Raw genomic sequence first — 142975 nt, forward strand, 5'->3', positions numbered from 1 at the left:
TATAATCTCGCCATATCCGTTTCCATATTTGATTCAAGTCGGATTTGGATACCATTTTTTTGGTTCGATTGCATCCGTATATTTAATACATAAATCTGCTGGATATGGATCTAGATTCGGATACTTAATTTGCCCGAATTCGGATTCGGATATTCGTATAACAAGGTGCCTCTTTTAAGGTAAAAAATTCTTTAAAATAAATTGTAAACCCTAGCATTCAAACCTGAAACATCTTAGTTAAAACACAAGCACCCAACCACTAGATTACAACCCTGCATCTAATTTAAGTGGGTAGTTCTTTTTACTTATTAAAAAATATTCAGATTATTAAGTAACTATTTAATGCATATTATTATATTTCATAATTAAACATTATTTTCTATAAAAATATTTGTTCTATGATAAAAATAAAAAAATTAATTATAGATATTATGAAAATTTTATTGACTAAAAATATTTATAAATATTTGTAACTTTTGTGGACTACTATATTTATTTATAATTTTTCTTACAAGCGCTCTAAAAACTAGATAATTCATGATTATTTTTTTTATTTATGCTATAACTAAAGATTAATGATAATATTTGATACAGAAGATTATTAATATTTTTATATTATATTTTTACTTTAAATAAATTTAATTTTTAATATTTTAATACAAATATAGTCAAACTAGTAAGTTTTGCTCTTGTCCAGGTCAATCTCCATATAGGTTTAATAGTCATGTCTTAAATATATAATTATATTGTGTCACATGATCTGTATAGTGAATTATGTTATCATCCGTTATGATTATATACTTAATATCATTTTTCATCATTGAATTCCACTAAAAATCCGATTTATGTCCTAACAATATTTGACTTATATCCATATTTGGACAGAAAAAATATGGATATAACTAATATCCAACTTGTATCCGTATCCACTCAAGACAAATATGGATATCCTTAACATCTTTTTTGTATCAATATATGTTTAGAACAAATATGGATACTGGTATTCATTTAATATCCGTATCGATTTTCATATTCGTTAAAAAATATGGATACAAATATGGAGATACCAGTATGCGATCCATTTTCAGTCTTACTTAAAAGATCTAAGCTTTAGTTTTATTTCAATTATATTAAACTCTTACATGCACCAATCCTCCTAAAAAGGGTTGAGATATTGATTCTAGATGCAAATTTTCTGAAGATATTTGGACCGACATTTTTGTTTTTAGAAATTATTGGTCTGATTGGGATTCCATATCATGCTGATGGAAAGTGAAATTATGTTCAGCTTGTTGGCCATCCACAAATGTTGGCCTTCTTTCTGTTTTTCATACTCATCACAGCATATGTATGCATGCATGTGCACGAGCGTGCACACAAACACACACATGCACGTGTGTTTGTGTGCACGCACAGAGAGAGAGAGAGAGAGAGAGAGAGAGAGAGAGAGAGTTGAATCATGTCTAAGTTCCATTATAGTTTTTATTGAAGGGATTTTTCTCTAAAATAATATTATTGCAGTTCTAACTTTGTCAGATATCATGGAGTTTAATGGAGCAAAAAGAACAGTCTTCATATTTCATTTCTATGCTTGTGTTGATTTGTATGTCTGCACTTGCTGCATGTTAAATTTATTGAGTGCTCAAACTTCAAATAATTCCTTGGAGTCCTTAGGGGCTGGCATTCCTTTCTCCAGTTTTGGGAATTTAATAAAAATGCAGTGATGCTTGGTAAATCATTCCTTTACTGCTTGTGGTGTCCAAATACGGCTGCTTACAGACATGAAATAATTAAGAGCACTTTGTATGAATTGAGAATATTATTTTAATATTAAAAATCTGTTAGATATTTGCCATTTCACTCATGGACCACTAGTTTATATCTCTGAGATAACTTTGTTATTAAGTTTGCAAAGAAATGTCATTCTGCATGCTTTACAACTGCAAGTCTGCAACTGCCTGCCTAGGAGTTTTTGAAATTAGTTATGCACTATCTGTTGCTAGTGACGTGAAAAACTGTTGACTGGCTAGCCTTATCGGGAGTCTGTATAAGATTGTTATCAAAATTTTCATGGATTATCTTCATCTACAATCATGGATTATCAGGAGTCTGTATAAGATTGCTAGTGACCCGCATTCCTTGTTGATTATAGTTTTTTTTTCTTTGACAGATTTATTGTAACCTTTAAGACTAGTGTTTGACGTCTGAAGATAGATGTAAGCTAGATTTATAATAATGATTTGGCATATGATGATATGGATAAAATTTTCTTTGAGAAATGGTTAGGGAGTGAGCTGAAGACATATCTTCTTTACTCTTCTTCCTTTGTTCATGATGGGATGCACCAAGACATATGTTGTTAATTCACGACTAGTTCTGTGTGGTAATGCTTGCCATCCATGCAAGACAACTGCAGATGTGCCATAAGTTGCTTGTCACCATCCCCTCCCACAGCTACATGACGTTGATCATTAGATTTGATGGTACTTGGGGCTATTCTGAACCAGGAGGGTCTACCTTTGCTCATTGGTGGTGCCCCTTATAGCAGCAGCCGACCATACTTGTGGGCTTCTTTTGAACTGACCGTATTATTTTCATTTTAAAAAAAATCCTTGCTGTATAATTTGAATGTGGATTATGTTTCAGAGAGTTAAAACTTTCTTCCACTTGATTTTATCTAACTGAATTTAACTGCTGATTCGCAAACTTTTTGACCTTTGGAGCTTGCATCTTTTGGTTTCAGCTCTTGCAGTGAACGGTCTGGCTAGAACACTTATGAGCTCAAAATCAGCTGTTCCGAGAGAATATTTCATACTGCTATTGTATGATACGTGCGTAGAAGCTATTTTGACATAAATTCAAGCTATATGATATTTTCTGCAGCTCCTCAACTTGTTTTTAGGTCTTTTGCGTCCAAGAAAATTTAGCTGTCTGATTTCATTATTTAATATCAGCTGAATCTACTATTTATTTTTTAATATCAATGAGTTCTATTATGGAAAAAAAAAGACAATTTGACTGCTAGGTTTTGTCACATTTGATAGAGACAGTAGGGAGTAAATGGAGGGAATATGAGAATTTATACTTTCGCAAAAATAATGAGAGCTATAACTACCATTAACTAAACAGCTTATCTTGTCTCTCGACTAATGTTCGGGTTTATCTGTGGAAAGTTACCTGGAAGTTAAAAGAGTACTTCCAATTTATGAGGAAGGATTTCTTATCTATTTTTTCGTTCTGCGGATGGAATTGAGTTTCTTGTTTCTTGTTGTGCGTAAACGCACCGCAAATGCATTCAAGAAAGCGACCAAAAAAAATCATATATATTTTTTGAACAAGAACATTGTTAAAGTGCGTCTCACAGGGAGTCTGATATAAATCGAGGAAGTCGGTATGGATTTGGTCTCTCTCCTTGCGGTCTGCGTCCGAACTCCGGAAGAAAAGTCGGATTTGATTTCGGAAGGGCGAGGTGCTCCCACCGAGTCTCACAGGCATGCACCAACCCATTTGTGGCATGGTTGCATGAGTCCAGGCCGACGTCGGACACGTTGAGCCCGCTTGGGCTTATCAGAATGGGCCGGGAGCCGCACCGGGGAGCATGGGTATGTTGCAGGTTTGATGTTGTACCCATGGCCCATTAGTCCTTTGGAAATCATCTCATCATCAACGTGGCGGCGGCGGCGAGCGGCGGGGGGCTGCAACAGCAGGTGGCGGAGGGAGCATACCATGTGGTGGGTAAAGCGATGACGAGAGCAGCAAGCGCACGATTGGCGAAGCGAGCTATGAAGGGCGCACGCAATAGTGGCGACGAGTGGAGGGAGAACACGGCCATCCCACGCTGTAGCATTTTCCCGGAGATTTTTCGTGGGTGAGCAATGGGTTAGTCTAAGTTTAAATTTTTTTTTTTCAACAATATCCTTTCAAGTTGGAGCGAGAAATATTTAGATCTTAAATTTTTTATTTTTTTAATTAGATCTCATAATTATTTCTTTCGCCGTTAATGGAAACTGGAAAATGATCAAAATATTCTCCATCTTTCATAGATTTAATGGTGGAAGAAAACTATTTCAGCTATGATTTTTGTTAAAAGGATGATGGGAGGTGAGGATTTATGGGAGGGGTGTGGAAGGGTCGAAAAGCTTGCGCTCTGATATAAGAGAGAGAATCGGAGAGAGACAAAAGAATAGAGGTGGCTGCTGATCAAAAACTCTTCTTCTTTCTTCTTCCTTTTTCTTCTTTTTGTCTTATTTGTCTTCGTCGTTTTTCTCTTTTGGGACCGCCACACCCCCCAGCTTCTGATTTGCCGGCGCCAAATGTTGCCAATTTTGCTCCTTGGTTGATTGCCTGGAAGAGGAGATTTTGATCAAGCTAATGGACTCTGAGGTTTTTGAGCATGAGGCGGTGTTGGCCACGTAGGACAGTCGGGCAAATGCAGTCTACAGGAACGATGCACCATGCCAATCACAGACAAACATTTCTATGAGCTAATTATCGGGATGAACGCTTGATGAATAGAACCCACGCAAATGAGCATTTGTGATAGGCGTGGTGCAGACTATTGGAGAATCTCGCTCTATAATAAATTTTTCACGTCCTCCTACGCCATCCAAAGACTTTAAACAAGAGAGAGACGAAACCAGCAAGCCTCTCCTAGATAGCATTCATCTTGCAGCAAATAATCACAATCTTCTCTAAGGGGGTGTCATGGGGTGGTCTTGGCCACTGCCATGGCGGTCTCCGGCACCGTAATTCTCCTCGTCCCCTCTTCCAACAAAGGCCCTCGCCACCCTGCGGCTGGAGATGGAGCAGGCTCGCAAAAAAAGGGTCGTTGCTTGTCATCGAAGGTTCGACGGGCTCGGGTAATGCTGGCGAATCGGATGGTCCTGGCTCTTGCACAATAGAATTCTCCAAGATTGCTTGCCTTGGAATGCCGGTTTTTACTGATTGCCTTCCTTCCTCTCTTTGGCGTGCCAAAACATCAATCCAAAAGTCCTCCATGTTAAATCATTCACTGTAATTAAAATTAAAGCCCAAGTCTTTTTTTTTTTTTTTGGTCAAAAAAACCCCAAGTCTTTGTAAGAGAGATTTGAAGAAGTTTTATGTTTTTGTTTTTTTTGTTTTTTTGCTAATTAAGCAGCTTTGTGCTTTTGCTGTTTGGGTCGTGTCCGTTGACTGGGCTTGGGTTGGATGCAGGGGTAAGCACTCGTGTACCTGAATTACTTGTCGCTCACCGAGCAAACTATTTTTTCTGTGTCCGTTATTTTTCAGAGTGAAGTTCTATTTCAGAAAAAGAAGTTCGGGATCGGGGGCCTTAAATTATGTCAGTTGTTGTACATGGATATCGATCAACGTTTGATCTCAACCATTTGCCGGTATCAAGCAAGTGTTGATGCAATATTATCCCGATTATAATTTGTACGATTTCAAATTATAATTTAGATCAAGAATAATAATTGATTTCTTGAAAAGGATCCAGTTTTCAAAGTTTTTTTTTCCGATTATTTCAAAGTTTTTCTAAAACGGATAATTATAAAATATGATTGCCTATAGAGTAGATTTTATGAAGAACGGAAAAATTCCTCCTCCTTTTTCATAAAAGTCACGTTTTAAATTTTAGAACCTGTTATTTATGACTAATATAAAATGTAAAGAAACAATTATTTGGACAGAGCTCATTCAATTTAAATTTTTGGCGAGCTTGTTTTTAGTGACATTCGTCAAGCAAAACGCTACGTTTTTTTTTGCCCCAAATACCAGACACAAGAATGTCGAACCGTTTTATATATGTTTCTCTGGCACGCATCGACGCAGCGTCGTGGAGGAGATACGGGCGGGAACGCGCCCCGCCGGAGCCGGAAGTCTTTATGACCATGGGGGGAGAGGGAGAGAGAGATTGACGGCACCGACTTCTCTGGAGCTAACCGGCGTGGGTGGCGTGCGTGGATTCGCACGTTTCTTTCTCATACTCGCGTTTCCTACTGCCGATGTCATGTCGAAATTCGATTGGAAGCGAAGGTGGGTCAACGTAATCACCAGTAACTGAAACGTCAACTGAGCCCCTGGTGCGTCGCCCATCGATCCATTACATTATCGTCATTTTATTCCTTTAAATATCCGTTTAAAAACCAAAAACAATTATATCGACTTAAGGAAAACGGAGGAATAAATATATCACGAATAAGGAGCCGAGGCGATCGGTTCAGGTGGAACAAGGGAAGGTGGGAGCAATTCCCCTCTATTTAATTTGTTTGTTGCCCGTCGTTCCTTTTCGATTTGAGATTTAAAAAATAGAGCTCTGGAGTTGGGGATCATCCCCATCTCGCCGACCTCTTCCCTCTTCCCCTAAATCTAGGTCTAAGTCCTTTCCCGGATCCGATCGCAGGACGGACCTGGCATGGTGGGCGGAGATCCGGCGGTGCTCGTGGACGGTGGGTCTCGGTCCGGATGCTAGATGCTTCTCAGCAGATCTGCGTCTTCTTGGATCTCTCAGCTTCTCGCCTGCATGGGGTAATTAGCGTCGTCTCATCTCCTCTCTCATCGGATCTCTTCGGGGTTCTTCCCTTCTTTTCCTTTTCTTTTGCTTCCGTTCCCCCTTCGCCTCTCGATCTCCACCTTCTTGGCTTCGAAGCCGAGGCCAAGAATCCTCGTGGTTGCGATATTTATGTGCCTGTTTTTCTTTTTTTTATTTTCAAAAAACAAAAGAAAAGGAGAAAAAAAAAGTCGGTGCTTTTGTTGAAACCATCTTCAGTAGAACTTGGTCTACCTTCTTAGACGACTATGATATGCTGATGGGGAGGAGGACCTGGTCTGGGATGAAGCCGATTTCCTTGTTGTTCGGGGTGGGGGTACTTATAGAGAGTCTGAGGGCAAGATGGATCTCCATTCTCAGCTTAAGATGGATCGATAGGTTCTTCATTACAAATATTTCAAGCTTAGCCATGAAATTTGAGGAAATAATGAAAATCTCTATTAAATGTGTATCGTGAAGCACCCACAGAGGGCTATGAAAAGTTGCATCATGCATCCTAAAGCACACACACACAAGGTATATATTAATACATATATACGCACAGTAGGGTTTCTCCTTGATAATCCGAGCTGCTGGATGTGATCTACCATCTCTTGACTGCTTGTGCATCAGAAATATATGATTTGAAAACTCCTAGCCTATGTGTCAAGTGCTTGTGCATCGGAAATATATGTTTTGAAAACTTCTACCCTATGTATCAAGCAATAAAAAAAAATTATTATTTAATATTATTTAAACTATTTAATTTTTTGTCTACTTGATGTATAGACTACAGATATTTAAATCACATGATTTTTGGAGTATAAGCAGTTTAAAGATAGTAGATTATATATAACAGCTTGGATTATCGATGTGGGATCTCATTATCCGATCCAGATTTGACCGGTTCTGAGTGGAGATCCATCAAATGTAGCAAACTCTCTCTCTTCACGCGCGCACGCACACATGCACACAAGATAGTCATATGAAAGAAGATATTGACTAAAGCAAATGCTTATTTTTGAATGTCTCTGTGATGTTTCTTTCATTTTCTGTTTATATATTTTATCAATATATATATATATATATATATATATATATATATATATATTTTACAACTGATTCTAATCATTTACTTGGTTAAACCTGATTTGTAACAGAGCAGAGGTTGTCTTGGATGCTGTGCTAAGCCCACTCCAATTATTGCAGTTGACGAACCATCAAAGGGTTTGAAAATCCAAGGCCGGACAATAAAAAAACCCAGCGTGTCTGATGATTTTTGGAGTACGAGCACATATGAGATGGAAAACAGTGGTGTGCAATCTCAAAGGAGCATCTCTTCAATTAGCATATCAACACAGAACCTTGATCACCATGGAGCAGGAAGCACCAGCAACCCTTCCGAATTTATAAATCATGGTAAGGGAAAATTTAATCTTCGGATCTTGTATTACAATTTCTACATGGCGTAGCAAGGGTAGTTACTCATTACTTGTTCACTTTGCTCTTCACATCCTCTTCCATTCCTGAGGATGGGATGCGTCTGAAGAATGATCAACAGAAAGGCTACTCATGTTCTCCTTTTGAAAGAAACAAAGAAAATTGATAGAAATTTCTCTGAGAGGATTTGGTGTTTGTCATTCATTCTAAATATTGTGTTGCTGGTATCTTGATGACCAACAAAAAATAAAGATTGGCAAAAAGCCAGTCCTTTTTACCTGAACTAGAAAGACTATGATCTGCTGTCGCTGACAAACATGGCCATGCTCTTGGAAGTTCCTTGTAGTTTTAGTGTTTGCACAGTATGCCCTCCTCCTCATCTTATAATCATTTTAAGCTGTCATTGAATATCTTTCCCTCATGATATTGAATTAAGTGTTTGCACATGGAAATGGAAGCATCTAGGAATAAGTGAACTACATGAGATGTGCTACAGTTACATGTGAACTTCATCTCTGGGAAATTTTAGGTAATTTTGCTACCAAAATTAATCTTAGTTTGGGTTAAAAATCATGCAAGCAAATGATATAATTTTTTTTTGCTATAAATGCTACTCAAGAAATGGAAATAATATTATGTGCTCGTTGATCTTATGGAAATAGATGTGCTTTTGCTTTTATATTTTATATTGGAACATATATATTGCAGGTCTTCTTCTCTGGAATCAAACCAGGCAGCAATGGATTGGAAATAGAAGACCTGAGACCCAATTGCAACAGGTCCGAGAACCCGAATTAAGGTATGTATGTTAATTTTCTGTACCATGCTAGTTGCATTTTATTACCTTTGAGTAGCCAAAGTCATATTGTATTTACCGCTCAGCAGATTTAGAGTAAATATGCTGGCAACCACAGTCGATATATATATATATATATATATATATATATATATGTCTGTCTGTGTGTGTGTGTGTGTGTGCGCGCGCGCGCATCCATCAGTATATAATACACATATATGTATGTACGTATGTATATGGTTATGGATATGGATATTGATGTTTGTATGTATGTATATGTGCATGTGTGTATTATATACTGATGCATGCAGCACCAGGTTATTTTGGAAGTCAAATGTTTTTATCTTTTTTTTTCCGGGGGGTGGGGTTTGGGGGTGTGGCTATTAAATTAAAAAAAAAAAATGTCTTGGAGAGGCACGTATTTTTTCTAGGAAAAGCCCATGATTTCTATCAAAAGAACCTGAAACATTTTCAAGACAGATTGTAAGAGAGTCAGTGTGGGCCGTGAGCAAGGGAGATAATCTCAATCAACATTCACCAAGTAAGATACCTTTAGTAATTTAGTCTCTAGTCCTTGACATGGATAAAAATCTCTTGAAATTGACTATTTAGAGTCTAAGGAGATATGGTGCCTATTCAATAGCAGTTATTGGAATGAGAAATATCTTTGGTCATGGGATCTCAAAAATTCCGAGATTAAATGTGGGAAAGAGTCAAAGGATCACTTTAAGAAGTAGTGGAAGTCTAACAATGCAAGTTATTTTGAGTTATTTTATTTTGAAACTTTGTGTGTGTGTGTGGGGGGGGGGGGGGGGGGGGGGCACATTAGATAAAAGTTTTGGACTTAGGGGGTTAATCATGTGCCCTATTAAAGAAATAATCATGTGCCAAGGGCGCATGACCCTCCTTGGTGCCTATGTGACTCTGCCCTAGGTCCAGAACTTTGAGGATAGATTGGGAGTTGCATTTGGACTTGAGTGTGTGTGTGTGTGTGTGTGTGTGTGTGAGAGAGAGAGAGAGAGAGAGAGAGAGTACGGGGATTAGATAGGACCCCATATGATCTGATCCACATGGGGGTGAAGAATAATTGCAAATTAGATTGGGTGAGGCCTGGCTGCAAACTCGATGGGACATACCATCAGAGCTTTGGGAATGTTGCTATCATTATCTATATTATTAATGGAAGTATGCTACAACAGAATTCAAGATGAAACCATTACTGTTCCATCAAGGTAAAAAATAGTTGATCTATGGATACAAAATATGCTTTTTTATTGTGTATATAGCTCAACCAAACAAAACTGTTCAAAACTGTTCCAAGCTATAGATGTTTTTAGATAATTATTAAATGACACATAAAAATTACAGAGGTATTGAACGTGAATTGTAGCCACTCCTTAGTCATTATATGTGGAAGATTTCTCTCTTTTTTGCACTTCACTATAGATCTTTTATGAGATTTCAAATATTAGACACCGAACAACCCAATTCTTGGTTTCTAGATCTGTTTGTTCTTGTTTAGAAGCTAGTGAAACCCTTATTTTTGGCTCTAGAAAGGAGATCTGACTTTTCTAGGCATCCTTTAGATTTAATTTATTTCAAAATGCTATATATCCAATAATATTATCTGCTTTCTAACTGACTTTTTTAAAAAAATACCTGGAACTGAAACCCTATTTTTGATGGAAATATTTTTTAGTTCTATGCCATCATAGTTTTCCTGAAATTTATTCTATCCCTATAGCCAGTAGATATGAGACTTTTTGTGATGTTCTTAAACTTATATTTTCATTTTATGAAAAACAATTATCTTAGGGTTTTGCAGTAAGAATAAAATTTATTGCGAGTGAACCTGTTGATATCATTTTACTTGTGTGTTTGGTTTGCTCATTTCGATTTTTGATGAGTTCTCAGTGAAGAGATATATGGTTTTTTACTTTGTTGATGGATTTTATTAAGGTCTTTCATTGTCATTTATTAATGAAGGTTAGGAGGCTATGTCAAATTAGTTGCACGCTATATTTAGCATGTTTCAGAAGACTCTGATGGGTTTCATTGCAGTGTATCAACCACCTCAGAGCACCTGTGCCTGGAGGAATCGCTTATCAATTCCTTACATATTATGTAAGGAAGGCAAAGCCAGCAAAATAAACTCATTCCACATATCACGTATCTTCTTTTCAATCCTCCTGCCACATAATTATTCCTTCCATCCGCGTCACATATTGATCTGTTCAGCAAATGCTGTTTTCAGTAAGTGATGCATTTTAATAAAAACTACTGTCAAAAAGGTTGTTTTCATGCTAGTTGAACATGAAAGCCAAAATGGCAATGGCTTTTATGCAATTATTGTTGACATATGGTCTGGGAAACAAGGCCTGTTCTGAGAGATTGAAGAAGCTCTTTTGTTGTTGGGTATCAGCTAGGCAACACCATAGAGGATATTTGCTATACCCAGAAATTGTAGTACTTGAATGAAGTATTCTATGGAGCACCTTTTTCTATTGTCATGATTGTGGATAATGCAAGTACCATAGGTGCATCCTGGGTCTCCCTGCTAATAAATTTTGTGAATGCCAGCAACAACAGAACTTCTAAGTTAATAATGTATCTTAATTAGAATTTTTACCATGAAAAAGCGGGGAAAGGTGCATTTTGGGCTATTCCAATCAGTATGGAAGTGGGCTCAAAAGGAAATCGCCCCGCGGTGTTGAAAGGTTCTCGAGATTATAAATCTTTCCATTTTCTTTTTCCATTAGAAGGAGCTTGTACATGTTCGGCCGAACATTCCGGGATAAAAGAAAATGAATGAGTAAAGGACGCGAAAGCAAATGACGTAAGCACGAAAATAATTCTTTAAATAAAGAGCCGTATCTCCACTAGCATGTCGTATCAAATACTCTGTACCCTGTACTTTGATTAGGTAATATTATAATGGTTGCCAACTTTCCTTGGTCCAAAGTGCTCTGCCTGCTTTAGACAATCTGGACCAGCTCCTTGATCCATGTTTAAGTAGCCTACATCTGTAAAAGTGGCTGCATTTTGCTGATCCTATCTCATAAAGATCATTTCATCATTAGCTGTTCTCTTGAATCAGGTTGGATCATAAGCTGCTAAAGATAGAAATCTTTTCTGTAACTGGAAGAAAGAATATACTGCGAATTTCTTGCTCCCTTTTAGATTTCTTGTATCAAACTTTTTAACATTTGTGGTTGCAGTTGGAATGCAACATATGACAGTTTGCTGGGGACCAACAAGCCATTTCCACAGCCCATCCCTCTATCTGTAAGATCTTTAACTTGCAATGCATTAGGCTGTATAGCTGAAGACAACATTTCTGGCATCTGATATTTTTTGCTTGTTATAATTCTGTGGTGGCAGGAGATGGTAGATTTCCTTGTGGACATCTGGGAGCAGGAGGGTCTGTATGATTAGGCGAAACAAGTTGCTTTAGACGTTGTGTGGACTGTCAAGCAGATGGGGACTCCTATAGATGGTCTTTGATAATACTAGATGACGATGGGTATCCTTCTTCCACATCAACTGCTACATGTACGCTACCACTGATATCTTGTCCCTCCTTTTTCCTTCCCTTTACGTTCCTCCTGTAGCAAGTTACCTCCCCAGCATCGTTGTAAGCTCTGAAACAGGCTTCGCCCTGCTTAGTGTTTTTGTATGCTCGCCGATTGGCAAGTTGTTAGACCGGCGGCATCACATTCTGCTTAGCACAAAGCTATTCCGTGGCATGCTTGTAGAAATTACCTTGCTGATGCCGAGTCTATGATCCATTTTGCCGTCCCGCCACAGCCTTCTGTGTCTTATTGTTGCCATGCCAAGTCCGAAGGGGTTTGCCTTCTGCTTGAAATTGTAATGCAGGTGTTTGGGAGGTTTCCTGTGTGCTTGACAATGATTTGGACTCTGAATGTTGAGATTACATGCTCAGGTCGGAATAATTTTGGTTCGCAACTAGGGGTATGTGGCAAACCTAAGAATACCATATTACATACCAGTATGGATAGCTTCAAATGCACATCAATCTTATCAAATGTTGTTGGTAGTTTTAATATTCTTTTAAATAATATCATTTTGATATGTATCCATTGATATCATTACATTATGGCAAAGTAAACATGTGAGAACCGCTATTTTAGATCTTGTCATAGGACGAGTATTGGTGATGATAGACTCAATGGATTGATTTTTATATTTTTTGAGGATCTTCTAAATATTCAAATTTGTACCTTTCTAAAATTGATATTTACATGTATATTTTAATAAAATACTTATTTTGTGTTTTTTTTTCTTTGTACTTGTAAGTCATCTGATGTGGTTAAAATTGAAATATTCTTAATAGATAGATATGTCACAATAAATATTTATAAGGGTATACATGAATAGCAATTTGGTGAGGATATTTATGTATTTTTATATATTTAGAAGGGTATACTCGTAAAAAAATTAATTTTATTTTTTTGTCTATTTTATTTTTTGTCTATTTCAATTGTTATAACACTTGGACTCCTCTAGTACTTGCACTTTAATATTTTTTGTAAAAACATAACTTAGAAAAAAAAGATATTGATAATTAGATAATAAAGAGAGTTATGGAACTTCAAAATCTTTTAGACTTGCATTGGGTATCTTAAGTAGGGGTGGCAATCGAGTCGGGTTAGGTTGAGTCAGGTCAGATACGAGTTAGAGTAAAATTTTATCAACTTAAATCCAACTTGTGTACTAAATAAGTGAAATTTTCAAATATGAATCTGTTTCATTTATTAAACACGTGATGTGATTTGACCCATTTAATTTATTTATTAAATAGATCAAATTAGGTTAAACGGGTTAGACGAGTTTTTAATGAGTTAAATAGATTTAAACAGATTAAGTAAGTCGGATTAAACATGTCAGAAATAGGTTCAATAGTTTTTAAACATGTTTAATGGCTCAATTTATGAACTCAATACGTTTAACAAATAGGCCTAAACAGATTGATCCATTTATGATTCAAATCTATTTATGTTAAATCAAAATTTGCTTAAAGCAGGTCGTTCGCAGGCCGGATTGACATGTAGGGTCATAAATTGTTACTCGTAACCTTAAGCCAGTTTTTTTGGAAGTAGAAAAGACCTAGTGTATGGGACGAATTGATCTTGTCTTAGCGATTTTAAATTAGCCACTTGCCTATATCATCCAAGAATGCATTAAGATCTGTGCCAATGGATGAATAATCCTAATCATCCACTGGAACACTTTAAGATCTATGCAAATAGATAAATATTTGGATCATTCGTGGTTGTTTTGAGATTTGTGCAGATAGATGAATATCTAGATCATCCGCAGCTGTTTTGAATCTATGCAAGCAGATAAATATCTAGATCATGCATTCGTTATTTTGAGATCTATGCAGGTGGATGAATAAAGGAATTTGGAGCACTTTGAGATATGTGTGATGGGTGATCCAAATATTCATCCACCTGTATATATATTAAAGCGATCAATGGATGATCGAATTATTCATCCACTCTACACAAATCTTAAAGCAATCCAAATATTTTTCCATTTGCACATACCTCAAAGTAATTGCATGAATTATCTGAATATTCATTCGCCTACATAGATCTCAAAGTGACTATATGTTTGATGGATTATTTATCCACTTGTATAAATCTTAAAGTTGAAATAGGCTAAAAGAAGGGAAGGGCATTTTCATTAATTGAAATGGTAGACTAACACAGTGTCTACTGGTTGTAAAGTCGAAGAATCGGTTTGGAATAGTTTGCAAACTTGAGAGACTGATTTGAAATTTTTTAAAATTTACGAGGTGTCTTTGAGATTGGCCTAAAGTTGAGAGGATGTTTATGTAATTTTCTCTAAATTTTAATACTGCCCCGACACATATACAGTGCTAGACTTGGCATGCTCGAGAAACTTTCCACTCAGATCCAATCAGGTATTGATCAGATAATGGAGACCCTACATCGATGATACAAGCCATTAGATGTGACCTACTTTCTCTAAATTGCTTACATATTAAAAATTATATGATTTGAAGATTTCTAACATTAATATTATTCGAAAAAAATTTAGATAATTTTAATAATATTTTTTTTGGATTATTTAATATATAAGTTAGAACTTTTCAAATCATATAATTTTTAATGTGTAAGTAACAGTAAATTACATTTAATAATTTAAAATTATTAATATAAAAGTTTTATTATCTAATTTATAAATCTGATTAAATTTGAGTGTGGAAGAAGTGTGGTCCCGGCGCCCCCCCCCCCCCCTCTCCTCCTCCTCTCTCTCTCTATTATTTATATATATATATATATATATATATATATAATTGTTTTATGTTTTTCTTGGTACCCGATATTATCGAGATGCTTTGCCTCAGCACCAAAGTGATGAGAAAAGAAATCAGAAGGGCTTGCCACGTGGGGCCTGTAGTCTTGGGCTCTCGTGTATAGCAATCCAAGGCTGGATTCTTTTTCTTTTTTTTTTGTGTGTGTGTGTGTGGGGGGGGGGGGGGGGGGTTGGTGCATGTGGGTACGAAAAGTCGTGATAAATGGGCGAGAACGCCCGGCAGGACCTGATTCTGGTGACTAATATCGCTAATGGATGGCGACGAGAGGGCTGGAGCATGACGCGAGCATGATTGAAGAGACATATCTAGTACATGCATCTTAGTCCTTCCTCTCGAAAGTAATAAATATAAGATGTCAATCAAGTGGCAATGAAGACATTACTGTCAATGATGCATGCACAGCTACAATGTGCATGTTACTTGTATAATGCAAGGGGAAGGTTGATGTAACCCCATGGTTTCATAAAATATTTCAAGTGGAGCTGAAAAGAAACAAGGGGCCTCGTCTTAAAAAAAAAAAAAGAGAAACAGATAGAATGGTAGCCTTGCTCGGGCTTCTCTAGTCTTTTAGTGGATTGTTTGTTTATCGACGTGCGCAGCTGCAGCAGCTGCATGCAGCTCACCGGATTATTGACGAGAAAAGCCGGTTTGGATGGAAGATGTTAATATATATATGTCAAGAGCATCAACTGGCACTTGCCCCATGCAGCTGAATTTGGCATATTGTTAGCTCCTGTAATTCAGAGAGAGCTCGGGACACCAGTTTTGCATCCTTATTTTATTTTATCTTTTCTTTGTATCCTTCGCTCTTTAAGCTTGCACCGCTAAAACTCATTTGCGCCACTTGGATGTATAAATTTAAAACATGGACCGTTAAGATTACCCAGGCAAACTTTTGGAGCTTAGCTTCCGGTGTAGAATTTTGTGTTGCACCGGTCGGTCCCTGCTTTTTCTATTAAGCTCCTGGCCTTTCTTTCTCTTCATCTCAGTCCCTCATCTGTTAAAATATACATAGCAGAGGCAAACTTCGGCATCGAGTTCAGCCGCCACCAGTCTTGGGTGAAGAAGTGAATGCGAAACCCTCCAGATTATTTGCATTTATATACCCTCCAAATACCTATGTCCCTTCAAAATTCTGACTTTGTATAAATGACCTCGTGATCATTTTTCACTCACCTATATTATTCTAGCCATGGCCTGAATATTCATTTTGGAGATTAGAAGATACTAATCTCCATCTTCTAGGATAATCTAACTCATCTTTTGAGGACGCATTCCAGCTGGAATCAAACAAACCCATGCCCGTTTGTCCAGATAGCAAAGGTGACACCGCCTGAACGAGTGCTAGGCGGTAGCTCGAATAAGTTAAAAACTTATTGACTGTCGACTGCTTTATCCTCTATCAGTCGTGGCTTTTCTGAAATTTGAAGGTAAATATCCAAAATTCTATGCTGAAAACCTGAAAGTTGATATATGTTATCCCCTTTTTGTATATATGAATTTGCACTCATATATATGTGATTTTTTGGAAAAAAAAATCATTACTACACATCTTTGTTATTATAATACAAACTTTGAGAGAGATATATGTCTCCATTCATAGAGTTCTGCTCTTTTTTTTTTCTTTTTTTCTTTTTGTCTTTCTTCTATATATGCTTCATATGGGAGGTCTTTGGAACCATTTTATCGGTCATATCATATTTTTAAGAAAGAACTTAGGGTCATAGTCATATTCAAAACACGCTACGGTTTTAATCAATCCCCACCTTCCAGCCTCTCCGCATATTTATATCAAACTTTTATCTTTACCTCCACCTCCTGGAGCAATGGAAGGAAATGCGACCCGCCCACCGGCAGGGCTCCTGACATTAACGTCCTCCATTAATTTTAGGTTGTATATGTCGTGACAGACAATTAATTTTTTGATTGTTCAAAAAAAAAACTTAATTTTTTTTTCTGTGATGTCAACCGTTAGATCGCGTAGATAATATGCGTCCACGATCATCTAAGCGACCTAACGGTTGACTCGCAAAAGAGGGTAAATCATTCTTTGGCCGGAAAGAGGGATATCATGAAACCCGGGAAAGCAATAATGGTGCGGGGATAGCAGCGAAGCTTTGCAGGGTGGGACCGGGTCTAATCAATAATAAAATTAAAAGATAAGTAAAGGAAGGAAGAAACAACGAGGAGGAGAGCGGGGGATAGAAACTAGAAAGCAAAGAAAGAAAGAAAAAATGTCGACGGGCCTGTCCAAGGGGGATGTACCGAGCTTCTGACGATGGGAGAGAAGAAAGAGCGGGAGCGGGTTGCGGTGCTCTTCCGGTTTTTCTACATTCCGTGTATGCGATGGGGTTAGGTGGTGCGAATCCGCGGTTTCGAGACGGATGCAATGCACCTGTAGCCAATTACGTGTCCTCGTCCCGACCGCTTCAACTCTCTCTCTCTCTCTCTCTCTCTCTCTCTCTCTCTCTGCCTCCACGGTGCACAGCATCTCGCACACACCCACATGCCCGCGCTCTCCTCTGGCCCACACTCCATCCATCCCCTCCTCCTCTTTTCTGTCGCCATCCTAATTTCATCCCATCTCATCACTCCCCCCCTCTCTTTTAATTAAAAGAAAAGCACTCCTCATCTCTTCCGTTATTATTATTTTTTTTGCCCCATCAAAGTAGGGTTTCTTGGATGAGAGCGGGGATTCTTGCCCGGTGATGCACTCGGCGATCCAAGGATTCGCGGATCCTGTGGCGGCGGTGTTGCTCCTCCTCCTTCTTGTTGATCTTTTCTTGTTTCCCTCGGTGGTTGGATTCGGCTTCTCCTTGGGGTTGCAGCGATGCCAGCGCTCGTCAAGTATGGAGGTATTCCCCCGGCCTTCCCTTCCCCCCGCTATCTTGATGTCTCTATGGACCCGTAACTAGACCTCTTTCTATCTGATCCGATTAAAAGATGTATATTAGATCCGATTGTCAAGTATTGATTCAGGATTGATTGTTCGATCTGTTGATCTGTTCTCCTCCCGTACGACTTGGGTGTTACTTTGATTTGGACTTTCTTTGGTGTATTCTCTTTTCCTTTCTCGATCGATTTTGTGGTTTTGATTTAAGATCGTTCCTCTCCATCTCGATGATTTTTGTTGTTTTCTTGCCTGCGCTTGATTTAACTTGTTGGCGTATGTATATTTATGTCGAGTATAGAAGCCTTTGGTGCGGATCGGCTTGAATTTTGAGCTCTGGATGGTAGATCTATGGTTTCTCTTCTTGTATGGTTTTGCAGATCTGGAATTTATGTCGTTTTGATTATTAACTTTCAAGCAGAACGATCTCATCGTCTTCTTTTAGGCTCTCACGAGTTGGCTTCTTCCAGATGATAATTATGTGGGTCTTTCTTCCTCTGTAATGGATCTTTTTTTTCTTTCTTTTTTTTGGTGGATTGATCGACGGTGAATTTAGGTTTTTTTTTTTACTGATTCGTCGTTCCTGTTTTTTTCTTAATTAAAACCCCCTGGCGAGCCGTATTTGTTGGAAGTGGCCTCACCCTCCCTTCTCCCTTTCTAATTCTTAGGAAGCGATGACCTCTGTCCCGCGGGCCCTCTCTTCTCAAACCTCATGGATTCGAGCCTCCTCTTGTCTCTCGCTCCTAACGTCGATGTCTTCTGCCCGCCTCGCAAGAGGTCACGGGTCACCGCTCCTTTCGTCTTCAAAGGAGGGGAGAAGGGCGCTGAGAAGCCCAAGCAGAAGCTCTGCTCCATCGACGTTCTTCCCGATGAGTGCCTCTTCGAGATTCTCAGGCGATTGCCAGGAAGCAGGGAGAGGAGCAACTCTGCCTGTGTATCCAAGCGATGGCTTATGCTTCTGAGCAGCATCCGGGCTTCTGAGATCGCTGCTAACAAGAAGAACGGCAGCAGCAATGGCGACTTGTTGAAGAATCCTTTGCCAGATCTGAACGATGCTGTGAGTACAGACGAGGAAGAAGAACCTGAGAAGGCTGGATATCTAACTCGGTACTTAAAAGCAAAGGAAGCCACAGATGTGAGACTTGCTGCTATGGCTGTTGGGGTCGGTGGCCATGGCGGGCTGGGAAAGCTTTACATCCAAGGAAGCAATGCAACTCGTCCACTAACTGATACCGGACTCTCTGCAGTTGCCCATGCTTGCCCTTCCCTCCGGGTTCTGTCGATGTGGAACATTCCTTTCATCAGTGATGTTGGTCTTTCAGAGATTGCTAATGGATGCCCCATGCTGGAAAAGCTAGACCTTTGTAGGTGCCCTTCAATTTCAGATAAGGGCTTGATAGCTGTTGCTCGGAAGTGTCCCAAGTTGACATCGCTAACGATAGAGTCTTGCTCAAGCATCGGCAACGAAGGTCTGCATGCTATTGGCCGCTGCTGCCCAAAGTTGAAATCTATTATTATCAAGGACTGCCCTGGTGTTGGCGACCGAGGAGTTGCAAGCCTGGTCTCTGCAGCTTCATCTTCCCTCGCAAGGATAGATCTTCAGAGCATAAACATTAGTGATGCGTCTCTTGCTGTCATTGGGCACTATGGGAAGGCTGTTGCTGATCTAGCCCTTACCGGCCTCCAGTATGTGAGCGAGAGGGGATTCTGGGTTATGAGCAATGCTCTTGGCTTGCAGAAATTGAAGTCCATCACCATCGACTCCTGCAACGGGGTTACCGATCTGGGCCTTGAAGCCATCGCAAAGGGTTGCCCAAGTCTGAAGCAGCTGTTCCTCAGCAGGTGCTGCTACCTGTCAGATTCTGGCCTGAAACTTTTTGCTCAAACAGCTAGGGCTCTGGAGAATCTGCATCTGGAGGAGTGCAACCGGATCAGTCTCATTGGTGTTCTTGGTTTTCTTCTTAGCTGCAATGCAAAATTCAGGGCACTATCCTTGGTGAAATGCTTTGGGATCAATGATACAAGTTTTTGCCCGTCCCCGCTTCCTTCATGCATGTCTCTTCGGTCCTTGACCATTCGTGACTGCCCAGGTTTCACTGGCACTAGCCTAGCAGTGGTTGGGAAGATCTGCCCACAGCTGCAGCATGTAGATTTGAGCGGGCTAGTTGGTGCGACTGATGCAGGGCTTCTGCCACTGATTGAGAGTTCAGTGGGATTGGTTACTGTCAATCTAAGTGGCTGTGTGGATCTGACTGATGCTGCCATTACTGCACTGGCAAAGGCACATGGAACTACTCTCCAGATGCTTAATCTTGAAAGTTGCAAGAATGTTACTGATAAGAGCCTCTTGGCAATTGCAGACTGCTGTTCTTTGCTTGATGACCTTGATATGTCGAGGTGCACGATTAGTGACCATGGTGTTGCTGTCCTGGCGTATGCTATGCAGCTCAAACTCCGAGTCCTCTCTCTGGCAGGATGTTCTGGGCTGACCCAAAAGAGTCTGCCATTCTTGGGCAATATGGGCAGGTCACTAGTAGGGCTGAACCTTCAAAACTGCAACCTGATAAGTACTCAAGGGATTGGAGCACTTGAGGAGAAGCTATGGTGGTGTGATATCCTTTACTAGAAGACAGACCGAGGAAGAAGGGATGCAGGAGATTCTCCAGTCAGTCCAATGATTGGGGCCTCCAGCACGAGATGACACATAAAATCAGCATTAGTATCAGCAGGGTTGAAATTTCAGTTAGTTTTTGGCTCGTGTTTTGGGCAATGGGCTTTCTTCTTTGTCACAGGACATGTTGTTTTTCAGGGACCTCTGACCAGCCTCAATTTTTGCAGAGTTTCCTCTTTTACAGGGGAAACCTGTTTCAGAGTGTTTTGCTGCCACTAATTGGCTAGCTTTCCTCTATCCTGGCCTTGGTTCTTTAGATTACAACTGTACCTGGTCCTGGTTCATAATGGTTTCTTTGAGTCTTTGCTTTTCTTTTTTATCTCATATTTAGTGGGTTTTTTATAGGGTCCTGGTTATGTATCGCTGGGGGTAGCGACATCCATGGCTGCTCCGGTGTTCTGGCCAAGGCTCATTGGTAGTTCAAGCTTGCATCTGAAGTCTCAGTCAGGTCTTGTAGGTGTTGTTCCAGTTTGGGCTTACGTCCTCTGTGTCAGTTGGGTTTGTGCGGTTGTTTGTTAGTGTTGGTCTTGACTGGTTGCTTTTGCGCAGTTCTGTTTGGATGCCTGAGATCCATGGGGCTTTGGTTATGGCAGCACATTCTTAGAGCGTGCCATGACATCCTAGTTTGGTTGTTTTTTTTTCACCAAGCCCTACTTTTGCAGGCTGATGGCTGAGGACTGTAATCTTTGCAACCTTTCTTATAATTAATAATTCTTGTGTTATGTTACATGTCCGGTGTTTAATGATTTTTCATATGTTGTCCGAGACTGATTCGGAAATGTGTTTTCTAATCTCGTTTTTATGAATTTGGAGTTTTGTGCTCATGCACCCTGTTTGGATTATGTTTGAAGGCAGCTGGGGTCTCTTGCACAGAGTGTTATGCTAGCTCAACGTTGGGAGACATTTGTAGTATAACTGTAATGTTGATCCTAGATCTGAGTGATGCTTGATGGTCCTGGTAGCAATGAAAGTGTGATCAGATTCAGGTTGTTTCATGTGATGGGAAGAAATAATAGTTTCTCTTTATCAACTCGAGCAACTTTTAACTGTAGTCTGGTATGATAAGTCGTGATGATGTTGGGCATTGTAATCTTTCCGTGGATTTGAATCTTCTGGGCATGCTAACCACATTTTGCTGATTTGCGAGGTGTATTGCCTGTTGATGATTCACAAGCATGATGACTCTTGGAGATTGATCTGTTGGCTGTTCAGTTTGTTGCTTAGTTGGCATTTACGTGGAGTTGATTTTCAATTTTACTGCTATTTATATAGATGTGAGTTGCATGTTAAAAGCTTTGTTTTGTTTTCTTTCTTTTTTTCATTGTCCTTTGCAACCTCCATTGCACCTGTTGGTCTTCTTGAGAAGTGTGATTAGTCCCTCCTTTCTTCCCAAACCGTTGTTTGATTTTAATTTTATCAATTGCTTGAAGTGAATGACTTGCAGGATTTTCTTATGATTTGATTGGAATGGGTGTTGAGTTGGCGTGAGAACGTTACTATGTTAGACTGAATGATGCTCCTCATATAAATACACCTGAATACCTCGCAAACTGGTTTGACAGATGGATGACGGTGGCGGCAGCAACTGGGTCCTCTCACATTGGCCCGTGGCCGTGGATGCGCATGGGATGAGCTACAAGCACTAATTATTACATTTGCAAGTTGCTGTCCTGCGCAGCGAAGATTTAGCAGCTGCTTCTGTTGGTCTCCAGATGATATGCTCCAGCTTGCCATACAAAATCTTGTAGAACTGCATGAACAAATAACCTAACCTAGTCAATGATGGTAAGTACATCATCCTCTCTTTTAGTAAGCCGCTTTTAGTAACAATAAATTAACCAATCAAGATACAGTTATGATGCACTCTGGTCAAGCAGTTCCACGTAAGGATACAATCAGGTCTTTCTACCAATTACTAAACCTTTTTTCTCGGGAAAGCCATTCAGTTTTAAATTACCCTGGTCCAAATACTTGGGATGCACCGTCCAAGACCTGAACTAGGAACCTCTAGCTTGTTAGGAGGAAGGGTGGGCATGGCAATTGGGCAAATGCCCAATTCAAATTGTTGACCTCAAGTCACCACCAACAAATAGTTACAAAATCCTTAAGATAGTGGGTGCTTCGGGTTTGACCTGACTCGACCCGACTCATTACCTCGCTCCTCCCAAGATTTGGACCCAATTTGGCCGACCCCAATCTAATTATATGAATTCACCTCCTCTCCACTTTTCTCATCCATAACCTCCATTGCTTTGATTAAACTTTGTTAGCTCGTTGAGCTCTGGCTTCCGCTGCTGGCCCTCAAGCCAATTAATCATCAGATCCTCATCATCCCGCACAAAATTATTTTGGAGCAAATCATTATACTTTAGCTTTACTTCTTCTTCAATGTACTTAAGCCTCAATTTTAGATTATAGTACACATAGATAAGATCGTTGTGCATTTCTGTATGAGACGATTCCTCTGTTTATTGTAGATTAGGACGAATGTGGACCAATTATGCTCATAGCCATTGGAGGACACCATCTGTGAAAGGACCCAAATAGTAAGCCGTCTAAGATGTCGAGCTAACTCCTTAAAATAAAACCACCACTCAATTGCAAAAGTGTTGAAAAGAATTATATATAAGATGGTGGTAACTATAAAATATCAACCAATCACCTAATAGCTATTATTTATATGTAATATACTTGGATCATCGTGATACTGCACTTGTTGAGCATAGTTTCTCGTTCATCAAAGTTGTAGAAGCCCTCTCTAATAGTTATTTGTGCAAAAAGAGTTATGACTCATGATGTTATAATATGTTATACGTGTGAAATGGATATGAAATTGTGAATATCTGGAGCTAGACCCAACTCTTCTCTATTTGATGAAAGTGTGTTTCTATGACCTAATCACTTGGATGTGTCCATGTAACACGGTTTGTGATCGTGCCCTCGCTCATCACGCTCAACGTATGCTGATCCTAAATTTTGTCTATACATTAACAAGAAATATAATTTTTATATAACTCAATTTTTTTTGGTAGACTACATAACTCAAATTTGGGAAGAGTGCATTGTGAAGCTTTGTATTTTCATGACCTTTCACTCTTTAAAGATACTGTAGCAGTGCATTTTTTTTTTTTTTTTTTTTTTGGTGGGGGGGGGGGGGGGGATATGATATAGCAGTGCATCTTACATGTCATATTTCCATGTATGCTGTTGTTGCTGGATCCTCACGGGAACATACGTAGCCAAATTGAATTGTTCCTCGACGGTCGCCTATGGAAGGTTTTCTTTTCTTTTCTTATTTCAAAAAAAAGGACAACCTAATTACAATGTTTTTTTTTTTTGGTCAAAACGGTATTTCATTCATATACCTCTAACGTGAATACATCCAGACATGTCAAAGAAAAGTAGACAAAATAAAGCATGTGGAACACCCTCTAATCTAGACTAGAAGGCCTCCCCAGTATGCCGGGCAACATAGGAGGCGACCCAGTCTGCTGCACTGTTCGCCTCTCGGTAGGCATGGGCGATCTGACAGGAGATCAATTCGCGTACCAGACTGCGTATATCCCGTATCAGCGGGTGACCATCCCCATACGTGTCCACACCTCGTATCCAGTCAATCACTGTCGAGCAATCACCCTCAAGAACAAGTCTGTCGGCCCCCAGGACCCGTCTCGCGACCAGAACTCCCTCCCAAGCAGCCTGCACCTCTGCTCCCACCACCGAACAGCCAAAGATACTCCGTCCTCCAGCCGCGATGAGTGTACCACGATGGTCCCTGATCACGAAACCCACACCCCCGGATGTGCCATCCTCCGCCATACCACCATCGAAATTCACCTTCAGATAGCCAGGGGGTGGGGGTACCCAAGAGAAGAAACGAAACCTGGACGCTGAATCAGCAGTGCAGGTACCCCAGATATCCCTAGTCCTCCCAAGTGAAGCCGACGTGGCCAACATAGATGTCTCCGCTGCCTGCCGCAGTGCTCTCTCCATCACAATCCGTGGGGGTAACCGTCCGCCCTCGAAGAGACGGTCATTCCTAGCCAGCCATATATGATAGGCTAGGTAAGCCACAATGGAACCTGTCTCAGCATCCCCCGGCCTCCGAGTAACCTCATGCAAGTACCGCAGCAGATCCTCCACCGACTCCCACAAGGGAGGAAGTAGCGCCGAGGCTAATCTCCAACACTGCACTGCTATCGGGCATCGAAGCAGCACATGGCCGATAGTCTCCTCAGCATCCAAGCACATCTCACATAGGGATCCCATCCTCATCCCCCATCCTAATTACAATGTTCGGAAGTGCCTGAAGGGCCGTTTGACCGTGGAAGGAGGCAGCGGCTTCAGCCACGTGCCTCTTGCGTTCAAATTTGCGCATATTCCCCTCGTGGCACAACAAGCGAGCACCTGTTGGCACCCGCCTTCTGGTCTATTAGAACAGAGTGTGAACGGGCGGCAATTGGTAAACTTTATTTTATTTTATTTTGAAGGGGCCGCACTTCTTTTGTTTTTACCTCCCAATTACAAATTTAGTTGTATGAGGATCATGCGGATATATATTTAGTCCCACATTGGTTATCATCGAAAAGATCTTGAGTATTTATACAGAGCTGAGAAATTCCAAAAATACCTTCCGACTAGCTATTTTAGGTGAGATTCCGACTTCTGATAAATAGTATTAGAGCAGATCCGGACCATAACTCATATAGACTAGAGGACACTACAGCACATGCTTTCTAAAGCTGACCACGGGCCGATCATGATACTTGTGATTAGATTTAAATAGATTTGGATTCTTAGCCTGACGTCTCGTTGGGGCTTAAACGGAGAGAGTATACGAGGACTCGTTTGTGGTGAATCTTAAAAAAGCAACTTAAAAATGGTGTCTCTCGTATTTCTTTCTCGGCATTCCTTTTAGGATGCAGAATTCACCTGCAATCCTCATAAGAGGGAGAGTTCTTTGCTTCGGGTGAACCAAGCACAACCACCTATCACTAATTCTTTCCATCTTAATGTCCTCTTATGCCATTCTACATCTGAACTGAATTCTTTCTGGTTAAAGAATCTCCTTTTATTTCCGAAGGCTAAGAAGTTAGTGCCGGATAAAGAGCACGTCGAAAGAAAAAGCCAATCTTTTGCAGGGGGACCTCCTATAGAAAGTATAATCAACGGATGATTCGAGATTCCAACAACATGAAAAAAGACTAAGATGCGGAATAGAGATTGTGATAACTAAACAAGCACTGGTAGGAAGATGTACAATCTAAGCCACGTCAAATAAGCAGTGCAAATATTTGTTATATGTATGGCGATGCTCACAATGCGGTTAGATGAGAGAGCTCCAACGGTGAGCTTTTTGGGTTGTGCTGCAAAGATGGACGGTTCTGCTTGCCATGCTTGCTGGATGCCCCTGAATTGCTTTCTAAACTCTTTGACGGATGGATGCTCTTAGAGTTAAATATAAGGAGTGGGGATCGGCTCACTCTCACGCACATACGTGCACCCAAATTTGCACGGTTGTGTGTGCGTGCGTGCGTGCGTGTGTATCCATTATAATTAGAATGAATTGGACGATCAAATGAAGAACTTAACAAAGGGAGGAGCTGCGAATAATATTAGGAAAAATGATTCTTACAAAACAGCCGGCAATGCTGAATACGTCAACCCCAATGCTGGCATGTTAGATCATGGTCAGATAATAGACTCGCACATTGGACTTTTTGGTGATCGCAGATTTGACGAAATGCAGTATATTTTGCAGACAAGCGATAAAATTGCCGCACTGATGATGATTAATGGAGATGGTTTTGAGGATTAAAAAGGTCAAGATATAATTATCAGGAAGCAATCCAGGGAGTTAGGATCTATGAAACTACATGCCGCTTTAGCAGCCTCTATTGTTTCCATATGGCGAGAAAGGATGGGATTGCCTCGGACATAATTTAGATAAGCGCAGCAACTTTGTTTTTTTTTTTTTTTTTTGGGGGGGGGGGGGGGGGGGGGGGGGTGTTAAGGTGGCAATACAAAGAAGCAGACTTCTTAAGGTAGAAAAGAAGAGACGGAGATGGGTGCAGCCAGCTATAACAGCAACTAAGGTAGAACACTTGCAATGAGCTAGAACTAATTAGAAGCAATTGTGAGTTGAACTGTAAGATGGCTAGAACTAATCAGCCATTACTACGGCTATTAGGAGAGTTGGGTGCTACTTTTGTCATTTTATAGGGGTACACGAGATATGTACTAGAAATACTAAGATATCGTGACTATTTTTCGATGGACTTGTCCACCGAACTTTTTTTTACCATAGCAGACGCACTAAAGCAATTTCCAGGTCTAAATTAAATTGTAGATTAGATTAGATATAGTTGCAAATTTAAAGTTTAAATTTTGGAATTTGTGGTCGTCCTAAACTTCTTAAGTTCTTTTACTTTTGTTTGGAAACTTCCTGCGGGATGGAACGAGATCAAAGCGGGGCGTGAAGGGAGGGAGGGAGCGAGCGAAGCGAGTCCAGCAGCCCGCTCCTTGCGGACAAGAAAAAGACCTTGATAAGCCTCTCTTTTTTTTTTCTTTCTGATCCCTCGAGTTTTTTTTCCCCCTGATCCTGCGGTCGGGGCTGCGAACCACGTGCTCTTGCTCTTCTGACTCATGCTCCCGTTCTCCTTCCACTCCAAGCTGAAATTCTAGCCTATCCCACCAAGAGTCCCCAAAAGGATAATTCTGTCCGGGGGAGGTGTAAGGGCAGCCTTATTCTCTTTTTTACGCATCATGAACCAATTATCATATATGCTAACTTTTCTATTCACCCTTAATTGCATGCACAAAAAAAGAGAGAATAATTTTATTTATTGATAAAAGATAAATCATCATAAAATCTATAGAGTAGTAAATACACTCTATTTCTTCCCCTATTCCCTTCTTTTTTTTTTTTTTTTACAATATCAATAAAATTTTGGCTTATTCTTCTCAAATTTATTCCTCAAACCATATTGAAGTATTGGATTGATCTAGCATTGCCCGCCCTCCACGGCACAATGACCATGAAGACCTGCTCGCTCTCCAATTCCACCATGTAGGCGGAGTCGTCGACCTACAGTTTTCCAACAAACGAAATGGTAAACCAAATGGCCCAACCCTTGCACCCTCCTCGCCAATAGTTCTTTGAACCTGAAAGTCAGTCGGGAGCCCATATTCCTCCCCCCTCAGTCTCCAACCATAAAAGAAAATATTTAAAAAAAACATGGAAATGTTTGATTTTTACGATGAAGCATCTCGCCCTGTGGTAAGAGATGCGACCCATCGTCAAGACTTCTAGGATTCACCTCCTCCAGCTATACCTTTAGCATAATTTTTTTAATAGATAGACGGGTTTCGGCGAAGTAGGTGGCCTGGGATATGGCGATGCGTGGGAACCTCCAGTATGAGGTGGAGGATTTTCCACTCGCCGACGACCACCTGATGGTGAGGTTCAAGTCGGAGGCCGACCGGAATAATGCTCTCTCCGACCGCCCTTGGGTGGTACAGGGCAGGTGCTTGCAATGGAGCCATGGGCTCCCGACTTTGTCCCGGGCCCAGACACAGTCAAAATGATGGTGTGGATATGGATGCCAAAACTCCCAATGGAGTATTGGGAGAAGGAGACGATCTTGTAGATCGTCATTGTTGCAAGTCGTCCGTTGGCCGTGGACGGCATCACCGACCAATAGAGGAAGATGGGGTTTGCTAGAGTCAAGGTGGCCATTGATGCCGCCAAGCCACTGTTGCCGGGGATTCAGCTCAAGGGACGAAATAGGGTTTTGTGGTAATCGTTCGTGTATGAGAACATCCCAGATTTTTGCTATCAATGTGGGCAAATCTGGCATGCTGACGATGTCTGCAAGTTTCCAGCAATGAAGCTGGTGGTGAAGGTGGGGGATTTACAGGATCGGTCGAAGTCCCCGGCTCCCATGGTGGTGGAGGTGGGTGGTGACCGGGGGGCGGTGACAAGCCTGACTCCAGCTCTAATAAGCTGGCTCAGAGGCCGGTTTTTGGCCTTTGGTTGGCAACAACAAAAGTCCGGCTACCGAGAGCCATGAAGAGCCCACCGCGACCGAGAAGACGATCGAGTCAAGCCCAAAATTGTCTGGGCTGAGTTCGCTGTCCTCACGGCCATGTTTCCCCCGTAAATATTAGAGCTCCCCTGGCTCGTCGTCGGACTCGAAAGGGTGGTAGAAGTCGGCGAAGGTGGCATGCCGACGCTCACCCCCAAAAGACTGGTTAGCTGAAGATGGTGCTGACCTAGGCACTAGTACTTGGGCAACTTAGGTGGGTCATTGAACAGGCTCGAGTTTCAACCCCTTGAACGATGTTGTTGACTCGACAGAGGAGTCAAGCGGGGTTGGATCGGGTGATGTTTAGGCCATCTCATACATCACGATGGTGGACATGGGCCTAGGCCACTTGAATCTCAAGAGGGCCAGGAGCCCAGCGACAACGAATGGTGGATTCGGGCCGCTTTGGCTATTGGGCCCAGCATGTCCTAGTCACCCGAGCCTAGACTCGAAGGTGGGCAAGGCCCTAGCAAGCGGGGCCAAGCGTTGCCCATCCCTTCGCCCAAGCGTCGACGGCGACCCCGATGACCGAGCCTCTGGTTCCAGCAATCCCCGGCTCTTCTTCGGCATCGCTGGGGGCTTCTTCTCCGACCTCCGAGGCCACTTAGGAGGTGGCCCCTCTTGTTGGTGATGGCTCACGGCCAAATGCTAGCTAAGCCAGCTCTGTAATTGGCGGTGGCGCTGGCACTGGCTGATGGGGAGGTCTTAGATAGCTGCAGACCTGTCAGTGGGCACCCAAACCAACTCTCCTCGGCTGTGATGGGAGATCACGCAACAACGGTAAGGAGGGCAAAGAATGCCTTGAAATTGGGAGTGATGGATAGGGTGGGTCGGCCTAGCAAGAAAAGCCTGGGAAGGGGACTTCGAGTAGTGAGGAGCAGAGTCCCTCTTTATCGCGCATTGAAGAATGAAGATTCTTGTGTGAAATTACAGGAGGGTGGGCAAGCCCTCCTTTACTGCCTCATTTAAGAGATTCATTCACGTTCATGGCCCGAATATTTTTTTTTGTATGAGATGCAACTCTTTGGAAATAGCCTTCTCCGAGTATAGTGTCGGTTTCTAGCAACCTGGGAATCTTCTGCCATTGAATCGTAAGGTCTATCAGGGAATATTATTGTTCTATAAAAGCGGGGCATAGCCACTGTGGATGTGTTTCATAACTACCTCAGTAAGTTGTAATGGTAATTTCAGAACCCAATGAACTCCTTTGGATCTTGTCGGGTGTGTATGCCAGTACTGACTACAGAGTGAGGAGGGCCCTTTGGGGAGAGGTGACTAACCGCACAGGGCATCGGCATCTCATCCATGATTGCTGGGAATTTCAACTGCATCTAGGGGCCCATAAACAAGAGAGGAGGCAAGACCTACACTGATAACGTACAAAGAAGAGAGTTCCGTGACTTCATGGCGGCGAGTGGGTTGGTAGATCTTAGATTCTCTAGACCGAGGTTCACTTAGTGCAACAACTATACTGGCCATGCTAGAGTGTGGGAGAGGATTGATAGGGTCGTAGCATCTGCTAGTTGGGTCCAGTGCTTTCTCACCTATCAGATTTGTCACATTTTCCGGATTGCTTCGAATCATTGTCTTCTCTTGCTTAGCATTATTTCCAAAATCTGTCATCACAACCCGTTTCGATTTGAGAAGATATGGCTATTGTATCCTCAATCTTGAAAATATTATCCCGGGGTGGGGGGGTGCTTGAGTACGAGGTGATGCTATGCGTAAGGTCACTCGCAAATTGAAGCTTATCAAGCAGAGGCTGTGAAGATGGAACCGAGAAGTGGTGGGTGATATCTCTAGACGTTTGAAGGAGGTGGAAGCATCTATTACCAACCTTCAGAGAAAGCAGGATAGCAGTGGCAAGTTATCTAAGGTAGAGCTAGCTGATCTTTGTTAGAAGCTGCCTATGCATCTCTCTTTTGTGGCGTTAGGAGGTATTTTAGTAGTAGAAGTCCAGAGTCCAGTGGATTGGGAAAGAGGATAGGAACACCCGATTCTTCCACTGATCAATCATCATCAAGAGGTAGAGGAACATGGTCTGGTCTTTGAAAGATGAGACTAGGCAAAGAGTTGAGGAAGAGAGCAGGGTAAGATAGATACTATTTGATTTCTTCAGATCTAGGTAGATTGATGGTAGCGATCGGGGGGGGGGGGGGGTGGCCACCCCTTTTCTACCACCAGATGTTGGAGTTAGGACGACAGAGAATGTAGGACTCGTCGAGCTGGTCTCAAAGAGTGAGGTGCGTGGGGCGCTTTGGACCTTGGCGGAGGATAAGGCTCCGGGCTCTGATAGTTTTTCTCTGTTCTTCTTCAAGAGATATTGGAGTATCATTCTAAGAGAGACGGTGGAGGCAGTCCAATTGTTCTTCAATACGGATTCGATGTCGGATACTAGAAAAGAAACCTACATTACTCTTATCCTAAAGCGCTAGGAATGTGATGGAGCCTAGCCACTTCAAACTGATTAGTCTTTGCACTACCCTATATAAAGTAGTGGCAAAGATAATGTTGGGAAGAATGAAGCCGCTATTACCTAAACTTATTAGCATGAAGCAGAAAGCTTTTGTGGGGAGCCGAAGGATCACAGACAATGTTCTGATTACTCAGGAGATGATGTGGGATCTGCAGCATGCCTTATATCGGCAGAGTTTCATAGCAGTGGCGCTTGATGTGGAGAGAGCCTATGTTAGAGTTCATTGGGATTTTCTCTGGTATGCTCTTGAGAGCTTTGATTTCTATGGGCCTAGATCAGCTAGACTCTAGGCTATGTGCAGGTGCCATCCTTCTCCATCTTGATCAATGGGACGCCTGCACCATTTTTTTACTCCACTATCAGGTTGCGTCGAGGTTGTTCCCTGTCCTCTTACATATTTATTATTTGTGCTAATGTGTTATCCCGGGCCTTGCGAACAGCATGTCAGAAATGGGCTATGGATGCCTACGTGGTAGCCTCGGAGGTCCGACTGATCTCCCACCTTCTCTTTGTAGACGACTATCTCCTTTTGGCTAGGGTGAGGACAAGGGATGCAATAGCTTTCAGACGCGTCTTGGAGGATTATTACGAGGCATCAGATCAGAAGGTGAATCTCATCAAGCAACCATTTGTTTCAGTCCAAAGACCAAACTGCAAGTGAAGCAAACTATCAAGGAGTTTCTTGGTATGAGAGAGCAGGAGGGTCCATAGAGTTAGCTAGGTGTCCCATCACCAAGAGGAGATGACGGACGACGACGGAGTGACTTGGTATGGTGCTGCGCAACTAGGAGCAGTTAGAAGGTTGGAGAGCTACTTCATTATCTATGATGGATAAGCTGACTCTTGTGAGGCCGGTCCTCAGCTTCATGCCAGTCTATCTCATGTCTAATACAATTTTCATGAAGTTAGTGTTGTGGAGGATTGAGCAAATGGCGGCGGACATGGGGCGCACCTGCTGGCTTGGGGTGTCATTTGCCGGCCGATTTTGGAGGGGCTGGGTGTCTAGTCTCTACTTAGAAGGAGAGAGGCACTGGTCGCCAAACATACTGTGAGACTGGTTCTCGAGCCACAATGCCTATGGAGCCAGGTCATGACTACCCAGTATAGCCCTAGGACCATCGATGGGGCATTTTAGAGTGGACGGAGATGCTCCATCATGTGGAGGGAGATATGCAGGTATGCTCCTATTTTGGTCAACACTAGATGGTTGACTGGGGATGGCCGCAGTGTGGATGTCGTGAAGGACCCTTGGGTGGATACTCTCTCATTGAGGCTTTGGTCGACCATGGTTAATGTTGAGGCTGTGGGCGACTTGCGGGTCAATGATCTCTTCCACCCTGATGGGGGAGGATGGGATTCCAGCCTGATTGGTCATCTATTTGGAGAGCACCTTGCAGAGAGAGTGTATTCGTTGGCGGTTCCAAGGTGAGATGGCCTAGATGTGAGGGTCTAAAGTACCACCTGTAGCCCGAAAGTCACAATGAGGGATATCTATGATCTTTTTTAAAGTGAGCAGAGTTGGAGATAGGACTGCACCTGGGTTTGGAGGTTTGGTTTTCACTTGAGGATTGTCTTGTTCCTTTAGAAGGTGACTTAGGGTCGTCTACTGACGAGGGATATCTTGAGCAGGCGCAGGTTGAGCATCCTGCCAGTCTACCTTGGGTGCAAGGTGGAGGAGACCGTGAGTCACGTTTTGCTCTAGTGTGATCGAGCTATACGGGTGTGGAGGATTGTTAATATCCTGCTAGATATCCTGCGCCAATCCGGCTCCTTCACTCAGGTGCTTAGGAGGTCGCCAGGCAATCCTCAACTCGGTATGTAGCCATTAGGGCAACTTATACTAGTTGCTATATTTGGACGGCCAGAAATGCTTGGATATTTGGGAAGAGCAGTTCTACACCAAGGCTCGTCATGGAGAGGGCCCGAGTATATGCTGTGGAGATCATTGGTCTATCGGGCGGGCCGTTGACAGCTGGGGGCATTTTGGACTCTACCTCTTCTCTTGTAGCGTCTCAGATGATATACATCACTTCGAAATCTCCACCCCCGAGCTTCCTCAAGGTCAACTTTGATGGATGATGGTGGCAGGAGAGATAGTGCGAGTTTCATAATTAGAGGCTCGGACTCTCGAGTGATGGCAGTCGGAGGGAGCCCAATTTTCGACATCTCGGTCCCTATGGCGGAGCAGCAGCTTGGGTTGGTTTGTGTCATACTCGTTATGTGTTGTGGGCCAATGTCATCTTGCTTGAAGGTGACTTGGCCACTGTGATCGGTTGGATCTAGGCGCGTACTGATAATGCCGAAGGCCGCCACTCTCTGCTTTAGAATATTTGGGGTATGGCTAGTGGTGACATTACCTTTCGAGCAAAGTATGTCAATAGAGAAGCTAATAGAGTTGCGGACTGAGCAACTTCCTTTGCAATAAATTATTCTAGAGCTGAACTGGTGAGAGAGAGCCATCTAGGATGTTTTGTGATTTGCTATTTTTTAAAAAATATATTCACACTAGATTTGCATGGGCCATTCGATATAACTAAAAAAAATTATTTTATATATATATATATATATATATATATATATATATATATATATATATATATATATATATATATATATATATATATATATATATATATATGGGGATTGCATGTATCTAGGCGATCATTTAAGCGACCAGCGGCCAAAAGGAGGTAAATCATTCTTTGGCCAGAAGGATATCATACAACCCAAACCCGAGCGGCATCCGTGGGACAGCAATAAAGGTGCGGGGATAGCAGCGAAGCAGCCGGGCGGGACCGGGTCTAATCAACAATAAATTAAAAGATAAGTAAAGAAAGAAAGAAATAATGAGGAGAGTGGGGGCTAGAAAGCAAAGAAAGAAAGGAAAAAGAAAAAAAAGAAGAAAAGAAAAGAATATCGACCGGCCTGTCGAAGGGGGATGAACCAACCATCGGACAATGGAAGTAGAAATAGCGGTTCGTGGTGTTCTTCTGGTCTTTATGTATTCCGCGTATGCGGTGGTGTTAGGTGGTTTGTATCCGCGGTTTCGGGACGGATGCAATGCACCTGTAGCCAATTACGTCATGGCTACTTGTCCTCGTTCCGACCGCTTCAACTCTCTCTCACTCTCCGGTACACAGCATCTCGCACGCACACACGCGCTCTCCTCTGGCCCAGTCCGTCCATCCCTTCCTCCCCTTTTCTGTCGCCATCCTAAATTCATCTCATCTCATCAGTCCCCCCCTTCGTCCCCCCTCTCTTTTAATAAAAAGAAAAGCACTCCTCATCTCTTCCGTTATTATTATTTTTTTGCCCCATGAAAGTAGGGTTTCTTGGATGAGAGCGGGGATTCTTGCCCGGTGATGCACTCAGCGATCGAAGGATTCGCGGATCCTGTGGCGGCGGTGTTGCTCCTCCTCCTTGTTGTTGATCTTTTCTTGTTTCCGTCGGCGGTTGGATTCGGCTTCTCCTTGGGGTTGCAGCGATGCCAGCGCTCGTCAAGTATGGAGGTATTCCCCCGGCCTTCCCTCCCCCCTCGTTATCTGACTCTCGCTTTCTTGATGTCTCTATGGACCCGGAACTAGACCTCTTTCTATCTGATCCGATTAAAAGATGTATATTAGATCCGATTGTCAATTTCATGCTCGAATATTTGTTTTGTCGATTTTTTTCTTTTGCCCCCTCCTCTCTCTCTCTCTCTTTCTGCCTCTTTTAATTTTTAAGTCGCGTTAAGGGTTTTTGATTCAGGATTCATTGTTCGATCTGTTGATCTGTTCTCCTCCCGTACGACTTGGGTGTTACTTTGATTTGGACTTTCTTTGGTGTATTCTCTTTTCCTTTCTCGATCGATTTTGTGGTTTTGATTTAAGATCGTTCCTCTCCATCTCGATGATTTTTGTTGTTTTCTTGCCTGCGCTTGATTTAACTTGTTGGCGTATGTATATTTATGTCGAGAATAGAAGCCTTTGGTGCGGATCGGCTTGAATTTTGAGCTCTGGATGGTAGATCTATGGTTTCTCTTCTTGTACGGTTTTGCAGATCTGGAATTTATGTCGTTTTGATTATTAACCTTCAAGCAGAACGATCTCATCGTCTTCTTTTAGGCTCTCACGAGTTGGTTTTTTCCAGATGATAATCATGTGGGTCTTTCTTCCTCTGTAATGGATCTTTTTTTTCTTTTTTTTTGGTGGATTGATTGACAGTGAATTTAGGGTTCTTTTTACTGATTCGCCGTTCCTGTTTTTTTCTTAATTAAAACCCGCTAGCGTGCCGTATTTGTTGGAAGTGGCCTCACCCTCCCTTCTCCCTTTCTGATTCTTAGGAAGCGATGACCTCTGCCCCGCGGGCCCTCTCTTCTCAAACCTCATGGATTCGAGCCTCCTCTTGTCTCTCGCTCCTAACGTCGATGTCTTCTGCCCGCCTCGCAAGAGGTCACGGGTCACCGCTCCTTTCATCTTCAAAGGAGGGGAGAACGGCGCTGAGAAGCCAAAGCAGAAGCTCTGCTCCATCGACGTTCTTCCCGATGAGTGCCTCTTCGAGATTCTCAGGTGGTTGCCAGGAAGCAGGGAGAGGAGCAACTCTGCCTGTGTATCCAAGCGATGGCTTATGCTTCTGAGCAGCATCCGGGCTTCTGAGATCGCTGCTAACAAGAAGAACGGCAGCAGCAATGGCGACTTGTTGAAGAATCCTTTGCCAGATCTGAACGATGCTGTGAGTGCAGACGAGGAAGAAGAACCTGAGAAGGCTGGATATCTAACTCGGTACTTAAAAGCAAAGGAAGCCACAGATGTGAGACTTGCTGCTATGGCTGTTGGGGTCGGTGGCCATGGTGGGCTGGGAAAGCTTTACATCCAAGGAAGCAATGCGACTCGTCCACTAACTGATACCGGACTCTCTGCAGTTGCCTATGGTTGCCCTTCCCTCCGGGTTCTGTCGATGTGGAACATTCCTTTCATCAGTGATGTCGGCCTTTCTGAGATTGCTAATGGATGCCCCATGCTGGAAAAGCTTGACCTTTGTAGGTGCCCTTTAATTTCAGATAAGGGTTTGATAGCTGTTGCTCGGAAGTGTCCCAAGTTGACATCGCTAACGATAGAGTCTTGCTCAAGCATCGGCAACGAAGGTCTGCATGCTATTGGCCGCTGCTGCCCAAAGTTGAAATCTATTATCATCAAGGACTGCCCAGGTGTTGGTGACCGAGGAGTTGCAAGCCTGGTCTCTGCAGCTTCATGTTCCCTAGCAAGGATCGATCTTCAGAGCATAAGCATTAGTGATGCCTCTCTTGCTGTCATTGGGCACTATGGGAAGGCTGTTGCTGATCTAATGCTTACCGGCCTCCAGTATGTGAGCGAGAGGGGATTCTGGGTTATGGGCAATACTCTTGGCTTGCAGAAACTGAAGTCCATCACAATCGACTCCTGCCATGGGGTTACCAATCTGGGCCTTGAGGCCATCGCAAAGGGTTGCCCAAGTCTGAAGCAGCTGTTCCTCCGCAGGTGCTGCTACCTGTCAGATGCTGGCCTGAAAATTTTTGCCCAAACAGCTAGGGCTCTGGAGAATCTGCATCTGGAGGAGTGTAACCGGATCAGTCTCATTGGTGTTCTTGGTTGTCTTCTTAGCTGCAATGCAAAATTCAGGGCGCTATCCTTGGTGAAATGCTTTGGGATCAATGATACAAGTTTTTGCCCGTCCCCGCTTCCTTCATGCATGTCTCTTCGGTCCTTGACCATTCGTGACTGCCCAGGTTTCACTAGCACTAGCCTAGCAGTGGTTGGGAAGATCTGCCCACAGCTGCAGCATGTAGATTTGAGCGGGCTAGTTGGTGCGACTGATGCAGGGCTTCTGCCACTGATCGAGAGTTCAGTGGGATTGGTTACTGTCAATCTAAGTGGCTGTGTGGATCTGACAGATGCCGCTATTACTGCACTGGCGAAGGCACATGGAACTACTCTCCAGATGCTTAATCTTGAAAGTTGCAAGAATGTTACTGATAAGAGCCTCTTGGCAATTGCAGACTGCTGCTCTTTGCTTGATGACCTTGATATGTCGAGGTGCACGATTAGTGACCATGGTGTTGCAGACCTGGCATCTGCTATGCAGCTCAAACTCCGAGTCCTCTCTCTGGCAGGATGTTCTACACTGACCCAAAAGAGTCTGCCATTCTTGGGCAATATGGGCAGGTCACTAGTAGGGCTGAACCTTCAAAACTGCAACCTGATAAGTACTCAAGGGATTGGAGCACTCGAGGAGAAGCTATGGTGGTGTGATATCCTTTACTAGAAGATAGACCGAGGAAGAAGGGGCGCAGGAGATTCTCCAGTCAGTCCAATGATTGGGGCCTCCAGCACCAGATGACACATAAAATCAGCATTAGTATCAGCAGGGTTGAAATTTCAGTTGGTTTTTGGCTCGTGTTTTGGGCAGTGGGCTTTCTTCTTTGTCACCGGGCATGTTGTTTTTCAGGGACCTCTGACCAGCCTCAATTTTTGCAGATTTTCCTCTTTTACAGGGGAAACCTGTTTCAGAGTGTTTTGCTGCCACTAATTGGCTAGCTTTCCTCTATCCTGGCCTTGGTTCTTTAGATTACAACTGTACCTGGTCCTGGTTCATAATGGTTTCTTTGAGTCTTTGCTTTTTTTTATCTCATTTTTAGTGGGTTTTTTATAGGGTCCTGGTTATGCATCGCTGGGGTAGCGTCATCCATGGCTGCTTCTGGTGTTCTAGCCAAGGCTCATTGGTAGTTCAACCTTGCATCTGAAGTTTCAGTCAGGTCTTGTAGGTGTTGTTCCAGCTTGGACTTACGTCCTCTGTGTCAGTTGGGTCTGTGTGGTTCTTGTTAGTGTTGGTCTTGACTGGTTGCTTTTGCGCAGTTCTGTTTGGATGCCTGAGATCCATGGGGCTTTGGTTATGGCAGCACATTCTTAGAGTGTGCCATGACATCCTAGTTTGGTTGTTTTTTTTCACCAAGCCCTACTTTTGCAGGCTGATGGCTGAGGACTGTAATCTTTGCAACCTTTCTTATAATTAATAATTCTTGTGTTATGTTATATGTCCGGTGTTTAATGATTTTTCATATGTTGTCCGAGACTGATTCAGAAACGTGTTTTCTAATCTCGTTTTTATGAAATTGGAGTTTTGTGCTCATGCACCCTGTTTGGATTATGTTTGAAGGCAGCTGGGGTCTTTTGCACAGAGTGTTATGCTAGCTCAACGTTGGGAGACATTTGTGGTATAACTGTAATGTTGATCCTAGATCTGAGTGATGCTTGATGGTCCTGGTAGCAATGAAAGTCTGAGCAGATTCAGGTTGTTTCATGTGATGGAAGAAATAATAGTCTCTCTTTGTCAACTCGAGCAACTTTTAACTGTAGTCTGGTATGATAAGTCGTGATGATGTTGGGCATTGTAATCTTTCCGTGGATTTGAATCTTATGGCATGCTAACCACATTTTGTTGGTTTGCAAGGTATTGCCTGTTGATGATTCATAAGCATGATGTCTCTTGGAGATTGATCTGTTGGCTGTTCAGTTGGTTGCTTAGTTGGCATTTACGTGGAGTTGATTTTCAATTTTACTGCTATTTATATAGATGTGAGTTGCATGTTAAAAGCTTTGTTTTGTTTTCTTTCTTTTTTTCATTGTCCTTTGCAACCTCCATTGCACCTGTTGGTCTTCTTGAGAAGTTTGATTAGTCCCTCCTTTCTTCCCAAACCGTTGTTTGATTTTAATTTTATCAATTGCTTGAAGTGAATGACTTGCAGGGTATGTATATATTTTGTTGGTCCCTGCGGGATTTTCTTATGATTTGATTGGAATGGGTGTTGAGTTGGTGTGAGAACGTTACTTAGGATTTTTAACTTCATATATTCCAAGAACTAAATTTGTTTTCGTTTGTTGATGTATTTATTTTGGATGCTAGGCTAACCATGTTTCCTTATTTCAGTTATCCATGTGTTAGCCAGCTGAGCCCTTCTTTACTTTTAGCTGATCTTTAAATCTTACTGCATGCTCATTCTATGTTTTCCATCTGGTCCTTGAGAAGGTGATCACCCTTTGGCTTGAAGGTTTGCTTTTATATTCAAGGCAATAATGTATCTGCCTGTTTGCCTGCACGTGGCCTCTTTGCTTTTCTTGTGTTACCAAATGTTTGTCAGGTTAAGGAAGATGGTAGGCATAAATGCAAAGATTTTTGCAGCATTATTTGAAGTATGGAGGGTTGATTGTTGGCATCAATGCATTATTTGCAACAAATTACGCTTATCTTTGGCCATCTAAGACTTGACCAGATAATTCTCTCTTTGAAAACAGAAAAAAGAAAAGCAAATAAAAATTCTCTCCAGCCATCTAAGACTTGACCAGATAATTGAAGCACACCATGGGGACCAAGAGAGAATTCTCTCCAGCCATGCAAACCGTCCGTTCAAGCATTCCCACGGATTTACAATACAGTTCTATTGAGATTTTGGGTCTTCCCTTTCGTCTGACCTAGGTCAAACCTTCCCAAAGAGGACATAGAATGTCTGATACACAAGAAGATATTTCTGCTGCAAAACAAGAATGTTGACCCATTGACGACAAGCCATGCGCATGTTTGAAACAGGAATGCTTCTGCAGAGGAGATTACATGGAAAAAGACGATCATAGATAAGGGCACCTTTCATTCCATCGAAGCAGCCCGTTCCGATCATGCACACATCAAACTCAGATAACCACATCAAGCATCAAAGGTCGTAAAACTACTAACTTCTGTCAAAACAGAATGCGTGACATACGTCCTGCCCAGGCAGACAGCAAGGTTCGGCAGAGTCTCATGCCACGCTGCTCAACGTTCATGTGTTTTAGAGAAAAGAATGGGAAGGATCTTCAGCAAAACTTCATTACTAGTGACCTCGGATTATCGTATATGTACAGACTGCAACTACATAAAGAATCTGTTCTTTATGGACAAACAGCCAGCAACAATTACTACAAGTCATTTCGAATAAGGAAGCGATTTGAATGATGCTCCTCATATAAATACACCTGAATACCTCACAAACTGGTTTGACATATGGATGACGGTGGCGGCAACAACTGGTTCCTCTCACATTGGCCCGTCGATGCACATGGGATGAGCTACAAGCACTAATTATTACATTTGCAACAGATCTTAGAGTAGTTCAGCAAGTTGTTGTCCTGCGCAGTGAAGATTTAGCAGCTGCTTCTGTTGGTCTCCAGATGATATGCTCCAGCTTGCCATTCTTGGAGAACTGCATGTACAATAACCTTTCCTAGTCAATGATGGTAAGTACATCATCTTCTCTTTTTGTAAGCTGCTTTTAGTAACAATAAATTAACCAATCAAGATACAGTTATGATGCACTCTGGTCAAACAGTCCCAGAAAAGGATTCAATCAGGTCTTTTTACCACTTACTAACCTTTTTTTCTCGGGAAACCCATTCAGTTTTGAATTACCCAGGTCCAAATACTTGGGATGCACCATCCAAGACATGAACTAGGAAACTCAAGCTTGTTAGGTGGAAGGGCGCGCATGACAATTGGGCAAATGACCAATTCAAATTGTTAACCTCAAGTCACCACCAGCAAATAGCTACAAAATCCTAACTTAAGATAGTGGATGCTTCGGGTTTGACCCTACCCGCCCTGTAACCCGATCCATTACCCGACTCCTCCCAAGATTTGGACCAAATCTGTCCGACCTCAACCTAATTATATGAATTCACCTCCTCTTCTCTTATCTATAACCCCCATTGCTTTCATTAAGCTCCCTAAAACCCTATACCCCTTACCCTCTTTGATGGATCCCAACTGCTACAACCACATTGAGAATGGCCGTGTCGGTGAGGAAAACACTAATGGCCCTCTCTCGAAGCTATTGTTGTCATCGCTCCCTATCTCCACTGTCGAGGTTTGCAATGAGTATCCCACCACGACCTGTCATTGCCTACAACAATGTCATGCCCCATATTGGTTGGCTTTTTTTATTTTTTTATTTTTTCAAATTTTTAAAATTTAATGAAAAGTATTTTTTTTTGCTTTTTGAATAATTTTAAGTCTAATTTAATGTTTCTTGATGCCTTTTGATGTTTTTATCAAGGTCCGCTATACCGACCGTACCGACGTACAGGTGGGCACCGGTACCGGTAACGTACTAAACCAAACTTGGTCATACCGACCCGGTTCAAGGACAGCGCGTGCGAGAGCACGGGCGCGCGGGGCACCGGTACCGGTAACGTACTAAACCAAACTTGGTCATACCGACCCGGTTCAAGGACAGCGCGCGCGAGAGCACGGGCGTGTGGCCCCGCGCGCGCAAAAAGTGTTCCGCGCATTTCTCTCGTTTTCCACTTAAAACCGCAACCGCGCAACGCGTTTTCCTGCGCCATTTTTCTTGTGGACGCGTTTTCCTCGCAAAACGCGTTTTCTGTGCGGGATTTCCTTCTTCCTAAGCCTTCTTGTTTCTTCTCCTCTCTCCTCCGCTCTTCTCCTGCGAGTAAGCGCCGACGAGGATCGCCCCGACGAAGATCGCCCCAACGAGGCCCAGTACTGGTAAGTCTCCTCTTTCTCTTCTTCTCCTCTTCTTCCTCTTCTTCTCCTCTCTCTTCTTCCTCTTCTTTCCTGTTCTTCTTCCTCTTCTTTCTTTTTCCTCGCACCGGTACTAGGTGGTACTGATGCAAACTGGACTGGTTCGCATTGGTACACAATAGGAACCGGTCGGTTCCAGCTCCTGGGGCCATAACCGTTTTCCGCGGCCGAACCGTATTGGTTGGCTCCGGTACTGGTACGGTACATGCTATACTAGCCGATACGGGCCGGTTCAGCATACCTTGATTTTTATCATCTGGTATACTTTCAACAATGCTTCTCGAAGTTTTGGAGTGATTTTTCTATGCTATCGTGGCATTGCTGTGAAACAATGCTACCTTAGGAAAACAAAAATCTAGCAAATTTGTCATTGGGTTTGCTACCCCAGCTATAACTTTTGCATAAGTGGAGTCAAGATTCCAATCCAAAGATAACCATAGATCTTCGAGTAGGTAGTTAACTAGTGACCAAAAATTCATAGTAGTATAAAACCAAAAAAATGATGGTCTTTAGAAACCAGAGCATTAGATCGAAACCAAAATGAAACGAAAAGAGCTAGTGATCCTGGCTTCGTACGTTAGGAGAAGCAACATGAATTAATCAATTAGTAAAATACAAAACATACAATGATACAATTAATTAGATGTTTTTAGAGTACAACATACATATCGATGTCTAAAATCTCGTCGAGTGGCAATATCTCTCATAGATATTGGGGTTGCTTTCGTATGTAGGAGGCTCAACCCAATGTTCGAACCATATGGCCCTCAGTTTCCGTAAGCTCGTCAGGCCAAACAAAAGGTTCGTAATCTAGATGGTCCCTATACGTGCAGTGGGTGACAGTGTCGCTCTATGAGAAGTCTCCGCCTGATACTGCGGTTGTGGAGCAACCCATCCAAATATGCTGGCAGCAAATTCCGACTCATAAGGTGCTTTAGGTTGTGTACGATAGTAGTCACTAAAGGATGATATGTCTGAAGCACCGTATCTACAAGAAAAGTAGCCGACACCATATCTATAGGATTCCTATAGGATTCTGAACTTGATATGTTGAGAGATTCTACCCCACGTTCTATATCATCTACAACAGCCTCGTATTCACCACGACCTCGAGAACCTCGTCATCTATATGCAATCGTACCTTCACGGTCTCTCGATCGTGCACCATGATCTCTATCCTACATGGCGTGAGTGAATTGAGACTCTCTGATGAATCGAATCCCATCCTAGGGTTGTGAGCCATACACGGTGGTCTGACCTCCCTGGCCACCAAATGCATCATCATTGCTACTCTTATATGACAGTAAGCATAAGAGCTCCTTGGTATCTGAATCTAACTTCTCCATTCTCTTCAACGAGGCCTTGCCTTTGCCTTTACCTTTCTTCGTAGCTGCTTTCTTTTCTGTCCTGCCCCACTCTGACCGGCTTCGCTGCAGTGATAGACCATGCCATCCTAACTGGCTGGACCGGGTAGTGTGGCAGCCTCGTCCAAGTATCTCTAGATCAAATCGTTGGGATGATGTCTAAGATATGGAATCATGTGACCATCTGATCCCCATTGATCCCTCTACCTGATTTGTTGGATGCGAGCGTGGGATGTTACGTTTTGTCCATTGCTCTACATCCACCCTAATCTCGCCCACTATAATGCTAGCTGCTTGTGGAGACGATCCTAACTCGTCGAGCTCTTGCTTCCATTGTTGGCCTTTAAGCTAACTAATTATCGAATCCTTATCATCCTGTACAAAATCATTGTGGAGCAAATCATTATACTTCAGCTCCACTTCCTCCTTAATGCACTTAAGCCTCAACCTTAAATTATAGTGCACGTGGACGAGATTGTTGCGGCATTTCTGTGCGAGACGGTTCCTCTATTTGTCATAGATCAGGACGAATGTGGACCAATTGCGCTCATAGCCACTAGAGGACACCATCTGCGAGAGGATCCAGATAGCAAGCCGCCTAAGATGTCGGGCTAACTCTCCGAAATGAAACCACCACTCAACGACAAAAGCGTTGAACAAATTATATATAAGATGGTGGTAACTATAAAATATCAACCAAGCACCTAATAGCTATTGTTCATATGTAATATACCTAAATTCATTATGATACTGCACTTGTTGAGCATAGCTTCTTATTCATCGAAGTTGTGAAAGCCCTCCCTAAATAGTTGTTTGTGCAAAAGATATATGCCTTGTGATGTTATAATATGCCGAATAAATTTAAAATTACAAAAGGCATACCCCACCTAAATTAATTAACCTACTCAAAACATTGTGTTACGACATCTGGATCAGGCTCCATCTTGCATATCACACTGCACAGGGCATCCATTGCAATATCAGGGATGTACTGGAACTTTGGATTCAAGTAGCAAGTTGTCAATACAATTTGCAATTATTTTAGTATGACATGACCAACTAAAAGACTAGACAATGAACTATTTTAATGCATATTCTTACTTGCTAGATGCAGCGTCCTACCCATTTGGTAGTCCTGCATCTGCTCAATGATGTCTATGTACTCAGGCATTCAATGGATCTGCCTATCTGATCTGCTCCTTAGCAACCATCATCATACGATAAAAAAAGCCCATCTACGGATACCTCTCACAGTCCATAGCCCAAAGCATGGCAGCCAGCATCCAATACTGATTTTTGGTATCATCAATTTAACTTCTGAAGAAAACCAAGGTGGGCAGGAAAATTCTGCTGCATTGATCTGCAAAGTCATCAGATATGTCAGCACTGAAAACAGCTAATGTAGCAGATTGAAAGTAAAGGAATCTAACTTTTAAGTGGTCAGGAATATTTGCACTGCATTGTGGAAAGCAAGCTTCTGGAACAATACAGCAGTTAGGGGAACAGAGATCATGTCAGTTCAGTGCGAAATTCATATTTGGTGATATTAGCAATTATAAAATCACTTTATACAAGTCAGAGCATAGGACACTTCTAATGACCTTTGAATTTTGATACTCAATTGAATCAGCATTTCCTCCAGTTCACTTTGTCAAGATTATTCTTTAACTTTGCTTACCCACCCCCCCCCCCCCCCCCCCCCGGCACTCCCACTTCCACTTAGGGCTGTTACTCCAACCCATAAACCCGTTACCCAACCTGGTCCCCGTCGACCCCGCTATGACACACCAATGAATGGGTTGGGGGTATGGGTTCAAAGTCAGACCCATTGAAAATTTCACGTCACGTCTAGGTTTAAGGTTTTTAGACCTGACCTAATTCAGTCCTGACGAATAACCTCATTTATACTATTTATATAATATCAGTTTTATTTATACCCTTCAATTCTGAACTCTTTGTATATGAATGTTCTATAACTTAAAAGGGATAGATAAAAATAATCCCATGTTAGGACATGTTTGGTGTTTGAACTTGACTTTAGATCAAGTGTATATTTTATGTTTTTCCTCAATCATTGTTATATGGGTAACTATCAAATGCTTGTTGATCATGTTTTAACTTTTGCAGCACATAATTGGATGTTACATTAATAAGATTCTCAAAGCATGGATAGTTTTAACTTGACTAATTGCTCAGACTATTAGGTCAGACACAGGTCTTAACATACTTGAACCGGCCTGAAAACCAGATGGGTCTTATGATATTTTTATTGCTCGAGTTAAGACCTGATCCAGTCCTTCAAATAGGCATGAAACAAAACTTAGACCCAAAACTCCAAGAGGTCTAGGTCCAGGTGTACTAAAACCTGGACCCAACCCAGTAGCTCCTGTACTCTTGCTCCTATCTCACTCCTCGATATAAATTTATTAAACTATCTAAGCAGAGACAGAAAGCATGTGACATATTAAGGATTGAAGCAACATACTAAGGATTGAAGTACTGATTTTCTGAATATAGCTAACTCTGTCGTGACATATTTCTCCAAAATAATGAAAGTTATCAAATCAATCTAAGTTTTTATCAAAAAATTCTCATTTTCCCAATCTTACTATGGCTTGTTCTGAATTGTTACAAACGTCCAACACTTTGTCTAATTACTTGACAAAAATCTCAGAAGTTTAGATGAAATCAGTTCCCAACTTTCCATTATTTTAGTTTAATCATTTCAATTAGATTTAGTTATGATTATCTAGTCAAACTGTCCACCCAATTAAAGCATCTAAAATAGTTACATCTTAAATAAAGAAGATTTTGTAAAGTAATGACTTTTTGAATTTACATTGGAATTGTCATCCTGAATTTGAATAATCCCCTTTTTATATAAGACGCCCTTCAACATTCTCCAGTTAAGATCTTAACTCTCGATGCCTTTGATATAATGATGAAAGCATTTCAGAATATCCTAATCCTAGACCTATACACATAGTTTATATACTTAGTAGACACTATAGAAATGCATATGTAATTCAACGAGCATGCACGTAGGCAAAAGAATGATCTCTAACACCATAGTGCAATTATCCAAGTCAAAGGCCACAAGACGGTAACATTATTTCCTTGCTCATAAGGAATTGGAAGGGCATCTTCATGGATGGACTGCAGATTTAATGACAGTATGTTTGTTGCTTGAGAAAATGTATTCCCTGAAATCATACTTATAAAAATGTTCGCTGACAAGAATGTCAGTGATCCCCTGTCAAGCATAAAATACAAAGTTAGGATACATGATGCAGGCCCCTGATGAAGTGACTTTGGGGTAAGGAACTTACTTTTCTATACAAGGTTGGAAAATCAGTCTTGTCAAAAGGAAGATATCCAGCCATTAAAACATATAGGATGACTCCACATGACCATGTATCTGCTGCGGAACCATCAAAACCTTGTTGCTGGAGTTCCTAGAAGCCCAGCTGCTTGTTTTTATACCAGTGTATGGCAAATAACTTGGCAAAATTACTTCAAAAGTAAAAGTAACCATTCCTCAAATTTAACAGTTAAAATTAGATACATATAACAAGACTCAGAGAATCAAACGAAACCTGATAAGAAGCTGATGGAAAGTCCTGAACAAATATGGCAATAAGTATTTTCAACATATTGTTTATTATTAGCGTATGCACAATTGCAGCAGAAATCCAAGATCAGATTATATGTTTGGTATTTGTTTAAGCAGTCTCATATCTCATATGCATCGCAGGTTATAGGATCCCTCCAGTGAGATCTAAGCCAGACAGTAGGTGGAGATACGGCTCTTAGTTATTACACAATAGGCATTGAGACCAAATGAATGAACCATCAAGCCTTTTTTCCAACTGTGGTGTTGCCTTTCTAAATCACCAAGCATTCCTATTTAGGGCAGCCTGTACGTTATTTCAGGACATTGAGACTAAAAGGATAATTTCAGATAATAGTTAGAAAACTATCTTTATGGTATGATTCAAGATATTGCATACTAACAAGCACCTACAACCATAAAACCAGCATAGCCAGGATTTGGTTCTTGAAAGGATTTGATGCATTAGGTATTTTCGGCATGTTTCTTATTCTTTTTTCAGTCATTATTTTCTGTTTAGGAGGATCAATTTTCTTGAAGAAACAAGAGGCCTCAGGCCATCTTTTCTCCCCTCTCCGCCTCTTCTACTTTATTTCCTCATTGTTATTCTTCTACTTCCTCTTCTCTTATTCCTTTTCCCCCGTAACTTGACTATTATCTGGCTTGCATAGCAGAGTTCTATTTTCTAGATCAGAAATCAGATCTACTTCTGTATGCAATTATACCATAATCTTCAGAGATAAAATTTGAAGGGTAAAAGATAATTTAGAATATCCTATTCTAAAGCAATATTTGCCGCAGAAAAATTTATTGTAGCCTTTAAATCTGAACAAAGCCACATTAGAATTTGATAAAATTAAGAGCGAATAAGTTAAAAGTGAAGACATTAAACAAAGGTTCAGAGTTGCAGTAACAAACATTAAGTGAGAAAGTAGATTTTGGAATGGCTTATCCATGTACGTAATAAGTGAAAGCCCCAGCAAAGACAGGATCTCAAATCCAAGTTGATGGGTCAAAAAGCTGAGTGAATGACCTGAGAATGCTTTAGAGGAAGTAGTAAGAGATGATTGAGATCCACAGAAGTGACTCTAAATTGTCAGGTTAATGCTTGTCGTTATTTTCATATAATGCAGTAACCTACTAATATCTCACATACATACAAACATGGATAAATATATACATGTATGTCAAGTTTAGCCAAACTGGGCAGTTCGGACCATACCAAATCAGTCAAGAACCGGAACGGTGCAAGAGGTCTAGATGGTTCGGCACTTTAAAAAAATCCCTCCCCACCACCCCTCATGCGCACAGTCGCCTCGCTTAATCACCCTCTTGGATGCCTCCTCGCCCGATCTTGAGCCCCCCAGCCTCCTCACTTGATTTTCAATGGAGATCCTCGGGTATGATCTCAAGCTCCCCCCCCTCCGCCCCGACCCCCTAGAGTTAGGGTTAGGATTAGGGGGCTCTCTCCCTCCCTCTCTCTCTCTCTCTCTCTCTCTCTCTCTCTTCCCTTCATCCCTCTCTCCCCCTGCTCTCTCTCTCTCTCTCTCTCCCCCTCCCTCTCCACCGCCCTCTCCCTGTTTCAGTACACTCCGGCACGACATGGTACGAGCCCATACTGTACTCGGTACAGGTTTGGTGAACCATGTATATGAGTATTCCATTACATGAGTGCCATGGAATATATTATAGTGAAATATATCGGGGGACGTCTTTATGCGTCTATCCCAATTATCTAACACATGGAATATAAATACAATGGAACATACAAATGCATAAGGAGCGTGCACGCATGCACCCTTGCTGCATAATAAAAATTGGGCATATTTAGGTCAAGGTTTTAAAATGTAATACATGTGGTCGCATTTCTAGATGCAGTCCCTGTTGCATATGCAGCTTCTCAGCACTATGGGGACACATGCAGGCCACTCCTATGTGGGTTCATGCAGATGTAGCGGTTTCAAGCTGATGGATAAGGCAGCTGTGTTCTTGGTGGCCTATGTACATGTATTAAGAATGTTAATATGTTAATTATGTTATAATTATTGTACCAGTTATCAAGTAGTAAGCATTAATTGTTAGTTGTTGTAGTTATTAATATTGCTCCAAGGTATTCCTGTTATTCTTGTTATTTCTTATATATAATAATATTTATTTTATTTTTAAAAAAAACTAACCACATATGCCCCCGTATATGTGGGTCTGTATACCATATAAGCTCCATGCAGTCCCTTGACTGCTCTTATACCACAACCACCTCTCAAAAGACTGGTTTCAATTATATAAGGGAATGAGTTGGCTAGAACGAAATTCATGCACAGTTAAGATTACTTTCAGAATGTTCCAAAATCTGTTATCTATTGTTTAAAAATATTGAATCATTTAGTTTTCCCAGAATAACATATTTGTTTTAAGAATCATCTTGCCATGAAAACACTATGCTACACTTAACATCTGACAAAAGAATGTTTGCCCAAGTTAAACAAGATATCTTGACACAGATATGTGTAAACTATCAAAGAAAAATAGAGCCATATATAATCAATGCAGCCAATCTAATTAACGGATTTGCAAGAACAATGTACTTGAAAATACCTCAGGAGCAACATAGTTTGGGGTCCCACATGTTGTGTGAAGAAGTCCAACTCCCTGGAACCAACAGAATAGCCATTAATTACAAAAATAAATAACTGATAGAATAGACTAAATTGAGAATACAGAATAGCCATTAATTACATGTTGTGTGAAGAAGTCTAAATTGAGAGATGATCATGCCTTACATGAAATTATCTGCTACACTTGTTTCTAATCGTTTTTAGCATCTCTCTATTATTTCTAGAACTCTGTGCTGCAATAGACTACATGGCATACAAAATCATCTGCCATCATCACTATGCAGGGTTAGCTGAAAGTTCCTGCCGTGTTGTCTGCTAGCAATTTAGGTTGTGTTCTCAGAGGCTTGTGGTCTAATACATTGGATGCATGTGAACACATTAACGTTGGAACAAGCCTGGAATAAGAAAAGAGAACCAAAATTTGCTGAATGACGATAATGGGGAATATTTCTTAAAATAAAAAAGAAAAATAAAACATAAACAAGGAAAGTGCCAGCACCAAGCTCAGGAGAATGTCAACGTTTCCCAAAAACCTTTGAGGGATTTTTTTTCTTTTTCTCTCTTTAACGCACTGTCAAATTGATGTTGATCATCCACCTTAATCATCCAATCTCGAATCCTGCGTTGAGCCACTGAAAACAGAAATTAAAACGAAAGCAGATGAACGTTGTTCATCCTTTTCAAAGTCTTGGCCGATTTAGATTTCCAAAACCTATGTTCGTTTGAAATAAGTCAACAATGTGATGATTCTAAGTAATCGACTGTGGATTGCATATCTTTATCCCGGTCCTGCACCTATTGTATTTGTTGTGGTTGAAATTTGGCCTGAGGGTGACCATGCCGGACGAAGCTCAGAAGCCGCCGGCCGGGACGGAGAAAGGGAGCTACCTCCTGCGCTCGGATGTACCTGCACAAAGCCTTGGCTGGGGATTCCGGCGAAGGCCCTCCGATGGTTAAGTTAGCAGTTTCTGAGTGTTTTGAATTGCTTTGTATTGTTTCTCCTTGCTTCGTCCGGCTTGGTCACCCTCAGGCCAAATTTCAACCACAACAGTATTTTTCCTTTTTTCCCTCCTCCTCTGGCTCACTTAGTTTAAGAATTTTTGGAATTTAATGAACAAGCTTTGAAATGAGATCATGATGTTTTGGGCTTCAAGGGAGACTTCTATCTACTGAGTTGGAAAAACAGTGGACTGTTTTCATCAATTCCCTTCCCTGAACAAAATCATGGGGAACAACCGATACTCGAGAAAAAGGGCAGCAAATGCTCATGTTTTTCTCCGCGCAATCTAAAGATCTTTCCCGTCCTAGAATTATGAGTCAAAAGAATGGAGGCGGCAGGACATAATTAGAAGAGGAAGCAATAATTCAGGCGGGGTCTTGTCAAATTCGGTGAGCACGAAAAAACGGAAGAAGAAGGAGAAGGAGAAGGGGAAGAAGAAAAGGCATAACTGATGGACCATCTTGTGCTTGAGGATGGTGGCCTTGGCGAGGACCTTCATGGCGACGCTCTCTCCGGTTTCGGTGTTGATGGCGAATTTGACCTTGGCGAAGGTGCCCTCCCCGATAGTCCGGCAGACCTCATACTTGCCGACCTTTCTGGTCTCCATTAGTCTCCCTGCGCTTATTATCCCTCCACGCTCATTGGAGGCCGCCCGGCCCTGGTTGGGATCGGACGGAATCCCGCGAAAGAATTTCTTCGCTTTTTATTTCAAGAAAGGGAACAAAAGAATCACGCCCTTGCCCCTAAACTAAAACAATGTCCGCTTGCGTTCTTGAGAGGAAACAAAACAAAGCACCAGAAAAAGAAAAACGAAGTGAAAGAACAGAAAAAAGAGAAGGAAGAAGGAGCGAAGAGGAGATGGGAGTTGAGAAGACCCGCAGCGGAAAGATTTTTTTTGCTTTGCTCTGACGAGAAAGGGAAGGACAAAGAAAGAAAGAAAGAAAGAAAGAAAAGAAAGTTATCCATCAATCCGATAATAATGCGAAAGAGAGACGAGATCGCAGGAGCTGATGACAGAATCCGGCGAGGGAAGAATCGAGGGCAAGCAGCTTGGCTTCGAGCGGAAAGACGGGCTGTGGCCTCATCGTTGGACTCGATCGGAATTCAGATATATTTAAAGAATATGACAAGAAAACAGGGGCTGCTGCGATCCGTTGCTGCCTTTCTTTTCTTTTTTTTTTTCTTTTTTTTTTATTTGCTACACAATGACTCCCACCAGCCTGATAGGGATATGTATTAAAAAAAAAAATACAATAAGATCCGAAGCGTCCAAAAACACCTCCTTTTCACCCCTCTAAAGAACTCCGCTTCACCCTGAAGACAATGATTGCAATTTGTCATTACTAGCCTTGTCTCAGATATTTCGAAGCAGGAGGTGGTGGCCATTGACAACGCCAGGATACTTTCGAATTCAACCGATCACAGTGGCTAAGTCACCTTCAAGTAGAATGGCATTGGCCTGCAGCACACACCAAACATAACAGAGGCTGGCTCAAGCAGCTCTCAGCTCCATCCCAAAGATTGAGATATCAAAAATCTGGCTCTCTTCAGCTGCCATTACTGAAGAGTCCAAGTCTCTGATTACGAAACCTGCACCGCTCCTCCTATCACCGTTCAAAACACATATATCAAAGTTGACCTTGAGGAAACTCGAAGGTGGGGGGCTCCCGATGAAGTATACCGAGATACTGCATCAGTAGAAGAAGAGTCCCAGGTGCCCTGAGTTATCAAAGAACCGTTCAATGGACCGGCATAGATAATCTTCGCAGCATGTACTCGAGCTCTTTCTATGACGAGCCTAGGTGTTGAACTACTCTCCCCAAGCAACCAAACATTTCTAGCCAGTCAAATGTGGTAAGCAACATAAGTTGCCTTGATGGACAAATACCAAGTCTAAAGTGTACCAGCTCACCTTTTGAGAGCCTACGTAAAGAAACTAGATACAACCTCCATACCCTCACTATTCGATCACACTGGAATAACACACAATTTTACGGGCTCCTCCGCCTCACACCTAAGGTAGATCGGTGGAATACTCAGTCCTCGCCTGCTCATGATGGCCCTTGTTAGTAGGCATCTCCAAGTCACCTTCCACAAAAATAATACAACTCTCGGATGAAGACCAAATCTTCAAATCCAGGCACGATCTAGCCTATGACTTTACTCACTCTGGAACAGGTCATAGATATCCTTGGCATTGGCTCTCGAACTGCAAGAAGTGCTCTAGACCCTCACATCCGGAGCAATATATCCGAGAACCACCAGAGAATGCACTCTCTCTGTAAGATACTATCCAAATAGATGATCAGTCCAGCTAGAGTTCCACCCAGTCCCATCCGAGCATAGGAGATCACAAACCGGCAAACCACTTACGACCTCAACGTTAACCGTAGTCGGCTATAGTCTCACCGAGAGAGTGCTCATCTAGGAATCCTCCATAAGATCCACACTGCACCCGTCGCTGATCAGCCACCTGATGTTGGCTTACACTTTACCGTCACTAATCGGGAAGGGGGCAGATGGAACATTTGATATAGGATAATAGGAGCAGTAATAATTAATAAAAAATCTCGCATACTCGCATATGGGGCAGGATTAGCACCGTGGAATTACGGACAGATGTGTCTAGAAATGTGTCGATTTCCCCCTGATACGATGGATCTTCCCAAGCGGTGGCTGTGGCCAGCCAACACGGGGATCACCGGGAATCCAGTAAATTGGATGTATAGTTGATCACGGGCTGGGCCTCGGGCCGAAACTCTATTTTTACTTAGGCTAGCATCCTCTATCCCACTTGTTGGGTAAAAAATTTTGCAACGTAAGCTGGAAGTATGGTGTAAAAGTAGTGGCAGCCTTCCACCGGGTACAACCTATAATTATGTCACGTGCTCTAGCACGTTACATGCACATCAATCTATCTAATATGTAGTAATAGATATATGTTGCATGTTATCACAAAAGACTTTGTAGATTTGTGCCACCAACAAATCACGATTGATATAGCTTGAACAGAAAATATCCTCCAAAAATAGTAAGATGTCAACATCTGAGTCACGTGTAGAGCAGCAAACCAAGCATTCACCTACTAGTTTCCGTGAGCATATTTATCACGTATGCAAGTAGCTTACGTGTTGTCTTTAAAATCACAATATGACTAAATTATCTCAAGGTGATTTATCATAAATTTCGATTTTGATAAAGTATCAGACATCACGTTGTTGCAACAATATTTATATCATTTTTTTCAAAGTGAAAGTTCTCTTACGTTACGTCACAAGATACGACAAATGCTTTGTAGTCTATAGCATGTTAAGATATAATGTCCATTTCATTCTTGTATTTTTTTTTTTTTTTTTTTGTGGGATGGTGGCTCATTCATCATTTATAAATTATCCGCTATCTACCATCATTCATCAGTTATATTTTACTACTTTTTCTTACGTTTGATATAGGGTTGAGTTTAAAATGTATGGCCAAGTGATGCTTGACTTGAGAATAATAGACTACACAGTCTACACTATGAAATTTTCCGTACAATCCTTCTCAACGCGGCATTTATTTCACATACCACAATTGTTTGCGAAAATATTTCCACATATTAGGCCAGATCTCTCTCTCTCTCTCTCTCTCTCTCTCTCTCTCTCTCTCTATATATATATATATATATATATATATATATATAATTTATCTACTCTACTTAAAGGATTGAGATTCCAATTCTACCAATTCAACATCAATATTGGACATTTTAAATTAAAATTCTACATCATTTGATATAATCTATATCAACAAAACTATCAAGAAATCAAAAATCAAGTATTTTAGAAACCTTCTATCTATATATTGATAGGTACAAATGTCGACGAATGTGATAGTGTTAATGTGCCAAACTATGTCGGCAAGCACATAAATTAGAAATTTACATCGTTGATCATATACTTTAAAATATGTAGATATGAAAATTCAGTAGATTTTGATGTATAGACAACAGACCTCGAAAAGATATATTTTTGTTTCAAAGTTTCTTTTGATATCAACGGGATGGGTTCTCTATATGAGGCTTGGTGTATGAAGTACATGCAATCTCGAGGAAGAAGAATGGTATTCGTCTTGTTGAACTAGTTATTTTCTACATAGATTATATTAACATATAGATATAATTTTATTATTTTTTGGTGCATTTTTTTTCTTTTGGTATATCTGGATACTTGTATCAAGCGAATGTAGGTGCATCCCTGGCTCGACAGCGTGGACGGGACAAAGTAAAATTTGCTCCACGGCCTGGCTACCGTGCATCCAATATCTGAAAGCGAACTCCGCAGAGTCCAGGAGGGACCAGATGAGGGTCATCTCGATAAATCAAACATTTATCAACTTGTACCGATTTATTTAGTAGACGGTATAAAAATTCAGATCTAAAATTGTTCATTTTAATAAACAGATAATCTAACCGAATTTGAGACAATCTAAACGGGTTAGTGCTTTACCCGGGCTGCAGACGGGCCCCGGCTCATTGGGTCATCAGTCACCGCCACACGTTTGAGGGAGATGGGCGAGGTGCCTCGGGGTTTAAGAGCCGCGGACCGTGTCAGCGAACGGAAACCAATTTTTGACCGCACATATGGCTCCTTGCTCCTCCTCCTTTCTCCTGTCCTCAGCCTCAGGCTCGGCGTTCCTTCTCTACCCTTCCTGGACCCGTGATGGCTTCCCTCCTCCTCCTTTTCCTTCGTCTCTCCCCTCCCCCTGGGGTTCCGGGGGTTACCCTACTGCGCTCTCCCCTTTCCTTCGTCTCCGCGGTCGCTCGCCCCTATGTAGACCAGCAGACCGGCTATCCCATCACCGTCTGTGCCACGGCGCCACCGGTTCGGGTTCCGGCCCTGGAGAGCCTCCTTTTGGAGAGGATCCAAGCTCCTTCGCCGGTTCGTATCTCTACCCTCCCCCTCACCCCTACCCTTTGGATGGGAATGCCCCATGGCTGCATGAATTTGCCTTCTCTTTTCCTTCCTTCATATTCTCTTTATTAGAGAGATGATGCTTTCCCTAAGAATTCCTAACTGCGCGGTTTATTAGGGGGATGGTGATTTCCTGTTCAATCACGAGAAAGAAGCTCTGCGTGTCATCGTCAAGAGTTCTACTTCTTTCTCTCGGTTCCTCCTCTGGGATTCGCCCCCCTCTTTTTTCTTTGTATTTTCCACGAATAATATATATATATATAAAAACTTGTTGAGCGTTTTATATGGCGAGCGCGATGCTTGCTGCGGCCAGAAGTTGCTCTAACCGTTTTATGATAAAATTCAACAAACACAAAAGGCTGTCATTTATATGCGTTGAAGTCCATTCACTTATAATCTGGGTTTGACAGGAGTCCTATTTTTCGGTTTGGAAAGCGTATTAGGAGTGCACTTAGGTTCTAATTTGAGTTATTGTGGTAGGGGTCAAGTTTGGGTCGGGGTATCTTAAGATTTACAATTCTTGTTCTTTTAGTGGTTATGCTTATAATTTCTAAAAGCCTTGTGACACACTCTGAATTGATGAAATCTGCTTGGTTTTTCTTAAAAGACCCGATAATGGAATTTGTTTCAAAAGTTTTCGTTTCTTTAAGCCCTATCTCTGGAAGCGATCGGTTTATTTGTTGATAGGACAGTATCGTATCGCTGATTTAGTATGTGCTTCCTTAGAAACATCTTTCGTAGCGTCTGGACTCTGGATCCGCTTAGTGGTTGATTAAGCACCCGGAAGCTCTTTCTGTTATTTTCTAAACAGCGGAAATGATGGAACAACCTTCGTCCTCAGCCAAAACTTATATTTGGGTGAACCAGCGAAGACACTATTTCCTTGATTTTTTAATGATAAACTTAGGGCCTCACTGGACCTTGCTTCCCGGTCAGGAATTTGATCGCCCTTGTCTTGCTACCTCTTCATAAGTTGCTAAAATCAGGATGGAAGAAGAAACTCATTGTAATGCCTAGGTCGAACAGAAATTCTTATCTTGGAACCTCTACAGTGGCATTTGACTCTTTTCCTCTTTTACCTGATAAAAACAGGACAGTCCAGTGCATGAGGCTCCCATCATTGTGGGGCTTGAGAAGAGCCATCTATATGTGCAGTTAGACTGTTTTCATGTTTCAGACCTGTCACATCTAGCGCAACCTTACCATTGCATCAAGGTCCATCCTCACCTCTTTCACTTGATATGTTTGCAAAACAAAGGCATTCCTAAAATCTTACCTTCAATACTTCTACTCATCCGTTCAGTTCAAAGATTTAGGGAAAGTTGCCCATTCAATTGAAAAACTCAGAAGGGTTCTCCGGTATACTCATAAGTTGGCCAACCAACAAAATTGTCAACTTAGTGAGATTTGTTCTCGGCCATCTGTGCCCATTTGGCTGAAGCAGTTCACGGGATTCATATTCTACGCAAAAGCTGAAACAGTCTTATGGTTTAGATATATCAAATTGACTCAATTTATTGAATGGTTATGCATCCTGTACTTGCTCGGCTAGAAAAAATAATCTATCACAAAAAAATGTCTGGCTAGATCAGGGAATATCGAACCATATTGGTCAAGGGGGTGAGAAGGGAAATTTTTTTTCTCAAGTTAAGTGGGACGGTTTTTTTATAACACCTATAGATGGCTGAAGAACCCTACCAAGGGCCGATTTTTAGGTTCCGGAGGTGTCTTGCTGATTTAGTTGGTGGTAAATGTGAAAGATTCCCCACAAAGAATAAAGGCATTTAGCTAAATGCCGATCCCCAAAGAAAGGCATTTGAACTCACTAAGTAAATGAGAGATGTTGATAATAGAATTTTTTTTCATTATCATTGAAGGAGTGCATTTCTAGGTATTTTGATGTAAGTTACTACCTTGAACTCTCTAAGTAAATGAGGGATGGTATAGTAGAATTTGGCGTGGCTTATCCCTTAGGGGGTACATTTCTAGGTGTTGTGATGGAAGTTATGTAAGTAAATTAAGCTAGGTGCCAGTCTAGGGAAGATGAAATTATCAATATTTAAATTTTTGTTTCATGCATTGTTTTAAGTATGGTATGGGAGGCATATCATATCAACCCAATAGGCTTAGTCCTCTGCCTGTCCCAACGGATGATAGGTATAGGTATGGAGGCGTACCATAGCATATTAGCAAGGTATTGGTATGGATTCAGGAGTGAGACTTAAAATATTGGTTTTGCATTTGGTCTTAGTTGATTATAACTAATGATTGACTGTATATGACTGTCATTGACTATGATCATATTCTTGTAAAAGGTTTCAGTGTTATCATTTCAAATATCAGGTACTAGATTTCACATTCAAGAAATTAATGCATATCATTTTTTGCATATTTATGCAACCAGATGGACCTGGACCAACCCTAATGGCTCAGACAGAATGTTATGTAATGGATATTAAACTCAACTAGATCCATGCCCAAAATGGATCACAAATTGTCATGGATTGTAATCAAAGACTCAATATGGATTAAAAAAGCTTAACTTTTGAAAATAGTTCACTCTAGGCATTTTTGAGAAAGCATGGCTCTGAAAGACTAAGATTGGGGTCGTTGACTTTGATAATTACTATAGAGGAAGATTCAACAACTCTCTCAAATCCATAATAAAGCGGAGGTTTGAAACTTGAACTCTTATTGGAGTAGTGCCATAATATGTTTAGTAACTATCAACTATTAGAAAAGATCTAGGCAGAAACTTTAGGTAGGAGCCTCCTTACTGATATTTGTCATTAATTCAAGGTCTTTGGGGGATTTTGAACCAAATCTCAATTTGGAACAGAATAACTATTCAGTGTTATTGACACTTGTATGGCTGGATCTTTGCTATGATCGAGCAAAACTTGTTGATTAGTGTACAAATATGAAGTTATTTAAGGATTCAATCCAGCAATGATGTACAATAGATTGACCCAATAGTCTCCAAAATATTTTCCTAAATATGTCTGGACAATTGATTACTGGAGATTGTTTTATAAGTAAGATATCCTTTCTGTACTTAATCTGGGGCCCTGCTATTATTCATGTAGGATTAAACTGTTCCTTGCACTCTTTTCATGCAACTATCCTATAGCAATTTTTAACTATTAAAAAACTCTATTACTGATTAAAATTTTTTATGTTCTTTCATTGATTTCTTGTCTTTTGATGTGCCTCTCTTCGTGTACTCTCTATCTTTTTCTCTCTTTCCCTCCAATTGCAAATCATGTCATGTTATCACGAGTATCATTTCTCATCTTTCCTGATCAATCATATTTTTTGGACGGTAAGTTCATGTCCATCTCTCAATTTTCTGCAATATTTTTCTAATCATTGTTCTTAAGATTCGGATCTAGTCGTAAATCATAGAAGAGGTTAGATTGAATCAGTTATATCTAGTTGATGTCTCCGCCTATTCAAGACATTAAAAGCTACCTATGAGTTGAATTATCTTTTCTGTTAGAATGTTTAGGAAAGCTCAAGGAAAAGATTTTAGCAGATGGTTGTAAGTATGAAAATTTGCTCTTATTGTTAACTCCATTAACTCGGATAACATGCTTGTTAGTTTGACAACTTCATAGTTATTATTTATAAATTATAAGTAATTTAGAAGCCATATAGTTAATTTATTATAGATAATGGACTTCCACGTGATTTGATATGCAAGTAGCATGATGATCCAAGGGACTACATAATCCGTGTCCTTATACATATCATAATCTTTTGTATTGAAACCTCTTTATATGCTTGTAATGTGCATCAATTTAATTTATTCCAGTCCTTTCCATTTTGCCTTGAAGATGGAAATGACTTGTGCCTGTGTCTTTCTTCTATCGGGCTGTTGGATTATTACTTTTTTGATTGTTATGATCTGGTAGCTAATCTGCCCAAACCAATTTATTTCACAAGAAACCTTGTGGACAAAAGTTCTTTTTATGTTCTTTTATCGTCAAATGAATAATGAAGAATAACTCCATCACTGAGGCTTTCATGATTTCTGGTAATTGTATATGCATTCTTCAGCTATAGACTGTAATATTTAACCTGTTTTGTAACTAGAGCCTATGTCATTTGCATAGTCTGTAAATAATGCTGCTAAATTATAAACTTTATGATTGAAGTCCCTTCTCTTTGTAGTTTGCTGTGCTTCCCAGTGAACTTGTGAGAGAGGCTTTTTTCTCAGTATTGCAACATGATACCAGGATGCCTATTTTAGTTATTCATCGCTTTTGACTTTTTGAGTAACTGAAGGACATTGTTCAAATTTGGGGTTGTCATTGTGCATAAAAGGTGATCAAACAATTTAACTTAATCCATTTTTTTCTGCAGCCCTTCCAGCAACTGTGAGTAAAGCATCACAACATCACTGCCGTTAACACTTTCTGTGTTGATCACTTCGATCTCCATAGTTATGTCTTTGTTGCAATTCAAATCTTCAAAACACACAGACACAAAAAAAATTGGGGTTCCACCCCACCGCCTGCCCCCCACCCCCCCACCCCCCACAGACATACACCCACCCCCTGCGCACACACGTACACGCATAAAAAAAAGGGGAGCAACATAACAAGCTTTATAATATAGTTGCCCGAACTTCCTTAATGTTCTAGATTAGCACACGATTGCTTCACGGGCATGCTGGAATACTATGGCAGGTAAAGGGCAAATTTAGTGCTAAAATTGAAGGCATGGTTGGATTTTATTAAATAATGAAGGACCCAAAGCTTGAGCCAGCATGGAGTTTCGGTGTTTCATCCGTTGCAGGAACTCACATGTCAAAGACAACTATAATTTATATTGCTAGGGAGAATTTCTAGTCAACACATGTGACACCATAGGTAGCTCTGGCTTTTGAGTTGTTACATCTACATGAAGAAACGAAGGGCATGTAGTGTTTTAATGTCCCTTGGTGATATATGTAGATGATCTGATTGATTTATCTGATAAGAAGGCGCCAATTACATCAAGATTGCAAGGCACACACTATTTCCAATTACTTTGAAGGGAACTGCGATGATCAGAATAGAAAGCTGAAGCTTTTAAAATATAGTTGAGGAGACTTAGAGGATTTTAGGAACTTAAATGCATGTGTAGTTAATATATTTCAGTTGACATTGCGCTAATGATCTTTCCTTTCATCTTCTATTACGATGCATGATAATTGATGATTCTTTGATACAAGTTATAGCCATCTTGGACAGGTCTGCAAGCAACGCTCTCAAGGATCCAGGATAAGTTACGGATTTTCTTAGCTGTTCTTTTCTGGATGTCTTTGTTTTTCTGGGGCAGTGCATGGGATGGGAGAGATAATGGTAGAAAGAACAAGGGACCCCGGTTTAGAAAGTGACTCAAGTTTTTGAACTATGAATGTATTGGTCTGCGGGTTCTAGCAGAATCTATGGAGATGTAGCATTTATTCTTTCATATAGCACCAGTAAGTGTATGTCTTTCTTGAAGGTTCCAGATGGGGCTTGATTTTGAATCAGATGTTATTCTCCCATGCACATTTATTAGATGTGGTGATTTTGATCTCTTCTTTTATACATGCTTTTGATCTCCCACACGCGTGCATGCGCATACACATCTCTCTCTCTCTCTCGCTCTCTCATGATACCATGTGGTGGGCAACTGCTGAAGGTGGTTGAGAATGATGGTAGGGAGCTGGGATATATGAACATTCTGAGGGTCAACATACATTGATTTCATTTGCTTCTACATTTTCTTGTTCGTCCTCCTTGTCATCCTCAATGAATGACAAGATTGCTTATTTCATAATGTAACCAAGGGCTCGTGGGCCGAATCTGCTTTTACAGGCCTGTTGTTTGGTGTTGTTTTCCTGCTGGCATTTGGATGCTTGCAAGTTGAAATCTGTACTGTCTGCTTATGTACTGAGGTAAATTCTAGTCGTAGACTACTACTAATGTAGTCAGTTAAAGAGTTTGGAGGTATTGAATATTCTGTATCCGATCGCGTTTTAGCATAGAGGGCTCGTTTGGTTTGCGGGAAGCATTTTCTCTCCTAGGAATATGATTCCTGAGAAATAAATTTCTAGGAAGAGGATGCATAGGAAAGTACTTTTGGCATGTTTGGTTGATCATCCACTTTTCTGGGAAAGTTATATATAATTTCTATTATGCCCTTAATAAAAATTAGGTCTTTAATGCTTCTTTAATGCTAAAGGGCCTTTTTGGAAAAAAATAAAAATAAAGTGATTTTTCTATGTTTCTCATGGGAAAGACTTTTCAATGAAATGTGGGAATCATATTTCCATGGAAATACAACTTTTCCATTTCTCTTCTTTGAAAGCTCCAACCAAACAAGAGGCATCTCATTATTTTTCCGTTGATCACACTTTTTCCTTTCTTTTTCTGCGAACCAAACGAGCACGAGCCCAGAGTAAGAATAGAATCCAAGGAGTTTGTCTAAAGTTTTGCTTGTCAGGTCAGGCAGGCTGGTGAATCAAAATGGCGGCATCTTGCATTTCTATGATTATGATCGTGGCCGGCAACGGCAAAGGTTGTCCTTAACAAAAATTATTGGTGGATAAGGGGTCATAAAATGGATGCGGGATGAGAATTAATGGTTATGGTCATTGACCCAGCTGTTATGGATGCGGAATAATAATTGATGATTATTGTCCGTTGTCAGCGTCTTTTGTGGTGGAATGTGAGTCCGGTTTTTCTGTTATTTATTTTCTCGGTTAACCTTGCATTTATAGGCTATTAATGGAGAAATTATGTCCCACATCCGGTCCTATCAGCTCAGCTGCAGTCCGGATCAACTTCGCTATGCTACACCAAAGGGAGTTGTAAGATATTGCATGGAACACTAACTATGACATGGAACAGCTGCAGTCTGATTGCGCAAGATGCCTTGATGATGCGAAGAGTACATCGATCAGGTTATGCCTTTCTCTCGTAGATCAGGCACATGCATGATTGTGGGGTTGGCTTCAGAGAAACGAAAGGTCGTGGAACTCTTCTTACTAGAGTCAAGGACGTCGTGATGGTCCACACAGCAATGCAAGCAACATAGCTACAAACAAAGCATACGGAGGATGCTACGAAAGCAAGGAAGAACAACACTGTACCGTAATAACAAGTCAGCTATAGCTGTAGACAAGAACCCAGTGAGCAACTATCGTATGAACCGTAAAGTTGTATAAGTATTGGTGCAGGAGAGAACCAAGATATAAATCACTATACGACCCGTGAACAGCTTGCATACATTTTTTTAAGAATTTGTTTGATCCGTGAAGGCTTTTTTTATATATTGAGTATTGGTACACCATCTGTACTATATATCAGTATCGAATCAGTACAGTATAGTATGTCCTGTACTGCTCGGTTCAGGTTGGTACAACATTTTATGATTCATAGGGAGAAAAAGAGGAAAAGTGTGGTCAATGAAGAAATGTTTTATGTTTGGTTAGAATTTTCAAAGGAAAGAGATATAAAATAGTTTTTTTTATGGAAATTAGATTTTTATATTTTATAGAAAAAAAAAATTCATGTGAAAAATAGAAAAGTCTAATTTCTATAGTGCTGAAAATTGGATATTTTTTTTTTCCAAAGTACTCTTAAGCTTTTAAATAAAATAGAGTAATTTTTTTTTCTTTATTAAAGAGATAGCAGATATTTTATATATTTTTTTCAAGAACGTAGATGTTTAACTAAATATAAGCTATTCTGAAATATATCATTTTTTATGGTTAAACAAATATGCAAAAATTATTTTTTCAGGCATCAATTTTTCAAAAAAAAAAAAGCAGACAAGTCCCAAGATGTTCACTGAAAATAAATTATGATATCTTAAAATTAATGGGAGTTGTAAAAAGGCGCTTTAAGAGTAAGTGATTGAAATCTAGATGCAATAAGAGCTTTGCTCAAACAAGTCTAAGCGTCAGCACCGTAAAGCAAAGCATGAATAAATATGGGGATAAAGGACACCCTTACCACCACCCCATTGTAGAAGTAAATTGAGCCGCGGGGGATCTATTCGTTAAGAAGGAGAAGGCTGGATAATGAATCTTTTAATCCATTTAATCCTCGTCACAAAATTCAAACTACTGAAGGACAACTTCTAAGGAGCCCCAACAGTGCCATGAGCCCTTTCCCTGTCTAGTTTAATTGCCATTAGAGAACTCCATGCATGATAGATTGCGGATTACAAATATTTCCTTTAGAGTTGCAGAAATTAAAAATACGATAATCAGCATTAACGAGAAGAAGAAGTAGAAGAAGAATAGGCAAGAGCGATTTGTACGAAGAAAGCACAACAGTCAATAGTAACCATGCTACTTTTAAATATTCTGAGTTAGCTTTAAGGCTTGTTCATTACGATTATTACAAATATCACAATTCACCAAGAGCATTTATCATACAAAGCAGTCCCATCTAAACAACGAAAAAGGTATCATACAGAGGATTTAACTATTTAAGTTACCCAGACACTGTAAATATGATAGATATATGTGTCCCTAATGCAAATTCTATCATTTGCTTTTGTCCTAAGACAGTTTGTACTAACAAAAACATGGGCTGCAATCAAGCAAATGGAAACGGGTGCAAGATTAGGATCGCAAGAAACCCTTCTTAAATTAGCCAATGATCCCGTGTATTAACAGTAGACTTCCGCCGCCAAGCTGTGGCGAGAAAGGAAAAAGGAAGAAAATTATGGACCATTTGGTTGCCTGTGAAGTTTCTTAAAATAAATAATCTTAAAATCTGATTTGTTTTTCTTATAGAGCATAGGTTTTATGGAAAACATAAAACTCAATTTTCAGGTTTTGTTACCCGTCAACTTTTGCAAAGTCAGTTTTATAAGACTTAACCAACCACGCATTTTCATCAAAGTTGTTACCTTCGGGTTTTGCACAGACCCATTTTAGTAAAATCCAACAACCAAACTATGACTTCCAAACACACGCACACATCAATTATTTTACAACAAATCAAAGAAGCTTGAATGTAGTTTAATTGTCCAATCTTCTCCATCTCTAAGGCTAAAGACAGAAGCCCACTTCCCCAAAACCTGAAGGGATTTCTTTTTTTTCTTTGCGCTAAGCCGGGTAATTCATACAACACGTATATGGAAACATTCGGTGAAGTCAGAACATCATAGAGCTCGTGAGGCAGCTCTCCATCTTCTGCCCATACGATGCTGCCCGCGTGGTTGGCCACTATGCCCACTTCTACTTGGTTGTGAGCATTGTCATCGTGCTTGGATGCGTTTTCTGCTACAACATTTTAGGCAAACTGCCCACCATGAAATGCTATTAGCACAGAAGACTTCCACCTTCAGATCATCGAAGCTTCATGTCTCTGAAAAGGCCACGAGTCAGCGGATCCTCGAAGCTTGCACTGTAGCACAGCTGATGTTTGGAAAGAATTCATTGTCGGTGATCTACATTGTCGCGCTCTCTATATTCCCCGGGATTCATAACTGAAAACGTGCATTCGGAGCTTCTCAAGGATTGATATGTTATTCTGCTGGTGGCGGCATACAATGTGTCTGATTCGGTTGGGAAGTCTTTGACGACGGCATATGCTCCAAAAGGTACACAAAGGGCTATATGGCATTGCTTTGCTTCGTATTCTATCCACTCTCTGCCGCCTGCCTCCATGGGCTCAAGTTCTTCCAAACAGAAGTCCCTGTGATATTTCTGACTTGACTCTTGGTCTGAACAATGGCTACCTCACAGGCGTGCTCACGATTCTTGCTCCCTTATCAGCGTCCTCCATGGAATCAGAAACTGCAGGGACCGTGAAGATGATGTTCTTGGGAATTGGGCTTGCAGGAAGTTCTGTTATTGGTTGGTTTCGGGCCATTTAATGCTCATGACTACCTGCGGATATCTTTTGTATGGACCAAATGTGTAATTCCTATGCTTAGTAGTCCCACTAACATCGACTAGATGACAGGAGGGAAAAATCCAAAAACCTCACCCACCTTGTGAAATAGATTTCATGTCTTCATCAATATTTCCAATGTAATTCTGCAAAAAGTATTCCTGTGAACCACCAGTGAGTGCTTGTGCCTATTGACATGAATCAGAATGTGAAATAACGGGACAGACATAATGGAATCCCAATCACCGATGACAAACAAGAAAACTTCAGAATTATGTGCTTTGCAGCCAACTACACTTTCTGCATAGAGAGTAAAGAGCTCCTCTGAATGATTGGTGTTCACTGTTTGTGTCCACAGTCTGATAGGCAGAACTTGTACAATAAGAACCGATGCCTCCACCAAAATAATTCCAAGATCAAAGATCATTCATTACACATGACAACATAATATTCTTGTAATTATGAAAGGAGAGAATCCAAAATAACATACTGCAAAGCCAAGGGGATGATGATTACAATTAGTTTCTTCTTGCTCCACGAGATGCATGAGATGTTGCTTAATAGACTATTCCTAAGCCCCCTGATAGCACTGAAGTATATTCCAAATATTTTACATCATTGGTTAAACAATTTGCAGTACCAAAAGTAGCAATAAAACAAATTCATACGCTACTAGTAGAAAACTCAGTATCGATAACATAAAAACAGACTAGAAAATTTGGAGTAAACAACCAAACTAAGGCAACAACAATTCAGGGATCAAGACATCATGTTCGTTTTGCCCCTTCGCTAACTCTCTCCTTAAATTTATCAGAAAGCACCCCGAAGAGCATCCAAGACAACAATCAACATGACCTAAGCATCAGAATTCTTTTTTTTAAGAGAATGACCAGATATCAAAATTCAACATCATCTATAACCAGTAGAAATATCCTGATGTTAGAAATCTCGATAGACGACCTTAGTTAGGACACAGTTCTGAAGTATCTTGTTAGCTTGCATTTGTTGCCATATTATATCACAGTTATCCAGGCCCACATCGATACACATGACAAAAAGCAAGTCAGATTAAAAAGAAAAAAGCTAACAAACGACGCTTACTTTCAGATGAAACATTATAGGATAAAATGCCAGCTGAAACATTTTGAGAAAAAGAACCCAGAAAAGGACAGAATGTGACATATCAAAGATGAAAAAGAATCACCTCACCTCCTCTGGCTAGGACAGAGGTTGTGGATGAACTGGAGCATTAGTGCAACAGGGAAGAAGGCAAATCGATGTTGATTGAACCTAGAAACTTTTGCTAGCAAGAAAACGAAGGAATACGGTGCATCCGCCAGTCAAAGTCTGAGGAATAAGGTAGATTATGCCACGACGATTATTCAGCTAGGCAAGATTGATGAGGATCCATCAAACTCCTGTCAGATCAGCTGCATTCATGCATTTAAAAAAACAAAAAACCCCTTCATGGAGCACATCTTGCCAGCCAAACATCTTTGAGAAACTAAGATTTCTTGGCACTTGCTTAAATTCCAACACTTTAGGAAAGATTGCAAAATGGTCATTGAAGCTGTTGTGGACTAAGAATAATCGCGTTTCTCTCTAGAGGTATTGTCTGCTGTGGGGATCGGGGATCGTAGACCCTTATACGGAGCCACCCATCCACCCCTTACGGTTTTGCTCTTTAAAAAGCGCCTCTGAAGAGAAAGAGGGGAGCCCCCCCCCCCCCTTTAAGGCACAGCACTCTCCGTCACACAAGCGGTATGGGATTAAAGGAGTCCCCCCAGACCCTAACATAGCCCCCCCTGACGGAGAGTGCTGTGATTCCACACTTAAGTTTTACAGGTATAGGGTGGGCCCTCCTTCTAGCGCCAACTGTTGTGGACTAAGAGTAACCGCGTTTCTCTCCAGAGGTATTGTCCGCTTTGGGGATTGGGGATCGTAGACCCTTATAGGGAGCCACCCATCCACCCCTCACGGTTTTGCCCTTTAAAAGGCGCCTCTGAAGAGAAAGAGGGGAGCCTCCCCCCCATTTAAGGCACAGCACTTTTCGTCACACAAGCGGTATGGGATTAAAGGGGTCCCCCCAGACCCCAACAGAAGCTTTGGAGATCTTGCTTCATTAAAGGTTACAAATTGAAATAACTTCGTGAAAACTTCCCAAAACAACAGTAAACTGTCTAGAAACACCCTTATTTTTCCCAAACCTAAAGTTTGACAAAATTTGTTTGTAACCAACCACAGACTACTTTTTTCAAAATAAGTCCTCCCATAGTACGAGGTGAGTCAAAGAAAAAGGAGCTACTCACCAGTCAGTTTGAGAGATTGTGCCATAATTTGTATTTGTAAAATAGCTGGATGGAAAATTGGCAGGCTGGTGTGAGTATCTATGTGTTATGCACTCTTTTAATAGGAAACGTCCATTTCTCAAGATGCTGTTTCTTGCAACCTTGTTACGGGGGCCTCATCTTGGTCAATATCCATGACTAAAATTTGTTCTTTTCCTTGTTTCAGTCTGTTTTGTTATTTTTTAATTGTTTATTTATTCCTTTTTCCCTGCTGGGGGGATTGAGGAATGGACAGGAGGGGATCGATGGTAAGAAAGACACCAGCAAGAAACTTCAGATATGAACCTGTTATTTCCAATAAGTATGGATGAATGACAAGCTAGCTTTCTTAGTTTTCATAAGGAGTTCCAATAAGACCAACCGGATCCAACTACCTTAGTCGTTTTACAGATCATCATCGATAACTTCTCCATGACACAGTCCAACTACCATTAAAGACCACTAGAAAGCTTGCTTACTTCCCAAGCTATGATTGTAATGAATTTCTAGAAATAAAATACTAGAAATACCTCCAATCAGATTTGATGCTGACAACTCCTAATTTAACTTCATAACTAGCAATTTGCTAAAATGAGGACAATGGACATCCTAGAAGCCTCTAATTGCTTCTATCTGGACTTTGAGCAAGACTCCAAACTGACATTTATAAAAATCTTGATGCATGTTAATATGGAAATTTCAGAGCCTGCTTATCTCATGATACTGTCTCCATGCTGATGGATTATTATAATCCATCTCTTCAAAATCACTTCATAGTTAAATCTTATATGTTTAAATTTGCATGGCCCAATTCATTCCTAATGATTTGACTTGTGTGATTTCTCATAGATAATTTAAAATTACTAATGCTTGTATCTACTCTTAAGCAAGGTTCACAATCCCAGTATCAGATACCATATAAATGAGTTACCAGTTTGGTATGATATGGTCGATACAATTGGTATAGTATGGTACGCAATCCGTATCGAGACAACTTCCAACCTCTCTTCTCACTTTTTATCATGGCATCGTCCGAAATTGGACAGTATAGATCTGCACAATATGATAAATACTTCAGTTTTTGGGCAACGCTGAGCAATATGATATAGTTCAGCTTGATTTGGGTCAGTATGGATCGGTTTGGGGTTTATACCGCCCTGAATGGTGTTTTTGTACTTGTTCCAACATGGTGCGGGTCGGTACACAAGCAATTTGGGATGGCATGATGAACATTGTTTTTAAGGATTGTAACTCCTTTTTTTCTTGCATGTGTGTACGAATTTAGGTGAGGTTTGGTTGGAGTATAAGATCTGAATAAGGCCTTATGCGGGCCAAATGCTATTTACATAATAGACTTGAATAGGCTATGCCCGGTAAAACCATTTTATGCCCTTTTTTGGGCATAGGCTATCCTTTGTCAATCTTGAAACAGGCTTATGCCCATCTCACTCTTTTAAATTGTACCTCTGAAATTAATTTATATTATCTATTAGACTAGATAAATAGAATAATATGATAACTAATATACTATATAGTGTATTACTAGCATGTTATTTATTGAATATTACTAGCATATGATATTATTATTTTCATTCTTCTCTAATAAAGTATTAATATTAAAATAATATTATGTCATATTTAATATGTGATATCTAAATATATCATAGTATGCTAATAATAATTATTAAGAATGTTAAAATAACATAAAATATTTCTATAATATCAGTATATCTGTTATTATAATTCTTTAATATTTATTACAATAATATAAAATTAATGCTATAATATTTTAATGTTATATAACATTGTTATAATATTATGTTGTACTATAAATTTTATAGATATAATAATATTAATATTAGAATAAATTGTTATATTTCTACGATTGCAGTATCATGTTAAATACTTTATATTAATTGCAATAGATTCTTAATATTTACATTATAGCACAATATTTTATAATATATTATGACATAATATATATTATTTTATAAAATATTATTCTAAAACAACATCATAATATTATTATTATTTATTAGTATTATAATACAAAATATATCTATATAATATATATAGTATAAAGTATGCCATAACATATCAAGGGTAGTTTAGTCATTTAAAAAATAAAAAAATATTTCAATTTTTAGCTCATTCCAAAAATTTTGACAACCAAACAGAACCTAGAATGCCACCTGGCATGGCTTTCCTTATTCCCATTTTCCTTGAGCTCCTACAGACACCACCTTAAGAATTAGGTGCAATCTTAGTACCATGGTTTTTTGAAGAAGGGAGAAAACCTTTAGTAGAAGTTTAGAAACACTAAATACTTTCAAAACTTAGGAATATCAAATCAATTTATATAGGAAAAATATAGTCTATAACAACCAAATTATAGAAACTATCATCCTGTTTCTATCATCAAATTGAACAAAATGCAGCATATCTTGCTTAAGAGCCTACCTTGAAAATACAAATAACTATGTATGAGTTTGCTGCATGGAGATGCCAGGCCAGAAGGGTAAATTTGAAGAGGTTATGAAGGAGAAGGATGAATAAAGTCATATTTCGTTGCTGAATGCAAGAAGTTATGAAAGTTGAAGAGGACAAATCCTCTAGGTCCCTCAACAAAATGACTTCTAGCAATTGATACATATGCGCACCGTAGTGAGAATTACATAATAAAAATTTATTTTCATTAAACGAGACCTCAAAATATCAAGCCTACAATTCACTATTCTTTTGACATCTATACATCATATGAACAAATGATTATATAAAGCAAAAAAAATCTAAAAAATGCTGGCACTTGTCCAGCAAACCTCAGCAAGGTATAAACTTTAGTTACCTCGGCCCAGAGAGGCGAACAGCTGAAAGGAATGCATCACTGTTGCAGTCTGATGGTCCTGAAGACGTGCCTTCTTCACTTGTCGACTTGAACACGTTAGCATAAAGCCGAAAGCCCATCTGGGAGGAAGTTGGAGGTTGAGGAACATCTAACAGGCCTTCGAGCATTTGAACAACTTTTGTCATCGATGGTCTCAAAGACAAGTCCTCTTGGATGCACCATAGAGCAACCTTAATTGCTGTCTCCACTCTCTCGTCCTCGTCATTAAATTTTAGCTTGGCATCGAAAACTTCCTTCAGCTTGCCCTCCTCCATTTTTTTGAAAGCATATGAAGGAAAATGAGCTTTCTCAGAACTCTCTGCTGGATCAAAATTCTTTCTCCCACCAATGATCTCAAGCAAGACCATCCCAAAGCTATAAACATCGCTTTTTTCTGATATCGCATAGTTTGTGATCCATTCTGGTGCAAGGTACCCCCTAGTGCCTCTAAGCGTTGTGAAAACATGGCTCTGTTCTCTGGTCATAAGTTTTGCAAGCCCAAAATCTGATACCTTGGCAATGTAATTCTCATCGAGAAGCACATTTTCGGGCTTAATGTCACAATGAATTATCTTTGAATCACAATCCTCATGGAGGTAGGCCAACCCCTTGGCCGTTCCCAAAGCAATATTGTACCTCTTATCCCAGTCCAGTTGAAATCCTTCATCATTATTCTGGAAGATCCATCTATCCAGCGACCCTTTCGCCAGGTACTCATATGCAAGAAGCCGGTGCATACCCTCTGCACAGAAACCTCGGAGCCTGACCAGATGGAAATGGTGGATACTGCCTATTATGGCCACTTCAGAGCGGAACTCTTTCCTTCCCTGACCTATGCCCTCCAATTTCTTCACCGCGACTTGAGTACCATCAGGAAGCTTTCCCAGATAGACAGAGCCAAAGCCCCCTTGCCCGAGCTTAATGGAGAAATTATCTGTAGCTTCCTGAAGCTCTCTGTAACCTAAACGGACTGGCATTCCAGTTATACCCTCCAAGAAATTATCTTCCTCTGAGGAACCTTGTGATGGTTCAGGTAATCTCTTTCTCTGACGAATTCTGATTGCAAAATATATGAGAACTGCTATGACAGCCGCCGTCGCAAGAGAGATAATTACGACAATTGTGGAATGCTTCCCGCCGCTGCTCCCACCACCCTCCTGCCGTGGACTTTGATTGCCACCTCCATCACTTGCGATCTTGATGAAAGATACAACACCGGTCACGTTGGGGGCTGACTGCTGCAGGCTGCCTATCTGATTAAACAGAAAACAATCCCCCGATTTGGAATCATGGAACAACGCAACGCACGAGCAGTTATGCGTGCATGCATCTGTGCATCCTGTCAGATTTGACTTAGCACTAGGCGAGAGAAAACGAGTGGCAAAGTACCCGACCCCATCATCGAGCTTTGCTAGCATGAATGCAGTTTCTGAGCTACAAGGAGAGGTGATGTCGGGATTGCAGTTGGAGTCCCGGTTAAGGATGGAAGGGCACTGGCACCGGGTGCCACTCTCACAAATATAATACGGACCGCAAGGTTCGGGTGTATCACACGAACCTTGGGGTATCTTTGTTGATGAAGGAGCCCCTGATCCTCCGTTATCAAGGCTGTAGAATGAAATGAACCCGTCGACACCCAGCACAGCAGCCCATGCGCCGTTGGCATCGACGCTGCCCGAAGCAATGACGAACTGCCACAGCAGAGACCGCTTTTGATCGTAGAAATTCCACGAATTCGAAACGAGGGTTGCGGAATGCATGCCACCGCCTATCTTGTTAATGACTTTCCTGCTATCCTGCTGCAACGACCAGTATGGCTGCGGTGGTCGAAAATCCGCATACAGGATCATGTCCCCCGAGTCAATACGGAGATGATAGCTCAGGTTGTTGCTGTTGGGCTTGCTCACCAGCGTCATCCCGTCGGCGAAGATCTGACCGGACAGGAGGGTGTCCGTCGGATGACCGAAGCTCTGCCACAGAGGCGGCGCGGAAATATTGCTGCCGAGCACCACCAGGTTCCCGGAATCCTGCAGCAGCATGGAGGTGGCTCCTTTGCCGGATGTGCTGGTGGACCAGATGGTGGTGCCGCCAGATTCCAGATACGCATTCCCATTCTTGTCGAAGACAAAGTTGTCGGAGGAGGTGACAGGCGAACCTCGATTGGCAGTCCACACGACGGTGGAGGTGCCCAGGTGGATCACCTGCAGAAGAAAGGACGTGGTGTCCTTGGAGCCATAAGTGGTGAAGCCGAATGCGAAAATGGAGCCGTTGGAGAACAGGAAGAGACCATCGTGGTCGATCCAATTCATCTCGGAGCCCTCAAATCCTGGCGCTATCTGACGATTCTGAGTGCTGCAGCTGCAAGGCTTCACAAGCAGGGCGATGGCCGACCAAATGACGATGACAATAGAACGGACGAGGACTGGTGGCAGCTGGATCTCCATGCTCATCCCCAGACCTATTGATTCGCGTGATAACGGTGGCAAACGGGCAGTCGCCGTCGCAAAGTAGAGAAGAGTAATTTCGCAGGCAGGCAAAGAACTCCTCCCCCTTGTGCGAAGATAAGCGAAGGGAACAATCCAGAGTAACCTGTCTGATGCGGGCGGACAAAGCCTACTCCCGGCCTCCCCCTCCTCCTCAAGCCGAGACAGGTGATCGCGCGCGACAGGACTGGAAGGGGTTTCTTCTTTCCAAATCAAGACCTTCTATGCTATTATATACATATTTCTATAATTCTTTTATGCATACTGACAGCAGGATGCGGCCGATGAAACCATTCATCCGATGGAACAGCTATCCCTACTCCTAACACAGGTTGTCGCGCTACAAGATGCTGCTGCTAGCAGGAATACATGGAGAAAAGGGGAAAAGAAAGAAAATGAGTAGCTGCGAATACAGGGAAGGGGGGGGGGGGCAAAAAAACGAAAAACAAAAACAAAAACAAAACAAAACGAAAGAGAAAAGACCGGCTCACCTCCGCCCTGGTCGATCTTCTTGGAGGGGCTTGAAGCATGGAGGGTCTTACACTCTCTCCATAGTTTCCTCCTCCCCCAACTCTCCAGTTTAGCGTATTCGGTGAAGCGAGTTATGGTATGGGCTCGAGAGAGAGAGGGAGAGAGGAAAAGAAAGCAGGAGGCTCTGGTGATGACTGAAGAGGCCGAATGGGGGGGGGGGGGGGGGGGGGGGTGGGGGTGGAGGGCTCTGATTTCGTCTTCCGTGCGTCGTGCGGTGCGATTAATTAGCATGGACAATTGAGGGCGGGGAGGTTGGACTTTTGAGGAGAAGATGGGTGAATTGGATCGGCGGAAACGGGGGGCAGCGGCAGCTGGATCTGCGTGCATTAATTGCCGATCCTGATCCTGCCTCGCTGGCCTGAGTTGCGACCATCGTGAGGTGAGGCAGGAAGAGCATGCCGGGTCCCAGTCACATCCTTCTCGCGGATCACCATCGATGCACGGGTGCGCGCGATAGCGGAGCAGAGATCTGTCTTATTTGCATTGCCCCCTTGATATTCTTCCCCATAGATCTGTCCGTTGAAAAATATCCCAGTTTCTCTAATTAATTTTCTTTGATTGAGTAAATCTTTTTTACTAATTATATTGGAAGTTTTCTCTGTCTTCATGTTCTAAGGTCAAACCTATTTTGCTTTGATTTTGCACACTTGAAGACAAAGAACCTTAGAACCCCACTATTTATCCTCATGAAAATTTCTTTCTAATTTCTTGGATTGGTTCGCTACATTAGTACTGAAGAGTATACTTGAGTGATGCGATGAGGTAATTATAAGGAGATCAGGAAATGATCTCTCTACGTAAATTCCTGCTACCATTGGGACAGAAGAGTTTTCCCTTGGCAACAGCAAATTCTCTCAATCTCTTGGTTAACATGCATGATCTATTGTCACATCTAGACACAGTATGTCACCATGGCTCATGGTGCATTGGTGGTTTAGCCGCTGGTTTATTACGCTTGGGGCCTATTTGGAGAATTCGACAAAATTGGGCTGAATTTCATCCGGCCTGTTAACCTACTCAGTCCACTTTCTTCTGAAGACTTATTCTAGTTTTGGACTGAATTTTATCTATGGGCTTGTCAGACTGCACGATTAAAAAAAATAAAAAATCTAAAGAGTTTTTTTTTTCTCCCTCTCACAGGATTTGGGCTGCAGAATAATTGGGTTGATTTGAACCTTTCTTAAATAGATTGCATTATCCATGATTTTATGGAAAATCCAGTCCAATCATGCTGAATTTTCCACTGGGTCTCAAGAGGATAAAGAAAATGGACTTTGTTTTGTAAGGGTGGACCATATACATAAGGACAATGTTTTGCGAAGCTAAGAATCTCAAGAATACCGAGGTAGGGTAATCGTTGGAATATTGACAAAGGCGTGTGAACTTTTCTGATCTGCCAGCGGAGGGAGAGCTCACAAGTTTCATTTCCCTTTTGATCTCAGTTCTGGCTTAGCTCTCTAATTATATGTTGAGGATATGATCGATCATTAATGGCGGCTGCCACACTTTTTTTGAGCAGTTTATTGGGACTTTGAGCTTTGAAAGGGCCTATCACTCATCTTTCAAGGGACTCCAGATAGAGGTGCATCAAAGGCTGCCCCTATTGGACTTTCAATCTGCTGAAGCAAATGATAAAATTTCCAGCTGTATGGCAGGTTCTTCAACTGTTCATCCCCAATCCAGTGCAACAGCTCGCAAAATGTTAAGGCACCTTGAAAGAACTGTTCCTTTCCCAAAAGAAAAATCACTGCACTTAAAGCTGGATATAACAAGGATGAAGGTTCCTTCAATGTCTTCTACTCCTGTGGTGAATGGCCAGGATGACAGTTTCAATGCAAGTTCCTCTGATGATTAAAAACTGGTCATCTTATTCGGAAAGGATATTGGTGAACTACAGGAGCGGGCAGATGCCCAAAAGGTATCACTACTCACTTGAGTAAAGCTCCTGTTTGGAGGCACTTGTTTTTCTGTTCAAGTTGCATGAAAACATGGAGATGAGCGCATATGATGACAGTTTGTTTTTTCCTTTCATACTGTAGGTTTTGCCTGGACCATCTGTGAGCAAAAATCATGAGGACAAGTTGTTGTTGTGCCCTTCGCAGAGCAGTGAACAAGGCAACATTGCTGCTGGCTCTGAGGTATTTCCGATACCTAGGCTCGTGCCTTCATTCCTCTGGTTGCAAGCCAACCTTTTCCTCTCACTTTGCTGCCAACCCAACCAGTAAAAGTTCTGATAATGGCTTTAGCTTTAGATTCCTGTTTCTGTAGCTTCAAATGCCATTTCAGAACCACCACCAACACCTTCCATGACTTCATCTCAAGAAGTGAACAGAATGTCGAGCAACAGTGAAGGAAGCATTCCATCTTTTAGTTTTGGTTCATCTTCTGTTGACAGTGACCTTGTTTTCTCACTTGGTTCCATTGCCAGCTCCACCTAACTGACGCTGCAACCCCAAGGTTCAAGTTTGGGTCTGATGAGAACCGCAGTACTGGAAATATATATATATATATATATATATATATATATATATATATATATATATATATATATATATATATATATATATATATATATATATATATATATATATATATATATATATATTCTTCTGTCCCTTTTCAAGCTGGATTTGGCTTAATGTAAACTATCAATATTTATAAGAGTGATCCTTATTTTCTCCCCATTTTATCCTTTCCGCTTCCACTTCAAAGTCCCTGTCACTTATTCTCCTCCTCCTCTTTGGCTTCCCTAATAAGTTTGCTATTTTAGCATTCGCTATCTCATATTGTTGCTGGAAATTGGACCCGGGGGCTGCCGCGAAGCCAGGGGAGGAGGAGCTCCGCTGCCGGAAGGGCGGACGGCGGTGCGCCGGCCGGCTGCGTCCTCCTGTGGAGTGAGTGAGCGAAGAAGGGAGTGCGTCCTGTCCTGTCCTGTCCTGCAAAAAAGCCGGTGGCCGGGCTTTCCGGCGCCGGCCCTCCGATGCTTAAGTCAGAGGGGGCGAGTATGTGGAGAGAGCAAGCAAGAGAGCGAAGAAGAGAGATATGTGGAGAAGATAAAGAGAATATTGTGCTCAATTGTGTCTGTGCTGTTTATTTTTTGTCCCGGTCCGAGTCCGGGTCCGGTCCCCCCCCTTTCTTTCCCCCAGGTTCCCTTTTATAGAGGGATATTGTGTTACCTGGGAGGTGACAGGAGAATTTGTCCTCTTTTGTAATAATTGGGCATCATTTGGCCCATTAATGGCGTAGTGGAGAATAAGGCCGAATCAGACCGGAACTAAGGAGTTGTCACGGTCGATCAGACCTGTTGGAGTGGTTGAACCGTCGGCCGTGGTGGGCCTGGGGTCCGTGGATGGTAAGTGCATTTATTACCGAGTGAACCAGCGGTCAGGGAGAGCCATACGCTTTGATGGTTCAGTGATCCGGAGATCGCCTTGAGCCGTGTTCATTAAATGACTGAGTGCATCGGAGACTTGAGGGGGTCTCATGCATTAATGGCAAGTCGTGCCGAATACCTGCGGAGATCTTATGCCTTGATAACTTGGAGATAGCGGCAGGTTGTAGTGGAGTTGTCAGGTCCCTTAGAGGGTTGGGCGGGAGTTGAACATTTGGTCAAGGCAATCGGCTCGGCAGGGGTGCCGAGCCGAGCTGGTCGCCCAATGGGGCGCCCTGTGGCGGGGTCACTCCTAGTACTTCTGGTCGGCGTCCTTCGGGCGAGCACCTTCTAGCCGAGCGCCTCTATTTGGCGCTTTTTGTCTCTGGTCAGCACTTTCTAGTCGAGCGCTTCTCTGGTCGGCGTCCTCCGGTCGGCTCTTTCTAGCCGAGCACCTCTACTTGGTTATTTTGGTTGGGCGCCTCTTCTTGGCGCTCTCTCCGGTCGGCGCCCTTCAGTCGAGCGCCTTCCTGGTCGGCACTCTTTGACCGAGCATCTTTCTGGTCGGCGCTCTTTGGCCGAGCGCCTCCGCGGCGGTATGACTTGGGGTTTTTTTCCAACACTACCCCCCGACTTCCGAGTTTCAGTTGGCTACCAGCTGGAGCGCGGGAAGTAGCTTTAGTTGGGTCATTACGGATTCCGAAAATTTTAATTTATTGCGCATTTTGAATTATCGGACGCCCCGAGGTGCCTCTAATAGGCGGCGTCTCTTCTTTCCCGAAAAGCCTCATTATTGGGACACCTTTTGCGAAGCGTCCTCACGTCGTGGGCTCATAATGGGGCCGCACGATCCGATGGGGCGCTTCGGCGTTCGAAGCGCTAGCCCTAATTAAATGCGTCGTTCTGTCTTTTGGACCGACACGTGTGGTTATCTCAACGGGGTGCGGCTTTTCTTTTTGCCGATCGGGGCCGTTGGGGAGGTTTATATAAACTCTCCCCTAGCCCTCCGTCCCCTTCCTATTGCCTTCTGTTTCCAGCTTTTCTTCTTCCAGTCTTCCTCAGACCGAAGTTCCTTTTCTCCGGCATCTTCCTCAGGTCCCCCTTCTTTTTGGATTTCTTTTTCTCATGCAATGGGTTCTCTTCCCAGTGAGGTCGAGTCCACCATGAGCGTCCTGGAGGTCGAAATGACCGAAGAGTGGTTTTTCCCTCTTCACGGGTTCCGTTTGGAGCCCGCCAGGCGAAGGGATCGGGTAACCGATCCTCCGGTAGGCCGGATCGGAGTGCATCTAGAGTCGCTCTGGGCCGGCCTTCGATTTCCTCTTCACGGCTTCGTGAATGAGTTGCTAACAGTTTGCCAGTTGGTTCCGGCGCAACTCACTCCGAATGCCTGGAGGACAGTGGTCGGTTTCCTGTCACTGTGCTTACTGCACGGGATTCCGACTTCTGTCAACGTTTTCCGGCGACTTTTTATCTTTAAGTCGAATCCGGGAGACGGAGAGTGGCTTTATATCGCCCTTCGGGCTGGTCGGCCACTCTTTCATGGTGCCCCCTCGTCCATTCATGACTGGAAGAAGAAATTCTTCTTCCTTGGTTCTGAACGGTCCTGGGGGTTTGACCCCAGGTGGGGGCCGGCCCAGCTTAAGTCTATCAACAGGCCCCCCAGCTTTCTCCACGTGAGCAGGGGATCATCGACACCATCCGCGGCCTCGGGGATGGCATTTTGCTGAACGGCCTCATATGTGAGGACGCTGTAGTGAACGTGGGCCTGAGCTCGGCGCGTCCCCATGATAAGAGTAATTACAAGGTGTCTATTTATTTCCTTACTGTTCTAATGTTCTAATCCTGTTCGCCTTTGCAGATATCGCAAAGATGGTGACTAAAAGCGAAGTCCTCTACGCTCGCTTCCAGAAGAGGGCAGCCGAGCTCTCAGGCGAGCCCACCGAGCCGAGAAAGAAGCAGAAGGTCTCGGCGACCCCAGTGGCCGAGGCGGGCCCTTCTCGCCTCGCGCATTCCGAGGAGGGCCCTTCCCGCCCCGCGCACCTCGATGCTGGTCAGAGGGAGGGCGCGGATTCCAGGGGCTCGGGCTCCCGGGGAGCTTCGGTGGTGCTCCCATGCCCGATGCCTTTGGCGCAAGTTTCTGGTCGGCAGGATGCTTCAGTTGCCGACCAGGGGAGAAGTCCTGTGGGTCCCGCGCTTGCGCGCCCCGCTCCAGTCGTGCGGCAGTCAGATCGGCCGCTTGTCCGACCCCCGCCCCCTAGCTCCGAGCCGGGGAGCAGTCAGGGAGCCTCGGGGTCGGCTCCGCCTAGGCCAGCCGAAGCTGGCCTTCCGGGCCCATCAGGCTCGGGGGAGCGAGTGCCTCTTGCACTCACTTGGTCGGTATTCGAGGGCGATTCAGCCCTCGAAAACCTTCGAGTGGCGCGCGAAGTATTTCGGGTCGCGCTGCTCCCGGCCGACCGGGCCACGATACAGTCCATGAGCTACAATGCCTTCATGGACGCTACCCGCTGCAACGCCGTCCGGGTAAGTAAAAATTTTCATCGGTGTAAAAAATTTTACTCGCAGCGCCTTATGTTTTTCTTTTCGTCTCTTTTACAGCACTTGCACGAGACGGAAATGCTGATGCACATAGTCCAAGACTACCGGGAGCGGGCCCGGAGGTGCCAGCGTGGTTACGAGGAGGCCCAGGCGAGGTACCTGGCTGCCGAGGCGAGGTACCAGGCCTCCGAGGCCGAACGTCAGGTGCTCCAAGAAAGAATTGGAGCATCCGAGGAAAGAATTCAAGCTCTGACCGCCGAGCTCGATGAAGAGAAGGGCGCGCACACACTAACAAGGTCCGAAGTGCGCGCCGCCGAGGCTCGTTTGGCCGCAGCCGAGCTGGCGTCAGCCTCCCGCGAGCAGGAGGTGGGGAATGCCCGCCTCCGACACTTAGAGCTCGAGCGGGAAATAAAAACCCTTGAGCGGAAGGCCGCATACCACGAGGCTCGGGAGCTCGAGGCTCGGGAGCAAGCCCAGAACGCGGTGAGGCTCTTCCGCGAGTCGGAGGAGTTTCACGACCTCCTCGCAGAGGAGGGCGTGAATGGGCTGATCCAGGGCTTCCGAAATTTCCGCAACCAACTGCGGCGGCTCCTCCCGGATTTTGACGTAAACCTGCTTCAACCGGGAGCAGGGGTCGAGAGGCCGGAGGCGGAGGCAGAAACTCCGGGGGCCGACCAGGGAAGTCTGGCCGAGGCGACCGAAGCCGCCCTCGAAGCCGCCCCCGAGGCTACTCCCATTGCTGCCGAGGCTACTGAAGCCCCGACTGCTGAGCCTACCGCTCCCGATACTGCCGAAGCCGAAGTAGTCGAGCTCGAGCCTTGATGTAATTTTTGTTATTTTGTTTAGTCGGGATGGCCCCCCATACTTGTAAGGGCTAAACCCGAATCTTTGTACTTAGCCTACGGGCTTTTTGAAATGAATATATATTTTTTTTTTTGGAAACTCATCTGTTGTAGTCCAAGTTTCTTTGCTCGGGTCCATTTTAGGTTCCGAGGATATGGGCTCTAGGGCCTCAGCTTTGCCCACCACAGGGTTTGGTTTTAGGTTTGGCTAGCCGAGCTCCATTGCTCGGTCCTTCGACCAGTGGTATAGCGACGCTTATGCTTATACTAAGGGGATTTGGGCTCGGAGAATTTTTCCGAGCCTAGTCCAGAATTCGGCCAAGCCCTGGGGCGGTCGCTAGGACTTAGATTTTTTAGCGTAGTGAACTTCGAATCCGAGCCTCGGGTTGCCGGGGCGGACCGGATTCTTTTCCAACGAATGGGTCGAATGCTCGTCAGCTCGTGACGGGGATTCAACAGACTAGGTTTATACCAAGTTTGTTGGTATCGTGAGTGCTTTCACGCCGAGGCGACTAAAAACATTCTGCTCGGAGTCCACTCTTTGGGGACGTCGGCAGAGATCCAAAACAGATAGGATAATGTAGAAACATTAAATAAACGGGTACCTTGTACCGTGTGCGTCCTTGCGCCGAGGCGACTGAAGACGCTCCTCTGTTCGGGGTCCGTTCTTTGAGGACGTCGGCAGAGATCCAAGAATAGATAAGATAATGTAAAAAATACTAAATAAATGGGTACCTTGTACCGTGTGCGTCCTTGCGCCGAGGCGACTGAAGACGCTCCTCTGCTCGGGGTCCGTTCTTTGAGGACGTCGGCAGAGATCCAAGAACAGATAAGATAATGTAAAAAACACTAAATAAATGGGTACCTTGTACCGTGTGCGTCCTTGCGCCGAGGCGACTGAAGACGCTCCTCTGCTCGGGGTCCGTTCTTTGAGGACGTCGGCAGAGATCCAAGAACAGATAAGATAATGTAAAAAATACTAAATAAATGGGTACCTTGTACCGTGTGCGTCCTTGCGCCGAGGCGACTGAAGACGCTCCTCTGCTCGGGGTCCATTCGTGTGAAGACGCTCCTCTTGTACCGTGTGCGTCCTTGCGCCGAGGCGACTGAAGACGCTCCTCTGCTCGGGGTCCGTTCTTTGAGGACGTCGGCAGAGAAATCCGGCGATGGAGAACGAGCCGAGCTCGTTGGTTGAAGTCGGTGGAGAACGAGCCGAGCTCGTCTTGGTCAGTGAAGACCGCATCCCAACGTATCGGGGCATCCCGAAGAATCGGGGCATCTTGACGTCTCGAGGCATCCCGGCCGAGGTCGGGGTAGGAGGATGAGCCGAGCTCGTTGGCTGATGGAGCACGAGCCGAGCTCGTCGGTGGAAGTCGATGGAGAACGAGCCGAGCTCGTCTGGTCAGTGAGGACCGCAACTCATATCTCGACATCTCGAGCTTCCCTATAACCGGGGCATCCCGACGTCTCGGGGCATCCTGACCGTGGTCAGGGTAGGAGAACGAGCCGAGCTCGTTGGCCGATGGAGCACGAGCCGAGCTCGTCGGTGGAAGTCGATGGAGAACGAGCCGAGCTCGTCTGGTCAGTGAGGACCGCAACTCATATCTCGACGTCTCGAGCATCCCTATAGCCGGGGCATCCCGACGTCTCGGGGCATCCCGACGGATTGGGGCATCCCGACGTCTCGGGGCATCCTGACCGTGGTCAGGATAGGAGAACGAGCCGAGCTCGTTGGCCGATGGAGAACTAGCCGAGCTCGCCGGTGGAAGTCGATAGAGAACGAGCCGAGCTCGTCTGGTCACTTAAGACCGCATCTCGACGTCTCGAGCCATCCCGACGGATCGGGGCATCCCGTTGTGGCAGGGCATTCCAATATATTGGGGGCATCCTGACGTCTCAGGGCATCCCGACGTCTCGGGGCATCCTGACCGTGGTCAGGGTAGGAGAACGAGCCGAGCTCGTTGGTCGATGGAGAACGCGTCACGAACTCACGAACATCCAGGGAGTCCTCGTAAGTACTCTATCATCCCGAGATATTGGGGCATCCCAACCGTGGTCAGGGGAGGAGGAATAAACCTGGGATCATGAGATAACCAGGAAAATTGGTGAGCTTGAAATGAGTATGCAGACCATAAGTTTATTATGAAATGAAATTCATAGAATGAAATTCAATAGTTGAATAATGAGGGACCCCTTGGGATTCTACTGGTGGTACACGCGGAGATTTTCAGTGCTCCAGCTCCGCGGAATGGGAGTCCCATCTAGAGACTCTAATTTATAAGTTCCGGGTCGGCGGATGCGCGTGACTCGGTATGGTCCTTCCCAGTTCGGGGCCAGCTTCCCTTGCTCAGTTGGTCGGGAGGCTTCAGCTCTTCTGAGGACAAGGTCCCCTGGTCTGAAAGATTTGACTTTGACCCTGGCGTTGTAGTATTGAGCTGTCCTTTGCTGGTACCTCGCCATACGAACTCGGGCGGCTTCCCTTATTTCCTCGACTAGGTCAAGGTTGCTTCTGAGCTGCAAAGAGTTGGAGCTGGCGTCGTGATGCTCGACTCTTGGAGAAGGAATCCCAATTTCCAGTGGGATGACGGCCTCCGTCCCGTATGTCAGGTTGAAGGGAGTCTCGCCGGTGGGGACGCGGAACGTAGTCCGGTAAGCCCACAGGACATTGTATAGGTCTTCGACCCATTGTCCTTTGGATTTGTCGAGCCTGGCTTTGAGACCCTGCAAAATAGTACGGTTTGTTACCTCGGTTTCTCCGTTCGTCTGAGGGTGTGCGACCGAGGTGAAGCGGTGGTCAATGCCAAGCTCGGAGCAGAATTCTCTGAAGTGAATGTTGTCAAATTGGCGACCGTTGTCAGAGATGAGGATACGGGGGAGCCCGAATCTGCAGATTATGGACTTCCAAACAAAATTCCGCATCTTCCGCTCGGTGATCTGGGCGAGGGGCTCAGCTTCCATCCACTTTGTGAAATAGTCGATGGAGACGACCAGGAACTTTCTTTGCCCAGTGGCCAGCGGGAATGGCCCTAGGATGTCAATTCCCCACTGGGCAAAAGGCCAAGGGGAGCTGATCGAAGTCAAGGGAGCCGAGGGCCGGCGTTGAACATTGGCGTTCCTCTGGCACCGGTCACATCTTTGGACGAAGTCCACAGCATCCTTCTGGAGTGTCGGCCAATAGTATCCTTGGCGCAAAATTTTGTGGGCCAATGCTCGCCCTCCCAGATGATTTCCACAAATTCCTTCATGGACTTCGCGCATGGCGTAATCAGCCTCCGTTGGGCGGAGGCATCTGAGGAGGGGAGATGTGAAAGATCTCTGATAGAGCCTTCTCTCATATAATATGTACCGGGTGGCGGAGCGCTTGATTCGGCGAGCCTCTCTTTCACCAGTGGGGAGGACTCCATCTTGCAGATAGCTGATGAGTTCGTCCATCCAGCTCGGCTCGAGCTCAGTGCAGAGGGTCTGCTCGGGCCCGTCTGTACTGGGCTTTTGGAGATACTCCAGTACTGCCTCCTTGGGAAGCTCGCTTATGCGAAAGGACGCCAGCTTTGACAGCTGGTCGGCCCTGAGATTCTCCGACCTGGCAACATGTTGGATGTGAAACGAGTCCAGGGTCAAGGCGAGATCCCGTACCTTCTGAAGATACTTTTGCATGGTCGGGTCTCTAGCTTCGAAGTCGCCCACGATTTGGTTGACGATGAGCTGAGAGTCACTGAAGGCCTTCAAGTCCTTCACTCCTAGCTCTTTGGCTAGCTTGAGCCCGGCGACGAGCGCTTCGTACTCCGCCATGTTATTGGAAGCAGGAAACTCGAGGCGCAAGGCTTGCTCGGCGACCGCCCCCTCCGGGCTGGTGAGGATGAGCCCTGCTCCGCTACCCCCCGAGTTTGAAGAGCCATCGACATGCAGAGTCCATGTCAAACTCGGGGTCGGCTCCGTTGGTGGCTCAGGCTCGGGCTCGGCCTCGTCCGGTATGGTGCACTCGACTATGAAGTCTGCGAGCGCTTGTGCTTTGATCGCCGGTCTGGGTCGATACTCGAGGTCGAATTCCCCGAGCTCGATGGCCCATTTAGTGATCCGGCCCGCACGGTCTGATTTCTGCAAGATCTGCTTGACCGGCTGGTCGGTCAGTATGGCCACTGTGTGGGCTTGGAAGTAGGGTCGGAGCCTTCGAGCTGAGATGACCAGAGCATAGGCAGTCTTCTCCAGCTTGGAGTATCGGGTCTCGGCGTCCCTCAAGACCCGGCTGGTGTAATATACTGGCTTTTGGAGTTTACCCTCCTCTCGGACCAGGACCGAGCTTACTGTTACAGGGGAGACAGCTAGATATAGATAGAGAAGCTCTCCCTATTGAGGCTTCGTGAGCAGGGGAGGGGAAGCCAGTAGATGCTTGAGCTCCTCAAAAGATTGCTGGCACTCGTCCGACCACAAAAAGTTCTTCGGCTTCTTGAGGGCTGCAAAGAATGGAAGGCAGCGCTCGGCCGAGCGGGAGATGAATCTCCCGAGGGCTGCCACTCGGCCCGTGAGCCGTTGTACCTCCTTGACCGTCCTGGGAGGCGTCATCTTTTGGAGGGCTCGGATTTTTTCGGGGTTGGCCTCGATTCCCCGTTGTGTAATAATGAAGCCGAGGAATTTGCCGGAGGTGACTCCGAATGCACATTTGGCTGGATTGAGCTTCATCTGGTACTTTCGGAGTGTGGAGAGGGCTTCAATGAGGTCGGCTATATGATCTTGTGCCACCTTGCTTTTCACCAGCATATCATCAACATAGACCTCCATGTTCCGGCCTATCTGGTTTTTGAAGATCCGGCTGACCAGCCTTTGATAAGTTGCCCCGGCATTTTTTAAACCGAACGGCATCACTTTGTAGCAGTAGGTTCCTCCGTCGGTGATGAAGGCTGTCTTTTCCTCATCTTCTGGCGCCATGCGGATCTGGTTATATCCGGAAAAGGCGTCCATAAATGCCAGCAGCTCGTAACCTGAGGTGGAGTCCACGAGTTGGTCGATGCTGGGGAGTGGGAAGCTGTCCTTTGGGCAGGCTTTATTCAGGTCGGTGTAGTCCACGCACATACGCCACTTTCCGCTGGCTTTCTTGACGAGGACCACATTGGCGAGCCACTCCGGGTAGGATATTTTCCGGATGAAACCAGCCTCAAGGAGCTTGCTGACCTCTTCGGCTGCTGCTCGCTGTCGTTCAGGGGCGGCGTCTCGCTTCTTTTGTCGCACGGGCTTGCTGGTTGGCTTCACTTGGAGCCGGTGGACTATGATCTCCGGATCTATCCCCGGCATGTCTGCAGGCGACCATGCGAAGACATCCATGTTGTCTCGTAGAAAATTAACGAGGCGACCCCTCTCATGCTCGTTGAGGCCAGAGCCGATCTGCACGGTTAGCCCGGGAGAGTTCTCTCGTAAAGGAACTTGAATTAATAACTCACCAGGCTCTACCCGCTCTTTCTGAGGGTGGACCCGTGCCTCCAGAGTCCTAGTCGAGGGCTGGCCGGTCGCTGGGACAGGCACCTCGGCTGGTCGCTTTGTCTCGTGGGTCGCCAGGTAGCATCGCCTTGCCACCATTTGATCTCCTCGAACTTCGCCGACTCCCTGGCCGGTGGGGAACCGCATGAGCAAGTGGCGAGTTGAGACTACTGCTCGGAGGGCGTTGAGGCCTGGCCTTCCGAGGATGGCATTGTAGACTGAGGGAAGGAGTATCACGAGGAAGCTCATCCCCACGGTGCTTTCACGGGGGGCGAGCCCAGCTGTGACCAGAAGGTCAATCTCTCCCTCTACTGGGACTGAATCCCCAGTAAATCCAACTAACGGAGCATTCATCCTCCGTAGCTGTTCTTTGGTCATCCCCATTTTACAATAGGCACCAAAATACAAAACATTCGCCGAGCTTCCATTATCAACCAGGACGCGTTTTACATCAAATTTATTTATGATCATGGAGATGACCACGGCATCATCATGGGGAGTTTCGACTCCCTCTAGATCATCATCTGAAAAGGAGATGGCTTCAGAGGCGCGCAGGCGCTTTGAGGAGGTTTCTTCCCCTGAAGCTTCTCCGGCCGAGGCCCCGCCCCGGATGGTGTTGATGATGCCGGCGATGGGCCTGTTGGCATTTGAACCTTCAGGCTGGGCGGCTCCTTCGGCTGGCTTCTCTTCACGCCGGCCTTGCACGAATCGATCAAGCACCCCTCGGCGGATGAGTGCTTCGATCTCGTTTCGGAGCTGATAACAATCCTCAGTATCATGGCCGTGATTCCGGTGGAAACGGCAATACTTCCGGGAATCACGCTGGATTCTGGTATCTTGTTTTGGAGGTGGGAGCCGGATGCGATCCCGACCCTCGATCTCCATGAGGATTTCAGCCCGAGGAGCATTGAGGGGAGTGTATTTTTCATACCTCTCCTCGGGTGCATGGGCCCGCAGTGGGAACCTCGGGCGGAGTGGTGACCTTTGCTGTGGCGGTCCCCTCAACCGGGGTGGACTCTTCGGGCGGGGCGGATTCTTAGCTCGTCGCGGAGACGGGCTTCTGGGCTGGCCGCGTTCCTCGCGGCGTCTCTTCTTGGGGTTCTGCTCGGTCCCGCCCCGCCTAACTGCCACGGCTTCTTCCGCCTTGGCGTACTTCCGCGCCCGAGCGAACATTTTGGTGAGGTCCGCGGGGAAATTCTTCTCGATCGAGAAGAGGAACCTGTAAGACCGGGCTCCAGTCTTTAGTGCTGACATGGCGATTGACTGGTCAAGCTCCCGGACCTCCCATGTTGTGGCGGTGAACCGGTCCAAATACTCCTTAAAGGATTCTCCCTCCTTTTGCTTAATGTCTAGGAGGGAGTCGGACGTCCGTCGCTGGGGCTGGCTGGCGGCAAAGTTGCCGGCAAATTGTCTGCCGAGCTGCTCAAAGGAGGAGACAGTACTCGGCTTCAGTCCGGTAAACCACAGCCGGGCTAGTCCTCGGAGTGTCGCCGGGAAAGCTTTGCACATCATGGCCTCCGAGGCTCCTTGTAGGGCCATCAAGACCCGGTAGCTTTCCAGGTGGTCAAGGGGATCAACCTTGCCGTTGTAAGGCTCTACCTGGGGCATCTTGAACCGTAGTGGAACCGGTTCATCTTCAATCTTCGGGGAGAAGGGCGACTTCGTAGTAAACTCGAAGTCGCCATCACGTCCTGATTTTCTTCCGTGGAGTGCCTGGATTTGGTGCTCCAGCTTCTCGACCTTCTTGTCGAGTTCGTCATTTTGGAGGATCGCTGCAGCGGTTCGTTCGGGTGCAGGTTGCCCTGGAACCGACTCAGCTTCTGAAGGCTGTGGCCAGCCTCCATGGCCTCTGACTGGGTGCTCTCTCCAGAGGGAGGCCTGGGCTTGAGAGTCCTGACCTTGAAGGGGAAGTCCGCTTGTAGGAGGCTCCGGTTAAACTGGAGCCGGAGGAAGTGGTGCTGTTGGGATGCCCCGGGGTTGCAAGCTTTGGACGGCGGTAGCCAAGACTTGCACTTGTTGCACCAGGGCATCAAACTGCTCCGGCCGAACTTGAGGTGCTGACTCGGCCGGAGGTGGTGAGTTTCGGACAGAATGTTCCGGACTGGGTGGAGGACGTCGAGAGGCGTTGGAAGCCCCTTTGCTTCTTAGCTTCATGGCAGCGACTCGATCCCTTCCTCTAGCGCCAACTGTTGCTGGAAATTGGACCCGGGGGCTGCCGCGAAGCCAGGGGAGGAGGAGCTCCGCTGCCGGAAGGGCGGACGGCGGTGCGCCGGCCGGCTGCGTCCTCCTGTGGAGTGAGTGAGCGAAGAAGGGAGTGCGTCCTGTCCTGTCCTGCAAAAAAGCCGGTGGCCGGGCTTTCCGGCGCCGGCCCGCCGATGCTTAAGTCAGAGGGGGCGAGTATGTGGAGAGAGCAAGCAAGAGAGCGAAGAAGAGAGATATGTGGAGAAGATAAAGAGAATATTGTGCTCAATTGTGTCTGTGCTGTTTATTTTTTGTCCTGGTCCGAGTCCGGGTCCGGTCCCCCCCTTTCTTTCCCCCAGGTTCCCTTTTATAGAGGGATATTGTGTTACCTGGGAGGTGACAGGGGAATTTGTCCTCTTTTGTAATAATTGGGCATCATTTGGCCCATTAATGGCGTAGTGGAGAATAAGGCCGAATCAGACCGGAACCAGGGAGTTGTCACGGTCGATCGGACCTGTTGGAGTGGTTGAACCGTCGGCCGTGGTGGGCCTGGGGTCCGTGGATGGTAAGTGCATTTATTACCGAGAGAACCGGCGGTCAGGGAGAGCCATACGCTTTGATGGTTCAGTGATCCGGAGATCGCCTTGAGCCGTGTTCATTAAATGACTGAGTGCATCGGAGACTTGAGGAGGTCTTATGCATTAATGGCAGGTCGTGCCGAATACCTGCGGAGATCTTATGCCTTGATAACTTGGAGATAGCGGCAGGTTGTAGTGGAGTTGTCAGGTCCCTTAGAGGGTTAGGCGGGAGTTGAACATTTGGTCAAGGCAATCGGCTCGGCAGGGGTGCCGAGCCGAGCTGGTCGCCCAATGGGGCGCCCTGTGGCGGGGTCACTCCTAGTACTTCTGGTCGGCGTCCTTCGGGCGAGCACCTTCTAGCCGAGCGCCTCTATTTGGCGCTTTTTGTCTCTGGTCAGCGCTTTCTAGTCGAGCGCTTCTCTGGTCGGCGTCCTCCGGTCGGCTCTTTCTAGCCGAGCACCCCTACTTGGTTATTTTGGTTGGGCGCCTCTTCTTGGCGCTCTCTCCGGTCGGCGCCCTTCAGTCGAGCGCCTTCCTGGTCGGCACTCTTTGACCGAGCATCTTTCTGGTCGGCGCTCTTTGGCCGAGCGCCTCCGCGGCGGTATGACTTGGGGTTTTTCCCCCAACACATATGTCCATTAGAGATTCGCTATCTTATTTGTCCTTTTTTGCTTTAATTTATTTTTGGAGACAAATATTATGAATTTATAAGTATACAGTCTTCTTTAGGCCATATAGATAAGTGATTAATTTAATAAATTCTGTCCAAAGACTTTTTGAGGCCCCGATTCTGTAATTGAATATCTCTTCTTCTACCTATTTTCTTTATCTTGGTGTTTTATTTTGCCTAAAATATTATTGAAATAGGAATTGGGTTCCTATCAATAACGCATGAAAGCAACAATCTTGTTTTGTACCATGGCTCTAACAAAATTCTTCTTGGCAAATAGTTGATCCAGGAATGCAACTTGAGTTAGACATGAAAGCAACTTGAGGCCAGATTTAATCCAAGCTGCAATATATTAAAGGAGGATCTGTTGTCAACCCTTCAAGTCTTTGATCAATTTTGGAAGAATTACCAGGACTCTACTTCAACATTGCTTATTGTTGCCAAAGAAGCTATATATTGAACAAAAAAATAGAGGATATACAAGATCACGATGAGCCGGTTTTTGGCATCGGTTATTACAACTATGAAACAAATCGAGCAAATAATAGAAGAATTTGAAGATCAATACCTTGATGAGAAGGAAACAAGAGATATCAGATCATCTAAAAATTTCTTAACAGTTGATCTATCATGTCTAGATATAGAAATTCAATGTAAAGTTCATGAATTTTTAGGATAAATATCACAATAAAGGACATGATGCTCCAACACGAGAAGAGGTAGGGCCCAATGATCCTTACTACATTCCCTAGTATAAAGATGTGCATGATGAAACTATCAGCAAGTGTGCATGATGATTGAATATTTGTTTGGTAAATCTATAAGTGGGCAATAGTACCATTTTTTTTGTGAAGAGAAGGCATGTAAACCGATCTCATGCAGCAATGTTTTAGCTATAGAACCCGAGGACAAGAAAGTTTTGAAGGGGGAGAGAATGACAAGTTTCTTTTTTAGTTATTTTATTTTAAATTTGATTTTTTTTGGAGTTGGAGTTTAGTTTAAAGAGGAGTCCAAATTATGGTCGGCTACCTCATGTTTTCTATTTTATTTTTCTTTATTTTTATAGAGTAAGTAAATGTGAATCTCAAAATATATAGTGCCCTAGGGCCACGTAGACAAGAAACTGATTAATATAATTGTTTTAAAATTTTAGGACATTCTCAACTGAAAAAAAGTTGATATCCCGATCTCGATCAAAATCATTGAATATATATATATATATATATTGAAATACCAGGATTCGGCGGGCGACAAAAGTTGATATTCCAACTCTTCGCCTAAGAGTCGGCGAATATCATAGAGCAGCCGCATCCCCCTAAGAGCATTCTCGGTATTCTGGATCGCCTCGATCACGATAGCGGAATCTCCCTCAAAGATAATGTAGTCCGCTCTTAGCCTCCATCTCGCATAAGAGACATCCTCTCAAACAGCTGTGACCTCGATACTAGCAACAGACTGATTGAAGATATGCCGACCTTCAGCTGCCACGAGTTTGGCCTGCTGATATATGATGACAAAGTTAATGGTATGCGCTAGCCTAGCCATGCATACCGGATACGCAATAATTTTACTATCAATGGTGGAGGGCCTATTTATCAGCCTATCTTCTTTCCCATATTTGCATATCCTCCATGATGTCCCCTCTCCATTAATAGGCCTCTCATACGCTTCCGTCTCGCCCCTCCCCTCCAACAACGGACCCCCCTTCCGTCTCCGACATCTCTGAACCCTTTCCAGTTCTACCTCTAGCCTCCGGCCGCTCTCCCTAGTCCTGTTTGCCCTCTATCCCAACCCTTTCCAGGTCCTCTGTTTGCCATTGCTTCTTCGTCCTCGTTTCTGCTCATCTCCCCACCTCGCCGAGTCGCAATGCTCGGATCATTAGGATTAGAGAAGGCAAAAACTGTAGCTGAGGGAGAGATAATGGGCGTGGCTATCGTCGCTTTCCTCTCTCAATTAGAACCGATAGATAGGAGGATGCTTGACTTTCTTCATCAAAAAGATTTTTCCACTTTTAGCTAATTATTGTACTTGCTACATATATTTGGAAATAAAACGGGGTATAACTGATTGTATCATATACATAATTAAATAGTTCAAATTATTTTTTCTTAAATGAATTGCGAGTGTTTATAAAAGAATTGATGTGTGAATTTACTGGAGCACTGGAGAGAAAAGGTGGAGGTGTCAAACTTTTTTTAATTTCTATTTTTTCTAAAAATTGTAGATTGCAAAAGGATATGATCTTAATGTAAACTTTTCCAATAACTTTTTTCAGAATTTATATTTTTAAAATCACTAATATGTTTTTTAATAATTTTATATCATTTTCAATAAAACTTATCTTTTTTCTGCTTCCTAAGTCTTCCCGGCATATATTGTAACAACCCAGGACCTCACCCAAAATGGCTAGCCGGAAGTTACTATTTGGGTTCCTTGATCCTGTATAAATACCCAAGATCTACCCAGCGAATAACCGATGTGGGACTAAACACACGCCCGCACGGGTCCTCACATACTCCCCCCGTTCAAGCCCTGACGTCCTCGTCAGGCTAAGGGTTCAAATCCATTCAAATCTAATCACAAACACCACGATCGGCTCATGGTTAGCCTAATGGATCCGTGCTGCAGTGTCCCCTAGTCCACATAGGTTATGGGCCGGGTCCGCTCTGATACCATTTGTAACAACCCAGGACCTCACCCAAAATGGCTAACCGGAAGTTACTATTTGGGTTCCTTGATCCTGTATAAATACCCAAGATCTACCCAGCGAATAACCGATGTGGGACTAAACACACGCCCGCACGGGTCCTCACATACTCCCCCCGTTCAAGCCCTGATGTTAACTATATATGAAATTTTAGTCAGTCTGTTATTTAGTGTTAATCTTACGAGTTTATATGAATTTTTTGATAACTGATTCAAAGTTAACTATCACACTGCTTTTGATCGAGAAGAATGAGATCTTGGATTTATATTACTCAATGAGCTGAGCATATTTAAACTTGAAAGGCATAGATCTCTCAAATTTCGAGGACGAAATTTTTTAAGGGGGAGAGAATGTGAGATACCGGGCTGAAGTCGGCAGCCCCAACCGACTTCAGCCCCATTCTCCTTTTGCAAGGGAGCCAAAGAAGGGGATCGCAATCGCGATCCCCGCTCCGGCTTCTTCGGTCGTTGAGGGCGGGGCGTCGCGACCACCCCACGGCCGCATGAGCGGCCGTTGATTTCGCCCCACCGCCATGATTTTCGCGCAGAGAGCCGTTGAAATGGGGTGATAAAACCCCCATCTTCCTCTTCGTAAGAACACCTCCGAGCCCTCCTCCCTCTCATCCGTCTCCTCCTCTTCCTCTCCCTTCTTCCTCTTCCTCTCCTCCCTCTGTTCTTGCCTCTCGAGTGACCGGCGAGCTCTCCCGGCCGAGTACCGCCCAAATCCCCTCACGGCCTTCCCCTGTCTCTGGATCTACCTTCCTTTCGGAAGGTGCCGTCGCCGCCGCCGCTTGACATCGGATCGATGCCTCCCTTGGCCGAGACCCACCACCTCCGTCGATCGCCGGTGAGCTTCCCTCTTCCTTGCCTTTGATTTATTGCCAAAAACATTGATTTTTTTTCTCTCTGTTTCAGCCCCAGCAACCGAGATCATCTCGGTTGCTTCTCCCCGTCGGCCACTACAACGGCCGCCGGCTGCCATGGCGGCCGGCTGGCCATCGACCGAGGGGTGGCCTCCGGCTACCCCGCCGCCCCCTTCCTCTTCCGCTCTCCCTCGCGGTTTTCCCCTGCCGTGGGGGGGACGTTGGGGAAGAAGAAGGCCCATGTGGGCCGAGCTGGGCCAAGGCCCAGTTCACTGTGGGCCCAACATGGGCCCAGTTGGAACCTGAAAAATAAAAATAAAAATAAAAATAAAAATAAATAAAGATGAAACCCAGTCCAGATCCGAAATCCAGTTCAGATCCGAAATCGGAACCCGAACCTGAAACCCGAACCCGTTTAGCCAATAAATGAAATTTTGCAGATAAGCCCTTGACAGTATATTATTTTACAAAAGGGTATTCTGTAACTTATGTTTGGTCCCTATAAGAAAAAAATATTACATAAAGGTCCCCAACTATATTTATTTAGTCCACTCAAGCTTTATAGAATAGTACACTGTAAATTAAGTATTAGTCCCTGCAATAAATTTTATTGTATAAATGAACTAATTAGAAGCCAACCTTGGGGGCCCTACTTAGCTGGGTCTATGCGGGCCCATTGGGCTGTGCCTAATATGGGCCTATCGGGCCATGCCCATTATGGGCCAACTCTAGGCCCTGTTGGGCCGTGTTCAATAGTATTATTTTTAGATTTTTGCTTAATTCTGATATTAACAAAGAATTAATTAAATTTAAACAGGTGAACCTGATCTGCCTATCTGAAGTAGGAATTAAGCGAGAAGAGGTAAGTAACTTAATACTTCAAGTGTGATTTTCAAATTATTTAATAAATAGATTAAATTCTGAAATATGTTTTGTATTTAGTAAAATGGGTCTGGCATGTTAAATTTCATTTGAAAATTATGCTCTGAAATCCGTAAACTATGACTGGAAAATTTATGAAATCTGTTTTTATATATATGTATTCTCAGCATGGCTATGATCTGTTCTATTCTGTTCTGGCCCCGCCAATGGGGATTATACGTTGGACCTGTCGACTTGTAATCTGTGAGGAACCGGTTTCGACACCGCGCCACCGGTGATTAGAATAGTGGTTTCTGGACACCGGCTGCCATCGGTGGGTAAATATAGTGGATTTGGCACTTTTGTGCAACACCGGCTGCCATCGGTGGATAAAAATAGTGGATTTGGCACTTTGTGCAACCCATGCCACTGGGTTACGTGGCCGTAGCCTATCATGTTGAGATTCTGATATCATATTTTTGGAAAAATGATAATAAGTTTTGAAAACAACAAAACGATGTTATTTATGATTTATTCCAGACATTATCCTGTATTTTGATCTGATATGCTCTGACCCCACTTTGGGGTATTTTGTTGCTTACTGGGCTAGTGTAGCTCATTATTCTATTTTCTCCGTTTTTCAGATCCAGAGGCTTGATCTCACGGGATTGAGGAGTGCGTTAGATTTTCCGATGATTCTTCAGTTATTGGCATTTTAGTTAGTTTAGTTTGGACATTTGAATTATGTTGGCATATGCTATTTTGAAATTTTGTAAGTCCGCTTTTGAACAATTTAAATAATTATGTCATCTTTGAATAGCTGTATCTGTTTTGATATGATCTGCTGCCTTGCACGCCTGTGCGGTCCGCCGTGTGGGCGTGCGGCATCTGCCGCGCCTCGGGCTCGGGGCGTGACATATATAGAGTCCTTTCTGCTTGAACTATTATTTGGTTCGTGAGTGTTAACAAAAAAAAAAAGTTTAGGTACTTTCGTTCCTCGCCATCCAAAATATCAAGGATGATTTAATAAACTATCAGTCACCGATAGTGAAGCCAAACGTCTCTGACGATATATAATAAACTATGGCTCACTTTTTTGGACCCCAAGATTTAGGTGTCAAGTATGGATCAAGGAATGTTCTTTTAAAAATTTTCCCGATTTGCCTAGGTTGGACATAAATATATATCAAACAGACTGTTCATATTGTTTAATACGTGTGCAATTGTAACATTTATGGGGCTAATTAAATCTGAATTTGATATTTCATCCAAGGATTTTTGAGTAGCGGCTGTTGCCTCTTTTTGGAATTACAACAAAATCTCCACCCTTTAACTTATTTTGATATAATTTCTCTATTTGCTTAACAGTATTTAGATAAGTTTCTCTTAAATGGATTAGCATAATAAACAATCTGGCATGTTAGCTAAAGCTAATGTATCTGGCAAAGCTCGTGGGGGTTTGTGGACGGGGGGAGAGGAGCTTACCTCGTTGGCAATAGTAACCAGATGCAGCAATGCAGCAAGTCCTAACTCTAACCATCGAGGGGCCAAAGATATCAAACAGGCTCCATGGCATTGATTAAGGATGATAATGCCATCTTTGGCGTTGATCAGGGATGATAGCATTGTTTTTGGTATATTTGAGGATGACTACGACCCTGTTTGAGGGAGCTGTTAGTAGTAGAGCTTTTGTAAGTAGAGCTGTTGGAAGTAGAGCTGTCTGAAGCAGAGCATTTATAAAAAGCTGTTTGCTGTTTGGTAACTACATTTCTAAAGTGCTGTGGTACTTTAACATGTGTTTGGTAAACAAACTGAGAAAGTACTTTTGTGTGACAAAATGACCATAAAGGACATTACCAGTATTATATAACAGAGCATAATAAAGTATTATATGTATGAATACATAAATATATGATATAGTATAATATTAATGTAATGTAATATAATATAATACTATAATATTATGTATTATAGAATAATAATTTAATATAATATTAAATTATTTGACATAACATATCAATGTATTATGATATAATGTAATATAATATTATATTTATAGTATAATACAATAATAAATATATAAAATATTATAATTATTAGTGTAAATTAATTTTTCATCCTTCTAATGACTATTTATCTCTCTAACAAATTTTCTAGCTAGGTGATAAAATTGGTTAAATATTTACTAATATTTTTATTTATTTATTTATTTAGATCAAATTATTTGTCACTCACTCATTATTTTCCTTTTTATTTTATTTATTTATTATTTTATTTTATTGAAATATAGAGGGGTCGCCGACCATGGGTGGTAGCCGGCATGGTGGCTGCCACCGTGGGCAGCCACGAGCTCCCAAAACAAAAAAAAAAGAAAAAAAAGAAGAGGAAAAAGGAACATAGGCGGCGACGTTGAGAGGAAGAAGAAGATAGAGAGGGAGAGGGAGACAATGGGTGAGAGAGGAAAAGGCGGAATGAGGGTTTTAGGGAAAAAAGTGTGATTTAAATGGGAGTATTTTGGTCCAAAAAATAGTTTCCTGACAAAACTGAAAACAGCATTTTCGGAAAGCTCCAAATTGGAACTTCTCCTTAAAAGCTATTTTCAGTTTCCCGCAAAAGCTGAAACAGCTTTCCGAAAATTTTACCAAACACTATTTTTTATCTAAAAGTTCTTTTGGAGGGCTAGAAAGTGCTTTTTGGCCCTTCAAAAGCTCCCTCAAACAGAGCCTACATCGGCTGGCATCAATTGACGTCAAAAAAGAGAGGAGAGGGAGTGTGTGCGCAAGTACTCGAATCTTTCACTGAAGGGTCGGGAGGTTTTTATAAGTTGAATTGGTCTGATTGGCTGAATCGTCCTAATTTTGTATTTCGGCTCAATATGAGTGGAGTTGCCCAATATAAATGAGTTTGGCCCAATACTTTAGCCTACTTACAGGCTACATATAAGGGTGGCAATTTATGACCTGACCTGTCAAGTCGATTTGCAAACAATCCATTTTAAGTAGGTTTGGGTTTAACATTAACGGATTTAAGCCATAAATAAGTCAACTCGTTTAAACTTGTTTATTAAATTGGTTGGGTTCATATTTAAATTTTTGACCTGTTTAATAATTGGGTAGGATTATGATCCGATCTATTTAATCTGTTTAAAATCTGTTTAATCTGTCTGAAACTTGCTTAACCTGTTTCTGACCTATTTAATCCGATCCGTTTAACTTGTTTAACTTGTTTAATTCCATTTAATATGTTAAAAATGCATCTAATCTGTCTGACCTATATAACCTAAGTTGAGTCGGATTATCTGTTTAATAGAAAGATCAAATTTATATTTGAAATTTTGATCTGTTTAATAAACCGACCAGACTTAGGTTGATAAATTTTTGATCCAATCTGTATCAGATCCAATCCAACCAAATTGCCACTTTCTAGCTACATGGAACCTAATAATCGCCCTCACCATGAAGGAAGGTTGTTGCCCAATGCGTCTACCATCGTTCATCCCATATGCGAGCCTGTGAATGTTGAAGAAATGGTCAATGTAGCATGCGGCTGCAGAGTTGGAGGCAGTCAATCATCCGCCTACCCACTATTTTTTTTTTTTAAAGACACCTTTTCCCCTATTGGCCCCCTTCCATGACGGCCACGACGCTGTCCATTGCCATGTCAGTCATCGGAACAATGGGAACGCTGGAATGCCCAAGGTCCAAGCCGCCGTTTCCACCTAGCAAGTCGGCCAAGAGGCAATCGTCTCCGGAGCGCTGACAAACAAAAGATGGGGAAATGCCGTATTCGGAAGAGGATAGAAAACATACCTCTTGGCCGAAGATGAGATAAACAATGCGATATCGTAGTTTAAATTAAACAAACCTAGGCCTTCCTTACGTTGCTCTCCGCTCCAGCTCTAAAATAATTCCTAGCTACCACATCACTGTTCAAAATACCAAAATAAATGAGATTTGGATTTTTTTTTGTTGCTAGGACGAACGATTCATATCTGACGAGTACGAATACACTTAATAAAGTTAGAGAATAAAATATCTCGGAGTATCCGAGGCAGCTTTCCATTTTCAGCCCACACGGTACTATCTGTATGGCTGGCCACATAGACGGTCACCCAATTCGTAGCTCAATTAGCTTTACAGAAGACATGCTTAGCCTGAAAGACCACTACGGAAATTTTTACCTCCGCTCTCAGTTCAACACAGTGGTGATTTTCAAAATCTTGGAGCCCCGAGTTAATCAGAAGATCCGCCGGGAATCAAACCAGGACTTGGACGGCTAAGTAATTTTTATTTCTTTGAAAAAGCAGAAAGAAATGTGATAATGAAGAGGTCAAGCCTATAACAATTTTGTCGGGACCGACCAAATCTATGCATGACACCACACGGCAGAAGAAACATCTCTCTATTCAGCACTCTCAGGAGTTGGTCCAAACTTTCGGCGGGAGATGATGTTAAGAAAGTTCTCGACTTCTCGTCCACCCTGCCAGGGTGGGTTACTTAGATGAGAAGTTATTGGTTGGACCATATCCACTAGTTTAGCAGTGGACTAATCTAATCATAAAGGAAATTAAAAAACGAGCACTATGTTTGTGCCTATCTCTTTGTTAATAAACTAGTCAACTGCTGAGCACATGGATCTAGTCTAACTAATAATTTCACTATTGAGGACCAGATCCATTAGCTCAATAGTGGTCTTAGTCCAACCAAAAAGAAACAAGAAGAGAAGAAGTCATACACGTCGTATTTGTAAAAGTCTCTTTGTGATTGGATTGGTCCAATGTTGAGCTCGTGGATTTGATTGAACCAATAATTTCACCCCATGCACATGCTACTGTCAGCCTTCTTGGAGGTGGTGAAATTTTTAGTTGGATTAGTGGACTAGTCTCCTTGGAGGTGGTTAAATTTTTAGTTAGATTAGCGGACCTGATCAACCATGGACCAGCATGCGCAATACGTCCATATTGCTTTCTTTTTGTCACAACCCAAGATTTTATCTAAAAAGACTAGCTTAAAGATATTATTTGGGTTCCTCGGCCTTGCATAAGTACACAAGATCTATTTAGTGCATAGCCGATGTAGGACTAAACATACATTTATATAGATCCTTACATTCTCTTTTCATTTAAGCCCCGACGTCCTTATCAGGTTAAATGTTCAAATTCATTCAATCTAATAACAAGTCATGATAGGCCCATGTTGCATGACGAATCACTTGCCGATCTTTAATCCAACAAAACTATACTAGAAGAATAGGATATAAAGATTGATCGATACAAAAGTCCTCCGGTCTATATAGATTATAGGTTGGCTCTGGTTTGATATCAATTGTTATAATCAAGAATCTCATTCAAAAAAACTCGCGGGGAGGTATTATTTAAATTTTTTGATTCTATATATGTATTAAATATCTACCTCGTACATAGTTAATATAGCATTAAATATATGTCTGCATGAATTTTTATATATTTATATTTTTTTTGTTTATTTTTATATGTATGCATTGATTTTTGGTTCGACTGGTGCCAAGGCAAGTGGGGTCTGCCCTATAATTGCGAGCCATTAATTTCTCTTTCCTTGCCGCTGAACTTTTCTACGAGCTGGGAAAGTTGTTGGATTATTGCGTTCCCATTCTCACTTTATTCAGCTAGCGCTTATATTAATTCCATCTCGATTTCTTGGTGTGCGTCGCCGGCGCTACACGGGGTTCTCTTCTAGAAAGCAGAAACTTGAGATCCCACCGACTCCGGCGACCGGTCCAAGTCTGTTGTGTGCTCGCGTGATAACCCGCGTTGACCAACTGGTCGAAACACAAAGCGAAGCTTTGCACGGAACCAACGAGCTGACGGCGATGGAATCAGGCATGGCCCAACCAACTACTCCCTTCTTGTTGGACATCTTACTCTTCTTCTTTTTCCTAAATGTGATTAAAAAAAGGATTGTTGGACTCTTTCAACAAGTTGGAACGAGTAGATCATGCTCGAAGCTGTTCGCTGATGATTATAAATAAACGATGCATGAGGCGATAAAGAAGAAACCGTGAGTGCCTGCTCTGATTGATCCTCCAGTCCAGAGCACAAGATCGATTTCACCAGAGAGACAGAATTAAAGAGGGTGGTTTGTCAGGGGTGACCTGCAGAACACAAGAAGAGACAGACATAAATTAAGGGAGGAGAAGAAGAGATGGGGAGCGGGAAGAGAGGAAAGGTGTCATGGTCGGTTGCTGGCCTGATGGTTGCACTTGTGGCAGCAAGCCTTGCTCTGGAGGCGGCAGCCGCGACTCACGTGGTGGGGGGCTCAACCGGATGGATCGTCCCTCCTAACTCAAGCTTTTACTCTGATTGGGCCTCCACACAAACCTTTGCGGTTGGTGACACCCTTGGTAGGAAATTCATCCTCCATTTTTTTGCTCCCTTATCTTGATTTTTTTATTTTTGGAAAAGCAAAGTATATCGATCTTTTTTACTTTAGAGGGTCTGTCCGGCCGAAAATAGCCAGAATTTTCATGTGGCTGGGCTTACATGTTGCGGCCACTGTGCTTACATATGCAACCGCAGACGTAACCCGACTTAGCTTGTTTAACTGGCTGTATCTGAGCTCATAAAATAACCTGTCCATAGATCATAGCTGCACCCCAGGTCCCTGCAAGTTGTCCTCCGGCCGTTTTGGCTTAAGGACAAGTTAACTGCAACCCGAGGAGTTTCGGTGAGTGCAACTTTATATCCAACGAACATGTGCCTAGACAGGTCCTCAATTAGCCTTGATAGTCTACCTATGCATTCAATGTAAATACTGTTTTACTCTATTCTTTATAAAAATTATGGGTAGCATTTTCCTTCCTTTAAATCAAAAAAAAAAAAAAAAGGAATCGCTATTCCTCCCTGTGGTGTTTTTACATGATTGATGGATAAAAACTGTTCCTGGCGTGTGCAGTGTTCAATTTTCAGACCGGATCGCACACTGTCGACAAAGTAACAAAGTCAGGCTACGATGATTGCTCAACTTCCAACCTGATCGGCTCCGCCATAACCACAGGCCCGGCCTCAGTTTCTCTCACCACCGCCGGCGACCACTACTTCATTTGTGGAATCCCTGGCCACTGCTCCGCCGGCCAGAAGTTGTCTGTCACCGTTGCCTCCTCCCCAACAGGTGCTTCCCCTCCCACATCAGCTGCTGGTCCCTCGCCACCAGGCACCGGCGGAAGCAGTGCAGCCACATCACTTCTTCCTGGTTTCAGGACCGCGGCAACCTTCTCCCTGGCAACTGCACTCGTGTTTGCTGCCTCCTTTTTCCTCCTCTAGATTGGATACATATAACAGCAGGCGCCTCATGCGTGCTTCTACTTTTCCCACAGCGAGAGGCAGAGATTGCTGCCGCTATACGTAGCATATTGTTTTTATTGATCATTTCTCTTTCTATAGTTGTCCATTCTTCTACTGTTAGCATACATGCAGACTTCGGGTCACAGTGCGAGAGATAGCCCGATACTTGTGTTAGTTTGATTGACGCAGGCTGATTCCTGATATCCGTGTAGTTTCATAATAGCGAATAATTCTGCCCAGTTACATGGGTGTTCATTGGTTTCCGTACAAATAAGCTGGGACTTTATGATGATTATACTCTTATGGTTTAACATGTTCCAGTTATTTTCCTTTCACTATATTTTACCGTTTTCTTAAAGAACATTATTATGACTGCACCCTCGCCGAGAACAATGACAGCTGCCGCCGAGTCGACGGCTATCCGAGTTCGTCGTAGGAGAGGGGGAGGAGAACCCCTCCACTGGCGGCCACATCCTCAGCTTCCATATGCTGTTGCAGAGGAGGAGAAGAAGGAACCCTCCCTGTTCCTCTCTTCTCCTCCCTCTCTACTTTTTTTTTTCTTGTACGTGGATCTAGTCTAACTAATAATTTCACCATTGAGGACCAGATCCATTAGCTCAATAGTAGTCTTAGTCCAACCAAAAAGGAACAACAACAAAGAAGTCATACACGTCGTATTTGTGTAAGTCCCTTTGTGATTGTATTGGTCCAATGTTGAGCTGGTGGATTTTATTGAACCAGTAATTTCACTACATGCACATGCTTCCGTAAGTCTCCTTGAAGGTGGTGAAATTTTCAGTTGAATTAGTGGACTAGTCTCCTGGGAGGTGGTGAAATTTTTAGTTGGATTAGTGGACCTGATCGACCATGAACCAGCATGCACAATACGTCCATATTGCTTTCTTTTTGTCACAACCCAAGATTTTATCTAAAAAGGCTGGTTTAAAGATATTATTTGAGTTTCTCGGCCTTGCATAAGTATACAAAATCTACTCAGTGCATAGCTGATGTAGAACTAAACATACATCTACATAGATCCGTACATTCTCTTTCCATTTAAGCCTCGACATCTTTACCGGGTTAAATGTTCAAATTCATTCAATCTAATAACAAGTCATGATAGGCTCGTGTTGCATGACGAATCACCTGCCAATCTTTAATCCAACAAAACTATGCTAGAAGAATAGGATATAAAGATTGATCAGTACAAAAATCTCCCGTCTATATAGATTATAGGTTGGCCCTGGTTTGATACCAATTGTTATAACCAAAAATTTCATTCAAAAAAACTAGCTAAAAAATATTATTTAAATTTTTGGATTCTATATAAATATTAAATATCTACATAGTACATAGTCAATATAAAATTAAACATACATAAGCATGATTTTTTTTATATTTTTATATTTTTTTGTTTATTTTTATATGTATGTGTTGATTTTTGGTTCAGGCTAGTGCCATGGCAAGTGGGGTCTGCCCTGTAATTGCGAGCCATTAATTTCTCTTTCCTTGCCGCTGAATTTTTCTACGAGCTGGGAAAGTTGTTGGATTATTGCAATCCCGTTCTCACATGTTCAGCTAGCGCTTATATTAATTCCATCTCGATCTCTTGGTGTGTGTCGCCGGCGCTACATGGGGTTCTCTTCTAGAAAGCAGATACTTGAGATCCCACCGACCCCGGCGACCGGTCCAAGTCTGCCGTGCGCTCGCGTGATAACCCGCGTGGACCAACTGGTCGAAAAAGAAAGCGAAGCTTTGCACGGAACCGACGAGCTGACGGCGATGGAGTCAGGCATGGCCCAACCAACTATTCCCATCTTGTTGGACATCTTACTCTTCTCCTTTTTCCTAAATGTGATTAAAAAAAGGATTGTTGGACCCTTTCAACAAGTTGGAACGAGCAGATCATGCTCGAAGCTGTTCGCTCATGATTATAAATAAACGATGCATGAGGCGATGCAGAAGAAACCGTGAGTGCCTGTTCTGATTGATCCTCCAGTCCAGAGCACAGGATCGATTTCACCAGAGAGACAGAAAGAGGGTGGTTTGTCAGGGGTGACCTGCAGAACACAAGAAGAGACAGACAGAAATTAAGGGAGGAGAAGAAGAGATGGGGAGCGGGAAGGGAGGAAAGGTGTCATGGTCGGTTGCTGCCCTGATGGTTGCACTTGTGGCAGCAAGCCTTGCTCTGGAGACAGCAGCCGCAACACATGTGGTGGGGGGCTCAACCGGATGGATCATCCCTCCCAACTCAAGCTTTTACTCTGATTGGGCCTCCACACAAACCTTTGCGGTTGGTGACACCCTTGGTAGGAAATTCATCCTCCATTTTTTGCTCCCTTACCTTGATTTCTTTCTCTCTTTTTTTTGGAAAAGCAAAGTATGTTGATCTTTTTTACTTTAGAGGGTCTGTCCGGCCAAAAATAGCCAGAATTTTCATGTGGCTGGGTTTACATGTTGCGGCCACTGCGCTTACATATGCAACCGCAGATGTAACCCGACTTAGATTGTTTAACCGGCTGTATCTGAGCTCATAAAATAACCTGTCCATAGCTCATAGCTGCACCCCAGGTCCCTGCAAGTTGTCCTCCGGCCGTTTTGGCTTAAGGACAAGTTAACTGCAACCCGAGGAGTTTCGGTGAGTGCAACTTTATATCCAACGACATGTGCCTAGACAGGTCCTCAATTAGCCTTGATAGTCTGCCTATGCATTCTACGTAAATACTGTTTTACTCTATTCTTTATAAAAATTCTGGGTGGCATTTTCCTTCCTTTAAATCAAATAAAAAAAAAAGGAATCACTACTCCTCCCTGTGGTGTTTTTACATGATTGATGGATAAAAACTGTTCCTGGCGTGTGCGGTGTTCAATTTTCAGACCGGATCGCACACTGTCGACAAAGTAACAAAGTCAGGCTACGATGATTGCTCAACTTCCAACCTGATCGGCTCCGCCATAACCACAAGCCCGGCCTCAGTTCCTCTCACTACCGCCGGCGACCACTACTTCATTTGTGGAATCCCTGGCCACTGCTCCGCCAGCCAGAAGTTGTCTGTCACTGTTGCCTCCTCCCCAACAGGCGCTTCCCCTCCCACATCAGCTGCTGGTCCCTCGCCACCAGGCACCGATGGAAGCAGTGCAGCCACATCACTTCTTTCTGGTTTCAGGACCGCCGCAACCTTCTCCTTGGCAACTGCACTCGTGTTTGCTGCCTCCTTTTTCCTCCTCTAGATTGGATACATATAACACCAGGCGCCTCATGCGTGCTTCTACTTTTCCCACAGCGAGAGGCAGAGATTGCTGCCGCTATATGTAGCATATTGTTTTTATTGATCATTTCTCTTTCTATAGTTGTCCATTCTTCTACTGTTAGCATACATGCAGACTTCGGGTCACAGTGCGAGAGATAGCCCGATACTTGTGTTAGTTTGATTGACGCAGGCTGATTCCTGATATCCGTGTAGTTTCATAATAGCGAATAATTCTGCCCAGTTACATGGGTGTTCATTGGTTTCCGTACAAATAAGCTGGGACTTTATGATGATTATACTCTTATGGTTTAACATGTTCCAGTTATTTTCCTTTCACTATATTTTACCGTTTTCTTAAAGAACATTATTATGACTGCAGGTGCTGTTAAAGGGTAGAAGTAAAAAAAACACTAGTATATAAGTAAAACAAACACACCCCATTACATGATTCTTTTCCTTTTTCATTCCGTTAACAAATCTCCTCCCGCTCAAATCATGGTCGATGGACCTCGTCTTAATGGATGCTGGGCCCAAATAAGGAGAGACCTGTTTATGGTCCACTCCATGCATTGACAACCCTTTACCCGTTCTACCAGAAAGTAAAAGAAAACCCTTTTCCCACACAAGCGGGTATGGTCTGCCTACTCCTCGGAGGGCAATAAAAAGTATAGTGGAGAAACACAAAATATATTAAAATGAGAAGTTCCCAGAGATTGAAATATTTGCTAGGCTCGTGCCTTCGAGATGCATGAGATGGGGACAACCATGGTATACACCTATGGCTTTTGATTTGCCTCAGATGTTATTGATATCAGATGTCCAGCAGATACTGCAATCTGTAATTAATTAGTCCAATGAGCGTCAAGTGTGCCCCCTACTCATCTTTCCACGAAGACAAGTGCAAAATACTTGAATGATTATTAATCCATTGAATTTTTAGGCATGTGTCAATTGAAGATGCTTGATTTGACGTTTCAACAGTTGGAACTCAAGAAGAAGAAGAACAAAAAAAATCAACGATTTTTTGAGAAGTCACATCTCGTACCGGTATGCTTGACTGTGTGGCAATGCCAAAAATAACATAGTCCACGTAAGCTTAATAACAAAAAAGATCCTTCACCCTAAAATCGGCTCTAACATTAATTTTTTAGAGTTATTTCTCTGGCTCCGTTGTAATTTAAAATTTATTTAGCATCATTTTTATTTTTATTTTTAATATAAAAAGATAAAAATCAAAATAAAAAATATTTTGTATTATTATTATTTTTTATTTTAAAATTATATTTATTATTTTTTTTAAAAAAAGCAAGAAATTCTTATTGTTAATATTTTTGAAAATTAAAAACCTATGTTGTTTACCACCATCACCAAAACCATCTCCACCACCACTATTGTCTCCACCATCATCAATGTTGCCGCCACTGCTACCACCGCTATCATCATCACCGTCTCCACCATGTTGCCAGCACTTCCACCAGCACCATTACCATCATCGATCGCTGTTATTATCATTGTTGCCATTGTCTCCACCATACAACTACCATTGTTGTTGTTGCTTCGATCACGTCATTGATGTTTTTACTATCACTATTGCTACTATAGCCACCGCCACCACCACCGCCATCATATCCACAAACCACCGTCGCAATCATTGTCACCACTGCTATATCGCCGCCAAACCTATCACCAATACTACTATTGCTTTTACTACTTGTGCTGCAACTACCACCATCTCCACCATTATGATTTGTATACTTTTTAAATAATAATTGAATACTTTTTAAAAAATAGAAATAGATTTTTTTTTTAAAAAAAGGAAAAATAAAAGTGATGCAATCGAGGTCAATTTATATAGAAGTTGAACCAAAAATTTTAATCTACTTGAGAGTTGAAGAACTGGCGATAAAAAGTAGCTAACCTATGGAAACATCTGATTTCATGAATATTATTTAGAGTTGACCTTTGAGCCATAGCTTTGATTTTAACCAGATCAAAATGGAAGGAAAAAGAGTTCAGGATGTATCTATGTACGCTTCTTTAGGTCCACGGATGTTTAAGCTATGCAATCTATTAAATATAGAGAGAAAAGTATTCCAATATTTTGCACTCATTGAATCTGTTTTTCTTTTGGTACAAGGCTAGGCAAGTGCCCAATAAAAAGATTGTTACAGAGTTTATACAAGTCATCCAGTAACCTTATTTTGCAACACTTTGTTAAATCAAGAAGATGAACATTAGCTGGCAACTAAGCCCTAGTGATCTTTAAACTGATCCCCAAGGCATCTGCTAGTAGAAGCCAAGCTAATTAGCAGGAATAGAATCACAGTGCGGTATTGAGATGCCAGCCTGTAGAGCTTGATTTGCAAGGAGATCAACTGGCTGATTTTCTTCTAGGATTTAGGATGTAGGGGGTTTAGAATTTAGAATTTAGGGTTTAAAATTTAGGGTTTAGGATTTAGATTTTAGGGTTTAGGGTTTTAGGATTTAGGGATTAGGGTTTAGAGCTTTAGGATTTAGAGTTTTAGGGTTTAGGATTTAAGGTTTTAGGTTTAGAATTTTGGGTTTAGGGTTTAAGGTTTAAAAGTCTAGGGTATAGGGTTTATGGTTTAGAGTTTAAGGTTTAGAATTTAGGATTTTAGGGTTTAGGGTTTAGAGTTTAGAGTTTTAGGATTTAGGATTTGGGGGCTAGGGTTTAGAGTTTAGTATTTAGTGTTTCGGGTTCAGAATTTAGGATTTAGGGTTCAGAGATTAGGATTTTTAAGGTTTAGAGTTTTTAGGGTATAGGATTTAGGGTTTGGGGTTTAGGATTTAAGGGTTTAGAGTTTAAGGGTTTAAGGTTTAGGGCTTAGAATTTAGAATTTTAGGGTTTAGGATTTTAGGATTTAGGGTTTTGAGGTTTAGGATTTTGGGGTTTAGAGTTTTGGGTTTAGAAATAGGATTTTGGGTTTAGGATTAGGATTTAGGGTTTTCAAGGTTTAGGGTTTGTAGGATTTAGTGTTTAGGGTTTTAGGATTTAGGTGTTTAGTGGTTTAGGATTTAGGGTTTAGGGGTTAGGATTTGGGGTTTAGGATTTAGGGGTTAGAATTTAGTGTTTAGGGATTAAGTTTTAGGATTTAGGGTTTCGGGTTTTAGGATTTAGAGTTTAGGGTTTAGAGTTTAGGGTTCAAGGTTTAGAGTTTAGAGTTTAGGGTTTAGGATTTAGATTTTAGGATTTAGGGTTTCGAGTTTAGAGTTTAGAGTTTTAGGGTTTGGGGTTTTAGGATTTAGGTTTTAGGGTTTAGGTTTTAGGGTTAGGATTTTGGATTTAGGGTTTTAGATTTAGGGTTTTAGGTAAGGATTTTGGGTTTTGGATTTAGGGTTTAGGGTTTTAGGGTTTAGGGCTTAGGGTTTAGGGTTTAGGGTTTAAGGTTTAAGGTTTAGGGTTTAGAATTTAGGGTATAGGACTTAGGGTTTAAGGTTTAAGGTTTAGGGTTTAGAATTTAGGGTATAGGGCTTAGGGTTTAGGGATTAGGGTTTAGAGTTTTAGGGGTTTAGAATTTTAGTGTTTAGGGTTTTAGGATTGAGAGTTTAGGATTTAAGGGCTAAAAGAAAGAGAAATAGATGAAGGATCCTTACCTTGGTTTAGCGAGACGTTCTAGAGACCCTTTCGAGCGAAAATCGAAGGAAGAACTCGAAAAGAAAAACTTGAAACGAAGTATTTTCTTATTTGTTCTTTGATAGATCTCAAAGGAGGATGGGGGACTTTAAAAAGGCCAAGATCCCTTATTTTTCGGTGTTTGGATCGCTCTGAAACACTAGGTTTTAGGCGCGGTCGCAATCGGATGAGGGGAGGAAGGAGACTCCCAGCCGGAGTCTTCCTCTTCCGTTCTCACGTGGAGTGCATGTGAGTCTTGAGACTGGCCTCTTTGGTCCGGCCCAATAGCTTAGGTGCTGTTATGATTAGACCCATCATTTCTTTGTTGCACATGCTTATAGTGTCCCAATCAGTAATATATCATTTTTCCTACAACTTCTCTAACATACCCATTTAATTTCAACATACTCTAAATTTTATTGTACATCTATGCTAACATTCTTACTTCTACTCCATTCAACAATTCTATTAGACCTTCTTTGTTGCCCAATATTCTAAGTAACAGTTCAAGTCTTACTATTGTTCTCAACCAAGTTTTTCTTTTAAGTCATCAAGGTACAAAAAAATCACATAGTTCTTCAGAAGCACCTCTCAAGTCATTCAACAAGCACTAACTCCATTGAACATGTCTTGTTTGTGCCTCCATTATTTTGTATAGCAAATCGCAAATGATGGAACCCATCACTTTGTGGTATCTCCCATTCAATCTTGTCTAGGGCTTCATCTTTGCTTCTATTTTCATTATAATTACATACCATATACTCTACCATTATTCTACTAATCATTAAGCCCATGAGTCCAATTTAGCATTTAACATCTTTCTTTTCTCATCAATCAACACTATATCATCTATAAATAACATACATTGTGGTATATCTTCTTGAATATCAGCAATAATTCATCTAAAATTACCATAAATTCATCCATTTTCGATGAAATTTTGTTTCATTTGTGTATCGAGGTTGCATACTATATGCTCTACTGATTTTTTAAAACCATATTCCGTGGGGATTTTTGAGGAGTTCGTTAGTGAGTTTTGGGTTCCATGGATACTGGATCAGCTAGGTATTAGGGTGTGAGCGCTCTCCTTTCTTCGCCATCTTGGGGAATGGCTTTCCCACAGAGTTCTTCGAGTCCTCGGTGGGCCCGCACTAGGGGTGCCCGCTATCGCCCTTGCTTTTTATCATGTGCTTGGATGCGCTATCTAGGGCCCTACGGCATGCGGCAGAGTCATAGATCTTGGAGGTTTACAGACTGATGTCAGGGTCTGTTCAGATCTCGCACCTCCTCTTTGCAAATGATTATATGCTGCTGGTTAGAGTGACGAGGTGGAAAGTGAGGACGGTTCAGGATTTTCGGAGGATTACTATGATGCCTCCAGGCAGTGTGTCAACCAGGCTAAATATGCTATTAAGGAGATTTTGGGAATGGGTGAGCACGAGGGCACGATGAGATATATGGGGGTTCCCATCACGGAGCGCCGCCTTAGGTGTAGGGACTGCTCTGATGTCAAGCTGGGTGTTAGACGTAGACTGAAGGGTTGGCAGATGGACGCTCTCTCTATGATGGGTAGAGTCACCTTGGTGCGGTCGGTGCTGAGCTCGATACCAGTATACTTGCTTGCTAAAACCCTAGTGCCATTATCTTTACCGAGGTCACTGGATCAATTATTCAGAAACTTCATCTGGGGCAGACGGGATAGTAGAGTAGGTGTCCATATGGTGGCTTGGGAGGTGGTCAGTCAGGCGCCCAGGTAGGGTGCTTTGGGGATTCACTCTCTGGTAGCGAGACAAGAGGTGCTAGCTGCGCGTCGTGTTGTTAAATTTGTCCTGGAGCCGAACATCCTATGGAGTGCTTTGTTGAGGGCCAAATATGGCACACATATGGGGGCAGCTGACTTTTGGGCGGGGCGCCACTACTCCTTCATTTGGAGGAAGATTTGCTCTCTTGTGCCGTCAGTGCTCGCGGAAACCAGATGGACCATCGGTGATGGACAATCCATCGATGTATTGAAGGACAGATGGGTGACTGAGCAGCCGCTCAGTCGATTGCCGACGATAGTGGACATGATGAGGCTAATTGGTTCGAGGGTCTATGATCTACTTATCCCTGGTGGGGGTAGGTGGAATGAGGCGCTGATCAGGGAGGCTTTTGGGGAGCAGCTGACTGAGAGGATCCTTACTAGACCACTTTCGCATCATGTTATAGAGGACAGACTGATCTGGGCGGCCCACAGAGGGCGGCGGCAGCGGCGGCGGTGGGGGGGGGGGGGTTTCAAGGTGCATTCAGCATATCTACATGTTGTGATGGGGGTGAGAGCACCCGACAGCTTGATGGAAGATGAATTTGGAGGATGCGGGTCCACCCTCGAATTGCTTTGTTCATTTAGAAGATAGCCTAGGATTGTCTGCCGACCAAGAGCTTGCTGGCTAGGAGGGGATCAAGACCACCCCGATGTGTGTGGATTGCTCGGATTCGGTGGAGTCTGCTAGCCACGCGCTACTTGCATGCCCACGGGCTGTATTGATCTAGAGGATGGCCTCCTTTCCCCTACCGAGTTCCATGGAGTTAGTTGTTGATCTCTTAAGCCACATGAGGGCAGCTATGAGGTCGCCAAGCATGGCTGGATGGGGCATAGCTTACGCCTATTTGGCCTACCACATCTGCCTAGACAGAAATGAAAGGATCTTCGAGAATAAGACGACTCCCCTGCGGACTGTTGTGGAAAGAGCACTCCGTCAGTCAGTTGAGGTCACTAAAGCCTCATCTAGGATGTCTAGAAAAATCTAGGGCCCCCTCTCTGCTGCTACAGCACTCAGGTCTATTCTTATCTCTTAGGTGTCCTCACTTTCTGGTCATCTCAAGGTGAATTTTGATGGCAGCTTGCTCACGGGTAGTGACAGAGTTGGCACCGCATTTGCGATCAGAGATTAGGCCTCTAAGTTGGTTGCTGAGGGGGGGGGGGCATTGCTCATTCGAGGCATCAGCGTCTGGAGCAGAGCTCAGGGCAGCATGGGAGAATGTCTCCTATGCGAGACAGGTGTTAGAGGCCGGACATATCATCCTTGAGGGTGACTCAGCATTGGTAATTGAGTCGATACTGAGGGACGGGCGAAGCGAGGCAGTTCTTCTACTCATGGGCGACATCCCTTGACTGGTGAGTCGGTGTGTGGCCTTTTGGGCCGTGCATGTGTACAGAGAGGCAAACAGGACCGCTGACTGGATCGCCTCCTACGCAGCCCATCATTTTGGAGAGATCCTCTAGACCAGCCATACTATTGTTCCTCCCCCACTGAGTTGTATTCCTTTTTCTGCTTCTGTTGGCCTTATTCAACAAGAGATTAGTGCGAGTAGCCAGTCCAAAAAAAAAAAAACCATATTCTCCAAAATTTGCCTCGATTGTTCTAATTTAGCTCTCAACCTTGTTAACATCATATCAAGCATGAAATGATTTTTCAAATTAATTGTTCATTAAGTAGACAACTTTCACTTGTCATACATTAAAAAGCTAAGTGCTGATCGCATGCAAACATTAAGTTATATTTGAATGAATTATGCGATTGCAAAATAATAAAACACCACACTAGTTATGCTGATTATGCTTTATTCATTTGTAGGAACAAAATTTTGGACTCTAATCCATATATACAGATGATGGGGATTGCTATGTAAAAGAAGATAGCAACAGGCTTGTTTGTTCAGTAGGAAGTTCAATATCCAGATTCAGTCAAGAAACAGGAGAAAATGAGAAATTAGAGAGTACACACACACACAGAGAGAGAGAGAGAGAGAGAGAGAGAGAGAGAGAGAGAGAGAGAGAGAGTAGGAGGTTCAATATCCAAATACAATCAAAAAACAGGAGAATACACACACACATATACATACATGCATAGGATGTTTAATATTCAGATTCATTCAAAAAACAGGAGAAATTAGAAATTACAGAAAAAATAATACATACATATAAAAGAACATAGCAACAGGCTTTTTGTTTTTAGGAAGTTCAATATTCAGAATCAGTCAAAAAACAAGAGAAATTAAAATTTACAGAATAAATAGTACATGCATGCATGCATATATACATAGAGAGCACAATGGTCACCTTCTTCCAACTATTTGCCTTCTATTTCTTCTATTAATAATGATGAAAGATAAATATATAATATGGCATGACTTTAGTCTAAGTTCCACCACTATATGTTCCTTGTACCCCTTTCAACTCAAAGCCCGCAATCATCAAAATCCTAGCGATTTCAAGCACCAGACTAAACAATCTGAATTATAAGATAACCACGTATAAACCCCAATAACGTAAAAGCAGGTAACTGAGCAGAAACCTAAAAAATACAATCACCAAAAGTCACTTACATTTGCAATAAGATAAACACAAGCATAAAAATACTGTAATTAAAGTTTATTGATTAGCTTTACTACATGACTACCTTTAGCAAATAGCTGTAGAGCATGCAGAACTCTCCACAAATGGCAAGTTTTCATTCTTAAACCCAGATAACACCAGATGGAAACTCTCTATACCCAAGGATCTATTTTTATATGCAGATAATGGACCTTAGAAGATTCAAAATTTCTGTTTTCAAAGAATATTCAAGAAAACAACTTCATGTTTCCTCTGTGTCAGTGGTAAGACACATTCTTCATGTGGTTCTTGCTATCAGTTACATTGGTTTAGGTGGATCCATTAGCACAACCTATGCACAGCCAATGCTCCCAAAAGAGTAGAAGAATTTTAACACAGGAAAAATCTACAAAATTTCCAACAGACTGAGCAGTACGCAATAGAATCAACATGCTGCAAGGTCTCCTCTTACATCTGCCAATGCCATGCCAACCTCTTATTTGGCACAAACAAATTCCCTGTCATAACAATCCACATGCCTTGCGAACTTCAACTTTGGCTGCTTTCTAGAAACTGTGTAATTTTTTAGCACAATTTGGAAATTGCAACCACCAGAATACCTTGATAGGAAGTGTAAAAAACTTAGGATTTTTTTTAAAAAAAATATAGGCTGTTATAGATCTGTTTTCTCCTCTTCTATGGGTTGGAATCAAAAGATATGTGGAGGAAGGAGGGGGATCAGGGATTTAAAAAAGTAAAGTTTTCTTAACTGATATTGGATAGAAGAGAAAAGAGAAAAAGAGAGGAGCTCCAATTTAAAGGATGCGATAAGTTGTTAGATAATATAAAGTCAGCGATTAATTCTCAAATCTTTTAACTGATTTGTCATACTCAAGAAATTCTCCAGAACAAAAAGACAAAAAAGAATTCATAAACTTGAAAAAAGTTAATGAAACAGTCAATGAAAGTCTCTCATCAGCAACTAGCTAACCATGAGCAAAATATTTTTACTGTTCTTTTTTCTTTTCCTTCCCCATCTGGGCCTTTCTGTTTCTTTATATATATAACTGGAGTGGGGCATCTGCAGCACATCCAACATAAAACAAGGATAAGTCATGTATTTTTCTTTTCTTGTTTCTTTTTTTTTTTTAAAAAGCAACAGTAAGGCATGTTACTTTTTTTTTTGCATGCAGTTTATTCTCTCTTGTGAATGGATGCAGGGCCCACAGCAGCAAAGACCTTGGACTTCAAGATTTCACAGTGCACAAAAAAGAGAGAAACATAGATTAAAATGTATGGCTGAGTAAAGGTGAGGAGACTGAATCAGATCGGAAGTTTCAAATTTTCAGAAGAGAAAAAGTCAGTGGGAATTCCAGATTCTAAAGAGAATCCAGTTTCCAAAATCTTTTTGTCCCTAGAAAAATGTTTTTTTCTTCCTTCTCACTTAAGAACTGAATATCCTTTTCGTTTTTTTTTCCCTTACATGCAGGTCTTTTTCAATGGGGACCTGCTAGTGGGAAACGTTTTAGATTTTGGGATGTATTTTTTGTTTGCTTTTATGCACATCACATATAGTGAGGCTTCAGGCTCTGAGGATGGCTTTATGCAGGTAGTCTCAAAGCCTTTCACATTTTATATTAGGTGATTTTGCCTCTTATTTTTCCCCCCATTTTCTCGATCATCCCTATCCAAAATATTTTGTCTTTTTTCCCCCACTTCTTCTGTAGTCCTCCCGGGGATTCTTCCATTTATCTTTATTCCCCATGCTTTTAACCCCTTCATCATTGCTTCCTACCATGGTATGCTATGTTAATTGGTACAGGTGTGTACCATGCACATTATACATGATATGGTGGGCGTACTAAGTGTCAGTATGCCGAATTAACCCCCATACCAGGCATACAGACACTGTACCAAGATATAACCGGTATAGGGTCTGGTACCGCAATGGTGAACCTTGCTTCCTACAATATTCTTTCTTATCTTTTTTCCTCTACTTATTCCGCTTTAACCTTCTCTCCTCATATATCTACCTACATCTGCTTGTTCATTGCTTCATCAAGTCCATTACAGTACTAAGTGATATGGCTATCCCCCACAAGGAACTAACGCGTTGTCTTAACAAATGCATTTGCAAGATGTACCCAACCAAATTAGCATACGTAAATTCACTTGTAGGTTAGGCATGTATGAACTTTAGTTGTTGTGACAATTAGAATTTTGGAAAAGTAACCTCAATTTCACACACTTGGCCTTCTCTTATGCCAATAGCCATGCAACACTCATCCAAAAACCCCAATTGAGTAAGTTAGCCCAAACCCTTGTGCTTCAGCACAAAGCATCCTCCTTTTCACCAGAAAATAATGTAATCACCTTTCATAACCCAGACAAAAGTGCAAGAAACATACCCCTAATACTGAGAATGCTTAACTTGCTTTTACAAATTATTTTAATAATTGATTTGAGTGGCAGGTCCATCGATGTATGTATACACATCCAACCTTACCCACAAGACTAACAATTGTGTGAATTGGCCCTCAATCAATAGCCAAAAAGAAACTGGAGAACCCAAACAAATCTGCTCACTTCTCATATCATATATGTTATAGCTAGGTTCCTACAAAATTTCATATTTCAATAAAAACCGAAGAACAAACTAAGCATTTAGACACTATCCAAAAAATCAGGCTCTTGAAAAACGAGAAGAGAGTCCGAACATGCAAAGTCGACAGCTTTCAAAAAATTCTGGACTTCCCACTCTCTTAAGAGGTGTCACTCTTGATGCCCTCCCACTCTCTTAACCTCAACAGCTTTCCTAACTTTAAGTGCAAGCCTAGCTGCTACAGCTTTTGATCCCCTGCATGTTTGGACCTCCATTTCATAAGGGTAAAAAGAACCCACATGACACCTACCTCTCCATCTGTTTTTTTTTTTCACCATGTCCAACCAACAATTACTTACTTTCTACAAGCACAAGACACCTATGAAAACAGAATTAGAGTTGGTATACTTTTGTTGTTGGCTAACAAGGCTGTTAATTGCCAACCAGCTATGAAAGAATGACTTTGAGGAAGAAAATGATAGAAAGAAGAAATGCTTGCATTGTATTTGTTTCTTTGAACATCATAGGTTTTACTTCAATAAATGTTAGATTAATTTGTTTGATCCATTTGTCATTCAAAAGCCACAATCAAATCTTGGATGCAAGTACTTGGGACTGAAAGGTATAAATGCTCATGTTTATTTTTTATTTATTATTCGAACACACCCAACTTGCATGTTTCAACTGTTGCATTGACAATTATTTCTAAGAGAATCATGGGAGATTTAAGCAATGGATTTTTTTGCAATTAGAAGACATGGTTTATTTATTTCATAATGCATAAAGTTTATCGAACAGACTTTCACATGTCCTCATGCACAAACTAAGTTCTTTCTCACCAGATTTGGTTTTCAAAAATTGTTTTTTTTTCATTGTCAGTCTTAAATGCGTTGGTGAAATACATACAACAATTTCTTTTGAACAAATCCCACATCTCTGTTATCATCCTAAAGCTTATCTCATAATAGCATATGTATCCTATTTGTACCACTATGCTTGCAAGGGACATATTAGTCCTTAAACAAAATTAAATATAATATTTATAACCATTTTTTGTGGCAAGTATTTTATGGGATCTATTATTAAGTTATGGTAAATCAATAAGCATTTCATGATGCAAGATAATTTTAATGTTATTGTACCTATTATATCCTCAAATGGTCACAAGTGCCTTCCAGTTTGCCTGGGAGCAGAATGAAACTTGTCTAGAAAGACCCTCCACTAAACCCACGAATTGGATCTCACCTCCAGTCTAGAGATGTTTAGGGATATAACAGAGTGGCATTTTGGTGCTTACAACCATCATGCTTTAAAATCACTTTCATAAATGTCACATAAATTTTGATGTTTTAAGTTGAAGACCTTTTTTAAAATAAGTACATAGAAAAGATCGATTATAAAGCAAATCCCTTTTAACTTGACATAACTATTATCATTTTAATTATTAGTATACTATATTAATCTATCTATAATGTGTACCATCCATTTAGTACTAAGGTTGTCAATATACGGATAGACACATTAAAATTCCTATGGCTCCTTTTAGACTTTAGTGTTTGTTGGCATCAGGAAATTTCGCCTTGCACGTTTGTGGACCCAAGCACGCTATGTCATGAGATCATACAATAAATAGAAATACAAACATCAATATGACAATTGCAAACCATGACAACCACCATATTCTTGCTATGATAACTATGCCTTTGGAACAAAAAGCCACCTCAGGAATGAGATAAAATGTAATGGAACACATTGTATTACTCCTAGGTACCACTTAAAAGGATAGACAAAACCATGATTAAAATTTTCCTCATGTCTTCTTTTATTTCAATAAAAAGAATTCCTATTAAAAATCTAAATCAACTGAATTGATGATCCCATCATTAGATCTTAAAACGATGCACGTGAATGTTAGGGTGTCCCCTTGTTGGGTACCTGGGGGTTGTGGTCCCGATCCCCGGCCCAAGCGTCCGAAGGTTGAAGATGGTGTTGGCGGATTGCCTTGGGACCGACTTGCTGGTGGGTATCGCTCTTCCTTCTTGTTGCTGTGGAACCACGCCGTGTGCTTGCCTTTGGGCTGCCGGCGGTGGGAAGAAATCAATGATGGGGCTCAATGTTGAAAGGAACTTGACTTCATTCCACTAAACAACGGAATACAAAGGACTCTTGGCAAAGGTCGGGAAGGGACCTTGCACTGCCTAAGAACAATCTAGGGGGGCTGATGTTCCCCGCCCTAGCCCAAGCCTTTCGGCCGACAATACAAAGGGGTACAACCCTTGACACTTATGCTGGAAAATCAAAGTCTAAGAGATACCTCTCAAAGGGCCCTAATGGCTCCTTTTAATGGCCGACTGCCTTGGCTTATTTTTGGACTAAATTCAAATGATGAAGAGCTTCCTTTTCGGCCGCAATGGCCTGACCAAACTTGGCCCTTGGCTAGGCCATGTGCTGAAATGTGTTGGGCGCTCGGGATTGGCTGCTGGCTTGGCTTGTGCATGTGGCGCCTGCTGATGCTGCCATCTGCCCGTGCGCAGCCTGATTTGGTTGCTGCGCTGGGCGGTTTGGCTGTGCTTCCTGTTGTGCCGAGATAGGCTTCCTAGTTTGCCATGCCTTGCTGCTTTGGCTCGAGCTCCCTTGGATTGCTGGTGTGTCTTCCTTGCGCGCGTTCATCTGGCGGCCTGTTGCATCCTGGCCGCCCGTGTCATCCCGGGTTGGATTGCCATGGAAGAGCCTGCAGGCTCCTCCATGGATTCTGCGCGTGCGTTTCCCTGGTTTGGCTCGGCGCTGATGCTTGGCAGCCTGCCAAGTGTCCCTGCTTGCTGGGTTTGGCCGGGCGCAATCTTTTGAAAGTTTTCCTTGTTTGCGCTTGGGCGTTGATGGCTGCCACTTGTCCTTTGGCGCGCGCTGGGCTGGGCTGACAGTTGCTTTCCTTCTTTGGCCGGGCGCCTGGCCGGCGGATGGTTGCCATGTGTCCTCGGTCGCGCGCTGGGTCGGGCTGACCGTGGCTTTCCTTCTTTGGCTGGGCGCCTGGTCGGCGGATGGTTGCCATGTGTCTGCTAGCGCGCGCGGGGTCGGGCTGACTGTTGCCTTCCTTCTTTGGCTGGGCGCCTGGTCGGCGGATGGTTGCCATGTGTCCTCAGGTGCGTGCGGAGTCGAGCTGACCGTAGCCTTCCATCCTTGGCATTCGGGCGCTCGTGCGCTGGCTGGTCCGGACCCAATGTGGGCGGGTTCGGTTGCTCTGCTGTGTCCTTGGTTGGGCCCGACCCGTGCGCTGCCCTTGGGCTTGTCTGGCTGTGGCGCGCTCGGCCGAATGCAGGTCTGATCGTGCCTTGCGCCTGCTGTGCCTCCTGGTGCGTGTGTGCCCAAGTGCGCACGCATGGGCTGGTGCCCTTGACTGCCGCTCGAGCTCATGCCCATGCTTGGCGTGCGCGCAACCCACTGTTGCGCGGGCGCCAACTGCTGGCGAGAGGCGGCCTTGCCGTGTACTGGCCGACTTCCTGTCTGGTGAGGTCCGGGCGCGCCAGGTGGGCGCGGGCGCATGGTGCTGGGCGCGCCGGGCGGGCGCGGACGCAGGGCGCGGGGCGGACGCAGGGCGCGCCGGGCGGCCACGGGCGCGGGCGCAGGGCGCGGGGCGCGCCGGGCGGGCGCGGGCGCAGGGCGCGGGGCGCGCCGGGCGGGCGCGGGCGCAGGGCGCGGGGCGCGCCGGGCGGGCGTGGGCTGGCGCGTGGTCGTGCGCGCGGCCTGGGGGCCGTGCGCAGCCGGGTGCCCGAGCGGGCGCTCGGGCGTGCGCGCGAGGGTGCGCGCGGGTGCGCGCGCTGGCTGGTGCGTGCGCCGCTGGCTGCGCTGCTGCTGCAGAGGGCGCAGAACCTCGCGCAGGCGCTGGGCATGGCCTGCGCGGGGCTGCGCCGTGAGCTGGGAGTGCTGGCCACTGCTTGGGCAGACCTCCAAGCAGTGGATTTGGCCCGGGCGTTGCTCTTGGCCGAGGTTGGCCTCGGCCAAACTTGCTGAATCTTGGCTTGGCGGGCTGAGGTGGCTAACACCCCTATTCTAAGCGATGCGCCACAACCCGACCTAATTATGGTGAGAAGCGAACAAGGGTTGGCTGGATCGTTATCACAAGCAACCTCCTACAACATGACTATAGCTGATTGCAGATCGGGCCTCAGGCTTAAACTCTATTCATTTTTAATCGAGCTTCAGACCGGGCCTATTTAAAATATGATCTTTCTGTGCCCAATCTCTGCCCATGATCAGCTCTAAACATGACCCAGTTATAGTGATAAATAAGCAAGGGTTAGACGGGTCATCCATAAATGACCCGACTGAAGTGATAAATAAGCAAATATTAGTTAGGTTATTGCTTATAATTTTAGTAGCACCCTAAGCAGGGAATAATGGTTTTTGTCAATATCTGCCAAGCTCTCTGATTTCATAAATACAGCTTGACCTAATCTGTCTTTTTTTTCCGCTTTAATTAGGACCTTCAGCGAGTATTTGGCCCAATAGAGGAGGGGCATATTGCTGAGCTAGAAATGCAGCTTCACAGATACGTGAAAGTTGTGGGAAAGGAGCTTGCTGATCATATGGTTTATGCCCTTGGATAGTTATTTTGTGATATACAAATCAACTTTTGTTGAAACTTACACTAGCATCCATTGTTGAAACTTTTTCCAGCCTTCTGTTCAGTGGTGATATTTTGGTGGAAACAAAGCCACCAAGAAAGTACCGAAGGTTGTTTTATGAGAATTAGAACATTCCTCTCTTTTCAGTGATTTTTCAAAACCATTCTATCATTAAAGAAATGGTTTCCATCATTGAGTATTTTTGGTTCCGACTATATATGACTTCAATGAAAAGAGGATTCAGTCCTTGCAGGCCTCAGCTAGGGACAATAAAATTTGACGTGGATCTGCCAACCGGCACAGAGTCATCTGAATAAAATTTATTTTTCAGTCGAGTTAGTTCTATGTTGACTGGAAATCAACCCGGTTATAAAGGTGGGTTTGGATTTAGCCCTCAAACTAAATAGAGTTATCCGGCTGGGAACTAATCAGCTTCCAGACCTAATAAAATTAACAATTCTATAGTATTTTTATGTGATATTTTTATAAAAGTATTTTTTATAAAAATATTTTATATTGATAGGGCCCCATGGCATTTCCTAATATGAAATGATGTTTTAGTTCTTTGTTGTTAATTACTTCATCACATATTATTAAATTGCTGAATGTATTGTAATTATGATGATACATGATAAGTTAAATTTGATTTTCTTATTTGTGAACTTTGAATATCATTCTCTGCTTTATTTTTCAGTTATATATTTGGTTGAAGAGTTAAAATTTAAATGAGTTGATAGGTAGGTATAAATTTATTTAAAATAAATAGATTTGGCATGAATTTATTTTTTTCAATCTGATTATGAATGGATAAGGTAATGGTTTGAGAGTGCTTTTTTAACTGAATATGATTAATTTAGATCCGAACCCTTCTCTCCATCTCCGCCATTCCATGTTATAGCCTAACTCATGCACATTCAGGTTTTCAAGTATAATCATTGTGGACACCTAACAACTCTACTAGTATGGACTCTTAATTTTAATGGTCAATGCATCGAACATTTTTGATGTTATGGATAAATGGGATTCCTGCATCACTTGTATGCTAGCTATTCATGAATTATTATAGATAAAATAATCCAAATCTTCCACTCCTTTAGCAATGGCAAAATAATCTATAACTGTTTTTTCTTAATTTCTTTTTATTTATCATCCTCTCCCTTGATTTCTTGTCCTATTTCCCTTTTTTCATTCTGGACGAGGAATCACTCAAAAATGCCATTCAGCCGTCTTGCGCCCATTACTTTGCTTCACTTTATGGCACACTTCACGACACTAGAGAGCAATCATAATTCACCACACCAGTGGAGGGACTTTTTGAGCAATATTTTTAGTTACGAAGCATTTTTATTTGCTCATTTCTTTGAGTCTCTTACTGGTGGCATGATTTTGAAAACTGGACCGTTCACTGAATTGGAAAAAAATTGGATCATGAGTCACTCATTCAACCATCAGGTCAACCTGGATTGAATCATAACATCACGAGGATATAATAAATATATTACTTATTATTATTTATGTAAAAATATATAAAAATTATATATAAAAATAAAAACTATTAGTATTTTTTAACAAATTTTGGTACTATAATAATAATAATATATTAAAAACAAAAGCATAATAAAAATAGTACTATCATCTTATTTTCTTCAAATTTATGAAACAATGATAACTATAATAAAGACAATAGCAAAAGATGAAAAAGACCATACCATGCCACAATAGAAATTAAAAATGAACTTCAAATGTTCAAGTTTAAATAATATATATAAATTTCTTTAAGATAAAAGGAATAAAAGATACAAAAGAAAATATAAAAATATATTGATGTACCTATTTAGTGTCTTGCATAGTTTATAGAAGAATCAAAACTAGATATCCCTCTTCTTTGTTCTATAACAAATAAGTATTACATAGTTGGTCATTGATTTAAGCCATAATCCATATACATTCTACGGTCAAACCCTCGATCCATTGATCTAGCACCAAAAATTGATGAGTCCAACCAAGATACCATAAAAAATTTTATTGGCATCAATGGTGATGCTACCTGCGATGCTAGGGACAATCATAAATCTATAGATTGTGCACCAAAGATGAATGAAACACATAAATCCACATGAATTCACAAAATCCACAAAAAACCCTAGATGATGCTAGGGACAAACCTTATAATGGACTCGATTGCCTAAGTACTCACCTAGTGGAGAAAAATAAAGATAAAAACACAACAATGGATGAACAAGGTTAAAAATCGACCAGTAACACCATCCACCTAGGCTTACCATCATTATCTAACATCAAATCCAATAGAGAGTTCCTCGGTGCCAAAGTTAGGTAGCCTAAGTCTGATAGGGTTGAGGAAGCCACCATAAGAGAGAAACAGGACTATTTAGAGTACGTATTGACAAAAAAGCTCAGCAAAGAGATTAGTGTCGAAGAGAGGAACATTTGGAGGGGAGATCAAGACGAGGGCACTATGCTAGGGAGAGGAGAGGAGCAATAAGCATAGTCAAAAAAAGAGAGGAGCAAAAAGTAAGGGTTTAGAGTTTAGAATTTAGTGTTTAGGGTATAAGATTTAGAATTTTAGGATTTAGGGTTTAAGGTTTAAGAGTTTTAGGGTTTAGGATTTTTAGGATTTTAGAGTTTAGGGTTTAGAATTTAGAGTTTAGGGTTTAGAATTTAGAGTTTAGGGTTTAGAATTTTTAGTGTTTAGGATCTTTTGGGGTTTAGGATTGGGGGTTTAGGGTTGGAGGTTAGGATTTTGGAGTTTTGAGGACCGGGGGTTTATGGGGTTGGGATTTGGGGTTAGGAGTAGGGGTTTAGGGTTTAGGATTTAGGGTTGAAGGATTGGAGTTTGGGGTTTTGGGTTTGGAGTTTGGGGTTTGAAGTTTTGGGGTTCAGGGTTCGGAATTCGGGGTTTGGAGTTTTAGGAGTTTAGAATTTTGGTTTAGGGTTTTAGAATTTTAGGGATTAGGGTTTAGGGTTTAGGGTTTAGAAAATAATTTAATGCTTTAACTCTTTAATTAAAATAAAACTCTAACCGTCTCAATTAGTTAATTTTGGCAACTATTTTGGATTCAGGTACATTGGAGACCTAACCTACCCTAGGGCCTCTGCCTCCTTTCCAACCATGGAGGTCCCTTCGTCCATCATCGCTAGCGCATGGGCACCACCTGCATAGCCATGACCATCGTTGTTTGCCTAGTCGATGGCATCACCATGGTGAGAAGGAAGAGAGCCAAGAGATAAAAATAGAGGAGAAAAGAGCGAGCCATTGAGCACTATGTTTCTGCAAAAAGAAAGAAAGGAACAGAAGAGAGGAAAAGAATAGAGATTTACGTCTTGGGAGATTAACATAAGAGAAGAAAGGAGGGGCAAGAAAGGAGGGAGGCAAGTCATCTATCAAATCTAATGGTCCAAGAATAGCCATTACTGACTAAGCAACGGACTAGATTCCACCTTCTCTGAGTTTCCCCATGGTAGACCGTTAGCATTAGAAAACATTACCCGATCAAGTGGCATTATCAAGACCACATCATTATGAGCAAAGGGCATTCCAGCTTTAATTGTCAGATTGTAAGGAACAAATGCGATCATTGGTTATTCAAGATTATGAAAGGGCAATCAATCGCAGAGGCTTAGTTGATGTTCTTAGCTATTTTTCTTATTCTATGGTGACCTGCCCATCTTGCTGGATTTCCATTTTAAGTTAAGTGCTTTTGTTTTAATAAAGCTAAGAAAAGTGATCTTTTTTCATTGTAAACTACCTCTACAGTGGTTCCATCCTAAAGTCTAGGGATCAAGATCAGCTTTCCCTTGTTTTTCTCCTACTAATATTTTGATATTGGGATATGGCAAACCCAGAGGCGATGATGGTGGATAAGGTAGCAAACGATCTGAGGATTCTGATCAACAAATTGATTGCATATTGTTTAGTTCAAGACATGACACAGGGGCCTCTAGAGATAGCCAAGGCATCGAGACTAGTAGTGGAGGTAGAGCAAGTCAACATGTAAAAAATCAGTTAGAGCTCGAGAGGTGTGGTTGAGAAGAGGCGTGGGAAATCCAAAACAAAGGGGAAGGCAGCAAATGATCCAGTAGAGGCAATTGATGATGTGCAGATTCGAGATGACGATAAAGAGACCCAAGCTTTCAGATCCTGAATTGCCTAGATCATCTCATGATAATGGCAATGGCGACAGTGATAGCACGAGTGATCATAGATCTGATGATCATGATAGTCAGGGTGAAGGAGACGATGAAGCACATGGGATCAATCCATTTACTAGATAGGTAGAGTTCACCTATGCTACGCTAGATGATGACCATGGAGCTAGACCCATATCTACATATGAGGGGGAGGAGTTGCTAGCTTATAGAAAGACGGAGGAAAATTGTTGCAGGTTGTGGCACAAAAGGCCACGAATATTTTTATGAGTTGAGGATAGCTGAGGAACTTGTCAGTTTGGGCAAAGATGACTTGTTAGGTCCTTTTCCAACTCAACAAGGTCGAGTTCTTAGAAGAGCGCACCTGATGTTGTAGTGATTGAAAATGACTAGATGCATATAGAAGGAGGATGCAACAGACAAAACGATAGGACCAGCCTTGAAGGATTTTTGACCGTCAGTTTATGTGCAATATAGGCTAGAATCACAGTCTCAATTTGAAGATACATTTTGTGCCACATCTGTCCGTTCAATACATCATCAAGCCATCCGTAGAATTTTATTGAAGAAAAGAAGATTGTCATCCATCTCAAGGTTCGTTGTCTCGGTATCAGACCCCGTATCGGTGCCACACTAACACAGTGTCAGTATGATACAATTTTTTTTAGCGTACCGAATACTGGTATGCCACCCGTACCAAATACCAGTACCGAACCAGTACGGTATGCTCTGTACCGCCCAGTTTGGACTGGTACGACATTCTATGATCCATCTGTTTTTTCTTTCATATGATTTAGATAGACTTAGCTATGCTTGAATGGATCTCCACTCAGATCTGTTTAGATCTATATTGAATGATGAAGGTTCTACATCAATGATTTGAGCTGTTGGACGTAATCTATTACTTCTAAACTAGTTAAACATCACTTGATGCATGAGCTGGAGTCTCTAAATCACATGATTTTTGATGTACAAACAGCTTACACCTCTAAACTATTTACACACCACCATCCTCTTCTTTTTGATCTCTCTTTTAACATCTCCAATCACTGTTTTTGCTCTTTCTAAACGTTACTTCCATCTTTTTTTTATATCTATAAAATTTGCAATCCAAATTTCTGTTATAGGACAAGTATGAAGCACCCCCATGACAAGTTTTCCTGAAAAACTTGTGGACATATATCTCATCTAAAAACCTAAAACAGAAATTTTGTGCTTCCTCGATCTTTTTCTGTCCTATTTTCTATAACAGGACAGCAGGGAAATGTCTTGACCTAAACCCTTGTCTAATCCCTTCCACAGGTCCAGCTATGCCTGTAAGCCATCATTAATCTGTCCTACATCAATTTTGGCGTTAGAACTGATGGACCCTACCTTTCTCTGCCTTTCTTTCCATCTTTATTTTTTTCTCTCTCCATCATGTTTTTGGATTATAAATTAAGTTCCAAGACTGATGCTCTCCCCAGCATATCAAATATGAGAAGAAGGTTCTGACCACATGCATGATGATATGACATCTATCAAAAATCATCTCACATCCAAGCTATGTTGCAAGCATGTGCTATAACCTTAGGCATTCTGCAGTGCACTGATGCAGATGAAGGCCTATCTTATGGCAGTGAGAATGTTTCAGCTGAAAGCGAGGATTTATACATTGAAAATCATGCAAGTGCTCATCCTTCAAATTTAGATGCTAAGATTGAAAATGCACCAGCTTAAAAAATCTGGTTAAGAAGATTGAAGGCTCTATAGAAACAATTTTAAAGGAATTTCTAATTGCTGAAAGCAACACCAATATAGAGCTATAACTGTATCAAAGCACGTTGAAGATATGATTGTTACTAATTCTGCAGTTTCCTTGGTGAACACTATCAATCAAGTTATCAAGAGATTCGTAGTTACCAATTGTCGGGCACCACAACAAATGATTAGTGAAGTGATAGGGAGAATGTTTTACATAGGCCTCTATCATCCAATATTCAAGACTCAGAATGGTCGATCAAAATTTTGAGGGATATGATCTTGAGGACTAGGTAAGCATAACAGAAGCAAATGATGCTGGAGCATTTCTTTGGGTCCATATTCATGGCATATGTTGTGATTGGTTGCTATTTGGAGGTCAAGATGACAAAAAAAAGACAACTATTTTGAATTGTTTTAGTATTTAATAATTAATTGAAGCGTTTCTTTGTAAGAAAACGAATCTACTGTTTGGCACTGTGCATGCTACAATACTGTGAAAAGTGAACAGCATACATGACTTTTCATTTAGGAGTTTTAGTTAGGTCTCATCAGTGTCCAGCTAGAAAATATTAGATAAAATTTAAAGCATTGGTTCTAGGGATTTTAATTGGAGTGAAATGAATAGGTGGTAGCTGATTTCTCTAGGTACTTTCCAATTTGAAGAATCCTAGTTTGCTTGTAAGAGAGGTTGCTGGATGAAAGCATTGTATGTGGCTGTTGAAAGAAAGGATTGCTTTAGGCCAGGTTTGACCCTCATTCTCTCTCTCTCATATCCTTCCCTTGCTTCACAAATTTTGTTTCATACAGAAATATAAAATTTGTGATCCCAATTTCTGTTATAGAACTAGCACGTTGTTTTCTTTAAAAACTCTTCTTTAGATCTATAACTCACTTGAAGACCTAAAGCAGAAATTTTTAGCCTTCTTTTTTGAAAGAGAAGATGGCAGGGACTATTAATTCATTTCATGGGTACTGAAATGAATACAAGCAATCCAAGAGTCAAAACTAAATGAAGAAAGCAAGAAATTGAAATATCTTGGTCTTTACTTAGAGCCCATGATACCACTCAAGTTGATAGCACTCAACATCCTTGATTAAGTCTCCAGTTGATGACACTGACAAAAAGTTTGCCAATTCCTTCTCCAGGCAAATCACCAGAAAACCAAAACAGTAAGGTAACAAGTCCAAAGGATAGGGCCGAAAACAGGTTGGATAATTTCCAACCATACTCAGTTTGGATTGGATTCAGATACAAATTCTAGTATCCAATTGGACCCGGATACTTACCGATAAATCTTGCCAGATCTAAAACTTGATTCAGATTCTAAAGATTTTCCGAATTCAGATCTAGATATCTGGTAAATTCCAGTAAAATATTGTCCCAAAATAATTTTGTTCCCATGCGTAGAACCGTACTTGTGGCATATTACTTGGATAACAAACACTGAACCACCAGGGTACAACATTCAATTCTGTTATGCAGTTACGGTTTATTTTACTTATTTAAATCTCAATCCTATCATTAAACAGAATAGTTAGGATGATACTTTCTATTTAATAATTAATTATTTTTATAACTATCAATCCTTTTTTTTTTGTTGAAATGGGTATTTCATACATCACGAGTACGAATACACCTAATAGAATCGGCAGACAAAAGATCTCGTAATACAACAGGCATCTCACCCTCCCCAACCCACAGGGTGCCTCCTAAGTGGCTCGCTACATATGCTGCCACCCAGTTCGCCGCCCCGTTAGCCTCATGATATACATGCATAGTCTGAAATGTAATGCCCTCCCTCACCATCAACCAAATATCACGGAGCAGGGGATGAACACCTTCATCCCAACTCGTGCCCCGTCGGACCTAGTCGATCATTGTGGCTGAATCACCCTCCAAGAGAATGAAGGTCGCCTAAAGCACGTGCCGCGCAAAACGCAATCCCATCTAAGCCGCTCGTAGCTTGAACTTCAAGGATAGAATTTCTTGCTTAACCTTTCTTTGCTCCTCCGCAGAAACAAATAGATCGGGATATACCAAGAGAGATGTACGGTCTAATGAGACTACTACGAAATATTTACTCATGGGTGGGGCAAGCTCTTCTATTCTGGTTCATGGTTTCTCCTGATGACTCACCTTTGGCCACTGATCATCTAGATGAAGCAGCACTCCGCTCCTGGAATCGAGGTGTCGAAGATCTGACACCCCCCACTGCCACCACACTCGAACTCGAGCTCCTGATGACAAAACCGGCCCTTCACCTCCTGCCTCCATCCAAGACAGAGCCATCAAAATTGACATCGAGAAAACTTGGGGGTGGGGGTTCTCAGGTGAAGAAAACCATATAAGGAGCTGCCGAAGCAATGTGGGGGCTCCAGATGTCCTGAGCTGTCAAAGGCCTGTAGTCTAACCTTGCCTGATATCGGATTTGGAGGAATTTTAAAGCAATTAGATCCAAATAGCAATAAAGAGATACTTGTAAGATTTACTTCTGGAAAATGGAGTCCCACTCAAATGAAGTATTCTACTATTAAGAAAGAAATGCTTTCAATAGTTAAATGTATTTTAAAGTTTCAGAGTGATCTGTTAAATCAACAATTCTTGTTGAGGATAGACTGTACAGCAGCAAAACAGATCATAGAAAAGGATATAAAAAATTTAGTATCCAAGCAAATCTTTGCTGGATGGCAGGCACAATTGTCTGTTTTTGATTTTAATATTGAATATATTAAATCTGAAGAGAATTCTCTTCCAGACTTTCTAACACGAGAGTTTTTACAGGGATGATTCCTCTCAGAGGAACGTATGCTCGAGGAAGAAATTCTTCTCGAGAAAACAGGGGACGCAGTGCCAATGCACTTCCCATGAATACGACGAATTTGTTGTTTCATAGACAGCCAGAGAGGGTACCACAAATGGTGAACCTAGCAACCTACTTAAATCAGCAAAAACAAAAGAAAGTTGAGCAGCAAAATGCTGTAAGAGAAAATCTCTCTTCTACATCATCATCTAGACCAACGATGAAAGAGGTGCTTCAAGAAAGTACTATTGACACCTCATTTTTGCAAAATCATTGGGAGCAAATTATCATGTACATGGGTCAGAATGATATTCAGCAGATGGAAGATCCGTGGTGTATACGTCAAAAATACTTTGACGATGAAGGATATCCTTCAATGGATGGCAAGGACAGACAGATGATGGAGAAATTATTACTCCTCACTGAATCTGTAGAAATTACTCATAATTTTCATAATAATAATATAAATAATTATATCAATTATAGTAAATGTACTATTTGCAGGATTATGCAGCCGCAAGAATGGGGATTGGATCCCAATAGGCTAATAATGATAAAAAAAATATGGCCATGAAGTCACAGCAACTTATTGGGACTACATCGAGGCTTTTACTAATCTTTTTTTTATGAGAATCCCAAGAGAAAACACTCTTGGTTTATGCAGGTACATCCTGATGTCTTAACCAAACCTATTCCGGGTTGGTTCAACAAATGGTGGACATTCTTCGGCCCCGATATAAAGATATTACCCAAAGAAATACTTAATTTCTTTGAAGAATGGGTGGATAATCATCCAACTATTAATAAAATGACAGATGACCAGATATGTACTGGTACTTGCCCCATGATGTATTTCATCGAAAATAGAATTCTATGGATATGGAAGTGGACACTATCCACTGGATTTGACTGTGACAATATTCCAGTCCTAAAAAGGAATGCCCTTTACAAATGGTGGGTGGGAATGCCCAAAGACAAGTTAGATGGTATAATTAATACCATACAAGAAAATCTTTTTGCCTATAAGGAGAAAAAAATATTTGGTTCTCCTCAACAATCCAGTACTAATGATGACAATTTATTTATGACAATGAAACATAAATTAAGCAGGAGATATCCCAATATATCTGAAGAGGAAGTTGAGGCAAGATGCCTTGAAAAAATCAAGAAGGAATTTTTGGAGGCATTTGAAGATAGATCAATGAAATCTGCCTCGTCAAAACAGTCTTCATCCAATACTCCTGAACAAACAAGCAATACCTATGTTTGCTTAGTAGGAGAAGCATAGGATCCGTATGAAGACCAAGAAGTTCAGAATACTCCTACTCCAATGGAGGAAGTATGGCAAACAGTTCTTACCAAAAGGGAGCAGTAAAGTCTGTCCAAAAACAAGATAAAGGAAAAAAGGTGGCCACATCAATATCAGAATAAAAGGCATCGACCAAATGAAAAGTACTCCCGTGAAGAAATAAGTGCTTCACCAACCCAGAAGGAATCAACTTTTCTGGACCAATCAGCAAAAGAAATCATCTTTATGTCTTTTCATCTTTATGTCTTTTACTTTATGTAAAGTAACTTTATGTTAAATCAGACTAGGTCTGATTGCTTGATCTTTTCGGACTCCAAAATGAATTGGAATCCATTTCTTTATTTTACTTATAAAAAGGGAAGTTCTCACCCTTGTTGAGGACGAAGAAAATTGGAGAAATCAATCTTTTGTTTCTCACAACCTCTTGCTTCCGCACTCTTAACCTCTCTTGTTATCTCTTATTCCTCTCTTATTATCTTATGGTATCAGGTCCTGGAGATGGAGCCGAGGCCCGATCTTCTCCGGAAAGTCATCTACTCCAACCACGGCGAGCTAGAGCCTCTGTCTGAGGATGAAGCCTCAAGGGTCCGGTAAGTATTTTATTTTTTGTTTATTTATTTTCTTTCCTCCCTTTCTCCTTTTTCTTTTAATGTGGCGCCACCACCTCTTCACCGGAGAAGAGGTGGGGGCTCGGCTAGTCTGGCGGCCCTGTGGCCGCGTCTGGTGCCGGCTCGGCCAGGCCCGGCGATCCGTGGCCGCACCCTGTGCCCTAAGGCAGATGCAGCTGAAGCTGCGGTGCCCTATGTACCCAGCTCAGTTGCTGGGCCTGGGCCAGACCTGGGTCACACTCAGGCCGGCCCGTGGCCTGTCCTAGTGCGTGAGTCGGCCATTTACCCTTCTTCCATCTTAGAGTCTTCTTCCCTCTGTTTCACTGTTGAAACAGAGGAGAGAAACACTCAGAGGAACTCCCCCCTCTTTCTTATTTTGTTTAACCTATTTACTTAAGTAAACCAGGTCTTACCTGATTTCGGGATGGCTACAGCCGAGTAGTACACCCTTCAAGAAATCCCTCCTTCCTCTTCTAGGGCCTCCGAGCTCCTTCAACCTCCAGCTCTAGGGGTCGGCTTCTCTGGTACAGTACTCCAGCAGGCTTAGGAAATAAGAGGGTATAGTAATCCTAAGTTAAGAAGCTTGAGAGTTTAAATAACACTGCTTAGGAAGTGACCCCTTGGAGAGGTAGCACCCTCTCCTTCCCCCTTGCTCCAGGAGCCTCCAGCTGCCCTCTTTCCTCAGGCCAGCTAGGCTTGTCCCTTCAACTAGGGTGAGAGGTGGGGGGCTCCCATTTTGCATGGTTAAGGGCCCAACAGCTGGCCTTCTCTTTACTGGCTAGCTGGGCCCTGTCAATTCATCCCTCAGGCATGAGGTGGCAGCCCTCCATGGGCTGCCATCCATGGGCCCAGTACAGCCCATCAACGAACTGGCCCAAATACCCTTAAAATGGGCCTCAAAAGTTTGGGCCCAGTTAGCATTGGGCCCGGACATTACATTTTTCCCCTCTTAAATAAATTTCGTCCTCAAAATTAATCATACCTCAATTCTTAGGTATGCAGTGTAATTGTCTAGAAAAACTGACTGAAATAAAGGAATGTGTATAGCCAGAATCAAACAAAATAAAGGCACCAACCGAGTTGACTAGTATTGTAACTATCACCCTTTGATCACTGGCACTGGCGTCCTGGGGGGTCAGTGCGAAGACTCGGGGGTTGTTCCTCGGCCTCGGGCAGTCACGTGCCATATGTCCCACCTGCCCACAGTTAAAACATGCCCTAACTTTCTTCAAACAGGGCCCATTATGAAATTTGCGACAGTTAGGACATGGCCCGTTCTGCCTCTTCTGAATCATGGGCCCTTTAAAGCTTCTCGGCCTGCTACTCTGGCCTCGATCTGACCTGAGTTTCTTTAGGTCAGTCCTTTCTCTGTCAGACCTTAAGTCAGCTTCAACCTTCAAGGCTCGGTCCAACATATCTCTATAACTGGTGAACAGGTGGGAGGATGTCCAGGACCTGATCCCATACCTTAGGCCTTGCTCAAATCGATTGGCCCTACTCCTCTCATTATCCATGAACTGGGGATAGAATCAGCCCAGTTCGTTGAATTTGTCAGCATACTCTAAAACAGTCATATTTTCAGAATGGGTCAGTGCTAGAAACTCATTTTGCTTCGTCTGCTTGACAGAGTCCGGAAAGTACTGAGTATAGAATAACCTTTTGAAGTCTCCATAGTTGATCACCAAAATTCGGCATTTTTCTTTAGCATGGGGATAGCCAATCTAGCCTTCACTTCTTCGGAAAACTGAAGTGCTTGAAACATCTTTTCCATTTCCCTAATCCGAAATTCAGCTGCCATAAGATCTGGTCCACCATCAAACATCGGTGGGTTCAGCCTGCAGTATCTTTCATGGTAAGAATCCGCCGGTTGTATAGCAGCCATCTGCATCAGCTGCTACTGTTGGAGCAGCTGTGCCATCAACTGATATACTTCGGCCAGGTTTGCGTGGCCTGCTACAGAGCGTGGAGTATCCTGAAAAATAGACTAGTAGCTAGGATCTAGAGAGAGTGCTCTCCTATCGTCATCCATGTTTCTTAATGGTCACCTAGCAGTCAAAAAATTTAGGGTAAGATTATAATAAATTATTTTCTTTAACTAACATATTATGATAATCTCTATAAGTTATAATACTCTTAACTACCCATTACCCCAGATTTTTTTTACGGTTAAATTTTTGTTAAACCTAGAGCTCTGATACCACCACAATGTCACGCCCCGGACTCGGATCCGTGACACGGCCGTGTTATTGCCGACTACCGCCCACAATAGCACGAAGCCTCATACATGGGTAACAGGGTAGTCAAACTAGTCAAACTTTCATATATTAAAACATTTCCAGTACAACTTATTGGTTGGTACAAAATACAGAGCTTATATATAGTTTATGTACACAAAAGCATATTTGTTTTATCCAAAAAAAAGAAGCCCTGATACAAAAGAAAAATGTCTCTGCCTGCTCTTACTGGCGATAATCTGGAAGAAAATATAAATAAAATGGTATGAGCTACACGGCTCAGTAAGTAATCCTGCATAATCTTATCGGATCAACTACAAGGCTAAACATGTTTAAATAGGGTTTGAGAAGCTAACATGAACATTACTTAACAATTCTTTATGATAAGATATTCATACTGAGCCGGTAAATTGATATTTTATATCAACCAGTATTTTCATGAAAATATAACTTAAAAAAAAGGGGTCCAGATCAATTCGTTTTTACTATTTTTTTTCCACACCTGCTTTAGAAGTTTTAAGACCAGTGATGAAATTAGTACCGTATCCATACATCCCTTATCAGTGTATGGACAGCTATCTCTCGAGCACAGGTTTAGGTTCGGCCTCAATGGGAAAATGGAGCACCTAACAACGCATCTTCACAGACCAAGAACTACGAGATCGCCCCTTTCATTCTGGGGTGACAGAGGGATCGTACCATTCGAGCCTAATTCTAATTCTTCGGAGGGAAAAATTCACTTTTTTATCCTGTTGATAGAAGGTTTGTGATTACTAATCATGAATAGAGGTAGGATAAAAAAATAGATCTGGAGGAAAAAATAAAAAGTAATTACCCGAAACTTCTAATTCTTATTACAAGTAGAACTTATGTCATCAAAGAAAACACCATTCTTTTTAGTTTTTAGAAAAATATATATATCCCGCAAACAAAGGAAACAGGGGAGTCCAATCAACAGATCTTTTTCCTCTCCTTTTCTATCTAATTGGTTTATGTTCGTTATAATTACAAGAGGGTAAAAAATCCTTTATTTTTGCAACTCGATCGCGGCATACCGTGATTTACCCTCTCTGATGCGATGGCAAAGTCATTATCGGCCACTGGTGGGGCGAGCTCAGTTATTGTACGGCCACTGGCGGGGCGAGCCCAGTTATTCTACGGCCACTAGCGGGGCGAGCTCCGTTGCATTCAGCCCGTAGCATCTAAGAGTCCATACATAGTACTTCTTGCAAACAGTACACTCTCTGATGCTACGACGAAGTCATAATCGGCCACTGGGGGACGAGCTCAGTTATTGTACAGCCACTGGCGGGGCGAGCTCAGTTGCATTCAGCTCGTAGCATCAAGAGTCTATAAGTAGTAGCTCTTGCAAGTAGTACACATAGCTAGATGCCATTCATCATTACATCTTATGCTTATACCATAATTACTAATATTAAGTGCAATTATAGTATTATAATCCATCTCATACACAATTCAAATTACATGAATAATACTTTAAAATTTGTATAAACATGATGTATGCATACCGATAAACTATAAGACTAAAGCAGGCTACTCACGTACATGATTCATAAACTATAAGATTAAGACAGATTACTTACTTTTCATAATATACCCAAATTTGACTAAACCCGAGCCTAATCGGATTGAGGTGAGTTTGGACGAACCCAAACTACAAATTGGGTTAAATTCGAACCCAATTAAGCCTAATTTAGCTGGGTCCGAACCCCATTTAAGTTAAGTTGGTCTCAACAGACCCAATTGATTATAAATCAGGCTTAGTTCAAGCCCAATTTAACTGACAGAAGGCCAAATTGGACTCGGGCTGACCCTGACTCAAGCCCAAATGAGCCACATTGACCCTGAACCAAAATTAAACCCAATTAAACTTGGGACTAAGCCTATTAACCAAATCAGAAGACCAAATTGGCTAAAAAAGGCTGGACCCAATCATGAACCAGGCCCAATCCTTTAATTAAAGACCCAATTAACCTATGTGTGGACCCAATCTGGTTTTAAATCGAGCCCCAAAAGCTCCAAATTAGGCAAATTGGACTTGGGCTAGATCCTTGGATGGGATCCAAGCAAGTAAGTTCATAGTATGATGAACTGAGAAATTATGTAATAAATAAATAGAAAATAATGTGATCCCTATGATGTTGTTTTAGGTGATTAAGGATTTATCACCAGGACTTGAGAAATTTGGAAAGCGAATTACTGTAAGTAGCCTGTTCTTAATCTTATACTTTATGAATCATGGTGACTCGTCTTAATCTTGTTGTGGAACATGTAAGTAAGTAACTTGCTTTAATCTTATTATGGATTATGGATGTGAGTAGCCTGCTTTAGTCTTATAGTTTATGGTTATGCATACATCATGTTTATGCAGATTTTAAAGTATTATGCAAGCAAGTTGATTTGTGTGTAAGATGGATTTTGATACTATAATTACACTTAATATAGTAATTGTGGTATAAGTATAAGATATGATGAATTGTATCTAGCTATGTGTACTACTTGCAAGAGATACTTATGGGCTCTTGATGCTACGAGCTCAATGCAACTGAGCTGGCCTCACCAAAAAAGAATGACTGAGCCGGCCCCGCTAGTGGCCGATAATAACTGAGCTGGCCCCGCCAGTGGCCGATAATGACTTCGCCGTAGCATCCGAGAGGTACTACTTGCAAAAGGTACTACTTATGGGCTCTTAGATGCTACTGACCGAATGCAACTGAGCTGGCCTTACCAGTGGCCAAGAATGACTGAGCCGGCCTCGCCAGTGGCCGATAATAACTGAGCTGGCCCTGCCAGTGGCCGATAATGACTTCACAGTAGCATCCGAGAGCGTAAACCACGACATGCTAGTATACGGTTTTACGTTGTATTTTCACTGATATAAAATACCAGTACAAATATTATATCATGATGAATTGTTAAGTAATGTACATGTTAGCTTCTCAAACCCTGTTTAAACATGTTTAGCATTATAGTTGATTCGATAAGATTATGCAGGATTACTTACTGAGCTGTGTAGCTCATACCATTTTATTTATATTTTCTTTCAAATCATCGCCAGTGATAGCAGTCAGAGACATTTTAGCTTCTTTCTTTTTAGGATAAAACATACATACTTTTGTGTACATAAACTATATAGAAGCTCTGTATTTTGTACCAACCAGCAAGTTGTACTGAAAATGCTTTAATATATGAAAGTTTGACTAGTTTGACTATCCTGTTACCTATGCATGAGGCTTTGGGCTATTGTGAGCGATAGTCGGTAATAGCACGGCCGTGTCACAGAACCGGATCCGAAGCGTGACAACTCCATACCCTAACATCTGGACTTGCTGATTCGGGGATGGGAAGGGCTCGTATCCGCTCTACAAGATGCTCCTCGAATAACTGACTTAATCTGTCATCATCCCACTCTGCCTCCCTCGGTCTCAAGAGGTCGCACATCCGAAGCCCCGCAACTCCCTCGCCACTAATCATTGTCGGCCACAGTCTCAATGGGAATGCATCCACCCATGGGTCCATCACATCAATGCTCCGTTCACCACCGATCAGCCATCTAGAATGCGCCAAAGCCATAGGCAGATACCTCCCAATCGCCCGCCACATGAAGGAGCACCTCCGGCTGCCCGCCACCTAGCCAACTGAGCTTGCCCGACCATATCTACTATCATGACCTGACTCCAAAGGCTGTGCGGCTCCAGAACAATCTGCACCGCCCACCGTGCCAGGAGTACCTCGCGCCTCGCCAGTAGTGACTGCACTCCCAAACCACCCTCGCTCAGTGGCAAACAGACTCTCTCTCAGGCCACCAGATGTACCCCGTGGCCTTCCTCAAGGGAACCCCTTAGGAAGCTCCGCATGAGCCGCTCAATCCCGGCCAGCACTATCTTCGGCACAATAGTATGGGCCATAAAATAAATAGGCATACAACAAAGGACTGACCTGACCAGTGCAATCTACCCATCATAGAGAGCGATGATGCCCTCCAACCCTCAAGTCTGCTCTGCACCCTCTGCACCAAAGTAGAACACTGCCACCCGCAACCTCCGGCCTGTGAGTGGAACCCCAAGGTAGTCCAGCGCCCCCTCCTGCTCCTGCATCCCCAGGATCGCCCTGATCTCCCATTGCACCCTCCGCTCTGTACTCGGACTGAAGTGTAAGGATGACTTTTGGAGATTGATTCTCTGTCCGGATGCTTCACAGTACTCTGTCAACACACTCTGGAGGGCCCTTGCGTCCCTTGCTCTCGCCCTAGCTAGCAACAGGCAGTCATCTGCAAAAAGTAAATAAGAGATAGGACAGGCACCGGGGGCTGGACTGTAGGCCGCCAACTTTCGGTTCTCACAGGCTACATGCAAAGCACAAGAAAATACATCAGAGCAAATGATGAATAAGTATAAGGACAGAGGACATCCCTGGCGAAGCCCCATAGTCGCTCGAAAAAAGGACGATGGTGTGCCGTTGATCAGAATGGACAAGCTAGGTCCCTGCACAGCCTATAACCCAATCGATCCAGACTTGATGAAAACCAAAACTCTCCAGTGCCCGCCTGAGGAAGTCCCAAGGGATCCGATCATAAGCCCGCTCCATGTCCAATTTCATTGTCATCAAACATCGCCTCCTCGTGGCTCGCTGTAAGCCTCTCATCATCTCTTGAGCCAGCAAGATGTTGTCTGATATACTCCTCCCTCCCACGAAAGCTCCCTACTCATGGCTGATGATGCTAGGCAACAAATCCTTCATTCTCCCCACCATGAGCCTTGCCACTACTTTATACAAAGTGGTACACAAGCTAATAGGCCTGTAGTGGCTCGGCTCCGAAGCATCCTGACGCTTCGGTATCAATGTGATGTAAGTGGCCTTCCAGTCATCTACCATCACTGCCCAACTGAAGTATAACTGTATTGCCTCCACCACGGCTCCCTGGATGATACTCCAATACTGCCGAAAAAAGAAGGGTGGAAATCCATCCGATCCCGGGGCCTTATCCTCTGCTAAGGCCCATACCGCCTCCTGCACCTCCCTATCCGACACTAGTAGAATCAATGCTACATTATCTGCCTCTTCAATTCTGACTGCAGGGCTGGAGAGCTGACCAGTCACATAGGGCTCCCTTCCTCCGTCCACCTGGATCTGAAAAAGTCAAACAATACTTGTCTCACTGCAGAATCCTCCACCTGCTGGCCCGCCCCAACTCTCAATGATCGTATCATATTCCTTTGCCTCCTAATGACCGTCGATCGGTGGAAGAAGCTGGTATTTCGGTCTCCCTCCTGGATCCACTGTACCCTCGACTTCTGTCTCCAAAATATCTCCTGCTGGCGCAACAGCAAATGGTGGAAAGCCAAAGAACGTCGTAGGTTCGCCATATCAGCCTCCTTAAGCTCCCCATCTTGGTCCTCCCTCCCTTGGAGCTCCATAATCGAAGCCTCCACCTCCTCTAATCTTCGAAAGATGTTGCCCACAACCTTCCGATTCCACCTGCGAAGACGACGTTTTGTGAGCTCCACCCTGCGCGACACCCTCTACATAGCATCACCCCGAACTGGCATGCTCCAAGCCTCCCTGACTACTTTCCAAGATTGGGGATATGACAGCTACAGCTTCTCAAATCGGAATGGACTATGATGACTGGAACTCGAAATTGTGGAGATCAAAAGAAGACAGTGATCAAAGGCAATCTGAGCAAGATAACTGACCTGATAGGATGGGTATCGCTGAATCCAATTCGGAGATGTAATGGCCCCGTCAAGCCGCTCCCACACCCTAGCTCACCCAGTCTATTTGTTGCACTAGATCAATTGCGGTCCAGAGAAGCCGAGGTCCGCCAGTCCAGTTGTAGCCAAAAACTTCCGAAACTCTCTCCTGTCCACTGAATCAGAATAGGCCCTACCTTCCCTTTTCTCATTAGGACTTTGAATGCAATTAAAATCGCCGACCACCATAGTCGGCACCCCCTGGGTCAACAGGCTAGTCAACTCGCCCCAAAGAACTCTCCTTGTTTGGTAGTCAGTGCTAGCATATATCCCACACAGTACCCATGGAGCTTCATTTGGTTCCGATATAACCATCAAAACCTGCTGAGAGCAATTACAAAAGACATCTACAGAAGCCATCCCCCGCTTCCACAACATCAAGGCCTGCCAAAACTTCCTCTGTCTCACCTCCACAAGTTGTCAGGAACCAATGGTTAGGGCATCAACCTCCACCTTCGCCCGAGCAAACCCTATCCGCCGCCGCTTGCTGGAGATGTTGTCTAGCTCCAACTGTCGCCCCGCCTCCGCGACTATCGCCAGGATCATCTCCCTATCCCACTACTCTAGTGGGAGCCCCGATAGCCGGACCCAAACCACCGTCCGGCTCATAGTGTGGATGTTCGAGATGAAATGGGGCATCCATTTTTCCATCGCCAGTAGCTGACAAGCCACCAGCCACGGGCCAACCTCCATCACCGCCGCCCTATCCTCTCCCGACTTGAATCGTAGTGTCATAAAGCCCTCTGCTATTGGAAGAGCTTCCACCGGCTGCTTCAGCTTGCTTCGGCCTTTGAGATCATGCGCCACCAGCTCCGCCGGGACGCGCCGCCCCAAAATTCTAGCAATGACGGTCGTCCCCTCCCACTCAGCCCGCACCTAATCCACCCGCTTCGCTGGCAGCCTCACCACCCGAGGAAAGCGGCGCTCCAATGCTGCTAGCTCTGCCTCGGTAGCCTGAAGATAGGGCGTCTCGGGGCGTCGCTGGCCTTCCTGCGCCACCGCAGACCACCGGGGGGTGGTCTCGACCATTCCCGACAGTGGAGCCACTGGTGGACCCCCGTCAGTTCCGCCTGGCTCGCAGGTCTTAGGAGCAGCCATGGGCTGCCCGCAAGGTGTTCGTCGAAATGCCTGCTCTCCGCTCTCCTCTCCCTTCTCTGCCATGGGTAGCACAAAAGGACCACTATCAATCCTTTTCCCTTGATAAAAATGAAAGAATGAATATATATCATTTTATTATTTATACATATATTTTATTTACAAGCTCTCAAGAAATAGATAATTCATGATTATCTTTTATATTTGTTGCAATTAAAGAGTAATGGTTGATGTAGAAAATTTATAAAATCTATTAACATTTTTACATTGCCAATATCATTATTAAATTTATCAAAGTTATATATGTAAAAAATTAATATTTTATTTTAATGCAAATCTAGTTAGACTAGTGACTTGAACCCTTGACCAGGTCGGTCTCCATGAGGGTTTAGGAACTATACCCATGCATCATTTGCAATCTAGATAGATAATGCCGGTTTATTCTCATCATGTGCAGTCACTTATGTTGGTTTTCATTATTGAATTCCACCCAAGATCCAATTTATATCCAAAAAAATCAGACTTATATCCATATTCGGATAAAAAATATGAATATAACTAACATTCAACTTGTATCTATAGCTGGATCAGATATTAATATATCCATATTTGTATCCATATTTTTTTCAGCGAATATAAATGTAGATACAGACATTAAACGGACACAGATATGGATAACATCTGTTTTCACCCTACTGAGGGACCTTTCAATTCTAGAATTTCTACAAGATTTCTAAGTAGAAGATAGCGAACCAGACAAACCTTTTATAGATAACCTGTTTTTAAAGAATTTCAACAATCCTCTAGTATGGTGGCACCTAGAGAACTAGTGAACCCCATTTTCCTCTGGCCTTGCAGAGATCACAATTAGAGGAAAATTCCTAGTGCCTATTCAAGAGATTCTCAGCAATCAATAATTTATCATTAACAGCCAGACAATTGAAATTTTTAACCTTAAGAGAAATAACAGATGTCTAAATCGAAGAGAATTCCTTCTTGACCAGACTATCAAAGTTTAGAAATCTGTAGTAAGAATTGACAGTGAAAGATCCATCGGAAGACCATCTCTAATGAGCTTTATCCAGATGAAGAAGGGTTGAATTGTGAAAGAGAAGATAACAAATCAGAGAGCGTTGCAAAATTAAGTAATCACCAATTGTCCTTCAAAAGAAAAGATGCAAATGAGAAACACCATTAGACCATTGAACAGGAGGAGACACAGTAGCATATTCATCCAGAGTGATGGAAAACAGATCAGGATAAAGATCAGATAAAGGGAATTGAGATTAGAATAATTTTTTGGCAGGCCTGAATTTTACAATCTTCAAAAAAACATCCTTCCTGTAATAGAACAACAGGGAGATTTCTTGACCTAAACCGTTGCCTAATTCCTTTGGTCCACCTATGCCTTTGTAGGCCAACCATAATTAGTCTTACATCACAATTTCAACTTCAGTGCAAACAGAAAGAAGCACACTGCTATAATAACAACCACAATTACCAAAGTACCATGTCCACCTTTCTAGAGTAAAATGAAAAGGAATTTATATTCTTCTAAAAAGGATGTGTTGTCAAAGGATACATTAGATGTCAGCCAAATACAAACATTTTGAACTATGTCCTCATTAAAATGATAGCTGCAGTCAGTACACAAAACAAAGCTCAAAGCACAAGGGAGAAGAAAGTAAGCATCATCACAACAATTAAAAAAAATAATCATTAGGACAAAAGTCACCTGAATGCAGATATAAACATCTTCCGTATGTGAATATACACACAGAGAGAATGTCCGACATTAAGACATTAAGGGGCCCAAAAATGATGAAGAAAATCATGCATGCATCCCATCAGTACATAAAGAGTTACAACATTCATGCTTCATTGCAAGCATGCAAATATATGCCAACACTAAAAACTAGTATAGAAAGATCAAGTAGAAATCAAAGTAAACTTGCCTTAGGTGCACTTTCCCGAATTTCATCAACCAACCACCTATTTTTTTTAGTTGTGCGAAGGTGTTATACAATGCAAATATAAGTATCTCTACCGAACATAAACTAGTCATAATCTTGTGATAACTTGGATTTATTATGAATATATGACAGGCCAGACAAATGTGAAAAAACATGATAGGACCAGTTTTTATTTGTTTTCAGTTGTTAGATACGTGAACTGGGGCTACCCTCAATGGTCAAACCCCTCTGCTTAACAACCAGAGGTTCTAGGTTCAATTCTTGGGTGGTGCACACCCAAGCATTAGGACATTGGTAATTATAATGCAGGTGGGCCTCCTTTCTCTCTCGAAAAAAAAGTTGTTACATATGCATAGTAACTTGTAGTACTGATGAAAGCATAATAATTTAGCGCACACAAGTTCATCATCACAAATGCCAATACCCAACTTATTTGGATCCAGCGTACAAGCCTATAGCTTTTCAGATCTGGGGGTGTCTCAACATCATCACTTGGTTCACATGCTAGCTAATCTAGCTTATATATGTGCCTCATGTAAATGATTGATGAGATATCTTGCTTCCAACATGAGAAAGTTAAATTCAGAAGCAATATGGCCAAACTGCACTAAACTTATTTGATAACAGAAACTGCAAAACATATTTCATGAACAGCACAAGTTGAAACTACACAAACTAAAAATAGTACATAAGTTATTGAACTCAAGCACTGTCTTGAAAGAGCCATTTGGCAATAGATGATGATATGTGCTTGAAAGCCAGAAGCAGTTATAGCTGGGTGAGGGGGCACAAAGCAACATCCTATAGATAGTGCAAAAAGTGACGTAGAATTTGCTTTAAGATACATTAATGCAATAGATTATTTTTGGTGCAAGGAATTGGAAGCTTTAAGAATTTGGGGAGAAGTAGAATCAAGATAGCAAAGCAAATTGATACCTAGGTCGACAATTCTGCTTCCTACACACAAGTGCAAACACAAATTAGTTATAGAAGTATATACTGAGAACTTGAGAGCACACATTTTGTGATCTGTCTACAAAAGAAGCATGATCTTACTGCATTTTTTTAAGTGACTGATGCCTTGAAAAACTACATGTTGCATCTATGGAGCATGGCCAATTTTGTATCAACTAGCATGCATAACATTTAAAGTATTTTTAAAAGTTTCAATCAAGCCCACAACGAATCTAGTGAATATGAACCATTCAAAATTCAGATGGCATGCTTGCTGATCCAAAAATGTACTAGTAACCAGTTTTAAGTAGGTATATGAATAGCAAACATGGATGTGTAAGAATATAGAAAATATGTCAAATTCCAAGTGAAACCTCTAATTTCTGAAATGGAACAAGGACCAATAATAACCATTTGAAGCAGTACCTATAATCAAAAGCAGGAAAGAACCAGTGCAAGAAATTCGCTACCAAACCCACAGTAGCAATATCTGTGGTGCAAGTATCCGTCAAGTGAGTGTGTTGAACCCGGACATTAACATAATTAAGCCCTTGCATAGCTCAGAAGACAACCTACGATATTAGATAATTCTCAGTACTCAATATTGAGAGGGAGAAAAATTATTCAAAGTTTAATATCTCATAACTTCAGGAAAGTACAGTTTGGTAATTGGATCAAATTCTGCAAAAATCTGAGCATTCATAATTGTTTAATCAATAGAGGAGTACTTCATAGGTACTGTGAAATGAATGGCCTTAAAACATGCACATAGATTAAATGAAGGAGGCCTTTGCTATTAAATAAATTGTAAAGAAGAGCACAAGAAGGCTTACCTACCAGCAACATTCATTATTTCAGCACAAATAGATAATAAAGAAAAATATACTTTTCTCTAGTTTTTTGCAAGATAAACTTGAAAAAGGAAATGTAACCAAACGGACTTTCTCTGGTGGCTCCCCAAGCTCTTTCACAAATACACTTCGCAC

At 42.6% G+C, this 142975-nt stretch overlaps 8 protein-coding genes and 2 long non-coding RNA genes across 52 annotated transcripts in view; 6 read left to right on the top strand and 4 right to left on the bottom strand.

Moving 5' to 3' along the window:
• Positions 1 to 6081: 6081 nt before the first annotated feature.
• Positions 6082 to 12651, top strand: LOC103718530 (uncharacterized). Of its 6 annotated transcripts, none has more exons than XM_039130522.3 (6): positions 6082 to 6218; positions 6383 to 6507; positions 7669 to 7927; positions 8657 to 8747; positions 11963 to 12029; positions 12126 to 12651. In XM_039130522.3, exons 2-6 carry the CDS (start codon positions 6445 to 6447, stop codon positions 12177 to 12179), a joined length of 534 nt encoding a protein of 177 aa, XP_038986450.1. In that variant the 5' UTR covers positions 6082 to 6218; positions 6383 to 6444; the 3' UTR covers positions 12180 to 12651. The 6 variants fall into 6 exon arrangements, with proteins under 6 accessions (XP_038986450.1, XP_038986453.1, XP_038986454.1 ...); XM_039130525.3 differs by having other exon boundaries at positions 7674 to 7927; XM_039130526.3 differs by having other exon boundaries at positions 6138 to 6218; positions 6353 to 6507; positions 7674 to 7927.
• A 4521-nt stretch (positions 12652 to 17172) lies between these two features.
• LOC103718531 (EIN3-binding F-box protein 1-like) lies at positions 17173 to 21399 on the top strand. The gene is made up of 2 exons (XM_008807401.6): positions 17173 to 17966; positions 18670 to 21399. Exons 1-2 carry the CDS (start codon positions 17942 to 17944, stop codon positions 20625 to 20627), a joined length of 1983 nt encoding a protein of 660 aa, XP_008805623.1. The 5' UTR covers positions 17173 to 17941; the 3' UTR covers positions 20628 to 21399.
• A 2714-nt stretch (positions 21400 to 24113) lies between these two features.
• Positions 24114 to 24491, bottom strand: LOC149751585 (uncharacterized). Its single transcript, XM_089926794.1, has one exon. It carries the CDS (start codon positions 24489 to 24491, stop codon positions 24114 to 24116), a length of 378 nt encoding a protein of 125 aa, XP_089782920.1.
• Positions 24492 to 34022: 9531 nt separating this feature from the next.
• On the top strand, positions 34023 to 38281 carry LOC103718532 (EIN3-binding F-box protein 1-like). Its single transcript, XM_008807402.6, has 2 exons — positions 34023 to 34744; positions 35557 to 38281. The coding sequence occupies exons 1-2, from the start codon at positions 34720 to 34722 to the stop codon at positions 37512 to 37514; spliced, it is 1983 nt and encodes a 660-aa protein (XP_008805624.3). The 5' UTR covers positions 34023 to 34719; the 3' UTR covers positions 37515 to 38281.
• A 1803-nt stretch (positions 38282 to 40084) lies between these two features.
• LOC103718533 (CBL-interacting serine/threonine-protein kinase 8-like) lies at positions 40085 to 51615 on the bottom strand. Of its 28 annotated transcripts, XR_015971778.2 has the most exons (9): positions 50858 to 51460; positions 49908 to 50040; positions 49569 to 49803; positions 49389 to 49442; positions 46513 to 46650; positions 44614 to 46436; positions 44285 to 44543; positions 44071 to 44139; positions 40085 to 40482 (listed from the first exon to the last, which is right to left on the bottom strand). XR_015971778.2 is itself a non-coding variant. In XM_088708144.2 (5 exons), the coding sequence occupies exons 1-3, from the start codon at positions 51013 to 51015 to the stop codon at positions 44489 to 44491; spliced, it is 267 nt and encodes an 88-aa protein (XP_088564270.1). In that variant the 5' UTR covers positions 51016 to 51612; the 3' UTR covers positions 40085 to 40482; positions 44071 to 44139; positions 44285 to 44488. The 28 variants fall into 28 exon arrangements, 2 of the variants coding, with proteins under 2 accessions (XP_088564270.1, XP_038986455.1); XR_015971785.2 differs by lacking the exon at positions 44614 to 46436 and having other exon boundaries at positions 46513 to 46629; positions 49574 to 49803; positions 50858 to 51615; XR_015971784.2 differs by lacking the exon at positions 44614 to 46436 and having other exon boundaries at positions 49574 to 49803; positions 49908 to 50027; positions 50858 to 51612.
• Positions 51616 to 55187: 3572 nt separating this feature from the next.
• Positions 55188 to 60736, top strand: LOC148700543 (uncharacterized). The gene is made up of 3 exons (XR_015971799.1): positions 55188 to 55327; positions 59726 to 59739; positions 60598 to 60736. It is a non-coding gene; the product is annotated as an uncharacterized LOC148700543 (long non-coding RNA).
• A 3-nt stretch (positions 60737 to 60739) lies between these two features.
• On the top strand, positions 60740 to 63556 carry LOC148700544 (uncharacterized). The gene is made up of 2 exons (XR_015971800.2): positions 60740 to 62062; positions 62157 to 63556. It is a non-coding gene; the product is annotated as an uncharacterized LOC148700544 (long non-coding RNA).
• Positions 63557 to 63786: 230 nt separating this feature from the next.
• Positions 63787 to 73856, bottom strand: SD2-5 (S-domain-2 5). Of its 2 annotated transcripts, XM_089926539.1 has the most exons (4): positions 73433 to 73624; positions 70420 to 73294; positions 65764 to 65836; positions 63787 to 65641 (listed from the first exon to the last, which is right to left on the bottom strand). In XM_089926539.1, exons 2-4 carry the CDS (start codon positions 72906 to 72908, stop codon positions 65363 to 65365), a joined length of 2841 nt encoding a protein of 946 aa, XP_089782665.1. In that variant the 5' UTR covers positions 72909 to 73294; positions 73433 to 73624; the 3' UTR covers positions 63787 to 65362. The 2 variants fall into 2 exon arrangements, with proteins under 2 accessions (XP_089782665.1, XP_038986457.1); XM_039130529.3 differs by lacking the exons at positions 63787 to 65641; positions 65764 to 65836 and having other exon boundaries at positions 70111 to 73294; positions 73433 to 73856.
• A 25680-nt stretch (positions 73857 to 99536) lies between these two features.
• LOC103699057 (stellacyanin-like) lies at positions 99537 to 101139 on the top strand. Its single transcript, XM_008781099.5, has 2 exons — positions 99537 to 99925; positions 100477 to 101139. Exons 1-2 carry the CDS (start codon positions 99727 to 99729, stop codon positions 100842 to 100844), a joined length of 567 nt encoding a protein of 188 aa, XP_008779321.1. The 5' UTR covers positions 99537 to 99726; the 3' UTR covers positions 100845 to 101139.
• A 2466-nt stretch (positions 101140 to 103605) lies between these two features.
• The window catches only part of LOC103705050 (putative ABC1 protein At2g40090), a 44323-nt gene continuing 4953 nt past the window's right edge, over positions 103606 to 142975 (bottom strand). Inside the window, exons 3-5 of one of the 10 annotated variants that reach the window (XR_016398071.1) lie at positions 142416 to 142975; positions 113283 to 113352; positions 103606 to 113188 (exon numbers count right to left, since the gene is read on the bottom strand). The exon at positions 142416 to 142975 is cut by the window's right edge and continues 81 nt beyond it. The gene's annotated coding sequence lies outside the window, so the exon portion shown is untranslated. Of the gene's footprint in view, positions 113353 to 129989 lie in introns of those variants that run through there. The other 9 variants (XR_015971803.2, XR_015971801.2, XR_015971806.2 and 6 more) reach the window with 9 other exon arrangements.

The sequence above is a fragment of the Phoenix dactylifera genome, chromosome 12 (genome assembly GCF_051530095.1).
Source record: "Phoenix dactylifera cultivar Ajwa chromosome 12, Ajwa_hap1_PhDact_Kaust_v1.1, whole genome shotgun sequence".
NCBI classification, from domain to species: domain Eukaryota; kingdom Viridiplantae; phylum Streptophyta; class Magnoliopsida; order Arecales; family Arecaceae; genus Phoenix; species Phoenix dactylifera.

Excerpts from the sequence above, each read along its gene's own strand:
- LOC103699057 (XM_008781099.5), top strand. The coding sequence starts at position 99,727 with ATGGGGAGCGGGAAGAGAGGAAAGGTGTCATGGTCGGTTGCTGGCCTG. Across the intron at positions 99,926-100,476 it reads TGCGGTTGGTGACACCCTTG|TGTTCAATTTTCAGACCGGA; the intron begins GTAGGAAATTCA and ends TGGCGTGTGCAG.
- LOC103718532 (XM_008807402.6), top strand. The coding sequence starts at position 34,720 with ATGCCAGCGCTCGTCAAGTATGGAG. Across the intron at positions 34,745-35,556 it reads AGCGCTCGTCAAGTATGGAG|GAAGCGATGACCTCTGCCCC; the intron begins GTATTCCCCCGG and ends TCTGATTCTTAG.
- LOC103718531 (XM_008807401.6), top strand. The coding sequence starts at position 17,942 with ATGCCAGCGCTCGTCAAGTATGGAG. Across the intron at positions 17,967-18,669 it reads AGCGCTCGTCAAGTATGGAG|GAAGCGATGACCTCTGTCCC; the intron begins GTATTCCCCCGG and ends TCTAATTCTTAG.
- LOC149751585 (XM_089926794.1), bottom strand. The coding sequence starts at position 24,491 with ATGGCGGAGGATGGCACATCCGGGGGTGTGGGTTTCGTGATCAGGGAC.
- LOC103718533 (XM_039130527.3), bottom strand. The coding sequence starts at position 51,015 with ATGGAGACCAGAAAGGTCGGCAAGTATGAGGTCTGCCGGACTATCGGG. Across the intron at positions 49,443-50,857 it reads AAGCACAAGATGGTCCATCA|GGAGTTGGACTTCTTCACAC; the intron begins GTTATGCCTTTT and ends TGTTGGTTCCAG. Across the intron at positions 44,544-49,388 it reads CAAACTATGTTGCTCCTGAG|ATCAATGCAGCAGAATTTTC; the intron begins GTATTTTCAAGT and ends ATGACTTTGCAG.
- LOC103718530 (XM_039130522.3), top strand. The coding sequence starts at position 6,445 with ATGCTAGATGCTTCTCAGCAGATCTGCGTCTTCTTGGATCTCTCAGCT. Across the intron at positions 7,928-8,656 it reads TTCCGAATTTATAAATCATG|GTCTTCTTCTCTGGAATCAA; the intron begins GTAAGGGAAAAT and ends TATATATTGCAG. Across the intron at positions 8,748-11,962 it reads GTCCGAGAACCCGAATTAAG|TTGGAATGCAACATATGACA; the intron begins GTATGTATGTTA and ends TTGTGGTTGCAG.
- SD2-5 (XM_089926539.1), bottom strand. The coding sequence starts at position 72,908 with ATGAGCATGGAGATCCAGCTGCCACCAGTCCTCGTCCGTTCTATTGTC. Across the intron at positions 65,837-70,419 it reads GTTCGCCTCTCTGGGCCGAG|TGCTATCAGGGGGCTTAGGA; the intron begins GTAACTAAAGTT and ends AATATACTTCAG. Across the intron at positions 65,642-65,763 it reads GGAGCAAGAAGAAACTAATT|GCATCGGTTCTTATTGTACA; the intron begins GTAATCATCATC and ends ATTTTGGTGGAG.